Source organism: Pempheris klunzingeri, chromosome 4 (assembly GCF_042242105.1).
Source record: "Pempheris klunzingeri isolate RE-2024b chromosome 4, fPemKlu1.hap1, whole genome shotgun sequence".
Classification (NCBI taxonomy): domain Eukaryota; kingdom Metazoa; phylum Chordata; class Actinopteri; order Acropomatiformes; family Pempheridae; genus Pempheris; species Pempheris klunzingeri.
The window spans coordinates 9260646-9404824 of record NC_092015.1 but is presented as its reverse complement, the minus strand read 5'-3'; the positions used below and the strand labels follow the sequence as shown (position 1 = coordinate 9404824).

General features: G+C 41.3%; 7 protein-coding genes and 1 long non-coding RNA gene across 11 annotated transcripts; 3 read left to right on the top strand and 5 right to left on the bottom strand.

Annotated features, from left to right (window-relative positions):
* Positions 1-38532: 38532 nt before the first annotated feature.
* Positions 38533-43294, bottom strand: socs9 (suppressor of cytokine signaling 9). 2 transcript variants are annotated; one of them, XM_070829642.1, is made up of 2 exons: positions 43206-43294; positions 38533-41292 (listed from the first exon to the last, which is right to left on the bottom strand). In XM_070829642.1, exon 2 carries the CDS (start codon positions 41126-41128, stop codon positions 39485-39487), a length of 1644 nt encoding a protein of 547 aa, XP_070685743.1. In that variant the 5' UTR covers positions 41129-41292; positions 43206-43294; the 3' UTR covers positions 38533-39484. The 2 variants fall into 2 exon arrangements, with proteins under 2 accessions (XP_070685743.1, XP_070685745.1); XM_070829644.1 differs by having other exon boundaries at positions 43210-43294.
* A 1498-nt stretch (positions 43295-44792) lies between these two features.
* On the bottom strand, positions 44793-58093 carry LOC139199842 (protein Smaug homolog 2). Its single transcript, XM_070829019.1, has 13 exons — positions 57796-58093; positions 55722-56235; positions 55096-55566; positions 54724-54966; positions 54472-54581; positions 54065-54151; positions 53419-53710; positions 53134-53219; positions 52691-52806; positions 52218-52416; positions 51620-51746; positions 49423-49506; positions 44793-47711 (listed from the first exon to the last, which is right to left on the bottom strand). Exons 2-13 carry the CDS (start codon positions 55915-55917, stop codon positions 47683-47685), a joined length of 2040 nt encoding a protein of 679 aa, XP_070685120.1. The 5' UTR covers positions 55918-56235; positions 57796-58093; the 3' UTR covers positions 44793-47682.
* Positions 58094-60311: 2218 nt separating this feature from the next.
* Positions 60312-62298, top strand: gmfg (glia maturation factor, gamma). The gene is made up of 7 exons (XM_070829187.1): positions 60312-60421; positions 60849-60945; positions 61082-61131; positions 61225-61274; positions 61411-61493; positions 61625-61698; positions 61994-62298. Exons 1-7 carry the CDS (start codon positions 60419-60421, stop codon positions 62063-62065), a joined length of 429 nt encoding a protein of 142 aa, XP_070685288.1. The 5' UTR covers positions 60312-60418; the 3' UTR covers positions 62066-62298.
* Positions 62299-62479: 181 nt separating this feature from the next.
* On the bottom strand, positions 62480-67295 carry paf1 (PAF1 homolog, Paf1/RNA polymerase II complex component). The gene is made up of 14 exons (XM_070829867.1): positions 67070-67295; positions 66205-66234; positions 65986-66078; positions 65781-65902; positions 65559-65625; positions 65376-65477; positions 65178-65283; positions 64882-64950; positions 64556-64659; positions 64347-64463; positions 64138-64266; positions 63848-63953; positions 63382-63466; positions 62480-63212 (listed from the first exon to the last, which is right to left on the bottom strand). The coding sequence occupies exons 1-14, from the start codon at positions 67114-67116 to the stop codon at positions 62785-62787; spliced, it is 1605 nt and encodes a 534-aa protein (XP_070685968.1). The 5' UTR covers positions 67117-67295; the 3' UTR covers positions 62480-62784.
* A 211-nt stretch (positions 67296-67506) lies between these two features.
* LOC139200318 (uncharacterized) lies at positions 67507-71109 on the bottom strand. The gene is made up of 4 exons (XR_011584165.1): positions 71022-71109; positions 69727-69863; positions 68822-68866; positions 67507-68718 (listed from the first exon to the last, which is right to left on the bottom strand). It is a non-coding gene; the product is annotated as an uncharacterized lncRNA (long non-coding RNA).
* Positions 71110-71279: 170 nt separating this feature from the next.
* taok1a (TAO kinase 1a) lies at positions 71280-86158 on the bottom strand. 2 transcript variants are annotated; one of them, XM_070828721.1, is made up of 20 exons: positions 85707-86158; positions 82747-82995; positions 81030-81101; positions 80837-80938; positions 80674-80719; positions 80453-80549; positions 80242-80355; positions 80047-80138; positions 79740-79833; positions 79545-79626; positions 79275-79442; positions 78929-79129; positions 78592-78720; positions 78020-78256; positions 77791-77919; positions 77445-77648; positions 77087-77326; positions 76495-76707; positions 76196-76378; positions 71280-75351 (listed from the first exon to the last, which is right to left on the bottom strand). In XM_070828721.1, exons 2-20 carry the CDS (start codon positions 82876-82878, stop codon positions 74812-74814), a joined length of 3075 nt encoding a protein of 1024 aa, XP_070684822.1. In that variant the 5' UTR covers positions 82879-82995; positions 85707-86158; the 3' UTR covers positions 71280-74811. The 2 variants fall into 2 exon arrangements, with proteins under 2 accessions (XP_070684822.1, XP_070684823.1); XM_070828722.1 differs by having other exon boundaries at positions 85900-86158.
* A 2481-nt stretch (positions 86159-88639) lies between these two features.
* Positions 88640-96821, top strand: tsr1 (TSR1 ribosome maturation factor). The gene is made up of 15 exons (XM_070829716.1): positions 88640-88803; positions 90022-90125; positions 90219-90447; positions 90980-91114; positions 91269-91723; positions 92018-92162; positions 92428-92615; positions 94443-94651; positions 94781-94940; positions 95032-95142; positions 95257-95389; positions 95831-95947; positions 96125-96265; positions 96358-96432; positions 96530-96821. Exons 1-15 carry the CDS (start codon positions 88677-88679, stop codon positions 96706-96708), a joined length of 2508 nt encoding a protein of 835 aa, XP_070685817.1. The 5' UTR covers positions 88640-88676; the 3' UTR covers positions 96709-96821.
* A 10638-nt stretch (positions 96822-107459) lies between these two features.
* On the top strand, positions 107460-116422 carry hic1 (hypermethylated in cancer 1). 2 transcript variants are annotated; one of them, XM_070828846.1, is made up of 2 exons: positions 107460-107551; positions 113941-116422. In XM_070828846.1, the coding sequence occupies exon 2, from the start codon at positions 113958-113960 to the stop codon at positions 116166-116168; it is 2211 nt and encodes a 736-aa protein (XP_070684947.1). In that variant the 5' UTR covers positions 107460-107551; positions 113941-113957; the 3' UTR covers positions 116169-116422. The 2 variants fall into 2 exon arrangements, with proteins under 2 accessions (XP_070684947.1, XP_070684945.1); XM_070828844.1 differs by lacking the exon at positions 107460-107551 and adding an exon at positions 109096-109222.
* Positions 116423-144179: the final 27757 nt, after the last annotated feature.

Sequence of the window (144179 nt, the reverse complement as noted above, 5' to 3'; positions counted from 1 at the left end):
ACCCCGACGGGGTGGGCAGGACATGTGGTTTTTGTGCTTCCACATTGTTCATACATCTAGCCTTAGGAGTTCAGTATAGCAGGCTAGATAGATAGATAGATAGACAGATAGATAGATACATGCCAAATAAATGTAATGTTCAGTGGTATTTCTGTCGAACATTCATTTGACCACAGAGTGGAGGGAAAAGTTCCTACTTGAAACAAGTAGCATTGAATTAGGTATGTTACATAAAGACAAGAGGCTTGTGTGTGCAGATCCACAGCCCTCGCATGAAGCTGCGCAGCAGTAAGGGAAAAGACAAATGTCAGGCTTTAGATCTTTGATTCAACTCACTATCCAGTTGAAGTCATCAGAGAATGGCACACTGACATTTGTAAGATGCCTCTCTCTGTAAAACTGGCGCTGCCTCGCAGGTGACCTTCCAAGGTCTATTTTTGTCAGGTAATGACTGTCATTATGAATGCCGTCGCTTTACATTGCTGCTACTGCAGCAGTGCTCGGATAGAGACGTTTAGAGAACAACGGCAGTGCGGTGCTGATCGGAGTGAATCTGACCAGTGCGGTGGAATAGCTGATGGATTGTCAGGTTTCCCCACATCCTTGTTCAGGGAAGAGGTGGAGGTGCCGCCCTATCAGAGTGTGCTTCAGCGCCTCCAGCTCCCTCTTGATTGCCTGACATTCTTTATCAACAGTCAAGTAATTCTGTTCCCTTGGCAACAGTTTCCTGCTGATACACAGAATCAGGTATCACCTTGAAAGTTTAAGAGTGTGGATGGCAGCCTTAGAGTTTTCATTTGCGTGCAGCCACACCATCATTTTCAGGAGGAAACTAGGGCTTAGTTATCATGTTTAAGCTTTTATTTTCCATTGCCTCCCTGAATTGCACCAGGCTACATTCAGGTCATGACTTCCTTGTATTCACTCCTGTTTACCACCTCTGAATATTTACTGCAGCACTACGGACCTTCTTCACAGGGTTTTACTGTAGAATTATAGCTGTTCTTTGTCAGAGGAAGGTCTCAATTACTCTCTAAAAGTATAGGTTATAATGTGACTCTAATTCAATTTAGGTTCTATACTATATAACTAAGGCCACTTTGAGATCTCAAGCAGCCTGGATGTATGATTTCAGTAAAAGAAAATTCCCTTTTTGACCTCTTGTGATGGGGGCCCACAAAATGTAATTTTCATTGCGCTATCAACTCTGCGACTGGCCCTGATATGCATCAGCCCTGAATTAAACAGAACAATGTTATATTCACTTGGTTATGTTATGTTATATTATATCATCAGCACACTGTTGGTTCTCTGCAATATGCCATTTCACTTATATTTTCCCTCAGTCTGGAGAAGACTGTGGCTTGACTCAGGCGTGCATTATTGGCTGGTTATTGTCTGGCCAGAAAATAATTAATTCATCTTCATTCACTGTCAGAGGAAAGAAAATTATCAGGAGAGTATATCTGGCATTTTCTCATATGGAATTGTAAGCATCTGCCTGTAAGTTAGATTTTTACTGTCTAATATCTGTTTTGCTGGAGAGCTGTCTGATGGTATGTTCTTTTCTTGAGCATATAATTAACCAGCTTTTAACAAAAAAAAAAAGGCAGAACTAAAAACATGCTGCTGTCAATCAGAAGTGTTGTGAATTTAGATTTACAAGTTCTATTGAAAAGGTCTTTTGTAGCACAGATATGGAGAACATTATGCAGCGATTCAGGAGTTTTATTGTAACGTTTTTGTCATGTCATCATTCTGACAGACTGGATAATTGAGGATATGAAACGTGTCATTTCTAAGATGGACTTCAGTTAGATTCCAATGCCAAGTTGTACACAAAAGTTAAATGTCCAAATATTTAAAATGCTGGATGACACACTGCAGTGCTGCATTTGACAGTGCCTGAGAAGCAATGATTTTTCCCTTGTCCCTTCACATATACTTTTATCTGGCATCTGAGTTCCTCCCATGTCAAAGGTTAGCATGTGCCAGACATAATAGGGGGGAGGAAAACCTGCCAACAGAAAGAAAAGATCTGAACGTCAAAGCTGCCTCACATGGCTGGCTGATCATCATGGGTCAAAGACCTTATAACATTCACTTATAAACCCGCACTTCAGGTGCACTCATGTGCACAGAGTGAGCAGTGGAAAGTCTGTAATAACTGACAAAATATAGGAAATGAGAAGAGACATGCAGTCATATTTTTAGGTCTATAGGTTTATGAAAATGTCTCAGGGTAAAAGCAAGATGTTTATATTAATTTATAGTAATATCCAACATGAGAGGGAAAATCTTTACTCTTTGCCCATTTTAAAATAATCTCTCAATTAATGCAATTTACATCCTCATTATCAACTATTCTAAATGACTCTACTTTCTTCAGTTTGCATTAGTGTTTCTCCAAAAGCAACTCACTGACATCTTGGGGATTTTCTGACCAGTGTTATTCTGCTATTACCACTGAGATAAATGTTTCTCATATTTGAATTGCTTTGGAGTGAAAAATAAATTTGAAACATTCAGCACATTTATACCTGGGTGAATTATAGCTCATTGGTAGGCAAAGACTGTGTACAAGTCTAGTTCCTCAACACAGTAAAGGAAAAGAGTAATTATCATTTGGACTTTGATAAGCACTGCCTACTTCATTGAGAAAATGGCATTATGTAATAAAAACATTTAAATTAAAGGGGCAATCTTTGATTTGGTCAAGGATATATATAAGTAATGCGCGTCTCACATTAGTGCATTAGTATTCACATTAGTTATGAAGGCACTACTTTATTTTACTGCTCACAAATTGAGTTAGCTGTGTTAAAGTTAAAGGTGGTTGTTGAAAGAATGGTTCCATTTAAACAGAAGTAAATATTAATGCCTTATTTGCTGGGATTCATTTTCATACAGTGTGTATACTTTATATACACTACTCACAAAAAGTTAGGGATATTCGACTTTCAGGTGAAATTTATGGAAAATGGAAAAAGTTAATGCTACAGTGATATTATATCATGAAAGTAGGGCATTTAAGTAGAAGCATGCGATGGTAATTTCTTCATTTTAAACAATTTATTGAAAGAAAAGCTAACAACAGTGGTAGGTATACCACAACAAAAAATTTTCAGTGTCTCAATAAATTGGGATGTGGCCAAAGGACGTCCACTCCTCTCCTTTCTGTGACTCTTCCAGTCTCTCTGTATCACTGTTACAACCTCCTGATGACACTCTGTGACCCTCTAAGCTCAGTGAACACCTCCGTCTGAGGACTTCCTGTTTGAAGCCTCCAGTGTTGAGGTGCTGTTGATCAATTGTTAGGTGTCGTCTTGGTCTCATGATGTCAGAATGTGAACAGCTTGATGAGGAGGACTGTTTAAATACCAATTCTAACTGAAGCAGGAAATGTATTGGTCGATTCATGGATCAAACCTGTTGTGAATGTTGCTGTTAAGCTTCTTGTTCGAGAACAGAAACTTGTGCAAAAAGTACTGAAACACTGAACAGTTGGACATTCGCATTCAAAGGTTTAGAGAAGGTCACATTAAGTTCACCTGGAAAGGTTAGAATGCATTTTAGGTTCATCCTGAAATTTCACCCGAAAGCCGAATATCCCTAACTTTTTGTGAGTAGTGTATGTTGTATTGTATGCTTGCCTGTAGACAAAAGTTACATCTTTGCATGTTTTGCTGTGATCTACTAACTAAAAGACTGCAAGTTACTCTGGCAAGTAGTCAGAACTCAATCAGTGGGAGTCTCAGTTTTTCCTAGAATTTGTCAAAAGTAACAAAAATCAGCTCCTGCACACTGTCAACACTTGATAATTATAAGTTTATTTAATAGCTACTTCAAACATGTGTGCAAAGATCACTTCTCTTGTATGTAATTATTTCAAAATGATAGCGTTATTTGAGTTAATGCTGCCTTTCTATCAGCTCCTAGCCATTCATCTCTGACCTCTGACAAGACGTTTTCACCCAGAGATCTGCCACTCACAGGATACTTTGTAAACCCCATTTAAATCACCTTTCTTCCTAATTCTCATGCTTGGTTTGAACTTCAGCAGATCACCTTGACTATGTCTACATGCCTAAATGCACTGAGTTACTGCCACATGATTTCCTGATTAGAGCAGGTATATCAAACGAAGTGGCTGGTGTATATAAACACAGAGTAAATCTCTTCAATAAGTAAAATGTGTGACCGATGGAATGCAGCGTGGAGATATATGATTCAGTCTGCGAATACAGAGTGCATTCTTTGTGTCATGCGATGTGAAAAGGTTGTAAATGTGAGCCGGAGGTGGGTCACAGTGAGGGCCAGCTTGAGCGAATGCCCTTCAAGCGCTTGAAAATATGATTCCCACTCTGGGGGAGATTTGTCAAGGCAGCATTAATTGGAGCTGTGGTAGGAAGGGTGACATGCACAACATGCTGAAACAAGCATCTTCTCGGCCCACACGAGCAATACCCATATTTCATCCTGATCTCTTTCCAATAGGTAGCCCCAACCTCAAACATAGACACGCCTGATTTACTGCTGCTTAAAAATGTAATTGTAAGTCTTGACAAATAAAATCTCTCATCTGATCATTGGGTCGGTGAGTGTGTTATGGGTAAAAATCCCTCATAGGTGGAATTTTCATTTTTCATTTTCTCTTTTTTCTATTTAGGATGCTGCATTGATTATTGTGGATGTAATCAGCAGTCTTGGCAGCATGATTAGTAGACAAACCTCAGTGCTTTTGCTGCAACTCTGTCTCCTTTGTTTCTGTGTACCGCAGAGGAGATCCCATAAACAAAACAAGTCCATGCACAGTTATAATGATGCAGTTTAGTTTATCAAATGATGTCACTGTGGTATTATCACAGTTATAGCCCCAGTGGATCCTAGAAATCAGCCAGTGCTCCTTGCCAAATGTTTCCTCGTGAACTGTGCAATATTTCTTGCGTAGTCCAGAGCACAGCGAGGCATAAACACAGTCGGGTATGAAAGCTCTGCCTGTGACAGGGTCGTTTTTAATGGTTTTGCACAATGCAAATGAGAGATACAAATGAGGGGAAATACAGAATCATTTAGAGTAGGATGTATATTTTCCTGGCATGGTGAAAGTCAAATGAAGACCATGTTTTTGCTTCGAGGAAAACAATATTCCTGAGCCATGCAAAATAGAGGAATTTCTGTGCAAACGTGTTAAATAAAAAAAAAGAAAATGAAAAATGGATGTGACCATAATCTTATACAGTTAGGAGAGTTTGTGGTAGGTATTTGTATTGATAAACGCCTTTCTTTTCAGACACCATTAAGTTACATACACAAGCTTAGTTTGTTTTCAAATTCCCTTTCTCAGTTGGAGAGTTAATATCTTATTATGGAAAATGCATAGCAATGTCAACACCATCAATTTATACAAGGCTCAACTGACTTCAACGTTTGTAAACACATTCCTTTTCTTAGACCTGATTGATTGATATGCATGAGCGTGGCAATGGAGGAGGAATACGTGGACAATTAAATTAAATGGCACTAATTGCCTCAATCATCAGTTCACCATTTTTTCTTTTTTTACACAGCACCACAGCCGTGAATTAATTCCTCTTCTGTTAAGGGTCCAGTGACAGCAGAAAATTCCCATTAGCTGTGTCTCTGAGCCATAAATCTGTATTTCCAATTCTCACTGTTAGCTTTTCTTTCTCTGTGGAGTCTTTGCTGCTTTTTCTTATGTCTGCCAAATATGAAGAAAATGCTTGGATTCACCACAAACGCATCCACAAAAATTAATAAAGTTTAGAAGAATGGACTTAAGTACCACTTAAGTTGTTGTTGCAATCCACACTTTCCCTCTGGAAATCATTTAGCTGGTAAGAAACCCAACTCCAACTATAGCTTCACGACTTCAGTGATCAGTTTTGTTAGTCGATTAAATCCAACATTATAGTCATACTCATTAAATATATAAAATAGTGGTTTTACCTGCAGGGTAATGTTTTATTTCATAACAGGGCGTTCATTTTTGTCACACTATTGGAGGTGGTCTTTGTTTCAGTCAGAGGCCCATTTCCATTATAAAACAGTGCAGGAAATGCTTCCATCTACACTTAATAGCGATATCATGTACTCGCTTTGCCGCCTTTACCCTTAAACCAATAGACATCTTTTACCATAGTGCCATTTGATTCATCACTCAAGATAGCTATCACGTTCATCTATGTGAGTTATACGAAAAGGTCAGACAGTCATCACTGACATCTGAAAGGCATCAGTGTACCTGCAGTTCGCTTTATAAGACCTTGCCATTGCAAAAGCAGAGCTATTTAACATCCTGAGTCGAGGTCAACGTGAACAACTGTGACACCAGAATAGGTTAGTCTTAAAAGCTCCTCATTCCAACTTTGAACCGAGGAAAACTGGTCTCCAATAACATGCACTTTACTACTGAAGTTAGAGACCCCCATTCATCTGGCGAATGATAAGAATGTGATTTTTCCACACCGTTCATACTGCGGTAGCTCTCACTGTAACATGGTGGGGTGTATAATGCCATTGTGGACATTGTTGCAAATCAATGAGCAGGTCTGTGCTATGGTCAATGGGTTTATGGGATCTTTATGATTTTTTTTTATCATCATCAATGAGATAAAGTACTTTGACTGGACAGGTATTCAAATTGTTGGATTAGCCAAAAACAGACATTCCTGTCTGGTCTTCAATGTGCCGATTTAAGCCGCTTTCAAAATCTAAATGAGAAAGTGGGCTGTTCCTCTCTGCCCCTGACAGATTAATTTCTCTGCTGCACTCTTCATTCGTCATTTTTGGGCATCTCATCTTATAACTGCACTCGAGCTGCACTAGATTTCTGTTCTTTTATTTAATTTTATAAATTCTTTAATCTCTTTTTTCAGATTTTATGTTTTTTTAATGTCTTCATTTGCCTTGCAGTATGTAAAGCACTTTGAATTGCCTGTGTGTTTGAAAGGTGCTGTTAAAATGATGTTGCCTTCACTTGACACACACTACACCTGTGTGTGTGTGTGTGTGTGTGTGTGTGTTTGTGTGCGTGCGTGTGTGTGTTTGTGTGCGTGCGCGTGATGATGTTTTATAGGCTATATGTCCTATGTTCTAAGGTGAGAGCTTATTCTCCATGACAATTCCTACACAAATAAAGCTTAACAATCCAACCAGCTAATACTCAGTCTGTAGCAACAATTCAATCCCACATTAAACTTGGCGACACGTGCATGTGGTGGGAGGACAAGCTGCAAACATTTAAGGTATTCTTCCACTACAAACTCCAATGAACACAGTCAGCCAATGCAGAGAATTTCAGCACTCTGGAGAGCGACCGACACTAAAACTCGCCGCAGCGGAGGATGACAACTTAATGAAACCTACCTGGTGGTGATGAGGGCAGCCTCACCCCCCCCTTTGATGAATCAAGTGCCTCAGCTTTTGCAGAGAGGATAAGGTTAGCATTCCCCGTGCCTCCACTCACAATTTTTATTTTGCCTACACAGTCAGCATTTAAAATAACAGTTATTTTTCTATTATCCTTGTCCTTTAATTTATCATTCAGTTGATTTAGTTATTTCCTTTTATTTCATTCCTAAAATATAAATGAAATACTTGCAAGGACGTCATGGTTCAGGAGTCCTGTGGATTGCAGCTTCGAGTCCAACGGCACATCCTGTCGGTTATCACAGCAGACATTAATCCCCTGAATTTCCGGGTCTCAAACCTCGCCTCGGACAAATGAAAGAATAGATGATAAGGATGTCCCTCGAGAATCCTGCTTACTCGGAGTCCTGCTTCACTTGCTGCCATTTTAACTTCACTAAATCAAATGTTGGCCTGAATTGACTGGGAAAAAAGTGGTCGTCTGTTTTTCTCCGCCTCGGCTAGCCGTGAACTTCCCGTTAGTCAGACAGACATAGTCTAAAGATGCAGAATGAGAGGGTGATGTCAGTGAACAAAGTGGTCATTATAGGTGTACTTAAAAATGTAAAACTACTGACTGTTGGTATTTGTCAAGCGCTGAAACAGAAAAGAGTCTGTGGTGATCAATTAACTGTTTATCATAGTCATTTATCGGGCAGATATTCCAAGCACTCTCTGTTGCTCAATTGTGAGGATTTTCTGCTTTTAGAAAGTTGGATGGAGAAAACAAGCAATTTGAAGACATCACATTAGGCTCTAAGAAATTGTGAGGGGCATTTTTCCATATTTTCTAATATCTGAGGGACTAAATGATTGGTTTTCAACCTAAGGGTCGCAATCTCCATTAGAGGTACAAGATAAGTCTGAAGTTTGCTTATTAACACCAAAAGGAGTCATATATACACATCTCTTCTATAACAAACTATGTTTATTTCTGTCAACCAAAAAAAAGAGGAATCACTTATCATAACTGGTTGCAACTGGTGAGTTTCTTGATTTAACCTTTATTGATAGAAGTTATCTTATTGAGACACCGGGTCTCATTCTCAAGAGAGACCTGGTCAGACAACAGCATCATTGAAAGATACTTAATATCTCTTAATCATGACTTGAGTTTCAGCACGTGTGAGCAGCGTGAGCTGGTGCTCCTCTTAGTGCAGGTAATCCACATCACTGTGGGCATGTCAAGATCTTTCAGCGCTGATAACAGCAAAGGCACAAACACTGTGGTGAAGAGGGTAAAACCTGAGTGTGCAGTCTTATGACAACAAAGAACTTTGTGTGGGTAGTGAGCCGAACAAAACGCTTCAAAGTAGCATTCTGAGAAATGCACTATGTTTTCTGGCAGAAGACAGGTTAGAGGTGGAGATTCATACACGGACAGTTCCAAATGGTAAAGTGACATAATTGTTGTAATTGTAATGTCGTTTTCGTAGCTAGAATCTATGTAATGCGACATCAGTGAATTGCACATAAAATACTCTTGTTTACCAGTTTGGTCTGTCTGAGGATTATTATAAGAAAGGCAAGCAGCTTTTAAACAGACACGTTTATTGTTTACCCATCACTTTTGTTAAAGAGAATTTGTGCTTCACTGAGGAATGACTGTTTTGTTCATAACCAAAAAAAGTGAAAACAACATCAACAGGTGTCCATTGCAGCTCACAGCGGCCTGTAATGTACAGTACCAAGTCTACTTCTTCACTGCCTATCTGAAGAGGTAACACAATTACAATGATGCTAAATACCATAATAAAGCTGTTTGTTTGCACGTTTAGTTTGACAACCCAATATCTTATAGAGCCTGTAGCTTGCTGACAGCACTGCTCTAGATCTCAGAGCAACTGGAAATCAGAGCAGGTGTGTGTGTGTGTGTGTGTGTGTGTGTGTGTGTGGTTGTGAGAGACAGCACTTTTTAGTACTTTACACAAGTTATTGTAATAACTACTTGTAATAAAAACCTATTTTGCACTATATACTAGTTTTTGTGTTTTTGCTCCGTAGGGATGTTGCCATTACTACGATTCAGTTGAACTGGCCACATTTTCGATGACAGTAAAAACAAAGATGTTTTGGTTCATCTCAGTCAGCAGCCGCCCCCTCTGACAGATGACATTAGCCTAAAGTGTGAAAGCGAAAGTCTGACTTGTCACAGTGTGGACGTGAACGTGGCATGTGGTAAACCTCGCCCAGCATTACTTACCAGTTTAAGATAATAAATCAAACTTTCAATGTAATTGAGTTTCAATGCAAGTAAGTAAGGTTCTAGAGGATTTCCTGGACACATTTATTGGGAAAAGTAGTTTAAAAGCAGTTAGAATATAAAATACTTTACACAGTATTATAATGAATTATTGCACGGATTTAAAAGTGAGATGGCACCTTGTTTACATCTGCCTACAACAGAGATGAACCTTTTGGGCTGCAAGAATTTAAATACTTTCATGCATATGCCTGTGTCTCCATGTGATGTCACTTCCTTCCTCCCCATTTGACCTGGGATTTTTGGCTGATCTCAGCTACGATAAACCACCTCTCTAAATGTAGAAAATTACAGATAATGGACACTCACATACTGACTCAGTGTTTGTCTCAGTATCGGAGAGAGCGATGAGAAACTGGCCATCTGCCAGTGATCTTGAGCTCCACGCAAAATCAATATTACAAGCCTAAAATGCAGTTCGACACAAGAACATAACACCATGAAATAATCTTGGCCTACAGCAGCTGTGCGATCACCAGCACCACCATTACCACCAATAAAACACTACTTATGATAAAACACTGCTGATAAAAGAAGAACAGGGACACAGTATGGTTTTTAATACTTTTTAGCTAGAAAACTGTTGCTGTCCATTTTTAAAAAGGAGGTTTTCACAGGGGTCCTTCATGTGCCCAATCTGACAGCCCATGGATTAATTTATTCCAGTTAATAGCAATGTAGCCTTTTCCGCCCCATGATGCTTCATGAAATAAATCTAATTTCTTTTGTCTGCTTTATAAACTCAGTGGTAGATATCAGGGCCAGTGAGGGGAAACAATGAAGGCTTTGCAATTGAGTTAGATTATTTTATTTATCATTTTTTGAATGTCTGTATAAGCAGATGTGGGTGCACAGTGTCAAATTCCCTCAAAGAAGATGCATCTGCCCCTAGCAAAACGCTTGACCACCCCTGCCCCTTTTATCGTCAACACTGCTCACTTTTCCTTTTTTATATTTTTCATTCCCCGCTGTTGGCACCCTGAACATCACAACTTTTCACCCTACCAGAGGCAGCACCATGCTGTCAGGCCCCACAGGCTAGCCTGGTGCATCTGTAGAGCATGTGCACACCAGTTTCCCCATGGTAACCTTCCACTTAAAGCTGAAGGGCCAACCTTCCCATGGCGGCTCACACAGGAGCGGCATGCAACCAGCTCCCACACCTACGTGCACACTTATCAAATGTCTTCCTGAAGATGCTAATGCACTCTAATTGTGTTGATAGAAGAGGCCAATTTGATTGTTAAATCAAGCTGAGCGTACTAATATACATTTTTATTCAGTTATTGGGTTGAGCCATGATAAACCTGTAGATTTTTCTGTTGTTACCACCCAGGGTAGCACCACCTGTCTCTAATTGAATGTCACCGCTGAAGTGAAAAAAATACAATAAAATCATGGCACTTCGATTAACAGGAATTGCAGTAAGAATGTGACACTTTATTCATAGTTACAGCATTTCTAAAGCTCTCTTATTGCTTCGCAGTGAGGCCTGGCTGCAGGGTCAGAGTTTAATTTTCTTTCTCAAGGAGACTTCAGCGAGGCAGATGCTCATCAGCACCACCAGGGTCCTACTCAGCTTTCTATAATTGAAGGACAGTCTTCTCACTGTATTACCCTGCTGCCCACGAGGCGCATGTGTCACACATTGGCTGTACTGGCTATAATTACTGTAGACGCGCATGATTTTAGCTGCAACTTTTCCCTGATTCACAGTGAGCTGTCATGGCTGATTACCATAGTGGCGCGTATCAGTTAAAAGTTGGCCATCTAGACATCACATTCCCTGGCAGGGTCTTGATGTCAATTTGTGAAAAAACTCTGGCAGGTCTGGAAGAGCTCCTTGACTCAATAATGATTCTAATCCAGGGCTTGGAGGGAGGCAGGGCAGGGATGAAGTGGGGAGAGGGGACACGCTGAATGGATGCTAGAGTGGACTTCTGTTTGAGGTCACAAAAACAGTTAGCAGTCCAGGCACTTGGTTCGCTGCAGTATGTCATAGATCTGTACCCACCAGTGCAATTTTATTTCCCAGTGGCCTCAATTTGTCAAATGGGATTCTGTGCGTGTCAGGACTTCTCCTCATAACTAAGGACAGTCTAGTTGTGAGAGAGCGGAGAGGCCTTCACAGCTGCAGTGAAACTGTTCTAATGCTAACACCCTGCTACTTACGACAGAATAATCACTGTCAAACAACTGCGTTTCCCCTGCCCCCTCCCTCTCCCACTCTGCTTTGCTTCAGGGGGTTGGTGTGTCATGCCCAGCATAAATAGAAAACAGCATTTCCATCTGTCTGGTAAACAAGCTGGCTAAGCTGTCACCTCAGCTCACCCATTTTGGATATTTCCCATAGATGAGGAGATTCAGATGCTTTATGCTGCACACAAGCATTTATCGAATCAAGCTGTAGCATTAATTTCATTCAAAAGCAACCGCTTCGTTTACATGTGTGTTATAATGGAACGGCGTGCAGTGGAGTGGCAGCATTTGCAAAGCGGTAGAGTCTATTCTTTTTATGGGAATGGAAATGGGCATCTCTCATAGGCACAATACAAATAACTCAGATTCAGCAAACTCACTGTTATGTGTTGCTTGCTTACCTGACAGACTTTCCTTTGATGCATTAAGGTGCTCATCTGTGAAGAAAGAGATGATAGAAAGAGTTCAACAAATTAGTGAGGCTATAAGTAATATGATAGCCGTTACAACACCTGATGTGATGTTTACAGTATTTGAGAATTGTCAGCATCATTTCAGTTTCATACAGTCCACAGTTCACTTTTATACAGTCCTCAAACACTCAACTTATCACAGTGGGTTTTTTTAATGCCTGAAAAATAACCCAAAAGCCTTATATAATGTTGCCTATGAGAGAAATGAACATATGTTTTAGGGTATTCTTTAGAAGACACTGTCCAGTTAAAAACGAGAATAATGCATCTTGTCATTATACACTGTACTACTACTGGGACACACATTTGATCATATCATACACACAAAAAGTCAAAAGGTTCATTACAGCTAGATTTAGTCTAATTTATGTGGCCATATTAGCATTATTGCATCTTGTGTTTCCATTTTAATTGATGATTATTGTTCTTCAACCAGCAATTTGTTTCTATAACTGAATAATTATTCAAAAAGAATAACTTTTGAATTATGAATGTTTGTTAGCCATTATAGAAAAAACGGCCCTACTTATGCTATGTGTGCAACACAATTTAACCAGAAATTGTTTGACTGAAGAAATCGTCAATTACATGTTTTAATCACAAACTCTGTTCCTGCTTTTGCCTGCATGTTTTGTTAATTAAAAAAAAGTCAAGACATTGCAGAATTCCAAAATCTCAATACCTAATTGGACAAAAGCTGGTGTCAAATCTGTGATCAACAATGAGTGTTTATCCTGTGATCCCACGACCAGTCACTGTAACGCTCATACATAATTCTGCACCCTGCTTGCACACACACACACACACACACACACATATGCGTGCACACACACAAACATAGACAGATACACGCCTCTTGCCTCCTGTCAAATCAGCTTTACGGCTTCATAAACAAGGCGCAAATAAGCAGTGATACCCGCAACAAGAGCTCTAAAAACTGACAGCTGTGTTGATATCTCCATCAGGAGGGATAGAGATGAATCCGCTGTAGATATGACACTCTTCTCTATACACAACTTATTAGCCAAAGTAATCACTTAACAAAGCTGCAGGTAATCAGTGCAGACAGGATCATATGGTCACCCATTTCAGATGTTGTCTGCTGGGATATGACCTGAATTTTAACATGATCTCCGTCAACATATTGCCTCCACAAAAACCAAACACAACATAACTGTTTGCTTTTGGGATGCCAATTATGTAATGCAAAGAGGAACTGATTTGATTTTGTGTGGTGAGGAAAAAGCAGCATGTTCTTTTCCTCTTGACACCAGAGTAATTTTTGCCATGTGAAATCAAATTTATTTCTCATTACAAAGGCAGCCTTTAAAAGGCTCAATGTTGCATATCCATGAGCCAACGTTGGACTGTTTTGAATAAAAGACATTGTCTGATATTTGCTTTCCAAGATAAAAACTAACTTCAGGGAAGACTAACTTTTTGGGTGCCAAGCTGCACGGCCTCCGTGTAAGAACCCCGTTTTTCTAGAGTTTAAATGATGGGGCCTGCGATTCTTCTGTTTTAACAGCAGCACAACAGAGTTCAATCCTAAAAGGCCAAAACAAAACATCAGTTTACTACGATAACTTGAGTGTTATCAGCCTAAAGATCTTAGAAATTCTCCCCAGTGGACTTGATTCATGGTGAGATTAATTCAGGATTTAAATGGGTCAGGGAAATATTGGTATCCAGTCTTTTTTCTCCTTTTTTTGATCAAAGATGTTATATCCAGTCTAGACAGGAAAGACACTCTCAAATGTCCCACGCTGAACAGCGAGGAAGGAAACCTGTGTAAAAAGAGCCCTCCATTTCTCCCAAAATAGAAGATTTGTGGTTGGTGCAGATTAAGGTGTCAACCACCGAGAACAACGCACTCCATTTTGTTTCCATGGTGGGCCTGTGTCTTCTGATAGAAACAATTTAGAGCCACTTCTGTTACCATCACATTTATTTATCCACTGACCTTTCTTAAGGCAAGGATGACTTCTTGAGAGTAGCTTCTAGCTCTAAATGTTTCCAGATGCTACGTTGCATTATCCATTAACTGCATCTAGTAGTAAATGTGTAGTGCAGACATCCCCATCAGCCCAAACCTAAAATGAAACCTATGGCCTTGTCAGTGTCAATACTGGCTCCAGTATCAAATTGCAAACACATCTTTATTTGTATTTTAGTAACAGCTCCAAACAGTGAATTGCTTTTGGGTCATTTCACTCTGAATGCAGAATGAGGTGACAGAATTTATGAAGCAATGTGCTTTGATCTTGTTGAATTGTCCTTTTTTTTTCCCTCTTTCTTTTTTTTTTTTTTTTTTTTTAAACAGAAAACACCTGCCTCAAACACATTTAGGGAGATTAGGAGTGAGCTTGTTATCTTTCCACTCCACGTTTGTGTCTTTAACAGGACTGGAATTTCAATGCAGGACCAGACACTGAGAAACTGTTTCCACAACCAGCAGAACACAGACGTCGTTCATTTGTTGCTGAAATGTTGTTCAGCCACATCAAGGACCCGCTCACACTGATAAATCCTAGCAGCGCTGTTGTGAGTGCAAAAGTGATGCTGAATCTTCAAAACCCAACCGGTCAAGAGTAGTTACGGCGCAATTAAAAAACTCTATTATGTTCAACCAGACAGGAAAAAGCAAAAACATCTCAACCAAGATGTATTCACAAGGTATTTACTGGGTAAGGATGCTTGTTTCTTTGTAATTTAATTCAAGCGCATTTATTTTAGATTCAGCTTCATTGCTAGCATTCGTGCCTCACTTAAAAACTCCAAGAATAAACATGCGTCACCACTTTAATCTTCAAGACATTCCTTGAATGCCCAAGATATCTCAAGAGATGTTTTTCATTGGGAAAGAACATTACTCCCTCACAATCATAAAGTTTGCACTGAGTAAATACTTGGAGCTTGCAACATTGTCTTATTGATGTGCAGAATATACATGGGTAGGCGGAAAATCCCAAACCAAATTTCAGCAAGATGGATTGTGATCTCATCATCGGGGAAAGGCGATGGTTGAGATTGATTGTGCTGCTTCTTTTGCAAAAAAAAATAAAAAATAAAATTGTTTTCTTGGCAGCCCACATTGTGGATTTCTCAGAGGAAAATCACTGTTTGCTCTGAAAATAATACATCTGTGGCTGTGTACATTTGCCCCAGGCTTGTGTGTGTCAGCCGCAAATCTTTAGTGTATGGTGATGTTTTATGGTGATAGTTTGACAGTGATGCAGTTAAACTCTATGCCAAACTTGCTGACCTACAAAGACTGCTGCCTGTTTGTTAATGTTATTTGTTGTCTGCCAGCGTCCTTCTGTAAAATACACCACACCCACCTCACATGGCCACCATGCAGAGTGTAAGAGAGTTGAAAACAACAAAATAAAAACGACGTAGTATCAGAGGGACATCAACAATCAGCTATCTCATTTCTGCAGCCAATCTGTCAGTCTTATCTGCCCCTTCCCACTACAACAACGTTAATGATATCTCACTAGGCCCTGCCAATAGTTAGAGCACATCAGTCCAACTAGGCCCATGCCTTGTAGATCTCATTTGATTTTCACTGCTGATAATGGATGCAGCAATTTATGCCAGCGCTTATTCAAGTAGATGGAGATCAAAGAAACTCGTCCTACCCCTCCCCTCATTCCCTTCTCTGGTTTCATCAGATCTGCAATAGGACTCCTTACAGAGGCTTCACCCACTGAATCACCAGGGTCAGAATCCATTTCTTGCAGAGCAAATGTGTACTGAAAATCTTAAGTTTAACAGCAGTGCATGAGGAGTTTGCATGTATTTACATGTTTATCAAGCATGGCTAAATGAGTTCTTCCAATCTCTCCTGATCAGACCCGACTGTAATGACAGAAAAGTGCAGTGCAACGTGTTATTTTCCTCTCCAGAGCTAGAAAAGGCAGGCTGAGCGATGGTTATCATTTTCAGGTGTTGCTGAGCTGTATGAGTGATTGCATCACCTTCTACAGACAAATACTCATCCATAGTGAAACTTTGCACCATGCATGTTGTCTTGTCTTAAATATCTGATAAGGTCATCACCTAATGCATTACAAATCACAGAAAATATTTTCAAATCAATTTTTGTTTCATTTAAAAGTTGGATTGTACACCACTAGGTACACCCTATTGAATCAGCCAATTTGTTTTGCGTTATCCTTGACAGTCTATTCATTACTTTACTACAGCTTTAATGGTAAAAGGGCTGCACATATATAGCAGCTTTCTAGTCTTACGACCACTGAAAGCCCTTTTACACTAAATTCTCATACTGATGGCAGGGTTACCATTCAATATAAGGAGGAGGCTAATGATTCATTCACACACACACCCACACACACACACACACACTTGGCAAAGTGTGCCTGCTGCAGTGCCGTTAGCTCAGACTGTAACATATAGCCTAGCCTACAAGTTTAGTTTCTTTCTTTACAATTAACCCAACGTCGATAACCAGCATTACAATGGCTTGTGTTGACTGCTCCACTGTCGGCAGTCTGTCCCTGACCTGTGGCGTGGGAAGGCTCGTGAGCATCACTTGTGTAATAACCTACATACAAATATTTTGATGGGGATTTTTCTTTTGGTTTGATGTATTTCTGTAGCACTTTCCACACAATTGAGAACACTTCAGATTACAAACAAACCAAACCAATATGTCACATCTGCCACCCAAATAGTCTACCGTTGTCTCTCACCATTAATGAGCTACACAGCAGAGAGACAAACAGATGAGTTGTGGCAACGCGGAGTACCATATATCCAAGCTTCCATGCTTAGCTTCTTAGCCCTACACTATGTCCATGTTTCCTGTAACAAGTATGGTTTACTGCTGGTTAGATTGTGTGTTATTGCTCATTACACAAATATTATGTTGATTCAAACTAACCCCTTAAAGAACACCAAAGTCACACAATAACACAAACTAACTGACTGAGACTGCGGTAGACAAACAACTCTGAGTAAAATTACCATTTTTGTTGAGGGAGTCTGGTGGCTTTGAACAAATCGATGTAACAGCTATTTCTGGTTTAACAAAATGGATATTACAGGTCTATCTCTATGGGGATCCTTTCTGTGATGTTTTCAGACACTTCTGAGCACACAATCTGAGCCTGTCAGTGGTTAAAACAAGCACTTTTAGTGGATGTACTCTGATCTGGCGCAGTTGCCCCAATGGATTACGTTACAGCCATTGCAGCCCATTCGCGACTGCTGGTGGAGGCGATCTACTGGACCAGTTCCAAAGGTTTTTGTACCCATCTGTCATTTCAATCCCAATATGTGTAAAAATAGAGCCACGGTTTGAAAATACCAGAGTTCTCCTTTAATGGTTACTGTGGGTCACAATACAAGACGCAACTTTGTTAAAATCTGAAATAGGCTTATATATCTGGTTTATATTTTACATGTTATATATTGTTCAATACCATCTATATGCAACACGTCAGTTTGGTTAAAGCCAGAGGTCTATTTTCTTGGAGAGAGAAGTGAAATGCTGCTGTGAGTCTTGCAGCCTTGCTGTGTCATTTTAACAAGAGCTCATTACAGCTTCACCATGACGAAAGTGATTCCCTGAAGAAAGGAAACAAGATACAAATTTTTAAAAAAAATCACAACCGTTATGTGTTGCAATGGATGCAGTTTTCTTAACTAGATGAAATATATTGTTTTATTGTTAATCTTGTCTCTGATTAATATAGTGTTTGTTTTTCTGTTTGCATAAAAGATGAACGGTTGCATTTTTAACAATCATTGTATGCAGCCGAGGAACAAAGTAAACGGTCATCTATGACAGCATTCATAGAGGCATCATTAAAGCCACATTCACATTAACAAAACAAGGCCAGAGATGCAGAAAAAGAATGTTCAACATTAACCTAATTACTGAAAGTAATGCTTATGGCGACTGCTGCTGTAATTTATTAATAACTGTTAAAATATGCAAATGAATATTCATTCATGCCTTTGTGATGAAACACCAATAACATCTGTTACATCTTTTACAGTCACGCTCTGTTCTTCACAGAAGATGCTCAAGTAGTTTTGTCAACAAAGCACACCTCTATAAAAAGGAAAAAATAAGCAAACGTGCCGAATGTCTGATATTCAGTAGGAGAGCTTATAGAAAGCAGTGACTGCACCAGACAATGTGCAGCCAGAGCGTCTCATCGGACAGCTGGGAAGCTGCTCCAAAACTACATCGCTGAGGTAATTCACAGGGCAGTGATGAAGACAAGGCACCATGATTTAGCTTCCCATTAGCACACATCCACACCTCGACACACGAACACGCACAGCCATTGTTCACCATTATTCTGTTGGACGGCACACAATACAAAGCATGTTCTTTCTGATCTCTAATTGTGACCGTTTGTGGCAGGTAATAGTATTGTTATTCTGCCGTTTGCCAACACTAAACGGAGCAACTCTATCAGAAATGTCTTCTTTGGGGGAAAAAAAGAAATGAAAAACAATGCGGCCACATTAAAGGAAGACACATTTGTAGCAGAAATATGAGCAGTAAACTGATAAGCTTACCTATGTGGTTATGTCTGATACAGTTGCAATATGGAGCAGAGCCACCCTGTTGTTTTCCAATTTCCACTGTTTTTTCCATCTTGCAACTGCTTCAAACAACATCTTAATGAAGACAGGAGATAAAAACTTTAAGCTGTGTGGCATAATGGAAACAAAACAAAAAAGGGGAAAGAAGATTTCTTTTTCTCTTTTTTTCTGCCTGCATTTGACTTTCAGGTCTTTCTCTTAACTTGTTCTGAGGTGTCATATACAGCTCAACCTTTTCAAATGTCAGGTGTATCCTGCAGGCCACAGTAAAATAAGAATTCAGTAGCAGCACTGTTTTTCTCATACACAATGAGTATTTTTTGCCTCTGGTTCATCCTGAATAAATTATGGGTTCTAGTTATTAAAGTTGCATACAAAGTTTAAATTTTAGGTTTATTTTGATGATTTTTATGAGGACATTGCATGCTGAACAGCATTACCCATGCCAGTGTTAGCCTCCTGCTATTTGTCAATTGTAGTCTCTGAGAAAGAAATCACAAAAAAAGAGCAAAAACATATACAAACAGGGAGCGGGGGCATATTCAGTAGATTCAAATGGATCAGGCAAGCAGAGCTTTTTTTTTTTAAATGGTTCTTTGTCTGTTGCATGTTTCGCTATATTTTTAAAATCCATTTAACAAATGGTACACATTTCATGGGCTGAGTTAAGACACTAGACAGACTGTGCTTACCTTTTCTATATTTAACCAAACCTCAACCTGTAACCAAGCCACAATCTCTCCCTTACTTGCCCTTTTCAACTTCCCTTTAATCAAATTGTTTTAGTAATCTTGACCTAACCACACAAGTGAGGCAGGAAAGATCCTGGTCGTCTTTGTTCAAGTTCTTTTTCTTCGTACGCCTACTATTGACCCCACGCCTACAACTGCATGGTGTTAAAACATAGCACCTCCTGGAAAAAGTATCACCACTAAACAAAGCCTCACACCAGAACAGTTATGTTTTTTTAATTTAGAATATGAATTCATGAGCTTGGTTTTAACTGAAGGAAAAAACTACGACAAAGAAGAAAAAAATCAAAGAGGAATCCAACAAAATTTTAAATGTGACTCATCAAGCCAATGAAAGGATGTTACCTATAACAAAGATTCGTGTCAAAATGTTGTCCCTGCTTCGTTTTCATTCTCCAGGCTCCACAAACGGGAGCTGCTTATTCATGTTTGAGCCCAAGGCTGCTTCTGTTAGACTCCCCTTACACAACCCCGTGGTTATCCTTTCCTGAAAGCTGGAAATGATGTGTGGGCCAGAGCTTATCTAGACCCACATCTAGGAGCCGGCCACTGCAACAGGGCTTTGGGAGATAGTCAAGGGTCTTGATTCACTAACACCACCTAAACTAAGCTTATCAGGCTCTGCAGATGTTGCAACCAAAGCTATCATTCTTCCTTTGGTTCTGTACCCTTTAGTAGCTTTTAAAAGGGTGATGTCGTAATGAGAGAGGTTACAATGGTTTTTACCAGAGGGGTAAAAATCGGCATAGCGTGGGCAACTTCAGTGATTTCAACAGAGCAGACACAGGACGGGATCTTAAATAATGCACTGTATGCTGTATAATATTAATTGTTTAGTTCTTTTACCATTGACGTCACACTTTAAATTATAGCAACATCCACAATTATAATTTATAGCCTACCTGTGATTCAACATGTGGCGTATAATAAACATAATGATTAAAATAACTGCATCTAACACAGCTGCATTCTTTAGACTGAAAGGCCCAATTAAAAACAGGATTCCTAATGCATGTTTACATTTATCTAAATCACCCTGTCCGCTGGCTTTCCACATGGGATTTACCTTGTGTGGATAGTTAATGGATATTCATTATTTTATTTGCTAATGTCTACACTGCTAATAATTCAGCAGCAATTACGCTGGATACGTGTGTTTAAAAGAAATGTGGCATTGACATCCACAGTAATGAGCCTCCTGCATTTATGTAGAAGAGTTTCTAATAGTTGTTTTTGCAAAGTGTTCAGAGGCAAAGGTACAGAGACATTTTAAGTGATTATGGTGCAACATAATTCAAATAATAAACCTGCTACTTTGAATTATTTGTTAATGCAAGAGCCAAAGGCCATTCTTTACCATGAATATTACATTACGGCCCAGCCCAAGATTGCTTTGCTGCTCTTTGGCCATCATATTGTTTCCTCAGTAAATGCTGTAATTGTTTCTTTTAAACTTTGTTGTGGCTCTACTCAAAAAGGAATAAAACACTAAATTAGGGCACCAATGGTGTAGGTCAAATTATGTGGTAGCTGTCTACCTCTTGTTTTGAAGTTATTGCCATCAAAGCAAAGACTGGCAGCATGCTCATCAACAAACTGTTTATGTTAGGAGATACTTGACATTGGTGATTTATAGCTTAACTATAAAAAGCCTTAAGGGTTTGAAAAAAAAAAAGGCTCCCATTGGTATACTTCTGTCTTGTACCCCTCTGATTCTTTTGATTCTGCATGGTTGTTGCTCATTAATTGCCAGGTTTAACTATTGGAAAAGAAATTTGGTTGCTATGATGCCAGTCTGTGAAAAGCCCAAATCGGTTTAATCTTATCAACTAAAAATACGTTTTGCATCAGCAAAAGAATGATGTTGGGTACCTTCTGAGGGTAAACGCTAATCAATTCCTCTGTTTGGTAAAATCACACACACACACTTGCAACGAGCCAAGGAGGAGACTGAGGCCTACTACTGTGATTATAGGTCCCTAAAAGTGGGCAAAGTGGTGATTATAAAGATCATATTGCAGGGTTTTACAGTGTCTCTGAATTTCTTTGCTAACTAGACTGGTCCCAAATGAGAGCACAGCATTTGATCTTCAGTCTGAGGACAGGCCGTGGGCATTAGCAGTAGACTGTGATGTGAAAGTGTTGAGAGAATAGATGAAGAGGTAGTGGATGTGCACCACACAACCCTAACTGCAATATTGTTTTACTATTTAAGCACAAGTGAAGCATAACAAATCGGTTTATTCTATTTCAGGATTGCGGTGTCCTCATGAAAAGTAGTATCTCCCAAGTTGGGGATTTGTCTTTATCACACCAAAGGTTAACATCACCCACTTAATCTCCTGGGGGCAGAGATTTAAATTTGCTACAACAATGAGACGACTTTTATAAAAGGGTTCTGTGTGTAATCACTTTAATGAAAAAATTAAAAGGGAATGACATGACGTCTGAGACTGGGGGCTCTGACGCCTGTGACTCACCGGTGTAGACCTGGGCTCTGAATCCCTGCAGCTGTTTGGGCTCTCTCCAAGCACAAAGTTTGGGAATCAAACACCATTTTCTCTTTAGGTTTTGCATTTGCATTTTAAGTATATTAAAAGGACTACTTCAGTAGCACTTACAAAACATACCGTTTCAATGTCCCTCATTAAAGAAAGGAAACATTGCAAGCTTATATTTATTACTTTGCAGACTCTATATTTGTATATCACTTGACACTGTGCTGAACTGCCATTTTGTTTCACACCTTTATCACTTAATTACTTATACAGTCTGCAACCTCAGTATCCATAATGAGCAACATGTTATTAATGAGCAACAAGTACTGTGGTGTGAAGGAAAATATTGCTAAAAGAATCAGAAGAGTCTGTCTTACAATGTGATATTATTGTTCAGGTAATATTTTAAGTCTCACACAGAATTAAGTCATCCCTAACTTCAAAGTGCCTGTGGGATTCAGTCAGGTGATAATTATTGCAGCATCCACCGAGTGACAGGTGCAGGAATTAAAGGCAAGTCAGGACTCAGAAATGAAGAAATCTGAAATTTGTAGTCTATGTTAGTTCTGTAGTGCTGTCAGGTGATTTATTGGGTCACAGTGTAGTTATGAATTTAAAAATACTATGAATATTCACTTCTAGAGAATACTAATCTCTGCAAACACTGACTGTGGGAGATTAGCAGCACCCCATCATGAGTCATTTCCCACTGACAGCAGGCCGATCAAAGTAAAGAAGCATGAATATTGAGGCAAAAGGAACACAAAATGATCTGGGTGGCTCTGCACCAACATGGGGCTGATTCTTATGGAGAATTAGCACTTCACAAAATAATGCACATATTGTGAGCAATCTGAACTATACATACATATGCAGTGACTTCTTGGAAGACAACGCCCAAGAAGACAAGATAACAATGTTAACTATGTGCGATACAACATAGTCTACATGCCTCTAAACCCGATAGAGGACTTAGAGGAAAGTCTGAAATGCCTTCTAGATATTTTCCTCCACACAATGATTTCGCAAAATCAATATGCTGAGATAAGGATTGACCTTGCACTGGCTGGACCAGACTCGTGCCAGGAAAGAGCACCACACCGTGGGAAACTGTTACATGTCATTCCAATATTCTGCTCCAATCTGTGTGTCAATGTGTGTGCTGCGGGTTGTTGTAATTTTAAAGTTTAGGTTTTGTGTGAGAGGCCCTCAGATTGCTGTGATTTCATCTCTCCTCTGCACAAAACAGTACAATGGAAATGCTGAGACAAGGATGAATGACCTAATCTTATTTCACTTTAAAAGGTTAGCCTTTTCTCCATCTCTTGGGCCCCTGGCCAGCTCTGGACCACCAGGTGTCCCATCTCCTCTTTCAAAGACAGGCAATGTGCCCTATTTTACAAGACATTTAGAAATGTCACAGTCATTAACAGTCGAAAATCCAACCTAACCGGTTCTCTGCAGGGGAAAAAAAAAAAAAAAGAGAGAGGCCAGCACACAAGTGATATTGTAGATTTTACAGTACTTTACTCGACACCCTCTTAATCCAGAATCTTCTTAGTTCATCTATAACAGCCATTATTAGACATCTTTACACTGCATAAGCCATATCAAATCCAGCTTGGATAACATTGTAATTTGGCACAAGAAAGATTTACTTAGTGTTTTGGCAGAGGGCCAGCTTAAACCCATTTTTTTGCTGACGAATTCAATTTGGCATTACGCCACACGTGAACACTGCCTGTGATTTACTGTGTCCTTCCCTAGGGCGCATGTATGAACGCTATGATTTACACCTGCAAATGGCTTGCTGGTGACACATTTCTGACCATGAATTTGTGCTATGATGCCGTTTCCTAATTCTGAGCTTTTGTAAGGCAAGCAAATAAAAAAAGGACACCACTACTCATTCTCTCCAGGCAGTGAAGTTGCAATTTAGATACCTCTCCCATTAAGTGACACTTGTATAAATTCTGCTTCTAGCCACAACAGACAAAAGTGACAGATCCATTATGTCTGTCTGAGGTAGCTAAGTGACCTTTGAAACTCATTTTGTTCCCATGCAAAGATTTGGAAGGGGAGCACAAATTTCTCCTTTTATCAATCAAATGTCTTCAATGTTTGTGAGGTCACACTCACCTGAATAATTGGACAACTGGGTGTTATAATGAAATGCTAAACAAAAGCAAATGTTTTAGTAAACTCTGCAAAGGTCAAAACTCCTTTTGCAAAACTTTAAGTATTCAGAAGTAGCGTAAGACCAACGCGTTTCATCAGGGTCAAGTAAACTCCCCAACCCATTCTCGTGCACCTAAAATCACTCACTTTGCCAGTAACTGTTTGCTAATTCAGAGACGTGCAGTGGTCTAAATCATATTCTAGCAAGAGGACTGTGGGGGACAGATATGGACCTAATATGCGAGTCACAAAGAATCAAAATCGATCAAATTGAAACAGCCATCTCTCTGCATGAGGCTGCAGTGAGGATGTGCTAACTCAAAAGAATGCAAGTGAGCTGCCCTAAAAACAGTTTACCTCCTATAGTCGCAACTGTCTTTCAAACGGAATTTAACTCTACAAGTTTCTAGATACACAAAATCCCTGGTGAGGTTGAATATAGTGCATATTAAATGGAAATTCCAGGAGTGATATTTTGGGTTTGAACTTGGCTTGAGGTCTAACTACCACTTAAGAGAAAAATCAGCCAAAACAGGGATTTGCTGCATTTAATCAGCTGACTTGAAGGGGTGATTGTTTTGAGTCACAGTGGCAACGTTAAGAGGTAATTTGACTAGACACACATAGGGCATGCTAATGACTGAACTTCATTACCCCAGCCTGGGACTGCACTGTTGAAAAGGCTATTACTGAGCTGATCTTTCTATCATCCTACCTTTTGTACAACTTGTGCTCCAGCCTGCATCAACTTTTCTTATGCGTTTGGTGCACAACATTGTTTGCATATCTGAGGCCAACTGAGAATGCCATTGCAATGTCATTACTAATGCCTTCCCACTTCATTTACCAAGCCCTGACTCGACAGTGATGCGCTGGAATGAGAGTCCCTGCTGCTGAAGAGATGGAGATAACAGGATGATTCATAGTCTTTCAAAAGAGGTCACAGCTTCCTGTGCTTTTACGACTGGAATTTGGGATTCCCTCAGTGCACGCAGTGAAGGGCAGCAAGCCAAGCGTCCCAGTTGGCATACGAAATTAGCTGTGGTGTGGATAAGGAGCAAACACCTCGAAACTCATTATCCTGAACTCCTGTTGCAAAGTGTATTTGATAAGCACAAATGGAATAAGTCTTTTTTTTTGGAAAATGCATAAATCCAAACCTTTAACATTAGACATGTAATTATGGTCAGGACGCCCAAAATAAGACAATAAACCTGTGATAACAAATACATTTTAACATTTATAAGGAGGACCTTATAAAGGAAATTGCATAAAGCAAGACATAAGTTGTGTAGGAGGATTACCGAAATAGGTTGTGGAAATTCACTTCTAATAAAACAAGGAGATGTGAAGGTTAAATACAAGCGCTTCCCTCCATCCTCCCCGTTTCTAATTACTGGGCAAGAGCGTGAGAGAGCGGCGCTCCTGATTGCAGCTGCCTGGTGACTGCAGCAGAAACCAAATCTTCTCTGCTGTCTATTATAATGAAAGTGACCAGACCCCCAGGCACTCTGTCAGTATTTCTGTAGGGAGAACTGGGCTCTGCGACAGCTTCTAAGTTTAACCGACCCTTCTTGATGAATTAAACACTGTCTTGATTTCTAGATCATAACCAAAAGATAACCATCATGGAGTATTGTCACGTTGACAGTGTGTGAATGTGCAGGGGTTGTACTCGCGCACATCATGACACTTGTAATAAACATGCAAGATCATTAATTAAAGCTCACTTTTAATGAGACTGTCGTTGCCTCTTGGCTAACAGCCTACGCACTGACAGTCACATACCATTATTGTCGGAAACTGCTGACCAATCTAACGATAATATTTCTGGTTTTTCACAACAGAATGTGGTGTTAGATTAACGTCTAATTCTGAAATTGCTGGTTACTTGTTACTTCAATTGACTCCACCAACTTTATACACTGTAACACAGCAGCAGCCGTCCAGTGGCAATTCCGTGGAGTAATGTGCTTTTTGGCTATATAAGAGAAACATGCATTTTTAAAATTTCTTTCTATATTTCACTCATAACGTGACGCATTTTCACAGCATCACAGCAAAGCGGCTTAACGCAGCATCGTCATATATTTTCTTGTCCTGAATGAAGAAAAAAAAAAATTGTTATTAAAAGAATGGATTTCAAAGGCAGATGCAAATCAAAAGCTTGCAGATACAGAAATGAAACTGCTGCTTTAAAATTTAATCTTATCAGAGTGTTGGGTTCATGCATCACAAAGTTTTTCAGTAGATGTAATCAATTTGTAACTCTTCAAATTGTCATCATATGAGGGCGCCTCGGGGTATTGCAACACCGAACTCCAAAATAATTTTAAATATAGCATCACTTTAGTTTAGCTGGAAGCAGTCTGTACACCATCCTGAGTTTTTCCATATTTAAGCCTTTAACATACAATTTAAAATGGTTTGAAGGGATTTTTAATTGAAGGTTATCTTACAGCTTATTTCTTTCAATTATGTTTAGGACCTGTCAACCATATATCATTCGTGCAACAGCCAACTAAAGGCAAGTTGCTTCCACCAGATATAGACTTTAAACTAGATCTTGGCAACTAACAAGTAACTGTTTTATCATTTTTACACTATAAACCTAAATCAAACAAACATTGTCATTTAACATCCATTTCTTTCCAGTGTGCTTATTTCTTCTTTAATAAAACCTAGTAGTAGATGTTGAATGCAACAGAAAGTCCATCATGTAGCTGAGAAACAGATAATCATTCAAACATTCATATCTATAGAGCACTTCCAGCAGATAACACTGTTGTTGGGACACTGCAACATGCAAATTCCACACAAAAGAGGTCAGAGATAAGCACCCAACCTGCCGGAGGAGGGGGAAATATTGAGTCACACTGGCACTATCCCATTAAATGTTACCTTTTATCTGAAAGCACCCTGCCCCCCTAATTATCTTTAGTTTGGAGCTCAAACGGAAATAGCACTGATCCAGTGCTAGATGTCAGTTGGTATACTCCTATTAAAGATGCATTTAATAAACTCTTAACGCCAAATTTAGGCAAATTATGCAGGAAGGTCCATTACACTCACAGGAAGCCACATTGTCTGTCACTCTTATCTCACAAATCAGGATCAAAGAATAAACGTAGACTCCAAAATCCAACATAATTCCACATGACTTGTGTAATTCAGCCAACAACTGGCTTTCAGCTTTGATATACTAAAGTGAACAAGAACCTCACTCACACACGCACAGTCTAATAAACTCAAAGACCACAGAAGTTGTCCATCAGCTGAACTGTCCGTTTCTGTGGAGTAGGACTGTGTAATGCCACTGAAATCAATATCACAACATTAATGTGAGCAGTGTGTGTGTGTGTGTGTGTGTGTGTGTATATATAAAAACTAGTATATTTCTCTCATGTCATTTTGCAGAACGGTAAATGTATGAAAATAACACATAAAATGAACCTTCTTCAAATCAACATTTGATTGATATTTATTGAAATTAAAAGTGTAATGCATTAAAGACTAAAAAAAAAACTCATCTTTCCTATTTTCTTCCAGGCAAGTCTACATCTACATGTCTTCATCAACACACACCAACATACTGCACAAACTGCATCTTCCTGCCTTACACACAAGTCGTCATTCTCGTTTGTCTTAGCAATGTCTCAACATACGTCTATATGACCTTTGCTTCTCTCACATTACGAGCACTGAACACCTAATAACGACAATTAGACTGCCAAAGCCAACCGCTGTAAGTAGAGGTACTTTCTGAATCTGAATTTCTGCCCTTCAAAGGATCACTGGTGAGAACTTGCTCCGTAATGTAATTTTAAGCTCTCTAATCTACAAACCATGATATCTGTCCTTCTGTAGCATTGATATTCCTCTGCTCCAATCTAGGTCCTTTTGAGAACATGAGAAAAACAGGTTCAGCACCTTATTCCTTGGCTGTTAGTAGATACTAGTGAGACATACAATGTGCTGACTTTGCCTTAATTCCTGGCTCGGGGGCACGATGCCCAGCACACTTTGTGTAGCAATGTGCGACTCTCTCAGGATGGAGTCTTGCTCTGGTTAGATGAAGCATGCAAATGAATTTCTGATTCTCTTAGCAGGTAAGGGATTTCTCATACTGGCTTGTGTCTGAAATTGTCCCTTTCAACTTGGATTTTTGATAAATATACTATGTGAACATTTTCTCTCAGGACTGTCTCCCTCACTTCTCCATTTTATTTCCATCAGAAATGTGCTTTTTACTTCCTCTCTTTACTCAAGTTTCTAATTCCTCATTATATTTTAGTACATTCGTTATATGTCTCACTTATTTGTCCAGACAACACATCCTGCTGAGCATGCTGTCCTACATTTGAGTACAGCTGATTGCCGTGAGAGAAAAATCCTTGGACGCAGATGTGTTGCTTTTACCACTAAAAAAGGCAATTCAACATGCAAACATCATGGAAACGATAAAGTATTGCACTCAACACAGCTGCATGTAACATTTCATACAACAAAGCACTCTGTGCTCATAAAATGTCCCCGCCCTCTATTTTGTTTGAACATCTCGCATTACATCATTATTCCCTCATTGATACAATTAGGGTCAAGCAGTCGGTGGCTAAGCCTTTAGCTACACTGTGTCAGGTCAATGTGAGCGACAACTGAACAGGACTTCTGGCTAATCATTGAACCAGTGGCAGACTGATGGAGGATTTTGCGGAAGTGGCTTATTCAGCAATATTGGAGTCCTATGTTTACCGAACATAAGGAGTGACTGCCTCAGACTTGGATACTGTTATTGTGAGAAGTTTCTAGGGATGTTTTCCATGTCTTAAATGAATGCCCAGTTCTCTTTGAACAGTGAAACCTCTCAGTCTGGCAAACCAGGCAACAGGGGATGAGTTATTAATACAAACATGTTAGTATTCCCTTTAGTTCAGACACAGAATGGCTAACACCACAGGCTACAGCACGGCTGCACTGTGGGACTCAGCGTCATCGCTGTTCAATTAAAGATGAAATCAAATGCAAATGATGTTAACTCACCACGCTAAGATTTGTCATACAGGGTAAAATCTTGATTTCAAGTCATCGCTGAGAATGTATATTAAAGTACATATGTGAACCAGAATTTTCAATAAGATAGTGTTATCCTTTATGTAATCTCCTACAGTCTAGATGTGGTGTTTAATAGCTATAAAAAGATAGGTTGCAGTTTGCTCATGAGCCATATGATGGGCTGCAGAAGTCGGCAATAAGATGGATTTGATATTTTCCTCATGTTTGAAAAATAGCCTCTAACCAGTCTTACAACAGAACACACAGAATCATAAAATACATTATTGTATCTTCCTGTGCTAAAAGACATTATATTAAAAATATTCACATTAACTATAACAATAATAATAATAATAATAATAATATATAGTTCTATATAAAAATGTATCCATAACTCTCCCTCTGCAGGATTAATTTCCTGCACAGGTGAAGATGAAAAGCAGAGGTAATGAAAGTCCTGCTACACAACACTTAGTACAATCCATAATAGCCAACATAATTGTACAATTTTCTTCTTTGTTTACCTAAAATGCAAAAACACAATAATACATCGTTTGTGCCAAGAACATTTGTTGCCACTGGTCCTGCCTGACCACAGGAGCAAGAAATTGGCAGCTGGATTGGACTCGCAGCGTGCCAGAGACATGTCATAATGCCAAGACATAATATGATCAAATCTGCCTTTCTCTGCTTTGCCACTCCCACTTTGCATAGCCACTGTACGATTTATCCGTCTCCACCCCTCCTGGCATTGGCTAATGTGCAGTTCCCAAATTTTATTCATGCCAAGGAACCACAAATTGTTGCAGCCACAGCCCCCTCACAATCAGATCATTGGCCATTTTTCAACTCCGTGCAAAACAGAGTACAATCTAATATGGAAAAAGGAAGTGAATAACAAGGAAATGGTGCCATTTCCTCATTACGTTGTATTTGTTATTTAGTATATTTGGGAGTATTTTCATTTTTGAAATTTTTTGAAATTCAGTTTCCTAATGCAGTTCAGCTTTTTCCATTTTTTCCCCCCAATTTGTTCTTTTCAATTTAGGATGTCCTCCTCACCCCAACATTTAATACTGTGTTCTTCTCCCTATGCTCAGTATTCAATGTAGTTACTTTATTCACTAAAAGGTCACTATTATGATTTTACCTAATGGCCAAAAATGAATGTGTGCATTTCCTCCCCAAAGTTCCCTCTCATTAAACAAGCCATTATGAAGCATTGGCCAAGTCTACGCAAAGTCCCTTTGCTTTGAACTGGAGGCACAGAGTACTGATAAAACCGCAGCAGAAGTGGCAGTAAAACACCTATAAAACGTTTACAGAAAGCCCATTTAGTTATTCTAAAACTTATAACCCTGCTCTGACACAACACACTAGCTGTGAGGCCCTACTATGAAGACATAAGAAAAAAAAGATATGAAGGCGAGATGCTGGGGTGTCACAACTGTCTTGCTCTCAATTATGTGCCTCAGATGTTCTGGTTTTGATCAATTTTTGACTGTGTAAGCACTGAAACTGAATGGCTGAATTTCTATCCTTATTCTGTTCAAATGCTATCCTGGATGCTGACTTGACCCTTCACTATACACATGTTCAGTGTAATTGGAAAAAATGACTTCCACAGCAACCTCAAGGACTCTTCTAAAATTCAACAACTCTTAACTTCATTTTGATTTTATTGCCGTATTTGCTGCTGTCAGTGAATCATCCGAAGTGTGCAATTTGGTTAAAACATGCCTGACAGACTCCGACAAGAAACGATCAAATTGATGAAATTAACAGAATCCTGTGGACTCTACACCAGCTTCCAATTAAATGCTGCGCAGAATGCAAATACACCTTACATATAAATCACAGCGACGCCTTGCCAAGGCATAGATACAGTAAATGATACAGCGCACCCCTACAAGCCTGTATGTACTCTAAGGTCCCATATTATTGATCCATTTGTAATTCCAAGCTAAACCTCTCTCTCAAGGGGCCCTCCCCTCCTGTGAAACCGTCTGTCTTCAGAGTCTTTTTTATATTTAACAGCCTTTAAACTTTTTATTGTTTTCTCCAGTTTCTGTCCTGACTATTGTGCTGCAGTCTTTATGCGGCCTGCCCCCCCCCCCCCCCCCCACACACACACACATTACTGTAATGTAATTTGTTTTGCCTGGGCTGTTTGTCGTTTTCCATTTACTCTATTAGACTAGTTAAGTCTAAGAGTCTAGTCATTAGTATATTGCTTTAACAACTGGTTGGTGCTTCTGTTCTCAATCAGTGGCGATGTTTGTTACATTTAAGCTCACAGCTTTTCCTTTGCCCCATTTAAGTGTGATGCAATACTTCAGTACTGTCCATTTAAATTCAGAACTCAAACACATCTTTCACGTCCTCCTCTGTACAATACAGATGCAGAACTGTGAGAAAAAACACATCCCCGTCTATGGAAGGTAACTGGGTAACGCTATCAAGTACCATAATTGTTAGTAAAATTTCTGTATTTTGCAATACTTCCCGAGATATACATGATTTTTACAGCGTTAACATCTCCCTGCCCCAACTCACCTACCAGACTTCTCCCCAGAACAGCATGGGCGTGTACAGAGCAGACGGATCGATTGACATCTTCCTCACTCTTCGATTGAGTGTGTCGAATATCTTCACGTGGGACAATTTACACCATTAGCGTTTTTATTAATCCTTAGCGTATGGTCACGTGACGCAATTCCCATCAACCCACATCCACCTGACTGGAGGTCTAATCAGCCTGGGTAATTCAAATCACCTGTGTGGATACCCAGGGCCTGTGAGTGATGATGTGGCTCCAACTTCACTTGATATTAATGGCTAGATTTTAACCTTATGACAGCAGACATTTTGACTTGTCATAGTGGGAAAAGCGCAGGTGTTACATTAAAATGGCTCTGTTTTATTCGAGTGTTCCAACAGTGTGACAGCATGTACAATAGCAGGATTCTAGGACCAAGGCAGCTAAATGGAAATCAGACATCATTCCTTTTATTATTGACTCCAATGTTTTTCCTACTCAGATATGTCAAAATGTTTTCAGCTAAAAAGGCCTATACAGTCTTAAAACCCTAGAATATTGTTGGCTTTTCAGGAGGATGGAGTTAAGAAAACTTCAGCGCAAAAATACATTCACCTTTGATGGTTAATGGACTGTATTTGTGCAGTGCCTTTGTAGTCTCTGATTTTTTTTTTTCCAACCACTCAAAGCACAGTAACACTGCAATCACACACAAATGCAAGGTGACTCAGCATTCGAAGCACATACATTTCTCCCCTGCTCATGCTGTACCCTTCGACACGTGGACTGGAGGAGCCAGGAATCAAACCACAGATCCTCCAATTAATGGACGACCTGCTCTACCGCCGAGCCACAGTCGCCCTTTGAAGGACGTGAAAATCAGTGACACTACACCAGTCAGCGATTACATAAAATGTCAGAAATCTCAAATTACTGCTCATAGTAACCCAGTGTTGAGCCAATAAATTAATCCAATACAGCAATCCTGGGGCTCCTGCATGTTTTAGATGCTTGCTGCTCCGACACACCCGATGCAAATGAATGGGCCTTCATCAGGCTTTGAATCAGGTGTGTCTGAGCAGGGAAACATCTACAACATGCAGGGCAGTGGGTGCCCAGGACCAGCACTGAGAAACACTGCTATAAACTATAAACTACCAAGTATTTGGTAACAATGAATGGGTAATTTCACATGCAAAGCCAGTTTTTACTATAGACATACATGTGCTTTACTTAATCCCTGCTATGCCTTGTGAATGGTATTAACTGATTGCTTTCAGATCTACATATCCATGTTGTCAAATTTATAAATGTTTTTGCGCTGGCTAGTCTGTAAACGCAAGGTCAGCCGTTTGGGTGTAAAAGAAGTGGTTAGAAAAGGTGAAATGAAAGTCCCACACCAGTATTACCACAAGACCATCTGCTGTCTGTCTAAGGTTACTAAGCCATACTGTGTCTGTGCGTCTGTAGTCTTCTTCACTTTCGTTGCATTGAGGCAAATTTGTCACATAAAATCAGTTTACGCAGCATGTTGGGATGTCATACTGTTTTTTCCAGGTTTGATTGAATAAGCTTCACAAATATATCTGCTGGAACACAAAAGTGTAAAAAACTACCCAATGCGACCGAGTGACATGCATGATGCACAGATACATCAATCAGTGGAGGAGAAGCAACTTAATATGTCAGACATGTCCGCTATACTGTGCAAGATTTTGCTTTGAGGCAACAATTGCATTGCTGGACCCTCCCTCCTCCCCTGCAGTTGGTCAAACTCATTCCCCAACATGTGTCACTCATGTGTCACTCACGCTGAGGCGCCTCACAGAATGGTGCCTGCTGTGAGGTAATAACCGTGCCTAAAGCTACCACATGCACTTAAGAAGCAGACAGTTAAATCAGGCAATCTGCATTTAAAAGCTCTGCTGCAGTTTCCATGGGTTTTTGAGTGTGTGCCACATGTCACCATAGCTGTCATCAATAGCAGTGTAGTAATTTAAAAAAAGAGCAAAGTGTGTTTTTGTGGTGTGGACGGGGTGTTCTGTGCATATCTGTATGGCAGTGCAGCCTTGACAAGGATAAGAGCTTTTTGATAATATTTCATACCAGTTCAGTAAACAAAAGCTAATCACACCAAACTGTAAGCTAAAACAACTTGCTGGCAGCAACTCATGTATAAATAAGTACTATCAACAACTAAAACTATTTTCAAACAACAATCCATAACCCAGGCAAACTGAACGCTACCCAAAATGTGAGTGTGCTCAGCGATCAATAACCAGAAAGCTCATCTGTACACTAAATAAACAAACAATAGGGATGACATGCTGTCAAGCTAATGTTCAGTGCTGCACAGCTACATATCATTTCAGAAGAATTACTTACTTTGTCCAATGAATTCTTCTGCCTTCTGTTCATATTGTCTTACAGCAGAAATCCTTTAGTGTCTCTTTATATAAATTGTCCTTGTGTGCAGCTTCCAGAGACATTAGTGTTGTTGTTGCAACTAGCAAACATTTGTTGGATAGTCCAGTCCTGTTTGTCTCAGGTGCGAATCTATTTCTCAACCGTTGTAGAGGTAAAGTCCCGCCCCTTCCGGTGGGCCCATCTGGGCCTTCTTTTGGAGGAATGTGTACAGTACATGCATTTTTATGTCATTTTGATTGTGCCACGAATTACACGTACGGTGTTCAGCGATTCATTTTAAAAATAGTGATTTTCTGAATCAAGAAAGTCGCAAAGAAAGTTAAACCGTTATGAAACCGCTCAGTGAACTGAAACCTCTGTTCTAGAACGATGTACGTCACCTGCTAGCTAGTTAGCTAACTACGCAACGTTCCACTGACCTGACGTGTTTATCCAGCGTCTCTTCGTTCTTTAATCAGCCGGGAAGCCACAGACTGATTAGACTCCTCCACCTGCTCCTGCTACTACATCATCCTACCAAACAGACAGACTTCGTAGTTTAGCGCCACTATTACGACTTTTGAGTGCGTAGCCTGTCTAATTATTGAATATAATTGTGTTTTCTAAGTCTTACCCATCAACAGTTTAACGACAAAACTTTCTAGCAAAATCATCTTTTAAACAACCTCATTCTGATGCTAACATCCTCGTCCTGCTTTTGGCTAGCAACAGGTGCTCAATCATGTTTGCACCTGCGTGGTATTTAGGGAAAAACAGGGCTGGTGTATCGCTACTGGCCCCTGCAGTTTATGCCCCTCTCACTCTTCACTGATCGTTGCTTTTAGATCTGAGACTTATGCACTACTAGCATTGCTAGCCTTACCCAATAAAAAACACCTCAAAGAGCTCCAGACAAGTGACGTTCAGGTGTTCAAGTAAATTCTGGTTGGTGTTGTTGGCTTAAAATCCAGATAATTTAGATACCTGAGCTTGATAAACATGTTTCTCTGCACATTTAATGTGAAGGTGTGTTAAACGGATACAAAATAAATGCATGGAAATACCACTGGTCCAAAAGGTGGCTGGTGAGAGGAATGACTCTCACAATAACTAGTTGGCAAGGCCAGCACACATTCCTTTCTCATTTGTACTTATTCATTGTAGCACACAGGTCAATGCAAGTGTTGTGCAATAGCATAATTAGTCACAGAGAGAAAGAGAGAGTTATGCAATTTAATTTATCAGTCATGCAATTACGCATTTTTTTTTCCCCACTACCTTTTATCGTCGTGAAGGCTTATTATAATTAACAATTCTTTTCAGAACAAACAATGCTTATCTATAATTATATCTGTGTTATCTGTAGCTCCATTACAGCCCGCTTGTACAAACACATTACGTTACATGTTATAGCTATATTTTGACGTCAAATACCGGATATACTGATTTGCATAGCCTCACATACAGCAATACATCATGATCTGCCTACTGTATATCCCTGCATTATTTCAGGGCTGTTGGTTAATGACTTCATGAGCTAAAGCATAGGATATGGGCTGCTGTGTTTCATTTACACTGCGATCCCATCAATCTGGGTTGTATCCATTGGCTTAGTTGTTACATGCCCAACACCCCCCATTATTCCATCAACAAGCTGTCAGCGCTGAGGAGAGTGAAAAACAGAGGCAGCAAGAGACTGAACAGGAAGAACACAAACAGCTCCAAATTAGAATACTGATGTTTTTCTGTGGCAAAGGCCTCATATGAGCTCCTACATGCCAGGGAGAAAGGGAGTGCATTTCGATTTAAATAGGAGGGAAAGGAAATACTGTGTTGTCAAAGGCTTGCTTCCAGGGAAACAAACATCAAACGTAAGCGTGTCGCTGTGTGACAATGTACCTCCTAGGGGGGGGGAATTGCGAGACTTTTAAGAACTGAAACTTTAATAACTCAGGAATTACTTACTTGGTTTTGACAAGAAGTGTTCTGTTTGAAAAGGTGTGACTTGAAATAGGCAAGAGCGTTCCTGTTCATGTTCAAGGTTGAAATTCAGCTGGATTCATTTACTGACCAAAAATATCTCTCTCTCTCTCAGCTGCAGTGTTTCCTCTGTCATAGAAATGTATTCCTCCTCTCTGGGTGGATAAGAAGAATCATGTCTAGCCGTATGCATCTTGCAAGAATTTGAAATCAGTTTGATACGCCCTCCCTAGAATTAATGGCCTAGATACATACTGCATGCTCATGGTGGTTGTGTTCACAATCTATATGAGTCTCCGTACAGGGGGCAAAAGTTGAACCCTTGTAAGGCACATTTGTTAGATTATGGTGGGCAGATTATTTGGGGAAATCATTGTCCCCAGGTGTTACAAACATTCCAAGCTTATTCTCCACCCCCATGGTGCTCAACTGTAACGATTATACTCAGAGGAAAATCTCTTCCCTCAATGGAAGGAAGGAAAAAAAAGAGGTCCAAACAGGCACAAACACACTAAGTATGTGTAGCCAATCAGCTTTCTGCTTTGCTTGAGCATGCTGTCCCTCTGGGCCCGTTGATCCAGGAAAAGAAAAGTCCTCTTTTTTCCCTCAGGACCTGTAATACCTGCATGATGAGTGCCACAGTCAGTGCTTCCAGCTGCAGCAGCCACACTCAATCCCACCATCTCAAAGCACCACACACAGAGCACACACAGGCCTGAACAGCCAGTGTGAAGCACACTGAAGCTCTTTACAGCCACCTGCTGTGCTTGATGAAATACAGCATTTTGCTCTCATGGAAACGCTGTATCACATGAAATTAGGCGGTATGCGCTGTTTTGAGAAAATAAACTAACCGCAAACATGTTCATAATTAATAAGCTATATGACTGTATATCTGTGTCTGTAATTGCAAAAAATATATTGGATATTTTTTTCATGGTGTAGCCCACACTCGTGAATACATGACCTTGTAAAATTTCTTCCAACGCACTAAGTCCTATTTTATAGTTAAGTTTTAATAGTGACTTAATTAAGTATACAAAGGTCAAAGGTCCCAACTTTGCATTTTGAATGCAGACTTAAATGCTGCCTTGGAACTGCTGTTTAAATCATTGCGGCTTCATTAGTGGATGAGTGCCTGTCATGGATGATTTGCATCCTGCATATCAAATCGGCCATCTCAAGGAGAAAACAGCATCGCAGTGGTTCAGAGGATGATCTGGAATCCATTCTCCATGCTTTCCCATTAACAGTGGGACGGTTGTCTTTTGTGATTATTACTTAGTGCATACAACAATTAGCAGTGTGATCTCTCTTGTGTGCTTTCATTAATACAAAATTCTGTTCACACACAGCAGTAAATGGCCCAGCAGCATAGGTAAATTCTGCAATTAATCTTTGAGCAAGTCCTAGATAAAAGGTTGAATGAAAGTCTGTCTAGCATGAAATGCTTTTTATTCTCTTTGTGTTATTAGAATTCCATCCATTTCATTTGCACATTCAAACATGCAGGTGTTTGTTGTCTGCCATTAAGAGGCTAACAGTACCTCAGCAGGCTTGTCCCATTTACAATAAAAACTGTAGCATTATTCTATAAAAGTATACATTTTGGTCTTTCCTTGTGCTTGTTCAATATAACAGATATGAGTCAAGTATTTGCCATCTATTGCTGAGACAGTGAAATGGGAGTTTTGGCATAATTTGTTTTTGATTTAGCTGATTCTGATCAACAGTGTTCAGGTACATTACAAAATATGCAGTTAACTGCAGTCTACCCTCCCACACACTGAACTGTAAGCATTTGCACCTTGATTCATATACTGTTTGTGAGCTTTTCTTCTCCCCTCAGTACCTTTTTTTTAAAGTTTAGAACCAATTCCTCTTTGCAGAGCTTTTCAGAGCCTGCAGATCTTTATGTCTGTAACTGACTTAATGTCAAGCTGCAGGAAAAAAGAGCTCCAAACATCTTCCCTCTCCCATAATTTTTTTTGTTCATCGAGATTCATCAGTGCTAATTCACTATGGTAATTCTGTCATTGACCTGCTGGAATTAAACACTAGGGTGTAGACACCCCACCTCTTTAATATAGGCACAGCAGGTAGTTATAAGAGTTTTTTTTCTGTACAGATCTGGGATTTTACACCACAAATGTGATGAAATGCTGGGTCAAACCTATGGGCTAAGAAAAACTGAATTTAGAACTGGGCAGCACAACAGTCAGGTTTTGAGCAGAATAAGGGCCATTAATGTCTGGGCTTCATCATTTACATTCTGATCTGCTTCACCTGCTGCTGACAAGTTCATGAAGGCCACATTTGATCTGTTACATCAAAACTAATGAAGACCATTGGCACTGACTGCATGCACAGTAGTCTCATAGGAGAAACCACAGACGTTTATATGATGATGATAAGCTGAAAACAAAGCAGCTAGATGATTTTGAATCTGAGCATAAGGCATTTAGTCATTTACATGAGCTGTGCAACATAGCTCTTTGCATCTTTCCCTGCAATTAAACCGCACAACACCAACAGCTGATGTGTGACAAATATCTATTACAAAAGAAAGACTTCTGCTTTTTAATAAGAACAGGTAGCACGTGCGCCCACCTCTCGCCCGTTATTATCAGCACTGGGCTCAATGTGGGAAACAGTGATTAATACTGCTGACGTGTTGCACTTCCACACCTCGGTAACAAGAAAACGCTGTCAGTATGCGTTCCACCTTCTCAGCACGTGACTGATGAACAACTCTATTATAATCATCTCGAGTCACACTAGGACACTTCTCCCATCGTCAGATAATTAAGTTGATTTAGTCACACGTGAAAACACAAATGATGTGCGAGGTGAGGGTAGTTCTCTGAGCACCACACATCTAAAGTTTTTTTTAATTTGAGCATAAAGAACTTTGAGTGTACAAGATCAGTGAGATTACATGTTGTCTCGTCAGTGTGGTTTAGTACAATTGTAAAGACGTACAGCAGGAATAAAATAAATAAGTACAGTGCAGTGCAGTGGAGGTTAATACAGCCAGATAGAGTGAAGAATAAGACTCATTTAGTTCAGTTTGGGGAGACAATGTATTTAGTAGTTTCTCTTAGTCAATATTCTGTTGTTTTTCATTCCCACCAGGTATCCATTCGCCGTACGCGTACTCTCTGTTTATAGTGGTATTCTTTCAGGTGCTTTTTCAAAGCATTTGGAATGGGAAGCATGTTAATGCCATCATAGGTGGTGCAGCTGCTTATGGCCGCACGGCAGATGTGTTGCAGGGTGAAGGGCTGTGTGCGGTGGATGGGGTTTGACAGCAGGGGCTCGAAGAACATGCAGGAGTTGGGGTCTTTGTAGTGCTCCAGCAGGCCCGTAACTGTGGGAGCGTGGAAGACACTGGGGTCGTGCACGTCGAAGCTAAAATTGTGGTTCCACTGTTCAATGCGGGCGTGCAGCGAGCGGCCGTAGCGGCGGAAGCTAACGGAGAAGAGGTAGTCTTCCTGGGCAGAGTCACGCAGGAGGAAAGTTCCCTCAGGCTTTCCCTCCAGCAGCGTTTCTGCCTCATAGCGGTCCATGACTCCCCAGTAACATGGGAGGTTGGTGATCTGCAGCAGGTCTGGAACTAAACAGTGAATGTAATCAATCTGAGTGTGAATGCGGTAGCCATCTTGAGATTCGGGATGCTCAGTCTGAGGAAGTATGGCTCTAGAGGGCATGCTGGTAGTTGTGACCTCTGGGTCGACCAGAGGGTCAGAAATAGAATCACAGGTGTGGACAGGGGCTGCAGCTGAGGCTGAGGCCACCACCTCATCCAGAGTGTCCAAACAGCTCTGTAGTAGGAGCTGGTGCTGCTGCTGTCTTTGGAGAAGAAGTTGCTGTTGCTGATGAACGGAGGTTCTGTCAGCCCCGGCTAACTCATTCATACCATGAGCCAGCTTAGGGCCATGCTTGTAGAGAGGGTTAATTTGGGCTGTCACCTCAAATGTGTGGATCTCTGCATTGGGTGGCGGCTCAACACCTTGTTCGATGCTGATGCGCCTCCGCTCTCGCAGCCTGTCATCTACGTCCTCCACCACAGTAGCCATGGCTGAAGTAGGGCCACTGCACACAACTGCAGAATCAAGCACGGGAGGCTGGGTGATGGGGGCCGTGTGTTGTTTAATGAGATACCACTTCTGAGCGAGCTCCGATCCTACAGGGAAAGGGCAGTCATCCAACATCAACTCACTGAGATGGATCTTGCGCCTCGAGGAGGCACAGGCAGTTGATGATGAAAGAGCTGGTGATGGTGGTGCTGGTGACGCTGCATTGTGTGTCTTTATTGGGAAACACTGCCCCATTGCATCTTGGATCTTTTGCCGGAGAGTGCGACTGCTGCTTGACCCTCTGCCTTCACCTTCACCGGGTGCAGGTAATTCTGTAGCAGAGCTAACCATTCCCGTTCCCGTTCCCGGCCTGGCCGTTACCCGTTCTTGTCCTAATAATGAGGCAGTGACTTCCAAACCTTGCCATCTCCAATTCTCCTTCAGAGGAGAGGAGGAAGACTGGTCCCTGGTCTCTAGGTCACTCAACAGCTCACCATACTCAAAGCCATCACTGACAGGCCTCTCGGCTGCTGGTTCATGGGAGGCAAGGCCTTTTTTCTTCCCCTTTCCACCTTTCCGTCCACTGCCTGCATCTCGTCTCTCCTCTGACCGGCTCTGCCTCACCTTGGGGCGCGCCCCTCTCTCTCGATCTTTCCCTCGGTTCCCTGACTCCTTTGGTAATGACATGATGGATTATGTGGTGAAACAGCAAGCGTTCTGCCACTCCAGGGAGTTGCCAAAGGATGACTTGTAATTGCAGCTAGCTTTTGGCAGGACGTTTCCTTTCCACATCTCTTGTTTGAGACGCCATTATCACTGTCCATGCATTGTGGCCACAGAGTTAAAAGAGCCTGCAAAACAAAATGAGTCTTGTGTTTAAAGTCTGCAAGTAAACCTTTGGGACAATATATTATCACATTATTGGTAATATACACTCACTTGCTAGTTTATTGTATACACTTGTGTAAAACTGATGCGATCTAACACAACAGCCCTGCTCAAAATTCTTCCTTAACAAAGGTAGTAATGTTCTTATGTCTTTTTAGCAGTTATACAGAGATGATGATTTTAGAGGCGCAACTCACAATTATTGTCTCATTTAATACAATAATATTTGGATCCTGAACATAGTAAAAAATGCCCCAAGCCCAAATTGACATCCAAAACAATATCCTGTTAAGAAAACCAGTCAAGATCCATGTTTGAAAAGCTGGACCCAATTACTTCTTGTCACTCTTGCTTAAAAATGACTACAGATTAATTAACATGTTGATCATGTCAATCATTTCAGCTCAAGTTGATTCAATTTAAAGGTCATTTTGCAGGCTGTTTGTGGTGTTGTGTTAAATGGCATGCTGTTATATTGTGATGTGTTTCTACCGTTCAGTGTTTATAAAGATGAGAAAAGTTCTCGCACATGAGCACACTTTGAGCTCAAAAGAATTACTCTAGTAAGCAAACAACACAGCCAGTTCAGGCCCAACTTACAGTTTGATTAATTATACCACTGTGTTGGATGTGTGGCGACTACGTTAGCTCTAAGAGAAAGCTGTCTATGCTGCAAAGTTGCCCCGGCCTTCATGTTAGCTTATCTTTGATTTCAGCAGAGTTGTCCCTCCTTATAGCTTATTACATTACTACTAACAATAGATAGATAGATAGATAGATAGATGACTTTATTAAAGGTACATCTGAATTAAAAATGAGAATACTAAAAAATAAAACTAGAAAGAGGAGAATCAAAACTACAGGGTATATATATCTATATATATATACATATATACATATATATATATACACAAGATAAAGTACACAAAGTGCATAATGGTGCAAAATGATGATTGCCATAATAACCAGTGGTAATGATAATGTATGAATATATTGTACAAGGAGTTATGCTGTTGTATATATAATAGTATATAGTAGACATAATATGTATAGTAATAATTATACTAATATATAAATATATACAATAGAAAAATAAATAAATATTAAATAATATAGATAGATATATACGCACACACTTCAAAACACACAACAGAAATCATGTTTACCAGAAAAGGATGTGCTACTAGTTAAACCATCCACTTCCTCTGAAACCAGAGGCTATTATGCTCCTGTGTTTTGTAATGTCAATGTGGTTTAATTCTTTATTTATATTTTGTAACATTAAACCGGTGCCAACTAATTCAGACCGTCTGAAAAGTAGTTTTGTTAGCGGGTTTGACCTTGATTAAAACTAAAATAAGTTGTCGGAGACCTATACTAGTCAGCTAAAGTTTTCTCAATTTTAACCCGGTCGATGTGTCAAACTACCATCCTGCTTTTGTGCTGAAAAAGATCACGAACGCTCATATCGTTATGAAGGATGGGGCTCCGTCCTGTCTCAGATCATGTAAACTACTACTGAAAGAAAGTCGATGGTCGGTTAAAGAAAAAAGGAAATGTCTAACTTTTCCCACCGCATATTATGCTAACGTTAGCTAGCGTTAAATGAGTCCAAGAAGCCAAATTCTTTAGGCAACTTGACTCGACCGTCCTTTAACACGGAGGCATTTCAAGCGATAACATTACCGTTAGCTTCCAAGCTAACATTATTAGCAAGCAGCTGTTTGTGATGGGTAGGCTAAGTTGTTAGCTAACGTTAGCCTAGCTATCAGCTAACTTGGATACTCTTTACTCTAGCGGTAGGAGCAAATGTTTAGTTGTGTTTATCGCAACTTCAATCTGACTTTCTCAACCATAGCACAAAATGTGAACGTACCTACGCTGTTGTTATCAGGTTTCCCGACGACAGAGGGTCTGTTTCTTCTTAGATAAACTAATGACGGTAACAAAAAGGCGGCTAGTTCGTATTAGCTTGATAAATGAACTGCTGAAACCGTGCAACCCGGAAGTAAAAAAGTAACAGATCAGATCAGCGGTACGTCACCAAGAGCAGGCTCTAATCATTACGTCCTAATCATTTATTTTTTAATTACAGCACAGAGTGCAAAGTTTAGCTGGAGCCTAATCTCTTGTCTCCCTCCAGGCTGTATGTCAATGTACGACATGTGGAATGTGAACTCTAGATTAATGTTTAATAAGCCCTGATTAAAACATTATAGACAAACAACTTGTAACAATATTGTCTTCTTTAGCTTTGTAGTGCAAGGAGAATAGCATCCATAGTCAATTTGCAGTCAATTTGCATTCATGTACTGTAAATAAAGAAGTGAAAAAGTTTCAATGTGGGCACCTCATCACAGCTTCTTTCCAGTTGCACGTGATCAGACATTTTGATTAAGAAACATTTGTGAATTTGCATTGAAAGTACTTTTAGGACATGTGAAAAATGTCATTTTTTCTTAATAGCTTCCATGTAATGAGACGAAGTGACTCCTTATTAGGACCAGAAATTACTACTACATGGGCCACATAGAATACACCTCTCCGTTTGTATTTTAGAGCATCTTATCTTTTGCATTGATATTTTTATGGAAAGCTTCCATGTGATGTGATGGTGTGACTCCAGATCAGTACTAGAAATTATTACAACAGCAACAGAATTGGGACACAGCACTGTAGACCTCAAACAAAAAGCTGGAGGTTGACATTTTATTATCAGGTCTTTCATTTTTAAATGTTACAGTTGAGCAGTGGTCCTCTGTTAAACTTGCTGAATGTTGTAACTATTTGGAAGAGTAACTAAACAAAACAACCTAAGACTAAATTAGACTAAAAACTAAAGTTAAAAAGTAACTTTATAAAGTAGCCAAAGTCAATCAGAGTGCTTCTTTATCTTGGCCAATCAGAAGGCTTCTTTATTTCAGCCAATCAGATTCCTTCTTTATTTCGGCTTTATTCAAAGTGTTTCTGTCATTTCTTTACCCACCAACGCTTAGTGCCAGATAAAGATGTCTTGCTAATTCCAATAGTTAATCATATACAGTATTTAAGGGTGACAGCATTGCGTGCAGGACAGCAGCAGAAGGCCTGTGAGCGCTCATCCTGTTTGCAGAATCAAGGCAACTAATAATTGCATAAAAATTCATAACCTGTTAAAGAATTGCTTGAAGTTGAACCCGTGTTCTTTAAAGGCTACTAAAAGGTAACTACTGGTTGGAGGTCAGGCTACAGCGGGCTAACGTAAGCTAACGTTAAAGGGGCGGGGACTTGTCGCAAGCTCATGTTCCTGGATGTGCCAAAGTGATCCACTGAGAGTGATTTCTCCTGTTATGTCCGAGCAAGAGATACCTTCAACATGTCAAATGAGAGCAATAAAGTAAACAGCTGACTTTTTTTTTTCCAGCCACTAAAAGGGTTGCCAAAGTAAGTAAACAGACACAAACCACAAGTTAAGTTGCAAAAGAACTGAACCTCTTTATTTGGACTGTCAATGATCCGACGGATGCTGCACACTTCAGACCATTCACACATATGAGTGACTGTAAAAAAGTAGAGTAAGCATGGGATGCAAAAAGTTCATAAAATATTAGAAAATGTCTGGGGAGTCATAATTAAATATAAATTGTACAAGACAAATATATGCAATGCAGCCTACAGCTGGCTACATTAATTTAATAATTAAGCCTGGCAGGGACATTAGCATGATCTTGGGACCACTTGGTAGAAGTCTCCACATAACACAGGCTCTGTACCTCCTAGTGGAAAATACACCAGGCCGAACTTATGAAGTGCATTTCCCAATTCATTTCATGCATCACTGGAATGTAAACATGGAGTAAACATATTCCTTGGCCTGTTATTAGTGTTCAGTTTACTCATAACCACATCATTTGAGGCTCAGACAAGCATTGTCATCCCCTGCTGCATCTTCACTACACACAGACACTTGCAGAAATCTGCTGCCTTGTACCTCTGTGTCCATTTGCAGTAATATGTAGGCTGTCCAAAGCTACAGAGGCTATGAAAATGACAATCTGAGCCCTTTGTAGCACAACACGATTGATATACAGTATAGCGAATGGTCAACAACAACATAGCTGAGTCTCAAAGTTGTCAGCAGTGTTAACTCACAGAAGTCCTTTGTGGGTATGAGTGTGATGCTTTTAGTAAGTCAGATCTATCCAAGAGCCTGCTCTGAAGAAATCCATGACTACAATACTACTCAAGACCTTTAAATCAACACATTGAGGATGCTGGAGATGTGCATTTCAGGCACTGCATGAACAATTAATCAGGACTTGACAGCTAACAGTTTAATCACGAGGCCAGGAAAGCTATTCTCTCTTGTCACCGCATGACCAGAAAAGCAGGCGTTACATGCCTCATACAGTTATCACTTGAAAAATGTACTTTGACTCATAGTGAGTCCATGAAGTAGGGGGGTAGAAGACTTTTGTTTTGTGGCTCTACCCAGCCAGCTCATGTGCGAGAAGGCGTCAGTTCTTTAATGTGTTACATAGTGAGACAATGGAGTATTCATGACATCACATAACATGAATTGGGCATTATCCCAGAGAGATGTAAACAGTGACATTTAGGCGATATAAACATACAACATTAGTTGCAAGATTTCTGCTCTCTAGCTGTTGGTGACTCTGGGCACCATCAACCACCATGTCCTCTATCTACAACAGTGCTGTATTAGTGTGGCAAAACATGCGATTATAGAAAATAAGCATAAGTTATCAATATCAAGGGAGAGTAAAAAATACAATTGGAAAAGATATCTGTAAATAACCATCTTTACTAGACAGACCTCCTATGGCTCTGCTGAAATAAAATGTGAATGGTTATCCCTGCCTTATGATGCAACTGAAAAGTGATCCAAAAGTTAAGACCATATTACACATACATGCACCTCCGCTCTGCCACATTCAAAGACAGAGGCTGTATAAGACAGTTTTTGATTCAACACTGATACCACATGATAATGTTAGGGTTCTGAGACTGAAACACATTGAGACACAAACAGAAAATATGGACATCGTCGAGCACCTTGAAAAGTATATGATTCATCAAATCGTCACGTTGGCCGTCTGAGGAAGAGGGCACCGCGAGGGTGAGGCGCTGCGCTCCGGAGCATTTATTACAAGATCAAGCTTCATTTTCCAGAGCCAATCATAAGGGGGCCAGAGGGGTGAGATGGGTTTCATTTAGTTTTCTCACCCAGCATTAGAGTGTAAATTGAAAACACTCTACCCTCCGCGCTTTTATCAATTCAGTATCAAATCAGCACTCGCACAGTACAAACCTCACCAGCCCTTATTCGCCCCTCTGGGGATTCCTCGGCACAAAATGAGATTCATCATCATTTATGTAGCAGGGCATAAAATAACAGACAAATTGCAGCTGGCATAAATTCTTCGAACTGCTGTTTTTTTTTTTTTTCTTAAATTACACCATCCTGTTGCATTTCACTACAAATACCCCTCTCAAATTAACAAATCGCACAACCCTTCTCTTTGGCTTTGTAGAAGTTTAGAGGAGGACAGTCACTTCTACTTGGATTATGTGTTCAGGGAAAACAACCGAGACCGTGGGTATGCCTACGGTTGAATTACAAGCTTTTCCTCAATCCTTTTGGTCCTTCCTTTTCTGGCTTTTGCCACAAAAAAAAAAAAAAACTGTTGTCTAGAGAGGACACAAAGAGCCAAGAAAAGCTGTCTGAGTTTCAACCAACACAAGCCCTAGCCAGCACTGGTTTTAGAACAATTAGTGTGGCTAGGAAGTGTATTGGTGTCAGTATTTTACCATGTGTCTACAAGTGGAACCTCACTGAGTGTATCCAAGGGCCAATTACAGTTTAGTGGCATATATCAGATAATTTAATAAAAAGTGCCTTACTTCTGGCTGGAAAATTTCTGAATCTACACATGTGGTGCAGGGGATGTGGCTGTCAGTGTGTTCTGGAAGGAAGCCTTGCTCCGAGGCGGGAGGAAAACAAGAGTAACTCATAGGGCAGAACCCCTTTAAGACAGCACCAATCCACCATTTTTCTCTCAGACCACGGCAAACTGAGCCTCTGCACATCATGTCACAGTCCTGCAGGTGACACGGAGCAGTTTGTTTGTTTTTATCCTCTGTCCTGCAATATAATAATCATCTGTATTCCATTTTTAATAAACTTAGTTGTATATAATAAAGTACAAAAATATTAGAACATATACACAGTTTTTTTGTCATTCTGTAGTGACTGCTTTGCCTGGTTTTCTTAAGCATACGTATATCTTTGTGCTGGGTGATGAGGAATTAAACAGGCCTCAACTGAAGTGTATTCTTCCTCTCTTTTTTTTTCATATTGTTGATGTCCGGTCGGTTCCATCTGAGGAGGAGATAAGAAATACATTTTAAGACATTTACAACCATAAAATATGCTGTACCATTCATATTTCATCCTTAAAAAGGAGTAGTTCACTGTTGTGTTCCCTTTTCTCTTTCCTAGAAAATGGCAGAAAAAGTTACTGATGCCTTCTTAAGAGTCCATGAATTTTTACATTTATTGCCTGCCTTTCGTGCATTTTTATGGTATGCCAGCCACGAAGGTCAGCACATCTTATATTTATTAGATTCATTTCTGGATAAGTAAAAGCTCCCTCCACATGCTGGGAAAATTCACCTCGCTGCTGATATATACACACAACACCCTCACAATTACTTTGGTACAACTCTCTCAAAAATATGCATTTGTTCATCCGCCATGGCTGTGTGTGTACACAAAAGTGAATCAATGTCACTTTTTGTTTATAATGAAACAGTGAATAGTGTAAATGGTGAAACCTTTAAAGACATTTAAATCATAGAATATGACTTAGTTTCAACTAGGCCAGTCCTGATAATTACTTAATCGACTTATCTTACGATACATGGACATGACCTCAATCATTTTCCTGACTTTGATTATAGCCCGTTGTGTTAACGTGCGTGTTTGTTTACATAAGAATGTCACCAACGTGTTAGCCAACATGATGCCAGAATAAACGGCAGGGTTTTTCCGACCAGTACAAGACGTCGCCGCAGCAGTTACGCATGTTGACACAGCCGAGTAAACTGTGTCGAAGTTGCACCTTGGGCGGGGCTCAGACAGCTCCTCCACACTCAGACACTCAGCAATAGCAAACCAGGTGAAGTGAGGATTATGTGTTACTCGAGGCCATGGTGATGGGTAAAAGTTGCTTCTTGCCCACCCCATCAAAAGTTAAACAGGAAAAAAAGAGCTCTGAAGCAGACGTGTCCACTGCACACAGTCTCTCGTAGTCCAATATGGAGGCACAGCTGGCGTAACACAGCAACAGCAACAGATGTGGTGTCTATACAGTTGCACCTAAGATTATTCAGCCCCCATTGCAAATTAGGTGTATTGGCAAAATGTACAAACTTTCAGCTGTATGCTTCAATGAACAACAACTGTATGCCCCCTTCCCACTCACAATTATTTCTGGGACAATACATCGACCAACTTACATAGTTATCATGACAGGCGCCTGTAAATACCACTGTGGATTTTCTCACTTTTTGATCCTTTAGACATCCAGAAAGTGAGCCAAACTAGGCTGAACTTTTCATTTAACGCACAAAAACATGCAACGAAGATGCCTACTTTCATAGACACAGAGTACTCAGGACACACTAAAATAACACAGCGTCAAACTTGTTTGGCAAGATGATGCAAATTTCGTCATTCAAGTAGAGCATATGATGCGCCGAGGTATATCTGTGACTTCCTCTCGCTAGAGGAACCCGACTGAGACTTCCCTAATGACACTTCATAATTTAGATGTTATTAAATATTAATACACAAACATAACTAATGAAATATGAATTCTAAAAGTCATCAGACTTTTTAATCTGTTTGCATCGGGGAAGTTGTGTGTGAACAAATTTTATGTATTGCTTTCCCTGCTGGACACAAACTGTTCATAAAATCCTCTCTCTCGTAGTTATAATATATAATAAGGTGTTGTTGTGTGGTTGGTAGTTGTGTGAGGTTTGCCAGCCAGTGGCCTATTTAGGACCGAGCTGCTGAGGACACTTACCCCCTAAGGCATGCTCTGTCATACTGAGGCACAGTGACTCCAGCGTGGGGTTGATCTCCAGGTCAGCACCTGGAACTTGGCATTCTGAGGGGATGAGTAAAAACAGTCTCAGTCCACAGGAAGATTGAGATTTATATTACACTCGGGATGGCCACAAAGTCATTTTTTTCACACTCTAAATAAAAAAAAAAAAGCAACAACTTGTATCTCACATTAAATTTTACTTGGAAAAGATCATTTTCTTTTATCAGGATATGAGTTGGGCTTTTTGGTTTAAGGGAAAATACCCAGTTTATGTGTGCTGCAGAATAACGATCATTATGTTAATGTAATTTTCAGTGAATTCTTTGACCTGATAATAACCTAAGCAACAGCTGAGTGATACTAAATACGCCGAGTTGTTCTGTTATTATAAGCAGTGTGTAGCAGAACCAACATCCACAACACCACATCCATCAAACTGCCTCATTACTCACCATGTTTTCATCTGATCAAAAACTTGCTACCCTGTTCAAACATTTCCTTAAAATGGAGTGCCAGTTACAATCAAACTCAAGCCAGGGCGTGACATGATGCTGTCTGATGTAAATGTAGTCCGTCTGAACACATAAGTGGGTGAGACAGACTCTCACTGAGGTGACGGACCAGATCACCTCTGCAATCCTCTTCCCTGTTACACGGTTAAACTAAAGTGTGTATTTTGTTCACTCGTGTACAAACCAGAATGGGAGTACAAGAGGTCACTCGAGATGCTCTTGAGATGTACTCTGATTTTTTTTAGGTGTAAACTGCAATCTGTCTTAAGTGCACACAGAAATGGTATACAATAATACCCATCTGAGGAGAGACAGTGTGTGAGTGAGCTTCAAAGTGAAACGGCAGACTGTGCAGTGAAGGGTGATGTTATTTAGTCTACTTTTATGTGCTCTCTGTATGTGTATATACATGTTTGATTCTTTGGTTTATTATGATCTTTTACAGTAAACAGAGAAAATGAACATGACACAACAGCATAGTTCCATGATCCTAAAGTCTGTAAGACAATCTAATAAGAGAATATGTAGTGAAGGTCTATGATGGATTTACTACAGGCAGAGGACCTGTATTGCTTGCCATACTCCCCTCACTCTCCCCTTGGTTCCTGTCTGCCTCTACACTGCCCTATCCAATAAAGCCTAAAAATACAAAAAGACCCAAAACACACACACCTAAATGACAAGGTACACATGGCATGTCGAGTGGGTGTTAGGCGTGTCAGTTCAAAGAACTAGAGAAAGGTGCAATAAACAAAACATCACCCTATCAGAGGCAGTCCTGTGGTTTGAATATGCCACTGTTTTCCCCACCGTTATCTGTTAATGCATTATAAAAAGATTTGAGCTGCATAGAACTACCTGAATAGTACAATATCGCTGTCCACTCACTGTAAAATGCAAAGTGATTTATAAGATTGTCTATGGTCTTGTTAAGGTCTTTTTGTTTTAATTTAAAAATGCAAAAAAAACATATTTTTTCTAAATATGTTACATTTCATATATCCATTTGTTCTGTTATTGACAATGGTCTACACAAATACCGTATTCTTTTGTCAGCTTTCTAAATAACTCGTAGTTATATAAAGTAGTCAGAGCCCCTTGCTGTAGACATAGAAACTGTAACACTGCTGGGTTCATACAGATGATTAAGTTATGAACTTTTGGCTTTCACACAGAATGCTTGATATTATGGAAATGTCCGTTCACGAGAGGATCATTACAGACGAATGTGCAATATAATACTGTGTGTGGCATGTGGCACATGTGATAAGGAAACTAAAAACATATGTTACGTATGTTGCGCGAGGTGACAGATTTTTTACTGCAGCATACTGCCAAGTCGTCTTGTTATTTTGTCCTCGGCACAGAGGGAGAGCGGCTCTCTGTTTTGGCATCTGACAGAAAGGCTGATTTTCATTTTTTTTTTTTTATAAAAGTTGTGTGGCTTATGTTGTTCACAAAACTTGCTAACAGAGTCAAATCTTACACTTCCAAATAATCTCTGGTCCATTAACCACTTTCAGTTTTGCTTAGTAAAATGTTAACAGAAGATTAAATGAGGAGAGACTGACATTTTTTTTGCAAAGAACACAATGTAGCAAAACCGTGAATGAGAACACCATGTTTATGAAGAATAAAAGAGGCTTGACCTCATACAGTACCTTGCTGATGGAACATGAGCATGGTTTGTGGGGACGTGTGGACAGGGAGTGAGTGGGTCCGCTGCACAGAGCTGCGACTCTGACTTGGCATGCTGTTACTGCCCCCAGGGTTGGCAAACCACAGGTTCTATGGAGGAAAACACATGCTCTCATTACACAAATGCCACTCATCCTGGGAGGGCGACATGGTTGCTTATCTGTCAATTAAGTCATTCAACACAATTTCTTTAAGCTACGATAATGATTAATTCATGTCAAAATGTGATGCCTTGACCTTTGTTACTGTCTGGTTTGCACTGATTAAACAGTCACATTCTCCTGTCTTTTTACTACTTCTTGTTGAAGAAAAACAAACTTCTACTGAAAATTCTTCAGGCTAAAAATATGAAGTCAGATTTAATTATCCCAAATAACTCTTTAAGCTGTATTGTCAGCTTTGAGCACAATAAGTTTTTCTTCAACTCAAATAATTAAAAAGCACCAAAAAAGTAAAAACAATGACATTATTGATGAATATGATCTGTTCTGTCCACAATTTAAAACAAGCTGGGCAAGCCACAAACGTGTCTTAAAATGCTCCAGTGACTGGAATACTGACTTGTCTACCCTGGCCTGCCAGTGCAGGACTTGTGAGTGTGTGGCGGGGAGACGCTCCACCGATCCCGCTGGGACTTAGAAGTCCCATGCGGCCAGCTGGGAGTCCACGAGGGGTCATCTGGAACTGCCTTTGGCCCCGCCTCGCTACACCTCCACTCACAGAGCCTGCTGTGGGGAGGGAGTTGGACCCGTAGGTCCAGCTGGAGTAAAAAAAAAAAAAAAGCATAAAGGAACACGCATCAGAAATCAATGAGGTTTCAGAGAACTGCAAGTTCAACTGCTAAAGCTACTTTATATAAAATGATACTTTGAATGAGGAAGAGAGAGTTGAGGAGAAAAGGGAAGGGAAAGAGAATCAAAGTAAAAGTTAGACACTAGGGATGGGTGCAGGGAGAATGAAACATTCAACTGGTGTCACATCTCCCCTGCTAGAGAGGGAGATCAAAGGTAAAAAGAGGGCCAGCAGTGTCTCACCCTTTCTGTCGGTACACAGGCATGTCCAGCATAGCTTTCCGAGGGAACAGGCGGAGCAGTTTGAGGACCTGCTGCTTCCAGGAGACCAGCCTTTTCTTGTGAGTTTCTGTGAAAGCCTGACACACACAGAGAGACAGCAGAAGAAGAAAGGCATCAGATTTTCAAAGAGCATGAATGAGGTTTCAGAGGAAGCTTCTGGAATTTGTAATTTCTAAAAGGAAAAGCTAGTTTTAGATAATTAGATTCTCTGTTACTAATAATTCATGTAAAATTATGGTATGATATTATGGATGTTATATTAATATAATTAAGTATATTATCAAGTGTTATTATTTGTGCTGTAAGATTACTGTCAGATGCATTTACAGCAATGTAGAAATGTATGCATACAAGTAACTTCAATGTATTCATCAAATGAAAAAACCTAATCTTCAGGGACTCACCTCATGTGTGAGACACTTCTCAATGAGCTGAAGGTAGCAGCTGATATTCTCCTCATCTGGCCTTGACACCAGCAGCTGGGTGCACACTGAAGCAGAGAAGAGTCAAGTTTATATATTCATTTAGTCATTGGATCTGAGGAATGTTTGTGGATATGGATAATTCATGAAGTATTTTATGTTGAATACTGACACAGAGAGAAAATACCTTAATAGCATCATTACATTATTTTGTTGCGCTGTTGATTGTGCCTCAGTGTCAGTCTGGGAAAAACACCCAACTCTTACCTTTACCCATGACCCGGGTGAACTGTCCAGCAATGTCGCCGTCTGAGATGGGTGTGGCTGAGGAGTCTCCATCACAGGGTGGTGGGTTGTGGGTCTGGAAGCCTTCTGAGGCCGACTCTTTGTCTGCTCCTGTTTTTGTGGCTTCTGAGGGGGAGGTGGCCGCGTCCGGGGCGGTGGCTGTGTCCAGGGCTGTCTGTGCTGCGCTGGGTGGGCTGTAAGCCTTGATGGGTGTAATAATGATCTGTTGCAGCTCTTGGAGGGCATTACGCAGATTTCCCCCTTCCAAAATATCCTGCCATGAGATGAGGACATCAATGTCACATGCTGTACAGCCTGTTCAGAGGTAATTTTGTCAGTAGAGAGGAAGACATCCAAACTGTACATCTGGATTTAAGCCTTAGGGACACCAAACATTTGCCCTATGAAGAGGGAAACACAGAATCCCTACTGGTGCTGTTCTGTGCCTCTCTCTGTCCTAAAGAGCAGAACAGGAATAACTCAATGGAGCTAAATCGAGAGTCACATGATCATCAACAAGTACGCACTCAAGTGCTTTTTTGATCAGGATGAGTGAAGATTCATCAGGACAAAACACCGCTGCCATTTTTTAAGCATGAGAGGAACAACATCATCACATTTGAATTACCTTTTCTAAAGACTTGAGCACACTCTGCCTCTCTCGCAGCTTCTGAATACTCAAGGCGATTTTATGCCGTGCTCCTTTAGTGACGTTCTAAAAAGGAGAGACAGAAAGTGAGAAGATGTCAGAAGAAGCAGCCAAGTTATTTCTCGTGGGAACACTGGGGAATTTATACAGTTACTAAATAACAAACCTAATCACCATTTGTTTCATTAAAGCCAAGGGGCAGAAGCAAAATCGCACCATCTGTATGTGCAACTGTCTCCATATAACTGTGGGGAGCATTGCTTAATTTCATGCCTCATTGAGAGCTGATGTATCATCAGGTTTGAGGACAGTAATGTTCACAATTGATAAGGAGGGTGGAATAATCAAAGCCCGGCCCTAGTGTATGTAAAGTGAGGCTTAAAAACCTGCGACTCCAGGTGCTGCTCTGTGAGAATCATCATCTCCTCATAGGTCATCTGGGAGAAAAGTGATGCATATTTATGAAGGCGGAGACTCTTCAACCATGCAGGAACATCTAGAACAAATACACACCAAGGGACAAAAAAAAGTACAAGTTACATTTTGGCTTATATCACCACAGCTGTTGGCTCTGCAGAGCTTTCACCAGAGCCAAATGCCATGAGCGCCCTTGGCTCAGTTAGGTTATGAACTCCGACCTTTCATGCCGCTGCCATCCTCCTGGAACGTGTTGCGACTAGAGCCCTGTTCTTCTGTCTGCTCACTGCCCGAGGACGCTACACTGCTCTGTGGTGAAAGGGGTGCGTGGTCTGTTGGAATAAAGTTCTGCCGGCCTCCTGCATCATCCTGGCTAACCCACTCAGAGCCACAGGCCTGGGGACTGGAAGGAATAACGGACATGGACTTCTTCAGAGGGCTGGGCTGCATCTGCCCACCCAGACCTGGCACAGGAAAAAAATAATACATGAGGAGGAATCTTAGGGATTATAATTAAAGATATTTCCCCTTCAAAACAGTTTCCTCTTCATGTTTTACCCAATTTGAAAGATGAGGAGAATAACAAACATTACCTGTGTTATTGCTGTTGATGGGAGAGGACATCCCGCCTGGGAAAGGCATGTGTCCGTTCTGGCCTGCTGGAGATGTGCTGGATGATGAGGACTTGTCGTGCCAGGCATGGCCTGGGTCCAGAGCCTCAGCAGAGCTGGGCCACTCATCTGAGCCCTGGCGCGGGTGGTAGGGGCTGGATGGGGCCCGGGGTGCATAGCCACTAGACAGGTGTTCCTCCAGGTGGTTTAGCCACATGGCCAGAGAGGTGCGGTCATCCAGTGTGGTGGCAGGGTGGATTAGCGCATAGGACAGCAGCTGTCTGCTTTCTTCCACAAACAGGCTACTCTCAATAGTGTGACTCAACACCTTCTGAAGCAGCTTCATGTACTCACATTTGGCCTCGCTGTTGCGTGGCTGCAACAGAGGCAGATGGGACAGCAGCAAGGACACAACCTTCTCCTTTGGCTCCTGATGCCACTGGCTGACAATTGCTAAAGACAAAGGGCAAACAGAGAATTTCATCTATGATTTTATGTACACTCTATTCAATTTTAGGAAAAGATAGATAGATATATAGATATTGTTTGATAATCAGAGATAGTTGACAAAAAAATAACAAAACACATTAAAAAAAACTCTCAGCTACCTGCATTGTTGGCCTCAGCTTCCAAAATGTGGATCTCTGTGCAGTCTGCCAGCCAGTGTTCAAGGCAGATATGTAAAAAGCGAGCCTGGGTGCGGGACACCTTCTTCAGGAGGGACAACAGTGCCACCGTCTGTTCACACTCATTCCAGCCCTTGAACCAATCTGTGAGGATACCTACCTGGTCTCGGAACATCATGGCGTGTCTCCTTGTTAAGGAGAACAGGAATGTATGGATGGGGAGGGGGGTACTGAAAAGAGTGCTCTCTCAGACACAGATAGGATCAGTCTAACCCCGCACAGCGGGGTCGTATTTGCAACAGTCCTGGGATCCCCTCAGACTGGACCGAGGGGCCCTCACATGGTTCAGGTGCAGAAGGAACTGCAGACAGGGGTGCCGTGGGGATTATTGGGAAGATGTCTTTTGAAGTGAGGCTGAAAGTGTGTGTCAGTTGTAGCTGGTAATCACACAAACAGGAGACACTTTTCTTTCACTCAGGATCACATCATCCGTATCCTATTAAATCAACAAACAGAGAAAGAGAAAAATCTTAGATGACAACTGACCCATTGTCTACTTCAGGTTTATTATTTCAATCAACCCAATATTTACTCAGTTCATATCCATTCCAAATTTGTTTCTAAAATCTGCTTTTCTGATTTTACTGCATTTACTGTGAAATCCACTACACTAGACGACCTTCTTTATATTTGAGCATTTTTCTGCCCCAAAGATGCAAACAAGAGTCGTGATTTCCTTAAACATGGACCATCAGCTTCAGTGAGGGGCAAACTGAACCGAATTGTTGAGGAAGGTACATAGGACGGGCACTGGTGAGAATAAGGTTATAACTGTGACTGTCAGGGTGTTATTTGAGGTAAGCTTTTATTAATAAACTGTATCATTTCATTGGGTATCTTGCCGATCTTGCAAGATTCATATCTTGACGATAAAGGCTCTAGTCACTCACAGAAGGCGTATCAGACGTGTTATACACAAGATAGCGTGTCTCTTATCAAAAAGAGTCTAGGTCAGTAACACAGAGATACACACTTACACATAACATCAAAAAGGCTGCTATCTAAAGAAACACCTGTCATCAATTCACAGTATTTACAACAGATAATAACATCATTAATTATTATATTGAAGAACACAGACATTATCACTAACTAGCAAGGGTAATGTTAGATGTCAAAACCACTAAGTGTTAACTCTGAAACCGGTACCACTTGTTACACTATAAGCTATAGTTCTGATTAAGGAATAAACCTGATTGTCTGGCAATAAGCTCACTTGTGATTAACTCTGTGAGGTTTATTACTTTGAAACAGGTTAACATCACACCCGGCAGCCTGGCATTAGATAGCGCTTAGCCAGAGTTAGCTTGGTGCAGTGGTGTTATGCTCAAGGCAGAGTACTATACACAACACAAACCCAATTTAAAGCAGTATAAACTATATGAAGCAATAAGTCTCGCTGTGCCACACCAAAATTTAAAAATAAGTGACCTGACCACCCCAAACGAGGCCCCATCAGAGAGGTGTCGCTGCTCTTTGAGAGATGCTCTCAGTATCAACATGTAGACTTGGTTTTCATAGTGGCCGCTTGTCACGATACGAGCTTTTTGAACAAACTAACAACAATGAAAGCGGAGAAACCACTTGTGTTGGGGCTGTTTCATCACGGTCTCAGATTTAATCCATCCACACAAACGCAATACCAAGCAACTGGTCAGCAGATGTCGCCAGTTTTGACTGTATCAAATGCTTCGAAACACTCAACCATTTTCAACACAAATGCTCCACAGTACATTCAGTGCTTCAAAAAGCTTCGTTTCCCCCGTCAGTAACGTTAGCTTGGTCGGCCTAGTCAGGGCTATGGGATTCAAGGTTTGTATTGTATTTAGTTAACGCTGTTGCTGCCCCTTTCCCCCGTTTCGCACAACAATCTTAGCGATGCAAGCAGGGAGGTTAAAACGCAGTTTTAATCGACAGCAGGCTGCAGCTAGCGAACAAGATAAAGTTCTGTGAGCTGCGAGTTACAATTAATGGTCTCAAAAGGTTTGTTGTTTACCTTTGTCAGTTGTCACTGGTTAGCGAGCTATGCTAAAGTGCTAACGCATAGCTAGCTCGACGGTAGGGTAGGGATAGCTAAGTGCTAGCGCTAGCTTCTTTGCTAGCAAGTTTTGCTAATAGATGCAATAACGTTAGCTTAGCTGAAAGAAGCGTAGATTTCGATCCCATACGAGGTATTCCTTAATGGTATTCCTCTACAGCGGCAAGCTCCCGTGGTTTCAAACATACTATATTAAAGAATGTATGTACAAAATGATTATTGCAATGCAGAAAATAAAGAGAGTACGCCTGGAGAAATCTACTTCGATTTTGAGTTGACGTAAGACGTGGGTGCAACGTCATACGTCTCGACGGTACGTAGTGTTTTGTTCCGCCCACAGTCTGGTAAATAGAAAGGCTCCACCCTGAGAGGTAAGCACATGTGGCTTTTTTATAGTGAAAGGAAGCTCAATGTGTATGTTCATATGAGAAAAATAAAATAAACAATGATAACCAGAAGGCATATATATATATAAAATGATTTACTGAGCCCTAATAAATTCAGGAGGAGTAAGCAATACATACAGAAAATTATGGAAAGTAAAATAATGAATAATGAGAGTTGTAAATTCTTTAAAAAAGGAATAGAATAAAAATGTAGACTTTACAGTAGCATTGGAGACATATTTACAAGGACTGTGATCGTTGTGATTGATAGCAGCAGAGTCAGCACATCCATTTTGAAAGTGTACACCAGACTGATATGAATGAACTATGATGACAATGATATGTGATGATATGTCTTGCTTTTTCATTCTTACTTTTGATCATTTCTTCATTATCCTTCTCATAATAAAAAGGGATCAGTCTATAAAATGTCAGAAAATTCTGAAAAATATCTATTGCATGTTTGCAAAGCCCAAGGGGATGTCCTCAAAACATTCCATAATCTATTGATATTCAATTTACATTTATTTAAAGCAGCATTGTGTCCTCTGGCCACAATCAGTTGATACATAACGTGTTTACTTTCAGCTGTCAATGGAAAAACACACCACAGCACAAACAAAGGTAAATGGCAAACAACCTGCTGTGACATTGCAGATTGGGATGGGGCCAGAGCTGCAACATACCTGAAGTTTCCACCAGTAGAGAATAGAGCTCCTGATGAAATGTTGGTTAATGCATTCATCAGAAGAACAAACTTCCAGCCATCCATCCATTGTCTATACAGCTTATCCTTCAGGGTTGCGAGGGGGCTGGAGCCAATCCCAGCTGACTTTGGGGCGAGAGGCGGTGTACACCCTGGACTGATCGCCAGTCAATCACACGGCCAACACATAGAGACAGACAACCATTCACACTCACACCCACATCTACGGGCGATTTAGAGTCACCAGTTAACCTAACCTGCATGTCTTTGGACTGTGGGAGGAAGCAGGAGCACCCAGAGAAAACCCACACAAGCACGGGGAGAATGAACTCCACACAGAAAGACACCAGGTTCAAACCTGGATTCAAACCTGGGACCTTCTTCAGAATCAGAATCAGCTTTTATTGGTCAAGTATGTGAGCACATACAAGGCATTTGACTTTGAACAGGTTCCATTATATACATGAGGTAGGTACAATATGGATGTATTCAGTATAGTAGATTTAAGTGTTCAATTGTGCAATGGCCTGTGGATAAAGGCTGTTGTTTTGGTTGTTCTGGTTGTTTTGGCGTACAGTGACCTGTAGTGCCTGCCTCAGGGGAGGAGTTGGATCAGGTTGTGTCCAGGATGTGATGGGTCTGAAATGATGTTTCCTGACCGTTTCCTGACTCTGGATGTGTCTAAGTCCTTGCTGTGCTGTGAGGCAACAGTGCCAACCACTGCACCACCGTGCAGTAATATGCAGCATTGTATGCAGCTGAAGTGGAGACATGTTCAGTCTCAGGTATGCACAGAAGTGGCCCAAAACTCCTGAGTAAGACCCCTGGTTTTTGCCTGCTACAATCACAGGTTTTAATAGTGCGTAATAACCTGATCTGCCTAGATATTATGATGCACCGTAGCATGGTACATATGCAGTCATAACATAAAGCCACAGTAAATATAATTGTACTGATACTGTGACAGAATTCTATTTTCATGAGACTTTTTACTGTCAATATTAAAGTAGCCCACATTTTCCTCCATATATTTATACACTTTTTATGCTGTTGTGATAGTGTTAGTTTAAAGGATTTTAGGACCTTTTCAAGTTCTTTTAGTTTTGATTTGGTGATGGGAAGTGAAAGTAGCCCTAACCACACCTCATGATATCATACTAGTCATGGCAATAGGACGACATATGCATATGCTATAAGTTTTCTTCTTCAACTTCAAACAGTATGGATCTCTAAAAGTTAAACACAGTCTCTTCTGCCACACTAAGATTTATAGGTCTATTATGTATGTTATGTCTTTGACTGCTTCATACAACACTCGGCAGGGCTTGCCAAAAACAGGAAGCAGCACCGCTGCATGCTTCAACTGTGTGTCAGGCCCCCCCCCCATCTCAAGGAGGATCTTGACAGTCTGAGAGAAGCTGTCAGCCAAACTGTTTAAGCAAGGAAGTGCCACCCCGAAGACAGCAACATAAAAAAGGATCTTTTGAGAATGGTAGGTGAAACTGATGCAATTGCTTGAAACATTTTGCTTTTCTGCTGAAATTTACTGGATTTGACGAACTGTCATTCATACGTATTTGTGTATATATTTTTTACTATACCGTTGCTACACAAGTCGACCATCCCCCGCACTCTTTCATACAGGAAACTACATTCTTGCATGTTGCAGCAAAAACATTTCCTGCCCTCAATATGTCAGACTAGTGTAATGAATGTTTAATGCATCCATGCAAGGTGGATAGAGACTTCAACATCTGAGCAGATTGAGTGGATGTCTCTTACCCCCTTTCTTTGTTTCTATTTCTAGCATGTAGACCAATCCACTTACCTTTATCAGAAGCACAGCGGCATCAGGAGATATTTTAATATTTCTTAGACTGGCACCATTTGAGTGATATTATTTTTATGTCATTTTGCAGTCAAGCTCTCTGGTTGTGTGTGAGGTGGATGAAAGTCTGAAAGCTAAACTGAAAAAGTTCCGATTTCGAAAAGAGACCAACAATGCTGCCATATTGAGTAAGTATCTCAAACTAATGATCACGGATGTGGTTGCTTATGTAACTCCACTCAAACAAGTTGTAACTTCATCAATATGACTTCAAATCCCATAGAAATATCAACAAAAGACTAAATAATAATTTTTACTCCTCAGTGAAAATAGACATGGAAAAACAACTTGTTATCCTCCAGGAGGAATATGAGGCAAGTAACGTTTTCTATCATTATTATTGATTGATTGATTGATTTTTGGTTGGATCATTCTAAAAGTCACTCAGACTCTATTTTGTCTTTTAGGACATCTCACTGGATGAGTTGAGAGATGAACTTCCGGAGCGGCAGCCCAGATATCCTCACTGAATGTCTTATGAATATAGCAAAAAATACTCAAATTCGCAAAGTGCATTTACAAAAATCCTCTATTGATATAATAGAAAGCTGTAATTAAACAAGAAAAGTTCACCTTCCTTGACTGAGGTGCACATTCATTGTCTACAGCTACAAATATGTCCACGCCGATGGCAGGGTGTCCTACCCTCTGTGTTTCATATTCTGCAGTCCAATGGGTAAGAAGTTTTCCTCGTCTTGAACCAAAAAGTAATGTTCAGATTAAACTATTGTTACGCTTAACAGAACAACTTATCTGCCAAGACAAGTGACAGAATCCTTTGGAAACGTGCTCATTTTATTTTGCCAGGATGTAAGCCAGAGCAACAGATGATGTATGCAGGCAGCAAGAATCAACTGGTCCAGGCAGCAGAGCTCACAAAGGTAATACTAACAAAATGATGGTGTGTTGAAGACCGATCCAAAATAAGCATTTAATGTAACTTATAAACCAGTCAAAGATTCTCATTATTTTATTGTTATCGTATTATTATATTGTTTACAGACATATCCTTAATGGTAATGTGTCAAACGCAGATGCTCACAAATGCAGTTTTCTCAGTCTTTGAAATCTGGACTTTTAATTAACCTGACCTTCACTTACTAGTTCTATTAGCAACTGGCTTGACTATTGCCGTCGTTCGGACTTTGAACATGATATCCTCTGCTTTACTCTGAGGTGTTTGAAACAAGAAACGCTGATGACTTGACAGAAGAATGGCTGAAGAACCAGCTGGCATTTTTTCGCTGAATATGCATCCATTCAACCACTTTGGCATGCTGCTGTCAACTTTCAGTTCTGTTTAAACAAAAATCATCCTCATGAATTATGGGAACATAAAGCTGCCTGTTTGGCAGCCTCACCTCTTTGGACTATAAAGAATCATCCTATCAGCCTTTGTCTTTGTGAAACACAGCCATCGATTTTTATGTTCAATTGCTGTATATGTTATTGCTATTAAATGATTTACTGCTTGCAATCAAGTTCATTGGTCAGTTTTGAATTGAGAATCATTTTAGAAATGAACTGAACAAATCAAATTCTTTCCAAACAGAGCATAGACAGTACTGTACTTTTGATTGTAAAATGTCCTGTTACATTCATGGGATTATTAGAGGTTTCCTAAATACGTTTAACAGGCAAAAACAACCACATTTGACAACGTTTCTTACAAAATGTTACCTGCATTTTATTGTCAGCTTTGAAGCCGAAACACGACATGTCAAAAACAGAGAAATGCACAAGTTAAATCTACAAATAAAAACTGGATTGTAGAGATACCCCCCCCCCGTCCAAAACCAATGGGCATCTCGCTTACAAATTTAATTTGATAATTGCGATCATCAAAAAAAACTACAGCCCCAGACTGAGCTACTGTTAGGGTCAGTGACGGGGTGACGCTGCCATGTTTGGAGCAGAACATAAAGATAAGACAGGTGGCCGTCATCTGGCTGTACGGACCACAGGTCTTATTCACTGTCACTGGCGTCACTGGAATCGGAGCCTCTCTCACTTCCACTTCCACTCTGAGCCCTCTCCGAGTGGTCGCTGCTGCGGTCGCTGCGTGCTGGAGACGCGCTGCGACTCCTGCTGCCTCCTCTGTTCCCTCCTTCATCCTCGCTTCCGCTGCCCTCGTCCGCGCTGCTCCTGGCCGAGTTCTTGGGCTCGTTGTCGTCACTGTCATCGTCGCTGCCGAAGATCTCCTCCTCGTCTCGCATTTCCCTGGTCCTATCTTCGCCGCTCTCGCTACCGCTGCCGCTCGCCTTCCTCCTCCGCTTCCCTCTGTCCTCGTCCTCTTCCTCGTCTTCTGCCCTCTGGTCCCGGTCTTCATCTTCTCCCTCAGATTCACTACCGGAGTTCTCTGCCTCGCTGCCGCTGCCCTTCTCTTTGTCATCACCTGAAGACAACAATTCAAGTGTCAAACAGAGAAACAGACCCTGATAAAAGCCTGTTGTCAAAGCAGACGGTGAATGATTTAGCAGATCCACTATTACTAAAGTGTAGAAGCTAGCCAGATTAGTAAAAGTGACAAGAATTGCAGCTGTAGAGAATTAAAGAAAACTGACCAGAGTCTTGCATGTCCTTATCCAGGTCCAGGTCTTCCTCTTCATCTTCTGGCTCATGGTTCTCCAACTGAGCTTTACGTGCTTCCTAAAAAAAAAAAAATCACAATGCAAAGGAATCAGTCATCAGTACACTACTACTGTAATGCTGTAACAGTTCCAGTCTTTAGTTTAGTTTAATTGAGTCATGTTGGAAAGCACTGCTGACCATTTGGTGCAAGTACCAACTCAATTAAATAAATATTACACATCTAATCAATGATAAGTGATTTTTTTTAAACTTCTTTGCTTTTTAAACACACGAGGCATTGAAATAAACACTACCCATTCCTTACATAAAAGAAAAATAGATTATTTATTATAAGTTGTCCTTCCAAAAAAAGTACGGTCAAATAGGTGGTGCAAGAAAGTGGTATAAATACCTGAAAGAAAAGAGGAAAAAAAAGAGAGAGTAGAAAAGTAAATTCACCTGGGCTTCAAGTTCCTTCTCGTTCATATCTCTGTGCTTACACACCAGCACAGCGTTTGTGGTCGACTGTGCTCCAGCCTTGGCTCTCCTCTTGCTGAGACGCACCCTGCATGACAGAAGAAAGGCTATCAGAGGACAAGGCCTAACAGTTTCTCATGAAAGCACCATAAATCATGAGGGTGGCTGTTTGTTTTCTGCATTACCAAGCAGATATTAGAAAACATATCTCCCCTTCTTCTTTCTTTTAAGGTGCAACAACAAACAAGTCTCGTCTCTGGTCAAGGACTTACCTCGTCTCAAGCTCGTTGTAGTAAACACCATCTCCATCTCTGAAGATAAAGAAGTAGTTCTCCTCATAACCCTTGCTGGCTTTGTTCTTGACATTCCAGTTGTACTCCCTGGCTATCTTGTAATCATACCTGAGGGGAAGAAAATAAAATTAATTAATACTTCCTGGTAAATAATTTAAAACAAGCAAAGCAAATAGGCAGATACTTACAGATCTTCAGGCATATAATCCATCCCCTCATCCACGTCTCTCTTGCGCTTGCGAAGTGTTTCTTCATGGGGCAAAAAGTAGGCCACAAACTGATTTCCTTCCTCATCCATCATACCTCTGTGTTGCAGAGACGCGAAACGTAAATTAGTATTAAAGTACTAATGTCACTGCCAAAACACACATCCACACAACAGATATCCTGCAGACACCTGATCATGGCCTGAGACATCATTTCCACTCCTGCTGGTCCTGATATGTCTTTAGGTGCAGGATCAGAGTCAAAGATGACCTGAGCGCATGGGTTGATCCACATCTGGGGAGAGAGAAAGTGTACCAAGTTAAAGTACCTTAAACCCAAAAAACAACAACATGCGACTAGAGCAACAGCAGACTATTGCTTCACTGATACTTGTCAATTTGCTGTGTTTCATTTTGAAATGTTTTCTTACATCTTTTCCCCTTCCTGCCCTTCAACTATAGTACCTGAGGCATTTAAATTGACTAAGTCGATAAAGTTTGTGATAATTTCGCTCACCTTGAAGTCGGGGAACACAGGTAGTACCTCCACAGGAGTAACTCTGGGTTTACTGTAGTGCTGCGAAATCTGGGGACAAACAGCATGTTTACAAACCATTGCTCATTTTAAAATGACCCAATCATGCAAGTCGACCAAGAAGACTTTTGCATTTTGCGTTAATGTGCCAATATGCATCCGACAGCTGAGCATTACAAGTGTCTGCTTCTGCTGCACAGAGCACCTCCATAGCAAAAGCTGAAGAAGAGGTTTTGTCTGATCATAACAAAGGTTTGGGCAGTCATGTGCTCACTCACCGATTTCTGTGCATCCTCAAATGTCTTCTCAATAGCAGAAATCTGGCTGTCTCTGTCCTTGTAGATTTCTTCTTCTGTAAACTGCTGTTTGACAGATACACCGATCCTATACACAGAACATGTCTGGGTTACACACATGCTTTCTACACTTTCTATTATCGTAGGTCATTTAAAAGTAAACATATTCAGCAAACTTACTTGACTTCCACTTTCTCGTTGGAAACGCCATATCTGTTAAACTCTGTAGAAATATATTCTGTCTTTCTCATCCAGGGGACCACTTTGGCGTGCTGCTGTGACCTGATAGGGAAGAAGAAAATGTTCAAACAAAAAGTCACCACATGAATCTGTAACATAAAGCCGCCTATTTAGCTACCTTACCTCTTTGAGCTGGATGGAGCCTGGATGTCCTCTTCCAACAGTTTTTCATCGGCAGGATCCAACAGTACTGACAATGTAAAAGATTAGTTGAGCCTACACATGTTCAATAAGCTGAACATCTTCAAATATTTATACACATATACATATATATATACACACATACATATATACATACATACATATACACACACACATACATACACACGCCTGGTGGAGACTTACTATTGGGGTCTATGCGGTAGGTGTCTGGGTTGATGAGATCAATGGTGACTCCGAGGTCTGGCTCAGTCAGGAGCTCGTGCTTGTGCTGCTTCTCTAAAGAAGTGGCTTTATACTGAACGAACCTGCCACAAAAAACAACAAAACAAATGTCAAGCTGTGTCCACGTTCAGAGTGTAATCCATGGATGGAGAAGCTGGCCGTTTACCTGTGCTGATCAAATGGATATGTGATGAATTTGGGGTCGAAAGGGATGTCAGGCAGGCTGTTGCAGTACTTCACCCGACAGACCACTCCTGACCTGTCATGTGCACAAAAGTATAGGAAGCACAGTTTAAGTTAAACACATTTTCATACCCGAGGACTTTTTCGCTCTACAGATTACTGTCCATGATAGTAAATATTTACTAGTGCAAAATCTACGTACCTCTCTGGAACAGTTCTGTGTGAGGACGGCCTGTATGAAGAGAAAACACACGTGTCAGATTTATTAACATCTCTCATAAACTGATATGAGAGTGTGACATGTAAATATTTCAGTGAAAGGTCATTAATAATGTCCTACTGCTGCGATATTCACAGCTCTCTTTAATCTTCTCTGATGTTATGCTTGGATATTGTTTTTATGCGCAGAATCTGTGGTTTGTAGATCACTCAAGAGTCGCATCTTTATCTTTACTCCCTTCCAACAGCTTTACTGGCTGAATTCCTCCCTAGAAATTGGGGGAGATGTAACGCCTAACCTGTACCAGTCACTCCAAGACTTTCTCACCTGAAAAATATTGTTCAATAGTGTTACTAACAACTAGCGTTTAATTTGATATGGGAATTTGCAAGGTGATTATTAAAGATTTCTCATTAATCCACTAAAACTGTTGTACCATAAACTCTATTAGGCTACGTTAGCGTTACTGTTAGCATTTGGCTTTAGCTACTGTTAACATGCTAGCTATTAAATCTGTCTCTACTTTCAGCACTACTGCTGACTGGATAAACCAAATATTTTACCTAAGCTGGTTGAGATCGTTTATTGACAATGGCGGTAGCTAAACATTTAGGGTTAGCCCCCTTAGTAAACAGGTTAGCATCAGCTCACTTGACGTTGAGCCTTCTTGTTTGTGTAGCGTTAGCCGAGCTAGCTAGCTGTGCTAGCTAACGTTGTACACAACTAACAACTGAGCAACCTGATTAACTTGAATTGACGACTCGTAACTAGTCCAACATTATCGTGGACATAAATGATCAGACGTAGACAACCAGCCTGGCTGACGAACTTGTTTTTTGTAACTTACCTGTGGCCGTCCTCTCGTTGAGCTTGTGTCTGAATCGTTGGAGCCATGTTTGCCACAAACTGCTCACAACTATAAACAAAGTTCTTTGTTTGCACAAACAATCGACAGAAATACGGCCGATGGGAACCTGAACCCTTGATCCAGGTAAAACTACATAAAACTATGAAGTCTAACTAGTCAGACTGTGCGCTGCATTTTTATTTTGACCCGGCTGGATTGGAGGATGATCCGGTGGCTTTTAGACACTCATTGCTGTGGATTAAACTACTGTGAGCGACCCCTACTGTCCTGGCAGGAGAGTCACTGCAGCTGGAAAATTTATAAATGCTTCGATTTATTTAGCATATTGGTATAAAAACATTGACATTCTTTGTCTCACTTAAAAAAGGACACCAACTCTACTATCTGCTGGTTTTGTTCAAAAGCAAACCCTTTAATTGACAGAGACCCAGAGTGAATGTCTGACATACCAATATCATCTCACAGGATTGCAAACAGTAATGTGTCGTAAAAGTATACTTTCACTTTTATTTCATGTACTGGATATAATGTATTGTCTATGATATTCCTGTCTTTAAACACAGAAATGCAGACATACACATCTTCTTCTTCTGACAAAAAAAAGAAAACTTTCACTCATGCTTTCTGATCTTCATCAGCAGATGGAGCATTCGCAGTTGCCATGGAGATGGTTTACTTATCATGTGACTTCAGTATGGAAATTCGATCATGTAATAACAGGTGGTCATATGTTGGGAAAGAGATACATGACGACTGAGCAAAATCCGGAGATAAAAGGCCACAAGATGAGGCTGAAAGCTCTGGAAAATGTCCAGGAAGTAGCTGAAATATTTCCATGGTTAATTATAATAACAACAATGACCTTCAAGCTCAAATAATGCTGTCTCTTTTGCCAGTTTATCTACAGTAAATTTGGGTTGTTAGTATGAAAAATACAAAATCCATCATCACATTACTGTGGTCAGACTTATGTCTAAACCCAAGTCAATAGCTCAGCCGCCTCCAATACTCAAAATCAACTCCCTGCTAAATATTGTGGCATCAAACAAACACCAAAACAGCTGGTAAATGTTAATAACATTCATATTCCTCACTTATAACAGGTTTGCTGCAATCTGATATTTAAAAACACAAATAACAACAACTGTAGTTGCATAGAACGGCAGTAATGATTAAAACATCATGTTAGTGCAGGTCTCAAAATGGAGTTTAAAGAAATAAAAGAATGATACACTGAACCCATCCATTGTGAACCTAGCATTTTCTGCCACATTCACCCGGCTTCCCCAAAGTCTGAAAGTCTGAAAGTGAAAATCTAAATGTTACATCAGATGGAGTGATACACATAAATCAGTGAGGATCTCCCTCTATGTCTTAGTTGCACCTTCACACATGCTGTAACTCTCCATCACCTATTATTAAAAGTGGGCCTACATTTACTTATGTTAATGAGGAGTGTGCATAACAGTATGCGAGGCAGTCAGTGCAAAGAAAAACAGCTACTGCTCTTCACCATATGTTCTTCAGTCACATAACTGCGACAGCCCTCTATTAAGAGTCCTTTCTGTGCCGTTCTTGATCTTTTCCCATCTCACGTCTGCATCTCTGTCTGCATATGAGCGTCCACTCTGAGGAGAGAGACAAGAGATTAAACCCTGCACCCAAACACACACAACTCATATTTAAGATTGTTATAAACTCAGTGAATCGGGGTAAAAACAAAGTTCTTGCCTGCTCAGCATGTATATCATCTGTCCAGGATCATCTGCAAATACCCTGTAACATCAGAAGAATGTTTCCATTATAAAAAAAATGATGCTCACTAACCCATGAACCGAGTACGCACGACACTGATGGACATTGCACATTAGATCTCAAGTGTTTTTTCCATTCATCTGTTCAGGAAAGGTTTGAGGACTCTTAAAGGAAGTCTGGTATTTTTAGATCTGGGCCCCATTTTTTCATATTTTGTGTTCAAAATGACAGATAGGCACGAAAAGTTTTGGAATTGGTCCAGTAGATGGGCTAAGCTGGCAGCAGAGAACAGGCAGCGAACTGTCTGTAATGCTGCAATGTAATCCTTCAGAACAGCTGCGCTCCATCAAACTGCATCCACCAAAAGTGCTTATTTTTGCCAATGACGGGCTCAGATTGTTATCCAAATTGACTTGCAACATTACAGAAAGGATCCCTACAGAGATGGACCTGTAAAATCGTTTTTGTTTGAACAGAAACAGCCATTGTATCACACTATTCGCACCCACCAGACTCCATTGACAAAAACAGTAATTTTGCCAAACAGTACACAGGAGTGGATTGCCTACTGCTGCCTCAATCAGTTAGTTTGTTTCTGATATTGTGTGTTACACAAGTAATGAGCTGGATCCGAAGTAACCTTTTACAACACCAAGGTCACACAATAACACAAACAAAGTAACTGTTCTAGACAGCGGTAGACCACCACCTCCGGTGTTAAAATACTGCTTTTGTCAATGGAGCTTGATGGCTTTGAAATGAGCAATGTCATGGCAATTAATGGTTAAACAAAAAGGAGCTTACAGGACAATCTGTTGAACAAACTATTATGAATAGACGATGCACATAAAAAGGTTAACCACGGTTAACACATCGCTTACCCATCTCCCCAGTGGTAAAACGCCCGGTCCTGGTAGAACATGGACAGAAACAGCCAAACACTTATTGTCTCGACCCAGAAGATTACAAACAGGAACCAGAGCGATGACAGTAGGACTTCACACAACATCCTGGAGCTCTGTGAGGACACATAATAATGTGTGTGTAATAATGATCCTATTTATACTGAGACCATAAAATGTATTCACCTCTGACTTTGTCACTTACTATACTTTAACTTCATTCTTTCAGGTTGAATTAATAACTGTGTCTATCACCAAAATATTGCTGTTTTTTCAGGAAGCAAAGTCCTAACAGCGTGATGAACATCACTACTTCCCTTGGGATTATTTCCTAAGACCACTTTTTATTGATGCACATACATAAAAAAGTCAATATTGTAAATAATAAAGATTTTTATGTCCAATGTTTACTGTTTCCTTCCTTTCTTTATTATTTTTATAGTGCATGTAAAATGCTGCTTTTGGTACAATAATTTGAATACAAACCATACTGTAACATTATATTATTGTATTGAATGAATGAATAATTAACACGGAGTTGGCCATAATGGTGTGTGACAGAAGAAGTATTGTAAATTTGAAGCACATGAATCTTAAGCTAGTAAGTATTTACAACAGATATTTGATAAGTTGGTTGATTTGTACATTTAAACCAGATGTGCAGCATCGCCGAGACATAAAAAAACTACACTAAAACATTGATGTTGCTTATTCTGCGGCTAAAATTACACTTTTTATTTTCCTGTTAAAACCAAAGTTAAGAAAATCTGTATCCAAACACTTCAGCTAACATTAAATGTGATCAGGTTAGCTAATGTTAACATCAGCGACGTTAACGACGCGTAGCTAAAGTTTGTGTATCGTTATAATTATTCATACACAGCTGTTAACATGTCAACATGCTCGATGCAGAGAATATATTCAGGTTTGTTAGAGATAATAACGACGGCTGACTTTAAATCGTTGGGTCGGCAGCTACAGTGGAGCTACGAATAGCTTTACTAGCCAAACAGCTAGCACCATTGTTTGTGTAGCTTGTTAAGCTAATCATTAACCCAACTACGGTTCACCTTCAACGGTGCATATCAATGTATTCAAAGCATCGCCAGTGCAGAGGTTTCAAATGTAAAGACGACAACGTTACACAACGACAGGAGCAACTTTATTTTAGCGCAAACGAGGAGCTCCATTTGTCTCATAGCCGAGCTGCTAGCAGGACCAACACACGTGTGGCTAAAAGAGTGCAGATTGGTGTTGTGAGGCTGTTTACTTACTCAATTTAAGGACTCTTGAGACGGCATTCCTTTCCCAGTCTGGCTAAACATTCACTTTTGTTTACAATGCTCGTCACATATCACGTTGCATGCACTTCCGCTTCAGGGGCCAGTTATAACGCAGATTGGCTGATTCCCAAGCTGTGGTCCGCGGACCTGCTGAGGTCCTTCCAGGCCTTTCGTGCGATCCCAGTGCTGACATGCTTCAAAGTTAATAAATAGATAAAGAAATGAGAAAAAAAAAAAACACAAGGCAAGTTATACTAAAATTACTTTATTACAGCTGATTTCTGTTCAATATCCCTCTGCCAACACAATGGTAAATATAATACAAACAAAATAGTAAATTTGATCCTATTTTTATTCTGTTTTATGAATATTTTTACACAATTTAAATCCACTTTTAGTACTTTACCATCTCTTATGTATCTTCATAATCTCTCTGACATTCAATAACAAGTTCCACCATCTATACAGTTTAATACAGGTTATGAGTTGTAGTGGTAATGTGCCAAAGAAGAATACTGACATCTTCAAAGAAATGCAATCTCTTTTCATAATTTGCCTGTCACCACGTCATCTTTTTCAAGCCTTTTTACTTTGGCCACTAGACCAGAACAAACTTGTTTTTTATGTTTCATACATTTCATGCCGTCAGCCCAATGATGGGTAAAACCATGGAGATGAGACAATGCAGTGGTATCTGGGCTTGGCAACTCTGGTATGGCACAGTGTTTGACCATAGAAAGGATCACCATTTTCTGTTGCCGATTCTCATTCGGTGTCCCGCATGTGTTCAGTCAGTAGGACAAAATTTGACATCAAAGTTAAAGTAACAAAAAAAAAAAAAAATGAAAGTGAAAAATAAAATCCAGGTTGATGGAAAGATGTTTTGACTGACGATGATTGACAAAAGTATCCAGACTCCCTCACACACAACATTGACATAAAAGTGAAGAAAAATTGTGCATACAAGGTTGGCATGTATGTGAGGTTCGATTGGCCTAACATTCACACTCTTGGCCTTGACCTTTGACTTAAAGTAAGAATCTGATTGTGATAAATACATTCTCCTTTTCTTTATCAAATATCAACAAATCAGAAAAGAAATGATGAATATAATCTGCTGTGTCACAGTAGCTGGAACTACTCACTTGGCATTCAAAATTTAAGAGTTTTGGGACCAAACCAAATGTAACTTACTTAATCACTAGATGGGATATATACATGTGGACATTTTAAATCCCCACCTATTAAAAAAAAAAAAAACACCAAAAGAACGACCCCAGCATTCGTGTCCTCAAACGTGACAGGGACAAATCACAGTATGACATTCACAAAGCGTCTGAAAAGGTGACTGAATGGGGACAAACGGTCAAACGTGCGCAGTGGGGGAGAACAAACTCTGCAGAGATGGCCGGCTGGCTGACTGACTAAGTAAGTGGCATTTTTTTTAAGGAGATGACAGTAAAAACATGCATATGACGCCTTCTGTCTGTGTACACAAAACCAAGATTATCTTCCACTGAGCCATGTCCACACAACTCAACACCACGTTCACTTTGAGAGTTTGCTAATATCAGTGTGGCCTGTCAGTTAAATAAAAAGTTAGTTTTAGAAATTATTTTCTTAAAATGAGAGTTTAGTTTTTAAATGTTTTCTTTCATAAAATATACACATATGAACATTGAACTCCAGCTTTGTGATTCAGGGGAGCATATATCCTTAGTATCTCTGGATCAGTATCCTTAAAGGAGTTTTCAACAAAGTGTTAGAAATTTTCTGTATGGGAATGGAAAACCTAACTTGAACGGAGAGGCTGTTAAAAGGTTACTGACTTCTCCAACGATGTTTCACCAGAAAACAGAGAGATGGGACCAAAAAACAGAAATTGGTATTATCAGGAGCTGCTAGAGCCGTCAGAGGAATACCTAAGTGCTTTTTTGCCACATTAATTTTGAATTTGGCTATTTTCAGTGTGTGTTAACTCAGTTTTACGCTAACATGTATATGCTACAATGCCATCATAAGAGCCACGTGCTTGATTCAGTCGCTGTTGTTCTTAGATTCGAATGAGATGGTGTAACATTTCTAACTTAGCACCTCTTACATTTTTAGTGTTACTCAAGTGGGCCCCAACATTGTTAACTGTGTTGCAGTTTTCTTAGTAGTGCCAAGCCTGCTGTCATGGTCATGACAATTACCTTAAGCTATCTGCCTGCACATAATGGACTCTTTTCATTGAACTCAGTTCAGTTTATGGAAACTGTAGCCAAAACACATCTAAAAAGACTGCAGTATTCTCACACCCTCTATTCAATCAAAATTCAGCATAAACACACAGAGGAGATAACCAACAACAGCAACGCTTTTAAAACGCAGTAAAAAGCTGCAGAAAGGGGGAAAATGCTTTCACTCGCATACCATATGCTCACACACTCTAGGCCTTGTCTGTACTTGGGAAATCGCTCTTAAAAATAAAAAAAAAGAAATATCACAGCACAAGCTAGCTCCACTCCCCAACTTAACTACATGCGTACCGACAAAACACTCATCCACCAGGTGCTTTGCGTAAAGAAGTCAAATATTAATCTTACACATATTTAGCTGTATAAAGTGCTTTGAAAAAGGCAGCAGTTTTAAAAAGGCACTAATAAAAATCAACAGATCAATACTAGGATTGTTTTTGAAGGCAAACGAGTCTCCTTTTTTCCTCCTCACCATCCCCTCCTGTCAATGTGTACAATGACATTCTTTGTAGCGCAAGGGTTTCTAAATTCCCCCCTAGAGTACCACCACTCTGAAGACCTAAAACATAGTAACTGATATACACAAGTCATTTTTCATTTCTCACCATTTATAAGACTTGAACCAACTTTGCTGCATACACAGTGAATATAATAATCTGAGAAAAGTATTTGGGACCTCTGGAACCAAAACATCAGGTGTTAAAATAGACTGAGCTAAATATCCCCTGGTGCTGATGATAAAGTGATGATGAAACTCAAAATATGAAAACTATAAACATTTGAGACCGATTCCTATAATCAAGAGGTTAAAAGGCACTGTAGTAATGTTCTGGCATAAGCCTGTAACAGTTAATATTAGTTTATTTGGCTCTGAATTTGTGAAGACTCATTTTGGCTGATGACCAGGAAATCAAGTGAAATAAAACCTCTGAATAAAAAGGTGACATCTAATTTATCACAATGACCATTACAGCAGGCTGGTATCACAACAGCAAAGCATCTTTAGTCATGTCTGCTGCATTACGAACCACCATCAGAGAGTCGACCAGTGTATAACTGAGTATGAATCGGCAGAGTGAGGGTAAACTAAAAAAACAACTTACTGTGATTGTTTGATACCACATTTCTAAGGACATAGTTAACACATGTCAAAGGCGATTTAACAGTGTTTCATGTGCAAAATGAGAGCAATGGCTGTGAATAGCGCAAAACATATATTTTAAAGTTCTGTAGGAGAGAGCTGTAGATAATAACAAATGGGAATATTATGTGTTGACACTCAAATTGCTTATGTAACATAAATTTAAGGATCTGTATGTGTGCCGATAAACTGCTGTGAGGACGGGCTGCGTCTCTTTCAGCCCTTTTGACCTGAGCAACATTTATTTCATCACACATCCACATCTGTACACGGGAGAACGGAGGCGACGTGTCGCAGAAGAGAGACAGAGCAGCAGAGCTCAGCCGATACTCCGTCCTGTTGTGTTTGTTGGATTCTACATCTCCACGCTCAAACTCTGACTCCAGGGTTGACAGAGGATCTATGTGTAGGAGAGGTGTGACCCGTTAGATATTTGAGAGGTGACACTGGTACTCCTGCTCATGGCCTGCTCACTGCGCCCTCCTGAGGGTGTCCTCCCCATTGCCTGGGGGCTGTTCTGTACACCTCCACTGCTGCGGGAGACCAGGGCTCCTGCTGATGGGTGGCCCCACGGTGAAGGACTCCCACCTCCCTGCATGCCCTGCCCCCAGCCATGCTGCATAGGTGCCCCTCCCGGACTGGAGTGATAGTGGTGATGGCTGCCTTGGTGGCTTGACCCTGCGCCCAAACTGCCACTGCCCCAGTGTGGCCCTTGAGAGCCCCCAGATGGGTGCTGATGCTGATAGTGGCTCCAACTTCCTGGAGCCCCGGGAAAGCTATTGCTGAGGGCCTCTGGGGAGATGTTTGATAGCACCATGTTGCTGAAGCCCAGGCGCATACTCTCCGAGTCAAAAGCCTCAACTTCTCGGGCTTGACGTTCCAGCAGGCTCTGGATTCGCTCCAAGCGTTCATTCTGCAAGGACAACATCTCCTCCTCAATCTACAGAAAAATAAAAACAAGTTAGATTATAGCAAGGTTCATATACTGTATGTGCTTCTCAGTTAGCAGACAGACTTAAGTGCATTGTGTCTTACTGGCATTAATGAATCATGTTAAGCAAATATAAACCATAACATAAAGGTATAAAAACAGTTTTTTGGAATAAAAGGGAAGTCTTCATCCTCAGACAGTGGTGCTATTTGCAAACTGTTTCCTAATGATGATTTTTTTCCCTTAAGTTAATATCCACTTTAAATCTGTTAAGGAAAAGCACAGGGGTATAAATGCTGAAATTAATGATGGCTGAATTCCATGTAGCTGCTTTAGTTTTGTGCATACTGGCTCACTGTTACACTGCCATGGCTTACAGGGACGTTTGAATATAACAGAACCATGTATCATAGTGTTATTAGTAAAACCTGTGCGCCTGCCCTTCTATGAGTCAAAATGTCTGATGTGAAAAAAGCTCATCGTTCAGTTACCCTTAAAGGCCCTGCACACCCATAGGTGTTTTCACTTATTTTACTGAAATAAACCTCTCGTGGACTGAGCAGACTAAACAGACTGTTCTTGACTGAAATCTCTCTTGCCCTCCTGTTAATTTTGTTGCACTTGTTGGGGTTAGACAATTTATTTATTTATTTATTTATTTTTATTGGTACATAGAGTGCGCTGACCTTATGTAGATCCCAGCATAGCTTTGCTCACCTTCAATCGGAGCAGCTCTAATGTACCAAACAACTGAAAACCTGTGTGAGTGTGCTGGGCTACCTCTAAAACTCACATATTGCCAATAATCAGACCAATGCAAAAGTCCATATGAGAGTAAGTTATAGAGGGGAACCTTCTGTTCCAGCAGGGCTCTTCGGAGTGACACCCTCTGCTCCAGGTCCTTCCTCTCGCGGTCATGCTGGGCGTCTGTCTGCATCTTGATCTTGCTCTGGTAGGCGTTGAGAAGCTCCAGCTCCTGCTGAAGCTGCATTCGTAGGGCTTGGCACTGAGCCTCCTGAGTCTCATCCAGACGTAGCTAAGGACAGACAGAAGATCAGGATTAGGATATAACAAAGGTTGCTGTACTGTAGGATCGTTTTTAGATTGCATGTTGCATTTAGAATACTTTATTCCTAACATTGCCAGACTTACCGCCTGAGTGGAAAGCATCTCATTGATTGAGTGGTCGTACTGCTCTGCCAAGATGGCAAGTTTGCGGTGCTGCTCCTGTTTCAGACGTTTAAGGACAGCCTTGTGCTCTGACTTTGGTGTGGTTTCCAGCAGATGGTTCCTCAGCGCCTTGTACTGTCTGGTCTGGATCTTGCAAGTGTCCTGGAACTGCTTCTTGATCTGTAGCTCTTTGGACTATGTTATAGAGGAAATTATTTGAATTGTGTATTACTTTATATTTAAAAATCACCATTAAACAACACATCTATACTAGTTTTGTACAATCACACTATTTTTTTGGCTCAGATCACGCAAATAGAACTGGAAAACCAGGCATCACATGAATATTATGTATAGGCCAGCTTCTACTCTCAATTTTATTTTTTATTTAAAATAATTTCTCTAACCAAAGGGAAGGTAAAAGCTGCACACGCACTATTCTAATGCAGACTTTAATGATAGTGATTTGCATATTAGACGGATGCTACAAGTACCTAGAGCAGCATTTTATCATAATTGAAATGAGTGTCTACTGATTATTCAATGCACACACGCTCACACGCTGAGTTCTCACCTTGAGGCTCTTGGGCTGCTGGCGAACCTCCATAACGTGTTTGCGCCGAAGTTCCCTCTCCCTCCTCTTATTGTACTCCTGCTGATTGGTGAGCTCCGTCTGGTGCTGCAGGCGGATCAGCTCAGCCCTCGTCTTTTGAATGTTGTTGAGCTGGCGGAACTCCAGTTCTTGCATGGACTCGTGGTGCCGGAGAAGCATGGCATGTTCCAGATCCTTCTGGGTCTGACGCTTGTTCAACTCCTAATTATGAGCACATGGAGAGACAGAGAGATGAGACTGTCAGGAACTGAAGATCAGTCAATTACTGAATCACTATTAATAACATTTAAGGCACAGCAGGACAATGTAGGAGACTGACCTCACGCACTAAGTCCTGTTCAATATTGTGGCGAGCAATCAAGATCCTCCGTTTGAACCTGCGACACTCCAGCTCCAGATACTGCCTCTGTCTGCGCTGTAAGTTTGCTTCTTCCTCTGCTTGGAAGTGTTGGAAGTTCTCCTTCTGCTTGGACAACCACTCCTGCTTTTCTTTCTTGGGTGTTGACTGGTTTTCGTTCAACTCCTAAATGGAGGCAAGATTCCAGGTCAATAGCAGAGGAGACTTGGTAGTACAATCTGATGTCTGTTAGATGATCGGTAGTAATCTGAAAAGAACAGTTCTCGAGAGACTAATGTGTGGTGCAAGAACGCCTGGACACTCCTACCTCTTTGAGTTGTTCCTTGCGAAGTTTGTACTCCCGTTTCTGAGATTCGATGAAGCTGCTGAGCTCTTTCTTCTGCTGACTCTGAATATGCTGTTGGAACTTCTTTTCGTCATTGCTAAAGGTTTTTGCCTAAAGGAGAAATGTGAATCATAATCAGTCTGCTCTTGGTAAATTAGTAGCCAGTGTTTTGTAACTTTTAAGTGAACGAACAACTAAATTGAAAGCGTACATCTTTCTCCATGGAGGCCTGGTGCTTCTTGATCAGTTTTTCCATCTCCTGGGCAAAGCTATTCCTCTGGTTCTCCAGCTCCTTGTCCAGACGGAGTCTGTGCTCATCCATCTCAGCCTTCAGCTTGTTTTCCAGAGCCATCAGCTGTTTCTGGTGCTGCCGCCTCATGCGTTTGTAGCCCAGTATCTGCTCCCTTAACTCAGAATCCTGCTCATGCTCCTTAATCTGGCGAGTGAGCTGGCAAACACAGGACACAGATTCTCTTTATGTTGTTGTGGGTGGAAAGAACAAGGTTTTCAGGGAACTATATACCATATATGCGAGGCTTTCATGTGCAAATGTGAGGTTTTTAAGACAATATATAATCAAAGAGCACATCCATGGGCGGAATGTTTCGAGGTGGATCACCGTTCCGCTTTTCATTGCATACAAAACTAGAAGGGAGAGAAGATAACTCTGCCAAGGCCAATACTAGGTAAGTAAGTTATAATACAAGAAGTTATTTTAGTTATCAAGCGGTTATTTTAGCAATCTTCATATTTGATATGACAATACAATAACTTTGTTATTACCACTGAGGCTGTGCGTATGGTAGCAAAGTGTTCGCGGTTCCGTTTTGGCCGTGGAGTGTGTGCAGGTGGGGACTGAGGCTCAGTTGGCCGGGTATGAGGTTCTGACTCTTCATTATACGTCTCCTCCTCCTGAAAGGTGGGCAAAAATGCAAAGAACATGTAAACAGCAGAACAAGACACTGCAAACTGCAATCAGAATTATGCCTCATGATGTACTTGAAATTGATAAATGGAATCGTGTAATGATAGATAATTTCTATTAGCAAATTTACACTATAAACACTGAATACTATAACAGGACATGACTGCAGGTCGCACTGGAAGCTGAACTTCTTACCGGTTTGAGGTGTATCACAGAGCTGTTGGACATGACAGTATGATCTCCCTCCATGTCCACCTCACTCTTGTCATCGCCTGCATCTGTCAGACTGTTGACAGAGCTGCTCTGGGAACTGGCACTGATTGACATACTGGGTATGGATTGGTTGCTCCCCACGCTGTTCACTGTACCCGTCCTACCCACGCTGTGTTCTGGCTCCTACAAAAACAAGTTTACAACAATGCTCTCTAATAATATAGGGTCAATGATACTATGAAATCCAATCTCGCTGAACTGGAGATGAAAGACATGAAGAAAGACAGAGATGCAAGCTAGAAACAGTTGAAACAGTCACATGACAGACCTCCTCTTCATCTTGTGCCTCAGTTGTGGGGCCATTGTGGGCTTCCTGAAACAAGATCTTCTTCATTTTACGATACTGGAGATTGTCAAGCTCCCGCACCGCATCCTTAGTCCGACTTATCAGGTCTATTAGAACAGATTCTGGTCGCTCACGTTGGACAAATGCATGCTGAGGGAAGAACACAGAAAAGACATGTTGCATTAAAATCCTGAATTCTAATGTGGTTGAAGGGATTAATCATGTCTGTCATAGCCATTTTTTGATTCTTACCTTTAAAAGCTCCTCAGAGTTTGGCCTATCTTGGGGAAATTTCTGAAGGCAAGAATCTACAAAGTTTCGGAAATAATCCGTCCTGGTCGAGAAAAAAAAAACATGGAAAAAAAAGACAGAATTGCAGTTATTTTATGAACTCAGTTTGGGTTAGAAACAATGCACGGCTCTTATAGATTCTAATTCGAGACTCACCATTCACTAGACTGCAGCATGGGGCTCTCATTCTGTGCTATGTGGTATAAGGCACTCATTGCATTCATGTTGAACAGTGGAGGCTTCCTCTCAGCTGCAAAAGTAGCGGGTGACGACGAGAAGTCAGATGTTGTGAAGAAAAATGCAATTATAAGAAGAAGAAAGAGAAACATTATTATTGCCCAACTAAGTGAGCTGAATTAATGATGGCTATGAGATGTTTGTAAAAGTTAAACAAGAGTTAGCTAATTTCAGCAAATTATGCAATCTAAATCTTAGATCAGGCCATATACAACAGCGACTGTACCTAATTCAATGCAGGTGATTCCCAAAGACCAAATGTCCACCTTTCCATCATACTGGCCCTCATCCATAGCTAAAATGACTTCTGGGGCCATCCTGAGGAAACAAACAGATTCAGCACAATAAGAATTTGTTAAAGGCCATTTAATGAAAAAAAAAGTGCTCTGAGAGGAACCTTTAACAATGTTTTGCAGCGTACCAATATGGAGTCCCAACGAAGGAGTTGGCAGGACAGACGATGGAGGCAGAACCAAAATCTGCTAGTTTAACCTGCCCCGGCTCGGTCAGCAGGACGTTTCCTGCCTTGATATCTCTGTCAATCACATAGACGGAAATGATTACAGTGCCACACAGAGGACAGAGCGCCTGAGAGCACAAGCACTTGATGCCCAGCATGCTCCAAAACTCACCGGTGAATCATGTTGTGGGAGTGAAGATAGGCCAACCCTTGAAGAGCACCATGGGTAATTGCAGCTATCTCAACTTCCTGCAGAGGTTTCTTGTGAACTGTAGGGGATACATTTACCAAGGGTGATGTAAGTCAAGAAAAAAGGGAAAAGATGAACTTGAAAACGGAGACTACCCTCTCTGCTTGCAGCAAAGATCGGGAGTCTGAAAGTTTTCAACTCACCTTCTAACAAATCTGAAGCGGAGCCGAGACAATACTCCATCACCAGCTGCAGCAAAACAGAGTGTTTTGTGTGAATTTTTTCTTTTTCTTTCTAAATCAAGGGGTAACGTTTTAGTCATACAGTGTCGTCATCGTCATCACAGACACTCTCGTGAAATCTCACCCAGGCAGTGTGCTCTCGCAGGTAACATCCTTTGTACTCTATGCTGTTTGGGTGTTGTATCCTCTGCAGGAATTTCACCTCCTTGATTATGTCTTGCCATTTCTGTAAAAATAGTAAAAAAAAAAACAATGAAAAAAAAAAAAAACAATGAACAAAACTACATTCATGAGTAAGTAACTTTTGCATGTCGTACCTCTGTGGACTGCTTTCCACTGTAAGACATCTTCTTGATGGCCACCACCTCATTTGTCCGCACATCCCGTGCCTGAATGATAAGCACAACACATATTGGTGTGATCATCATACTCACTTCATAACTTTACCAATGATTTAATATCTTGAGATACTCGTCTGTATTATTTGCCTTTTATTATTTGTTTTTTTCCATTATCAAAATCAGCACTTTCTGTATGCGACCTCCACAGCCATGCCACAACCATTATGACACACAGTCTCAACTCGACTACATGATGAACATTAGAAGTCAAACTATGCAGACTCAACATAGCTGTTAGGGAAACATAGCACTGTGTAAAAACAACAAACTGTGACTGGTGATACAATTCTTTGCAAGCAATAAATGCTTTCAACTGCTGGTTGAACCCATTTTAGTCAACATATCTCACCCACAATATCACCTTTTCAAAGATATTCAGATGAAAATATACCATCACAATCCCAGCTTATCACAATAATTGATTTGTCCTGTAAAGTTTGGCGGTTCAATAATTTGCTGGATTCAAGGCTGACACACTGAAATATTCTAAGATGTTTAAAATAATCTAAAGGCCTTTGTGGTGTCCTCAATTTACTCAATACTGAACCAAAACAGAGGGCTTTATCAGTATCATCCTGCAAGGCTACAAACCAAGATCTTCAGGCCAATTCTATATAGACTTGACAGGCTAAAACACATTCACACTGCAGTAGCTGTTCATGTTACTATGGGACTATGCGCTTGAAGGCAATTGATTGACTAAGAGAGGCTTAACTTTTCTGCACTGACAACCCGTTATCTTTTTTTACCAGACCCCTCTGTGTGTCCCCTCTGTGTCTTGGGTGATCTGATCACAAGTGGGCAGCTTTAACTACACCATTTTACATCACCCACTAATGATCAGATCTCCCTTCCACACTCTACATGCAAATAAACACATACATAATTTGAGCAAACATTTATAGAAGAGTATCTGCCTTTTATTTAAAATAGTTACACATTTAAAAATCTATTAAAAAGGAATGTCTCCTCTATTCAAACAGTGGCTCCCTTTTAAAAGTCTATCTGTGTGTGGTGTGACAATATCACCGCATCATATCCTGTTTAACATTATTATTAATTATCTCCTATATCACTGTATAACATTCAGCGCTCTTATGAAGCACAAAGCGAAGTTCTGGTGGGCAGGACTATGGAGAAAGGAGAGCAAGGACGCAGGGTGTCAGGGTGTCCATGGAAAAGACACATTAAGGATTTAAAATTCACTTGTCACTCATGCAGATTAGCAAAGCACATCCAGACATGCTGCTCCACCAGAAATATCTCTAAATGCAAAGTAGGGTGCAAATTCTAGAGATAATTTAAATTCTGATAGTAAGTTAGTTAAAATCACCTTATTATATGCTTACACAGAGGACTTAAGTTGAGTAGTCTGTCTTTCGATGTGGCCTAAGACACAAACGCGCACATACTTCTAAAACAATGTGACCATATGCAGTCCAGATCACCTCTGACTGTGGTCTGAGCAATCAGATCTCAATGTGTCCTCAAAGCGTCTCTCACCAGTACTTAGAGATGTCCACTTGGGATTGGTTCACCCATGTGTATGTTAATGCCAGGTATGAACAGGAACAGGGCCAGACTGAACATTGCCTCAGGCTTGGAACATTGACTATTATAGTGAGATACTCACAAAATATACAGCACCAAAGCTGCCATGTCCAATCTCACGCAGGTCTGCGTAGAGCTTTTCTGGGTCCTCCTTGAAGAACAGCTCTGCAATTTCGGGGTCCTTCAGGCTCCCCGCCCGACTGCTATTGGGCATAATGGGGAGTGGGGGGCAATGCCGCTGACGCCAGGAACTATCTGGGTCTGCGACAGCGACTTGACAGCCCCCACCGATGGCTCATCTGCAGGACAGCGGTCTCATATGTGTTCAGAGCTGAAAAAATAAGGAAAAACAAGAATGAGTACACTGAAAAAAAAAAACACAACAGCAGCAGATTGTTTGTTATGTTTTCTTGGAGTTAGCTTCACATATTCTCTACCTTCCCAATAAGTTCCTTTACACTTTTATGTTACATTATTTTCAATTCTGTATGTTACAGTGAAAGGTAATGTGAAACACCAGGTAAGTGAAACATCTGCCCAACCTGACTGCCCATATGCTCTATTAACGTAAGTATGCCAAGGCTAAACAAAATCATGATGTCAGGTGCAAATGTGGAGAGCGGCTAGCCGGAAACCCGAAGGTAGTAGGAGATAAGTCTCCTGTTTCCATAGTAACAGCAACTACAGTAAGGAAATCAGTGGGCTGTGTTCTGACAGCCTCCCCTCACACCTTCAGTGACTGCTATGTAGTCCGACAGATGAGGACACAAAGAACCATCTCGCAGCAGACAATCTCCAGCTTAAACAAAGACACCAAGGTAACAACCAGCTGCCTCGCTTTCTGACGGAGAGATGGCTGAACTGAAACAAAGCATTCCAGTGATAGGACTACTTGTTAAACCTGTAAGTACTTGGTAAACACGTTCTCAAACATGACAAACATTGTCCATATAACCTTCCTTTGCTTGATTAAAAGGGCTGTTAACCCATGATAACAAAAAAAACACCTATTGCCAGTTGTCTATAGTGGTTCCTTGCCATGCTGATAGTTCTGGTTTTATTCGCCCTAGTTTTGAGATATCCGCATCTGCAACACTCAAATACAATCTAGCCTACCATGTAGAAAAATAACATTTGAAAAGCTTACAAAGCAGCGTGCCTTTCCAAATATAGTGTCCTTGGTACTCAGGATAATCCATCAACCTTACTAGAAACATGTCATAGTGAACTGTTTTCTTAAAAAAAATTACATTAAAAAAATTATGTAGATTAACCTTATATTAAAATCTCACCATGGAAAACCAAAACTGTGACCATGACTAGATAACACCAGGAATATGAGGGAATATGTGTGTTTTTCCATGTTTGTTTCTTATTGTTTTAGGTCAACTTATTCTTTAAATTCAAATTAGAGAAATGGATAGAATAAAGCATAGCTCCACAACACCATGACTCCATACTTGAACTACTAGATATGAGCTGCCTATTAAATACTCTGTTAAAGCTTTACTGTTGTACAACACATGTAGACTGTAAAAGATCACTGAGGAAAGTTTACTGAGTCCATGCGGCTCAGATGATCAGCTGCAAACAGATGCAGAGCTGACGCTAGAGTCACAAGACTTCTTTCCCAGCCTGGGAGAAACAGCCCCCAGTTCAAGCAGACATCTTTTGTCTCACAACAACACTGAACAACTCACTATTCCACACAGATGCAGCCACGGCCCTGAAATAAAGCCTCATTACCATGTGGGACTGTGCCTCTTTATTGCCATTGTTCTTTACTACATTGTTGCTCATGAATGAGCCTTGTTGTCATATCTCATGATGGCATTTTCAACAGTGGACACATGAGCACAAAAGTGAGTGATGATAACTGATACCTTCATAAAACACCCTTGCGTTCCAACTAGCACACACACATGCACAAGAATGCAGCAGGACAGGACAACAAAGCTGGAGGGCTGGAATTCCCAATGTATGTCCTCACTGCGCTGAATTTCTCAGCATTTCCTGTTCGCACAACTATAGGGAGGTAGGAGGGGGCCCTGATGAGTATTTTGACTTGTGATTATCTGGCTGTCTTGACTTATTAGCAATGGCATGCTTTCAGACATGCACTGCCATTTCAGACAGAGTGACACAACATTTCTAGAGCTTTTTTTTTTTTTTTTTTTTCAAATCATACAAACCAAAAATGCAAGTGTCCATTTTTTTTAGAAATCTGTAGGCAATGTAGGCTAAACTTCTCAGTAATGTCAGTCAGTTACGTAATGTCCTTTTCCATAGCACAAAAACCACATCATCATTCAGTGTTAACCACCACTGTTTCCTTTGTCTTTATCACCCATGACAAAGAACCAAAAACAAAAGTTAGCCATTATGTGTTTATGTACAGGCCTACATTACAGTACATTGATTAAGTATGGTGGCAATTGAGCCTAATCAGAGTTTGTGGAGTGGATCTAGGTAGGCACTTGCAGACACAGTATTGTTGTTGCTGTGAAAAAAAATTAAAACCACTATTAAATGACCGGGGTTTGCCATACAGCAAAGGCAAAACTATAATTTCTGGCTTTAACTAGTAGCTCTGGCTTACCTGCTGCGTTGTAAGTTACCTGTGGCTAGGTAAGACCTCACTGGAGTTGCAACACAAAAGTGGAGTTAGGGAGAGCACTTAGTGGGATTTTCTGAAAGTTATCAGTTTCCAATAACTGTCTCAGCTGTCACACAAGAAAGTAAAAGTATAAAAAGGAACAACACTCTCAAAGCAGAGGTTTCAGCAGCTCCCAACTAGCCAACGTTGACTGTAATGTTAGCTACACACCAAACTTGACGCTAGCTAAGCTAAGTTACGTGTCATATGATCAAACAGTCCACGCAGTGTTGGCGGTGTGTTTACTTCCTCAGCAGCTGAGCAACTACACGAACGATGTGAAATGAAACCAACTTTTAAGAGTCATTAACCAGAAATTGCTAAATTAGCAAGCTAACCACTGTGATGTTTGCTAAGTTAGCTTAGCCCAGTTAGCTGGAACTCACCCTCTCCTGACAGGCCAGGTTTCACCACTGTGCTGAATGTCGTGTAATTCAACACAGTTTGGGATTATAAATGTGTCCTTCCTGTTTCATCCCCGGTGCGGTAATTTCGTACGCTAAATCCTTGCGATTCTTAACGCTGTCAGTCGATTATAACACACAGATTTGAGAATTATTACAGGTTAAAAATCCCCACCCTCGAAGTAACTGGGGTGCCAGAGTAGTTGAATCCCACTCCCAGGCAGGTCCAAAGATGGCTGCCGAGCGCTCCACCGCCGCCTCCCTTCGTGAAAACACGCTGGGGAGGATGTCAGGGAAGTTCAAACTCCTCCAAAAAAACACCCAGAAACGAGCCGCGGCGTCGTTAGAAAAACCGGGGAGTTAACCTAGCTCACTGGCATGTTAACAACGCAGCTGCTGGGTGAAAGCAGCGGCTCTGGCTGGCTGTCCGTCTTCCTTCCACATACTGCACACAGCAGTTCCGCCCTGCCTGCCTGCTGCCTGCTGGAGTTGCAGTAAACTCTCTCTGACCCAAAAACATCCAGAGGCGGAGACGTGATTAATAAGAAACACTACTAAGGCCTATAAGATATAGAAAAGTAAACAATAAACTTTTTGTTCACTTTTGCTGTAGTATCTCCTCATATTGTTTTCAGGCTACACCGTGTTTCTGACTTAAATTATTACAGTCATGTAAATACACCATGGAGAAGTTATATTATCACATTACACATCACCATATCTCCTCTGGCTTCTATTAGCTGCATATTTCATCATCATTTTCCAATTTAAGTCTTTCATATTATTCATTTACAGGCTTTTATTTCTTATGTTCAAGTGGAAATTGTTTTACTTGATGGTGGCAATGAGGAAAATGTAATAAAGCATAATATTCACTCTCTGGGTACCATACATATTATTAGCAAACTGACATTTTGCTTTAAAATAATCATTATTTTTGAATAAAATGTATATTCACTGGCAGCAAATAAGCTTTGCAGTATCCCTTTATCTATCCTACATCAGTCCATAAGCAAATTTTTCTGACCCCCATAACAACAAAATTCAAAACACAGACACACATTCACAGGATGATACTTTAATGGTCCAAACCAGGGATTTAAACAGTACTTCACCGAAGCACTGTGTGCCCTACGCTGGCAATTCTCGATTGTCGGCTCGCTGTTGAAAGGCCAAAGAGCAGTACTTAGGATTTAAATCAGATACTTTGACAGCATCAGCCACTTGGCATAGCTGATCTGAAGATAAGAAACTACTGAATTTCTAAAAAGTTCATATTAATTGGCAGCATAAATGAAAACTTCCTCAAAACTGGATATCTAAAGGTGACTGGTGGCAAAGAATCCTTGATCAGCATACTGAGATTATGCATTTTTTTCCCCTTCAGACATTGCAAGATAGTCAGCTATTGTTTACTAATGCATTCTCTGCATTTGGTGGGCTCGTGCATGATGTAACAGTGTACAGAGGAAACCCCTGTAGCCTCCCCTTCAAGCTGTAAACCATCTCTCTCCATCCATTACTATCTGCATGGTAACTCAGCTTGTATAATAACATGTCTGTCTGCAAAGCCAACAAATGGCAAAGCTCTACTCATGTTGGTTCTCAGAGGGCTTTTGGATCTGCTTATGTGTGAGTGGAGGAGGCTGCTTTACTTTTGGCAAACTTCCTCCTCTGAGGGTGCCACATGTGACTGGTGCTGCGTGTGTGTTGCACAACTTGGAGCTTCTTCATGAAGACAGGAGATCCTCAAAGTGACAGTATTATGTTTGGCTATTTTGAGCCCATTATAGTTCAGACCATGGAAAAGGTTGGCCATATAAGGAATTAACTGCAAACCAAAGAGTGGACTCCTAATTCTAGAAATCTAAAAATAATATATAAGCTCAGTCAGTTTACTTTCAGTGGAAAATGAAGGTACTTAATAATCAGAATAATTATCATGATATAGAATAGAAACTTATGATGTGGATGTATAAGAAGATTTCTTGTTTCATATTACACACTACTCAGTTACCAGGAATGTAATTGTACATTTTAGATTTCCTCTTTGTTCTTTCCTTTTTCTCTTTCATCTGTTCTGATCTCCTAATACTTCTTCTTTAAGGTGACAATGGGTTCCAGATATAAAACTGCACTTTCAGTGTTGAAGTCACTAATGGGTTTTTTTGTGATACAATTAAGTTTTTTTGCTCAGTAATAAGGGTATTCGCAGGATACACAGAATATATGGCCATGCTGGTAGGTACTGCGAGAAATAAAGCCAATAATCGGTCATTCAGGTGGGTAACAGTAATGTCACCATACTGTGAGCAGAAACAAAGCATATCTTCAGATAACTGCCACTTACAGTAACTTTAAAATGAGCAAATAAGACTTGTTTTTTCACTTAACTGGTGAAAGCCATAAATTGATTGATGGTGGTTGGCTAGACATGTACACATGTTCTTACATGCAGTAGTTGACAGGTGTAGCAGGCTTTCTCACTACAGCAAAGGGGTTGAAAGATGTAAGTGATAGCAACCTGTAGTAACCTACCCGTGAATGTTGTTGTGTTTGAGGCCTGGAGCATTTCCCAGGCTTAGTTATACTGCATGGGTATGGGTAAAACAAAGAGACCCATTTTAAACTTGCTGCTACAACAGAAACCTGTTCTCTGAATGAACGTGTTTAGGATTGATCATCATACAACGATGTGAAATAGGATTAAACATAAAAGGATGATGAACGTGGTCAGAAACATACAAACCCTGCAAACACATAGTATACAATATAATTTGTGTTCATGTTTATTCACATTTGTATGCATTGTATTGAGAAGAAAACTTAAAGTTCACGTAATCATAATTTAGGCTTTTATTTTGAAGAAGACACCTACCGGAAACTGTGAAGACGCGCCTCTGTCATGACGCAGAGCGCGAGTGCGGAAGCAAATGGCCTTACGTTACCCACATGGTGGAAATGGCTGCGAATGTGGAAAAACAACAGGGCCACAGACCCGGCGTATATAAACAGAAAAATAAAGGTCATAAACATGGCAAGCACCGGACGAAAGGTGAAATTGAGAGAGAAAACAAAGGTAAGCGGCGTTCAATTACGAATCAGTACTTAACAAGTGGTGTTAGCTGTGGTGTGTTAGCTTGTGGCTATGTAGTCACGGCTCTGCAAACACACGTGTTCATTCTTATAGTGAATTTCAACTCCATACACTATGTGTTACATGTACGTTAAGTCTTTTTATACGTTGCTTTGTTAGAAATTGCGTAAAACCACCTAAAGTGTTGGTATACTTTTTCCTCCTGTTGACCTGTGACCATTTAAAGCACAAGGGAACCAATCAGGGCTCCCAGAACAACAACAGCAGTTGTCATACTATCGGAACTCTTAGCGAGCTCGTTGGAAGAAAATATTGTCAATATTATTTATTGGTGTTTTTCATTTCTCACAACTTTACATGCATGTATTTTTTTATGATCACTTATGTCTGTCAATGTCTACTTGTCTGACAAGCTGTTGCTTCACAAAATCTGAACTAATGTCCATGTGCCTCTATCTCTAAGTTAGTAATTTATACATGATTATTATTTTAAGTAAATATGAACTCCCCTGCATATGTTCAGTTTTTGTGGTTACGAATTAAGAGAGGTGTTAATTGGTCTCTGGTAATTTCTGAGGTGATACACGGTGCACTTGTTTTTGTGTCTATAATCTGCATTCATGCACAGAGACACAGTAAGGTGGACGCTGCACACGGTTATACAATCCATTACAGCATTGAGACAAAAAGTATTGCCTCCCTCATACATTAAAAAAAATAAAATGACCATCATAAGCTACCAAACACAGGTTTTGGTTTATGCAAATCAACATCTGTGTTTACTTGTATGTGTTGACATGTTGCAGCAGAGCGATGCAGGACTGCAGAAGGCACCAGAAAAATTATTGTAGCAGAAGATCTTGTCTATTATTATAAGGCTATCTTAGAATGCAGTTATACACTAAACTGGGCATGCACATGGTACTAAATAGAATAGCATCATACGCTAATAACGTGCCAGAAAGCATTGGACAAAAGTAAAACCAAGGAGCCAGTGGTCGTAATTTTGTCACGTTGTTCTGGGCAGAGTTGAGACATTGTTTTGTAATTTGTCTTTTATACGGCGCAAATACAATGAGGTATCTTCCAATACGGCATCCAAATCTGCCTTTGGATGTGTGCAACCACATATATATTTACCATTTTACTTAAGATCTTGTACGACATGGTAATCAATACTTGTGTTGAACTGTCTCGCAGGGAGAGTGTCGGTGACGGCCCTTACCAAAAAACAGAGGAAGGAGCAAAAGAGGATGGACAGACGGCACAAAGCCAACCAACTACGCAGGAATAAGAAAGACATGGTAATTTTTTAATTTCACAGGAAGAATCTTGATTAATGCTGCAGAGTTTCCACATATCCTGTCTTTTTTTTTTTCTTTTCTTTTTTTTTTAAGGTCTTAACAGAAAAGCGACGTCTAGGCAGCAGAGACGGCCCTCCTCATTTGGTCGCAGTGGTGGCCCTCCATGCGGGAGTCGATGCCAGTGCTGTTACCAAACTGCTACGTGGGGAGGATGCCGGGGGTGTCATACATCAGGAGCAGTGCATCAGTGGCATCAGCGACAGTTTTGGGCTGATTTTGCCTCGTTTTAAACAGAGGTTCATCTTTCTAAGCCAGAGCACTGGTAAGCATTGAGTGGTATGGAAAAGCAAACTCGACTGTTAAATGACGTTAATTCTTGCATGAATCGTGTTGCAGACCCTCGTGATGTGACTAAAACCTGATTTAAATGAATGTGTTCATTAGTTTTTCACATATAAATACATAACAACACATACATTAAAAAAACACTTGCACCAAATCAATTCAGTCTGACTACACATCTTCTGCGTAGTTGTTTAAAACATGAAAATAAAGGCTTACATACAATGGAATAGCACAAGAACATCAGTTCAAAAAGGCTTATAAAAAATCCTCCTCCTCCAAGAATATCAAAGAAGAGCCACACATTCTTATTTGCAGTGTTTTCCCCTCTGAAATAGTTTTTAAGAGCAAGGCAAGGTGATGTTTCATTGAGCCAGCAATTTCTTAAATAAGTCACTCATGTGAAACAGTTCAAAGATGTGTTTGCCGTGTCACGCAGGCAGTTTTGGTGTGTTTCTCATGAGCATTATGTTGTCTCATTCTGAAGCTTCTGTAATGGTTTCTTTGCACAGCTGAGATGCACTCCCTGCTGGATGTGGCAAAGGTTGCAGACAGCCTTGTATTTGTGTTGGACTCTACTGAAGGTTGGGACAGCTATGGAGACTACTGTCTCTCCTGCCTCTTTGCCCAGGGCCTCCCCAGCCATGGTGGGTATAAAACTGATCACACTGCTGGAACTTTTCTACTCGTCCATTGATAGACTGCTGTTGTAGATTTTATACATAATTTCTGACTTATGTTGATTTCTTTTGCGGTGCACATTTTTTAAGCCCTTGTCTCCCCTTAACTCACCTCCTGTAGCTCTGGTGTGTCAGGGTGTGTCTGATCTTCCGGTGAAGAAGAGGGTTGAGTCCAGGAGAGCTCTGTCAAAAATCACAGAGATCCGTTTCCCTGATGCCCGTCTCTTCCCTCTGGACTCGGAGCAGGATGCCACTCTACTCCTCAGACACCTGGGCACTCAGAGACAGCGAAAGCTCGGTTTCCGCTCCAGACGTTCCCATCTTTTGGCTCAGCATGCCACTTTTACACCCAACAGCCCTGCAGAGGGGACAGGTGGTGGCCCCACAGGCCTGGGCACCCTCTGCGTCTCCGGGTACGTCCGTGGCCGTCCTCTACTGGTTGACAGACTGGTGCACATCAGTGGACATGGAGACTTTCAGCTCAGTCAGATTGATGCTCCGTCAGACCCTCTTCCCTTCAGCTTAACAACAGCCAGACCAGCAAAGCCTGGTAAAGGAGGAGAAGTTGACATGCTGGTAGGTGATTATACGATACATTCATATGGTTATAGGTCAACTTTCTTAAAATCCCAAAATGCAAAAGAATTCTGTTTCCTAGAAATAGGAAAAAATATGTCCTCACATGTATTTAATTACAATGTATGCATAAATACAGTGGGGTCCAAATGTCTTAGACCACATTTAAAATCAGCTTCAACAGAGATTTCTTCAAATTCACAAATGATAACTTGGCTGTACAATAACCTATATATATTTTGCCATTGTGTTTAAGCTTTAAGCATTTACCCCAGTCATCTGTTTTTCCAACAGGATGGAGGTGAGGATGAGGCTCCGGTGCGGGTGCTCATGAAAGCAGACCCAGCCAGCAGGGAGAATCTACAGACGGAGGCTGAGGTGGACCCCATGGACGGAGAGCAGACGTGGCCAACAGAGACAGAGCTGCTGGAAGCTGAAGGTGCAGAAACACAGTTCAGACATTCAGGCATTTGAAGGGGATATAACTGGTCAGATGAGGATTAAATGTGGATCAGTGTCAGGGTCGCAGCCTCATTTATGTTAGGGCAGTCACACCTGATTGACTGTAAAAACATTTGTATTGAGGTGGTGTTTACATCTGCCTCATGTCCCTGGATTAAAATAGGGTTTGTTTGGCCATATACCATTAAACCCGGCTCAATAAGATTCGAACTGTTTTTCTGATGTTTCTCTCGGCTGTTTAGAGGCCAGGAAGAACAAACGGGTGATGAAGGTCCCTAAAGGAACGTCAGACTACCAGGCCACATGGATTGTTGATGAAGACGACGAGGGGAACGGAGAAACGGATGAAGAAAGCAGTGACGACGACGACGATAATGACGACATGTTGGACGAGGCCATGGACGGAGATGATGAAGAGAATAACTCTCAGGTACGAACAGAAAGCATTTTGAGGCATATTTTAAAGCTTGGCCAGGGACACTGACGACATGAGGTGCGTGGTCAGATTACCGTGTATGTTTATACTTTGGCAATTAATATAATTTCAGCTTGAGACTTGTTTTTACAGCTGAATGGCTCCGTTTAAGATCAGGCCCGAATGTGATTAAAGAGGCAGTGGCAAGGAAAAATCACAACAAGAAACATTGGCATTTGATAAATTGCTGAAACTATAATTCAGTTGTTAATTAAATGAGTTGTTAAAATTGTTGTTAATTGTTAATCTTTTTTTCCCCCCCACAACTTTTCATTTTCATTTCAGAGTTAATTGTTAATTTTATCAATTAATTGTCTCAGCACAAGTTAAGCCTGAACATACCCTTTTAGGATTAGTTTGTTTCCTTGTTGTCATGGCAACAGTATGGCTGGGTTCAGGTTACTGAAGTCCTCCGGAGGATGACGAGGACAGTAACCCGTGGAGAGGTGTCGATGGTTCCGGGGCCGTCGCGGTGCATACGTGACCCACAGTCAGTGCACCTCGTAAGTGAGAGGCACTGTTTGTTTTCTCAGTGTCTGTCTCTGGCCTTCAGTGCCAGGCTGCTCACCACAACAATAGTGTTTGGAGCACGAGTCCCGAGAGAAGCCTCCTGTCTTCCTGTCCTGTGAACAGAACTTCCTGTCTGGACGAAGGGAGCGGTCGACCATTTATTTGTTTCCAGCTCCGCTTGAAAAGAAGTCGGGGAAGCTCTCCTTATGCAATGGGTTTATTGCGATCTGTAATTGTTATTAGCATGCGTTTGATGTCAAGGTTAGCGCACAGGAATAGGTATTTAGAGGAGGGTAACAATAGGGGAAAGGGTACTTCAAATGATAACGATTATTATTATTGCAGCTGGGATGTCTGGGAGGTTGTGAATCAGCCCCATGCTGAGTGCTTTCCCCTGATGTGTCTGGCTCTGCCTGCAATTTGCCAGGTGATGGAGCATTGTAATGCATGTTGTCTGTGATGACTCATTTCCTCATAAAAATACATATTTCCCATGGAAGTTGAATTTGTAGAAATTGTGAGAGTGAATGTCAGCATGTCAACGCCGGAGACGGTCGTTGGTAGACACACAATTTAGATATATGCAAACCAGGGATTCCCATAGTTTGAATTCTGGCAACACACAGACACACACACACACACACACACACACACTATTATGCACAGTACAAATTGTGGCTGGGTTAGTCTTGTTTATGTTTGGCTTTTATACAATTACAATTTCTATACTTAGAATCTCTTTGACTGTGCTTGTGTTCCCGACAAGTGCGCCTGGTCATTGTTTGTAAAATGTCGGCGCTGCAATTCAGAAAAAGCTGCTTTGTGGAATTTGAGAAAAAAAAGTTGCATATATATGTATGAAAAGTTCCTTTGTAAAACAGTTGAGTGCAACAACAGTATTGGTTAAACAGAGCAGCAAGAGACAAGCAAAACACCTGTTGCTCAGCATATATCTGGATTTGGTGTTGTATGCACAACAGGATTCGAAACTGAAATCTTTGAGGTAGCTCATTGTTGGAGCAGGTGAAACCACAAGCAATGTTGTTAGAGTTAACAGATATGCTCACCCAATTTACAAAAGAAACCCCTGCCTCTAGTGGTATCTGGGGATGCAAATAGTTTTGTTTTTATTTTCTAAGTTTCCAGATACAGAATAGCTCTGAGATGTGTGGATCCTCCCCAGAACAATGGGGTTGGAGGCACCTCAAATGAAATGAAAGGCCAAACGTTCATGTAAATTGCAGTAAATTGTACTGTATCCTCTCTACTTAGGAGCCAGGGTCGGACTGTGCCTCAGAAGAGGATGAGGAGGAGGAGGAGGAGGTGTGTTCCACAGAGCGAGCTGGAGCAGATCAGCGATATGATGCGCACATGGACGAGGCTGCTGAAGAGGAAGGCCTTAAACGCTACCGTGAAGCTCGAGCCAATGAAATGTTCCCTGATGAGGTGGACACACCTCTCGACATGTCTGCCAGAATCAGGTTAGTCCTCTTTATGTGTAGCACGAGGAATAAATATGCAAGTATTGTGAATTTAGGCCTTTTTTTTTTTTTTGTTAATACAGTTTGATCATTGAAGCATTTAACCCTGTTGCTGTCCTCTGTGTCTAGATTCCAGCGCTACAGAGGCCTAAAAAGTTTCCGCTCCTCACCATGGGACCCCATGGAGAACCTGCCTCTCAACTACTCACGAATCTTCCAGTTCCAGAATTTTGAACGCACTCGCCACCGCATATTAGCCGAGGCTGCAGCTGAGGAGGAGGGAGCCATGGTAAAAAAAAAAAAAGATTGTCCCTATTTGCACATGCAGTTTTGAGCTGAGATTTGTGGCCTCACTGTCTCTGTTGCCCCTTCTGTTTCAGGTGGGCTGGTACGTTACGCTGCACATCGTTGATGTGCCTTTTTCTGTGATGGAGAGTGTCCAGTCTGGCAGACCTCTGATGTTGGTGTCTCTCTTGCCCCATGAACAGAAGGTACGATCCATGGTTCTGACCCAGAGAGCCTTTGTTTCAAATGGACACTTATAAGTCATTAAGTCATACAGTTATCGACCTCTCTGGCCTCATCATTTTGTCCTCTGTGCACAGATGTCCGTGATGCACCTCTTGGTTAGGAGACACCCCAGCAATACAGAGCCGATCAAATCTAAAGAGGAGCTGGTCTTCCACTGTGGATTTCGGAGGTTCCGGGCCTCTCCCATCTTCTCTCAGCACACCTCGGGTAGAGCACAGTATTCACTACATCACCAAGCATCGGCTAGTGTGCAAAAACACAGACATGAGCTTTACTGTGACACTGTCTGTTGTGACGGGGCCTCTTGCATTGGCTTCAACATGTAACTGTAACGATTGTCACTTTGAAAGGACGCCCAAGACGCCGAGGTGAATGAAGATGATTTTAGTGACGCTCGTATCCAATGCAGCGCACAGTCACTTAGAAGGCAGTGGATTCAGTGTCCTGCTTGATTTTCTGGTTAAGACGCAGTGTTACGCAGCACCAATTAGTTGTCTTTCGATAACATTATGGATTTGCTGTTCCTTCTATTCAAAAATATATCAGCAGAACTGTGGTAGAAGCAAATGGTCTGAAATGGATTCAGCTCCTGGATACACGGTAGCGAATGAATTATTGACTGTTGAACTTGTCTCTGCTCTTCCCTAGCTGACAAGCACAAGATGGAGCGCTTCCTAAGGCCAGATGCCCCCATCGTGGTGTCTGTGTACGCCCCCATCACCTTCTCCCCTGCGGGAGTCCTGCTCTTCAAACAAAGGAATGATGGTGAGATGAAAAGTCCCGTCTGTGCTCCAAAATAAGTAGATTTCATTAGCGGTCTGGCTGCCTTGATTTTTAAACTTTTGACCGTTCATTCTGTTGTCTGTTAAATTGTTTTATTTAATTATTCACTTGAGCAAATTCTGTACTGCTATTTGACCTTGTGTTCCTGTTTCTTTTTAGGCATCCAGGACCTGGTGGCTACAGGCAGCCTGCTCAGTTGTGACCCTCAGCGTGTTGTGCTGAAGAGGATAGTACTGAGCGGACACCCGTTCAAAATCAACCGGCGCTCTGCGGTCGTCCGTTACATGTTCTTTAACAGGGGTAAGAGGATCTTACTATGACCACAGAATATTACATAATGCTCTGTGGCTTTAAACTTCATGGTTTACTGTACTTGTTTCTTGCTTTGACAGACGATATCATGTGGTTCAAGCCAGTGGAGCTGAGAACAAAGTGGGGTCGTAGAGGCCACATCAAGGAGGCTTTAGGTGAGACAATTTAATAACAAATCTGTGTCGAAAGCTTCTTTAAATAATGCCTGTTATATCCTGTGAATTCTGACCCGCCATGTTTTATTTTTTTCAGGAACACATGGTCACATGAAGTGTGTGTTTGATAATCAGCTGCGCTCTCAAGACACTGTCCTGATGAATCTGTACAAGAGAGTGTATCCTCGCTGGACATATGACCCCTATGTGCCCTTGTCTTTACCGTGGGTCAAGAGAGAGAGCACTGTGGAGATGGACGACTTGGACATGGAATAGTGGAGGAACAACATTATAGTGCAATAAAGACACAGGGCATGTATTAACAGACATAGTGAGTGATCACATGACATTTTCAAAAAGTGGAATGTGTATTTAATAAAAATATATTGATCCAAAGTATCATCTGTTTAATTTTTGTTCACGTCTCTATTTTGCTCTAAAGCTTCTAACTTGCTGCTGAGTCTGTTTCAGCCACTAGATGGCAGCGATGATTAAGCGTTCACAAAGCTTCCTCACTTGATCGTCTCTCAACTTTGCTTGAAATAGGCGAAAAAATTTGAGCGAGTACCACTGAGCAAATAGCTGTGTATGTGCTGAGTACCTAATGATGAAACAAATGAGAGCTGTTACCGCAGTAACTGGCAGGTCAACAATAGCTTTTATATTAGTCATGTGTCAAGCCCCATTATGCTGGCAACTCTTTGAAGTCGTCCAGATGTGTCTAAAAACCTGCTGCCACAATGAAATGCACCAATTTTAAAATGCAATTTGGACAAAACCATTATACGGGTAATGTTTGATATTTGGGGAATTTTAATCATGGAAAAAGAACTCCCAAGTTGTAAAAGCATCTTGTTCATAATATCTAAATAATTGACTTGTGGCCTTCAAGATTGCGTCTGACAGGTTCATTTATTTATGTAAGCTTTTATCACAAACAGACCTCAGTGGACTCCACAAAAGGAGGCCACCAAGATCTGATTAATCACCAGACTTAGTCTGAATTTAATAAAGTACGAAACAACACAAGGCACAAAAGACAAGACTTCTAAACCTGTTTAAGTTATTTTGAGCTACACGACACAACCAGCATATCAGTGTGAGAGCAAGAGAGCAGCTTCAAGAACAATTCTTCTTTTTGAACATCTAAAAGCAGAACTATTTATAGTATGCTCACTACCAGTAGTATACACCCCTCCACACACACCCTGCTCTCTCTCCATGGTGGTCTTGCCCTGATCTGAAGCCTCCTTTTCAGCTCGAGTCAACACACACACACACATTCAGATCACGACCTCTCTGAAGCTTTCAAACCGAAGCTGAAGCACTCCAATGTGTCCTTCCCTGCCCCATGCTTTCTTGCTTAGGAAAACACTGATATATGAAATGCAATATTTATCATAAAACTGAGTTCTTGCAGCAACATGATTCATCCTTAAGCTGTGCTGGGACTGCACCACAGAGGCATGCCAATATGTCTGAGAAACCTCAAGGTGAAGACTTTGGGATGGAGAGGAGAACATGATCCAAGAAAATGAAGGGGAGCAAAAGTTCACTGTGTGCATTTTATTTGATTACAGTGGAAAAGTTAAAGAAAAAAAGATAATACAATCGAGAAAGACTAATGTCTTTATTGCCCATGGGGGGCAAGCTGGGAGCTCTGGACAGTTTTGTGGTAACACTCAATTCATTTCCTTCTTTACAATTTTTTTTTTAACATGTATTAAGGCAAGGGCACAATAACTGATGTGTTGAACACGTCTTGTTAAGGCTAATGGGAGGGGTGTTGTGTGCTCCGCTGGCCAGCAGTTCATGGAGAGGGGAGGGGGAATTCAATACCCCCTTGATGGAGAATGCTCTTAAAGTAACGCATGTACAAAAATGGTACTGAGTTTAGATGCGTACACTACATTTTTCCCCTGACACTATCAATTTGAAACAGATAAACATTTAGCTGTTTGGGGACCAACTGCAACGTGGTAAGGCTGAGTCCAGCCCATAAGTGAAGTGTGTGTGTTTGGCACAGGCCACCGTCAGAAGACGTGAACGCTGGTGACTTAGTGCTGTTTGGATCAGGAATGTTTTGTGGTTCCCAGTTCACTGCCACCACACTTAGTTGGCTCCCACTGCAGATATAATGGGTGAGAGATTTTTCCGTTGGATGTGGATAAAGAAACGGAAGGAGAGAAAAGGGGCAGTGAGGGAGTGAGAGATAAGGGAAGAGCCAGTTGATGTTCAGCATGAATAAAAGCAGAAGTGGTGGGAGGAAGCAGTCAAAGGAATGCAAAAAGGGGGATACATAGAGATCGAAAATTAAAATAAAAAGTTAGTGGGTGAGAGAAAGAGAGAGAGTGAAATGGAGGAGTGTGAGAGATTGAGGCGGTGAGGGCGAGGGAGTAGGAGAGCGAGAGTGGCTGGCGTTTATGGATTGCAGATGTGGCGCTATGGGGTTTTGGCAGGGGCCATGCGCGCCTGAATCCTGCACCGGCTGGGTGGCACCGGGGTGAGAGGGAGGTCACTGCACCGCAGCACACAGCCCATAAAACACTGAGAGTAGTGGGGGAGAGGAGAGAGAGAATAGGCCTCAAATACACACTAACCCAGGACTGCAGGGCAGTGGGGGTGAACAGATCACACTTTGGGTTCAAGCACGCACAGGCAAACATCCTGCATATGTTGAGTCAGGCTACCAACAAAGCCATAGGCTAATGCATAACAGTTAGCATGAAGTAGAGAGCTGATAAGCTTATCTTAAATTTAATAAGGATGAGCTGTCTGTACACACCTCCCCCAACTGTGAAAAATGGTACTGTTAAAAGGAAATTTTCCACCTCTGCACGCATTAATGCTTAATTTATTACAAGTGCTTTTGACAAGATCACAAAAGAGAAGCAAGCCAGCCACGTGTAGAGCAAAAGTGTTCACCTAATGTCTGTTGTCTTAGGTTCATCCACCCACTCGCCCATAAATTCTGCCATTTCTCTTTCCATCATCATCATTCCACATCTTCCCTGGGATGTAACAGTAGATTGTGGAGTTCAGTTACCAGAGCTGGTCGTGGCAAAAACTCACAGATTAAAAGTACGGGAAACACAAAGCATTTCTTTTCAGTGCTCTTCTGTGGAAATCACTTTCTTTCTATTTGATACCCAGTACAGCTGCAATGTTCTGGTGTTGGAGGACGAGCTGAGCGAGTGTTTGATTGTTGACAGCGTGTTGAATAGCCACTCTTATGCTTGTAATCACATTTTTTTTACATTTAAAGTACCAATGATGCTGACCAGTATCTTTAAGAGACCGACTGTACATTTAGGTCCACAATCTGCCATTATGTGCACACTGAAAAGGATAAGCTGTTCTTCTGTTTTTTTGATACTGAAATACATTTTTTTGTGAATTTACCCACCGTGGGACCAATAAAGGAATATCTTATCTTATTTTACTCCAAATTCGTCCTTGATAAAAGTGGAATTCCAAATGCAGGAATTGCAGCAGTCGCCAGCTACCACAATGTGTTAGTCGAGAAAAGACAATAAATAAGAAATATCTCGGCATAAGTTACTTACAGACTGCTGACGGCTGAAGAGAAGAGAGGTAATGTGAAGTGATGCTGTTTTAGTGCTAAGGGGGTGTGTAACATCAAATACAAAGCACATGGCTTCCTGAGAGAAATGTGTCATAAAATCAAAATATTTTTACGAATCTGTCAACAGACAACCAGAATATCATTTGAACTTACTATGATTTTGATCAGACTGACAAATCCTTCTTTAAAACAGAACCTGATGCGTATTTACATTCAGCCACCTGTTGGCGAGGGGGTAAAAAAAAATGATAGTCATGCAGAGCTGCAGCTCCAAGGCAAGGAAAAGTGTGGCTTCTGCAAATGTGCCACCTGCAGGCGATGAGGATGGCTAATGTTGAATTCTGGGAAGAGTAGGCCTCTCTAGTTAACAGTGCTATTATTAGAGTCCCCTGTCCTCATTTGCCCCCAGAAGGTCCTGCCTTTGGTGAAAAATGAAGGGGGGTCCTAACCGGAATTTATATGTCTAAACAAAATGCCCTCAGGTGGCACTAGTGTTAAAATTGCAGCAGTGTTCCTTGTCTGTAAGAGGCAACATTGACATGTCAATGCACACCTGCTGTGGTGGCTTCCCTGCCCTGTAAGAGGCACATATTGACAGGTAATACAGGTCTTACAATAGCAGAACAGCCCCCCCCCCCGTGGAGAATCTGCAGCCTGCTAAATGTGAATGAGCGAGTTTGTGTGAGTGATTTCCATGTTAGCTGCATGTTAGCATTTGCATTTAAAAAGTGCAACACAATGCTTTGATTATATTTGGATGAAGAAAAATATTCATTCAAGCCAAATAGAAATACTGCAGTAAAATGCTGTTATCTCAAAAATGCAGTTAAGTATGGCCCTCGAGTAGATTCCAACTCTGAGAGAAAGTACTGATTTTGTTGCAACATAAAACCAAATGACACCATCCAGTATCACATTGTAAAACAAACTTTAACATGCTGAAGTCGTTTTGGAAATGTGATGCTTTGTGCCATTTTGCCCATAAAAACCTTTGAGGAACATCTCATGCACTCTCCTGTTTATGTAGGTGCTGCCTGACGATACTTTCGTATAAGGTCAGCTCTGTTTTTCTCTTTCTTTTGCGATATCCTTCCTTCCCTCTCTTGTTCCCCTTTTTCTCCCCCTTAGCCTGGTCCTGACTCCCTGGTTCCTGGGGCCTGGCCAAGATGTGCGTCCCTGGAGGAGCCAGAGAGGAGGATGGAGAGAGGGGGCAGCAAGGGGGTGCTGAGACTGACTCCAAAACCACAGCTGCAGCAGCCTCTCCTCCTCCTCCTCCTCCTCCTCCTCTTCCTCCTCCTTCTCCCCTCCTCTCCTCTTCTTCTCTCCTCTAACGCCTTCCCTCCATGCCTGGCACCCTCCCCAGCTCTGCCATTAATCAGAGGGTATTTTAGTGCATGTTTGTGAGGGAGAGAGATGCTGACTGTGTGAGTGGCTAACTGAGTGTTTATGTGTATCTCTGTGTGTGCTGATAGAGAGCTGGATGGGTCGGTAGTGGTGGTATGGAGAGCAGGATCTCACAACAAAGCTGGAGAGTTCACCCAGAGAACAAAAGGGGGAGGGAGGGAGGTTGACAGACATAAAGCCTGGTGAGCAGATTGGGACTGCCAGCAACTAAAAGGAAGAGCTAGTTAGATGATCTGCAGTTTTCCAGCATCACAGGAACAATCTGAAATCCCTTCTGATTTAGATTATTCTGACATTTTTGGAGGAAGGTGTTGCACGTCACCTGCACGCGAATGTAAACGAGGCACACTAACAGTTCGTGACCTGACATGTTAACAAATCACATCACGGTTCCCTTCACGGTATACAGTCCCTGTCTACTTGCCCCCCTTCAGCCCCTGATTATCCAGGTGGGAGTGAAATCTGAAAAAAAAAAAAAACTCCACAAAATTTCCAACCTGCTCTGCTCTCACCCCCCAACGGGCCTCCCAGAGTGCTTTTCTGCTGACATCACTGCACAGAGACCTGGCAAGCCAATCTCTCTCCTGCTCTACCATTCCCCTCTCCCTGCTTCCTGCCCTGATGATGTCACACACCATATGGTTTTCAGCAGTATCGAGCCGGAAAAGAGATTTAGTTAGTGGAGAGGAGGAGAAGAGAAAAAGAGGAGGGCTGGAACAGGGCGCAGGTCGGACACAGAAAACAAAAGGTTCGCTCTTCCCCCTGAGTGTACTGCGAGTGGAAGGTAGAGGAGGTGAGGGGGCGAGAGGGGAATGGCTGCACTGTGTGAGGCTAATGAGGAGAGACCAGGGAGCAGAGACCATGCATCGGACAGCCATGTGCTGCACAGACGCCCATTGGGCTGGCCTACACACAAACACAATAATACACACATTCAAACAGAGCACTGTACCCACACTGTAGTCCAAGAGGAGTCAGGACTGAGCTAACAAGGCCACACTGGTGAATAAACCCGATGAGTGCATCTCTTGACCTCCCTTAAATTCAATATCAATAAAATGTTCTATGAAGAGTTATTTTGCAGGTATTCGAGCTCCGAACAGTCGCCAAAACCTTAAAGCGGCTTTAATCAACATTCTTACATTAAGATTGGATCACACAGTTATTTGTATGTGACAGGGCTCACTGGTAGAAATAAACCAACGGCGAATTATCACCTGACTCTGCAAAGCGTTTTAGCATCTTTCAACTCATTGTTTGGGTTTTCCTTCCTGCAGCGTCACTGTTTTGGTTCTGCATTGTTTTTGGACACATCAGGCATCTTTTTTTCAGCAATAAAGCTCCACAAACCACCTGTACGCTACCTGCTCAGCACCAAACAGTAGACGGACAACGTTACCGATGAGCTTGTGAACATCGCTGAGCATTTAGCTGCACAAGAGCCAAATGTTTCCCTCAGCCAAACCACAGCTAAAATGAGAGTGAATATTGACTTACATTCATCAGGTGGCCACAAATGAGACTCCAGTTCAACATATCAACGTATCAAGTGATATGTCAGCATTGTGTTTGCAGCTTATTGATGTCAAGGGGCTGTTTATAGTCAACGTTAGCAGATGACACGACAAAATTAATACAAGGTCCATTTAGCAGCTTTCAGTCGTATCATGTGATCTTCCTTCATTCCTAATTTCTTTATTTTCCTTAGAGTGCAAAGACAAACTGTGCCCATGATAACTCCCATCCTGTGATATGATCATAAGGTCAGAAACTATTTGGACTTGGTAAAATTGTTTTGTCAGCTTCTGATACTTTATTTGATATGTCCGACAGCCCAGAGAATGAGTTCCTGTCCATCTGTTATGAAAATTAAAACTTCTTTATTTCACTTCAGTCTCAAATACAATCAAAACCAAACAAGTTGGACATCTCCAGTATAAAATTTGATGTTCCCCTAATTGTTTTCAGCTATCTTGCCCTCCTCAGGGTGGTATGAGGAGACTGAACTAGAGCCATTGTTGGTTCAAACAAATACTTTGACATTTTGGAAGATTCGCTTATTTGCTTTCTTGCAGAGAGTTAGATGAGAAGATTGTCATCACAGAAAGGTAAATATGATTATGGAGGTGAGGGTAAGAGGAGCTGGTGGACAGATATTTTAAACTTAGGACTAGGCTGGGGTAGCTGTGTCTAGTATTTATGTTAATCTAAGCTAATTGCCTGCAGGCAGCAGCTTCATATTTACTGTACAGACCTGAGAGCAGTGTTGATCTTCTCATCTAACGGTTGACAAAGGAGTGAATAAATGTATTTTCCTCTCTTCTCTGTAAAACTCTTATAGATTGTATAGTCTTTCATTTTTCAATGTTTTTGTAAGTACATTTTCTATTTATTGTGATTCATATTTCTCTCGTAAATTCCCATTGCTGATATACCACCCTGATGATAGCAAGATGGCCAAAAATATTTGGGGAATAAAACATGGTATGGTATAAGTGTTCTCAAAACCAGAAACTATTTTGCATTCGTACATGTTTCCGTTTGTGGAAAGAAAAAAAAAAATTGAGTATTTCTGATCTGGCTCTAATCATGGCACGATAATCGTCCTTCACCAACAGATGGGCAAACTAGAATAGCGACCAAACGCACACAACAGCTCTGCTCATTCAAATGACATGCCTTGCACGCCTATGCTCTAAAGCTGTCGCAAAACTGCTCATTAGGATGAATTAAGAGAGGCCTGTGTGTAAATGTTGAGCCTACCGTTCAATTTTTGGTGGTGAAGGGAATCTGGAGCTGGAGGGGGGTGTGTCTGGTATGGTGGGGCGGTCACGGCAAGCATCTGGAGATATGTGTGGCCATGTCCACTGGAAAGAAAGAAAGGAGAGAGGGATGATTGATGAGAACGAAAGAAAGGACAGAGAGAAAAGGGCCTTGTGTGAGCAGTTAAGAAAAGTGTGGGACATTACACTCAGATGGTGAGTTTCAAGGTGTTGAGATTACTTTTAGACTGTCCTGTCTATCGTCCAGTCTTGTTCTCTCCCTGTGCTGGCAGACAGAAATGGAGCAATAATAAGCTGATTGCAATATTCGTCACTCAAAACCTAAATTGAAACGAGGTGGTTTGGACCCCAGAGACATGGTGACCCTGCAACGTATCTGCTCACAGATGTCTGAAATAGTTGGCTACACTCATTTAGAGTATTCACCCCCTCATTGTGTTTCCATATCCAACCCACAAAGCTTCTGCAAGATATATGTCATATGTAAAACCTGCACTGCTCTCACTTGGAGAAATGGTGGGAAAGGTGTGTGATTTAGTGGGTGATAGTAGACTGTTAAGGGATTTAGCTGTCCAGCCTGCCTTATCTCCAGCTCTGGTTCCTCACTGAGTGTTGGTCTTTGGGGAAGCAGACGTGCACGGTCTTCGGGATGGGCTCCCCGGGCTGCGTTTGGGGCTCAGCTCTCACAGCTTTAATTGAATCATTGCTTACAACCAACAATTTGGAGGCTTTTTCAGTTCATTAAAAGTTCAGCGTTTCAGGTTTGCTGCGCTCCAGATTTTGGTATGTTAAGTTCTATTTTGACAGGCTGAAGTTCAATGTCCAACGCAGGCCTCCGGAGGCTGATTGATTAGTGAGATAAAGTCTGTCTGGAAAGACAACAGCTGTACCCAGAGACACACAAAGAAGCAGAAATTAAGCAACATCAGTTTCTATAGCGTCATTCTTTTCAAAACCCTTTCTTCCTCTCATACATAGGTTGGACACCACTGAAAACATATCAAAAGCATTTTATTGGCCGTTAACCCTATCTGGCCTACGTATGCGCTGGCTTTGCTATCAGATAATACATCAGTATGTCTGGTCCTTAAGAGCAAAATGAGCTATCATACTTGGCTGTAAGCCCTACTTTCGCCTTGTTATGGAGGTCCAAGCAACTTGAGGCATGAATGGATGCTTTTGTGAACTATTCACAATCTAAACATTGACCCTTGACCCCTATAATTCAGAGAAGATTATGACATAGTTTGACTTCAGTAAAACCTTAATAATCAATTATTGCCACAAATTTGGATTACTGATTGTTGTTCTGTAATGAGGTATAAAATGCAGATTATAACAGAAACTTTCACCCTTGTTAACATAAAAAAAACGTTAATATTTGAACCCAATAAGATAGATAGATAGAGCTCATAATCAGATAAATATAAGTGTTTTTTGGTGTGGGACTGTTGGGTTGAAAAACACCACATGTTTTAAATGTGTGCAAATGAAAACAGAAACAAGTCTTTTTCTGTTTTCAGAGGACATTACCTACCTGACAAGCAGCAATGTGACATCACTATGTGTTACCCTAGGTGGAAAAACCTATTTTGGACCATGAATCGAAACACGCTGTCACATCCTTGATACAACATATCTATTCTCCTGCACAGCTCTGCCCACCTCTGTGAGCGAGGTTATCAACAGTTCATCAAGGGAACATGGAAGTGAGAGACAATACCGTCCTCCACTCCATCGGGCTCTTGGGGTGGCTCGGATCACTTCAATGAAACACCAGCACCTTGGACGCGGATGATTTAAAGAGGAAGAGAGCCTGCGTGCTTTATGAGATTGTCAGCTGCTGTTGTGGTCAAAACAAGCATCAATGGGCCTCAGCCTGGTAAGTGTTTCATTGGATCACATCGGCTGTCTATTAACGACCTCAGTGATGGTAGAATAATTACTTTCATCAATTCCAATCTGCGGTCTTTCAAACACCTCATGATGGCTGTGGAAAGACCTGAAGGAATAATAACAGACAGGCCCGTCTGACATAATCCATCCAAATTCAGTGGATTAAATATGTGTTAGTAGTAATGTTTATAGAAAGTCAATGACTCCTGCTAACCACAGTGTACAAAAAGAATCAAAATATACTTCTTTTTGAGATACTGAAGCCGATTAGCATCAATAAACAGACTTGGCATTTTTCTGGAGATGTTTTCACAGTCGCTTTTATTATATAAATTGAAATAATTCAGCCTTAAGTGATGGTTATAACCAAAACATAACCAAAAAATTGGCACGTGTGGTTTCAAAGGCCATTTTTTCTTTTGCATGACAGGTTGGAATGCAATTGATTTACAGTCTTTTTATTAAATACGACGTTTGTTGACTTTCTCAGTGGTTGAAAGTTTTGTTGTTGGGTACATTTACTCACATACTGTACATGAGCAAGATTTCTGAGTTACTCTAAGTCTACTTAAAAGATTTTATGCCACTTTATACTTTTCCTTCACTGCATTTCTGAGTGAAATACTATAGTTTATGCTCCACTACATTTACATCTGACAGCTAAAGTTACTTTCAAATTACAAGTTTACACAAAAAACATATAATCAGCCTGTGAAAACTGTCATAAACTAAACGTGCAGTATAAAGTTGATTAATTAATTTGCCTATCTTGATTAACTAGTACTGCTCATACGTATATACGCCAATAATAATGATCCAATAATATAATATCATAACACTGTCAGGGGTAAGAGTACCAAGAGTAAAAGTACTTTTAGTACAAGCATATTCTCCTGCTTTTGTACATTATGCAGGACTTTTAGTTGAAATTTTTATAGTGTGCTGTTACTTTTAATTCAGTAAAATATCTCAATAGCTTACTTCCTCCCATACTGATCATTCCATTGTGGAAATAAAGGATATTCATTATCAAATACCGAATTAATATGACATAAGGTGCTCACAAATTAGAGGTCATGGCTTTATTACCTTTTAATTTCCCCCACAATTCCCTGCTCAGCATGTCCTCCTCAGGGCCAATGGGACTCGCTGCCGCGGAGTGCACCATTGGGTGTCGCTGTGCGCGTAAAGTCTCCGGCGGCAGGTTCGGTCCGACCGGACCCCAACACAGTCTGAAGTGTCAGATAGTCTTGTTAACACGTGAGAAATCCAGTGTGTGGAAGCGGGTGATAGAAGAGGAAAACCGAGAGGGAGAGAGAGAGTCGCAAAAATACGCGGAAGAGAAGGTTTTGGGAGAGAGCTGGACTCGGAGGAAGGTGCGGAGGTCCTGATGAGGGCATGCCGAAAAGGAGGGCAGACGCACGGCCAGAGCACCAGACATGAGACCGAGGTAAGGCTGTGACACGGCAGAGAGGCACGGATGGCAACCACGCAGGCGTGTGATCGCACAGTGTGCCGTAATGAGCAGCCTTTAGGGGATTACGCTGATGAGTTTATTCAGGATTTAATGCAGACTACCCAATGCCTGTTCGTTTTGAGCCGATGGTGCTGATTTTCAGCACAGACAAACGCTTGAGCTTCTGGATCATATGGGGACGTCCGGCCTTAAGATGATCTGATAACCAGTAACTTCAGCTTTATTATTTATCGTTTCATCTCTGCGTTTTTAATCCTGATAAGTTGATTTAAATCGTCCAAAACACTGGATGTCGAATTGGGATGAGCTCAACGTAACGTGTTTAAGTAAGAAATGAACTTAGAATTTATAAAAAGCTACATGAAATACAATGTAACTGTTATGATACCGAAAGAAAACTAATTGGGGAAACAATTCAAAACAGCCCCCATACAGCAGTGCATTTATTACCTCTGGGCTGAGAGGAATATTTGGACATGAATCCTTTGTGAGGGGAAACAGCTTTAAGTAGGTTTGCACTTTATTTAATATAAAAAATGAGCCCTAATGTCCATGTGCAGCCAGTTTTCAGAGGATCTGTAACTGCCCATTCACAGTGCAAAAGTTAAATTAAAGTTACCTGACAGAGAGACAGAGAGACAGAGAGAGAGACAGACAGACAGACAGACAGACAGAGAGAGAGGTGTGTTTAAAGTGTTTAAAGTGGTTTTTAGTGTCCACTTAACTAGACCTGATTGTGCCCTTTAAGTGAAACCAGGGGGTCCATTAAGGCTGCAGATCCTCTCTGGTGAGGGGGGGGGGGGGTCCTGCAGGGAAGGTGAAAGCCACCTTCATTTAACAGCTTTAATGGCTTTGCTTTTAGCCAAAACGTGTACAATCTCAGAACACCAACAAATGTTTCATCATTCCCCCAAATCACACACACAAAAGAAGGAGGCAAGCAACACTTGTGTGATTGAGTTTGACTTAATGAAGTGAAGTAAAATCAAACACGGGGGGTCTTTGGCTTGAGTCTGATTCCTGAAAAGCTCTAACACACCTTGATGTGAGCAGATATTTCTGTCCTTAAACTCCTCTTTTAAGCCTTTATAAATATGCACCATATATACGGATGTATACAACAGCTGCCTGTCTCTTTAAGACGATGTGTTGAGAAGTTGAAGTCGGGGTCACTTGAAGTTCTTGCCCTCGATCTTACCTTTTAGTTTTATTATAGACTGACATCACACGGGGCGCTAAAACACTTAAGGCGCATAGAGGCTCCATTATCATCCCGGTGCGCGTTATTGCTCCGACTCAAAAATAGCTAAGGAAATTACTAGAAAAAAAATAGGAGGAAACTGATGCTGGTCTAAGCACGTATTTTTTATAGGAGGGGATGAGAAAGAGGGGAGAGGAGGGGCAGAGAGACACAGAGAAAGGAGAGGGAGGAAAGTGGGTGGGAGGACGGACCTAAGGAGCGACAAGAAATTCATATCAATTAATAATCATAAAAAAAGAGCTGGCAGACGCGCTCGGAAAACTGGCATGGTTTTTTGGAGGCTGGCAGTTCAAAGCTGAAACGTCAGATATGACTCCTGGAGACTGCTGAGATGATCATTAAGGGAGACTTAGATCGGATGGCAGAAGACATCGGGCATGCAGGTAAGAGCTGATATGCTGCACCCAAACAAGAGCAGGGGAAGAGTGACATGTAGGCTTTTATTCACCAAACTGTGCAGTGCGCGCTGTCAGAGAGGAAACGTGCTTTTAGAATTCAATCGTTGAGACATTAGCAGATATTATGCAGCGGATTTTTTTTATTCCAGTGTAAGTGAGACATCGACGAGAAAGGCTGATTTTTTTTGTTCTCCCGCATTTAATTCGAGTCGGGTGAAAACATCTATTATCTTTTTTTTTTTTTTTAATCATTAATTAGAAATACACCAGTGAGTTAGATTCTCCAGGATCAGTCTGCTATGATGGAAAATTTAGACTTCACGTCAGAAATCTGCAAAATGATCTAGAAACGTTTCGAGTTCAAAACAAGAAAAGTTTGTTTCACAGATTTTTGAACTTAATTTCTTTTTTTGGGAGATTTCAGTTTCGGGTTTAATAGTTTAAAAAAAAAAAAGAAGTGTCATTTTACTCTAATTAAACGTAACAGTTAAAGGGAACATCGATCTCTGTTAAAAAAAAAAAAGGAACTTCAGCTTGTTCAGCAATCCTGTAATAAATTAAAGGAGGAAGCAAAGCAAAATCATAAACTCTCTAAAACAGACCCATCACTTGCGTGCAATAATGACGCCTTTGAGCTTAAGAATATTACTGAAATACTTGGGGTGATTTTCAGCCCGTGGTTTCATGGTTTCCCCTCATAAACGCCGAGATTTTACGTCCATGCATGAAAAAAGGTGCCTGTCGGTGCTGCTGACAGGTCTGGAGACTGGAGGAGTCCGTATAAGAAACAGCTGTGTGATACACCTTAAAGTACGATGGGCTGAAAACGGGCAGCTTCTGGAGGCGATTTAGGGCTCTCGAGGTTGAGATAAGGTTTGGGGGGGTTTACGGAGAGAGAGGTGGATTCACTCGTGATTCGGTTTACTGGACAAGAAGTGAGGAGTAAAACAGATTAGAGAGGCGCAGAGGGGCCGGAGACGCACCAAGTCAGCAGGCGACTTAATGCTTTGCTTGCAAAAGGCGACGTGAAGTAGTCTGATCAGATATTAGGCAATGATGTTAAAAAAGAGCCCTGATAAACCGCTGCAAGCGAATAAAACTCACATGCACGACGTTTGATTTAATTGTCAAATAGATTTATAGCAGGCCTGTGCTGATCGTCAAAGATTAGTGGAAGAAATTAGAAATACGTGACGCAAATAAAATGTTGCCTATAAAAAAATAGATCAATTTGCTGTAAAACCTGCGAGATATTAAATTATTTCAATCCAAATAAATTATTTGTGTTATCATTACTATGTAACATTAACGTGCCTGTGCGTGATCTCCTGTTTAAATGCACTCAACATGCAGAAACTGTCTCTCTCTCATCTCCGACAGTATTTCATAAGTGTGGGGTGACTTTTTCACTGCGCAGGAAACTGACAGACTCTCATGATGTTTGTTGACCTGAAAGCGACTGAAACTCAATTTCTTCACCTCTCGTGGGTGCTACTACTCGATCTACGCTGCAGGATAAAAGTTTTCTTGACTTACATGTGTCAGATCAGTCTGTTGTTAAACGCCTTTTAAAGCTCCTGTGACTGTATCTGCATCTCCTGAGGCCCCAAAATAACAACAAAAATAAATAAATAAATAAATTAGCCGGATTAAAGTCATATAAAACTACAGTAAAATATTCTTTTGCAACTTTACACTGAGGCTGCACTGCGGCGCTGCCTCATAAATTGAACATGGACTGTATGTGAACATGGTCAAATGGGCTCTAAAAGAAACAGGGCGACATGAGCATGGACAGCAAAATTGAAATGAGAGAAAATTAAATGTCAACACAACGTTTTTTAAGCAGATGTGTTTATGTGACTGCGGCTGCATGGAGAGGTAGGACGTTTAGTCTCTCGCTTCACCCCAAACCACAAAAGTGACAAAACAGACAAATCGCAGGAGCAATGAATATTAATCTAATGCAAATAACCGAATGCCATCGCCATTAGCTACATCATCATCATCTAAGTTTCCTCAGCATGTTGCCGGATCGTTAAAAAGAAGGCTATCAGATGAAAACAGCCATGCATCCCAGAGGGACTCCAGGAACCTCTCAGGCGATTATACAGTAAAATGATTTAATTCAGCCTGTTTAACAAAACAAACCAAGAAAGCAAACTGGTGTGCAGACTTTGTGTGTGTTCACAGGAGCATTACATGTAGCAGCCTCGTTTTAAGGTGTGCTCTCTGACTAAATATCTTCAGGGGGAAATCATAGATGCTTTTTCTAACAGGATACAGTGAGCTCACACATGCCCTCCAGATCAAGAGTTTCACAAAAGAAACAACATGTTTTACTGTGATCTTTCACTTTTTTTGCCATTATGCTACACCAAACAGCGAGCTCAGGTATTGTAAAAGCCAAGTTGTGCTATAGCCTTTCAATAGAGTCATTCCAATCCTTACTGTCTTGACAGGACACCTACCGCCACTTTGACTGTTGTTACCAAGAATGATTTGTTATATGCGCAGCACGTTGCAGGTGCACAGAAATGTTGTTTTGTGCATGAGATTTTTTTTCTTGCATCACAAAAAAGTTATATAAAGATAAGCAGAAATATGGATTTGAACATCTGTTTTAGAAAAAAAACTGTCTTCATAAATCAGGTCATAAAGTCGGCTTAATCCACTGTCCGGCTTTGTGATGCAATTGAACTGTGTCGCCTAATACGGCACTGCAGACCGCCTACACACGAGAATGTACACTGACTGTGTGTGTGTGTGTGTGTGTGTGTGCGCGTGTACACAACGTGTCACCATACTCCACGTCCTCAACGCAACGGAGACTCTGCAAAAGTTCTGTAAGTTGTGGAAAGTACTCGGCCTATTCCTCATATCACTGTCATCTCTAAACACGCTGGATCTGACCGATGTTGAAATTTATCGTAAAATATGGCTGTTGACTAATCAAAGCCAGACAGAAACCAGAAGTGGAAACACTTAAGATGACAGCAGGGGACACAGAGCGTAAACTCACCTATACCTGCCATACCTGCATTTTTTTAGAATAGATATTTATAATAAATAGATACAAGTCATGCGTGTGGATATGAGGGCAGGACCTTTTAAAAGAAAAATCAAAGATGAAAATGAAAAACGATTGTATTTAAATGATTTTCTTTCATATTGATGACTGTTTTCCACATGACCACCAGCTGGATGTCATACTAATTCTGACTTTTCATTTTCCATAAATGTGATGACATTTTCATTCTGATGTTATGGGCCTGATGCTGAACATGCATTCACAAAAAGACACCACTAAAATTATACTAAGAAGTGACTTTGAGTTTTAGGGGTACACAGTTTTAGCAGAAGTGCACTCTAAGAGAATAAAATAGTGACATCATTTCTTTGGTTCTTCCAGAGTTTCTTTCCAGATTCTCTAGAATTCCATATCAACTCATTTGTCAAGTTTTGTTAAAAAAATAGATTTCATACTTCCCTATTCTTGTGCTGAGCGTGTGCACTGAATGAAATAAACAAGAAGTGAATGAGCTGGTGTCAGGAAGACCATGATCAGACAGATGACATGATATTTATTTAGTTGCTTGTTTCCCATCAGCGAGACTAAGCCCTTAGGGACTGTTTGAGACGTTTAATCTCATAAGTAAACTATCCTCAGATGCCACTGGTTGAACAATACATGGTGTTTCATGCATGCAGCTGATATAGTTTATTTTAGGCTTGATGGAACAATTAGTGTTGATATTTGAGTGTGTGTGTATGAATGTGTGTGTGTGTGTGCGTACATACGTGTGTGTACATTAGATCCCTGGAGCTCATCTCAACAAAAAGTGTTGAACCATGTAATGTTGATTTACATCCCATGCTCTCAGTGTTCCTTATATGACAGGGCAGAAAGAGGAGCCGAAAGACCTATCTGTTTTTGGACGTGTCCCTCTCCCACAGGTTTATACCTGCTGTTCATCATACTTTTGAAGCGTTCATCCCTCGCTTTGTTTAAAACTCTGCACACCACTTCTGGAATACTTTATCAGGAAGCCAGCAGTTACAAAATATACATCAGCGCTTCTCAGAATTTTGCTCTTTCTCTCTTTTTGCTCGCTGCAGAGGAAGTGAATGCGTAGACTTGAGTTGCTGATAATGAGAAAACCACTGCACCTTCATCAAAAGTTCACTTTTACCGAGTGGCCTTCGTGCGCACTTCCAACACACAAGTTTTGCAGTCTTCGCATGTTCCATCATGTAGAATCTATGAATTAAACATGATTATGTAAATATTTATGGCATATATTTAAAATGAATTAGTGAGCAAGGCCACAAAATGTAATAATAATACTGTATCAAAGTGCAATTAAATTACATGATGTGTTTCAAGAGAAAACCTGTTATTAATTAGTTGATCTAATCAATTCTCATAAATGTTTACGTATGCAGAGACTATTTTTATTTCCATATCAGTCTTACAATTTTCTTTAAAAATATTTTACTTTTATTTTGGCAATAAAACCTTTTGGCGCTCAAATATCAAATATATTTTAATATAGTCTGATGTGTACATCATAACTTTTGTTTGGTTACTTTTATTAAATGTATCAATAATCATTCTTGTGATGCAGAGAACTACACATTGTTTTTTTGTGTGTCAAAATGCTGACTGCCGCATGATGTTTTACAGATATCTGTTGTTTCAGGTGGCGGACTGAAGACGATGCTGGATGCCATGGAAGTTCCAAGTCATGCTAGGGATCTCCTCCTGCAGCTCAACAGCCAGCGAACCAAGGGCTTCCTGTGTGATGTTATCATTGTGGTGCAGAACGCCCTCTTCAGAGCTCACAAGAACATTCTGGCTGCCAGCAGCCTCTACTTGAAATCTTTGGTGGTCCATGACAATCTCATCAACCTTGACCACGAGATGGTGAGTCCAGGGGTCTTCAGGGTCATTCTGGACTACATCTACACAGGCCGCCTTAGTGATGGCGACCCCACTTCTCCCACTGAACCCAATCTAGGGGCTGTCTTGGCAGCAGCCAGCTACCTTCAGCTGCTTGACTTAGTGGCTTTGTGCAAAAAGAAGCTGAAAAGAAATGGCAAGTACCCTCCCCGCCCTGGTCCTGCATTTATGCCCTATGCAAAGATGGGGCCCAACAGTATGGGTTTAGGGAGTGGTGGAAGGTATAGGATTTCAACTCCTGTCATTCAGTCCTGCCCTCCAGGAGGAATTTTGAATAGCCATGCAAACCGGGCACCACCACTAGAGGAGCTAATTCCCCATCGACTAGCCATTCATGCTGGGGAGCTGTATGCTCCCACCTCCACCCAGAGCTCTCAGGTGTTCCCCTCCCTGCAGTCAGCTCTGCCTGCCCAGCTTGGGCGCTCAGCCCACTCTGAGAGAAACTGCTCCCCCAACTATGGCCTTGATCTCTCCAAGAAAAGCCCCAACTCCCAGTCTCAGCACACACCCTCTCACCCCCATCTGGCAAACACTCACAATGATGAGGAGCGAGACGGGACTCTGAGCGAACGAACCAGTCCCATGCAGGGGACAAATGGAAGGGGCTTCCCCTCTGAAAAAATGGAATTGACTGACCAGCCGAGCTCCCTCACCCCTCCGCCTTTCCCCCATCTCAATCAGCCTCTTGGCCCGCACCTCCCCCACCTGCACCGTTCAGGCTCCCAGGGCACAGATCGCTACCCATGCCCCCCCAGCCCTGACACCCCCACGGAAGGTGGAGAGGCAGGCAGAGAAATGGGCAACATCTACCGCTGGGTGAAACATGAGCCACTGTCATACACAGCTGAAGACGACGACGAAGATGAGGATGAGGAGGAAGGAGGTGAAAACGGAGACCGGCATCATAATCACCACAAAGCTGGGGAGGAGAGTGAAGGAGCTGACGACAAGAGCGGGTCAGGCACGGAGGAGACAGGCAGTAGTGAAGGCCGCCCATCCCCTCGTGGAGCCCTGGGGAGGTTCCACATGCCGTATGAGCCAGAGAGCTTCGGGGACAATCTGTATGTCTGCATTCCCTGTGACAAAGGCTTCCCGAGCTCAGAGCAGCTCAATGCACATGTGGAGACGCACACAGAAGAAGAGCTGTATGGCAACTCTGGTGGGGAGATGGGAAACAGCAATAACAGCAGCACCAAAAACATCAGCAGTAATACAAATGGTTATGGGAGCCTGAACAACAGCAACAGTTTGAACAGTCTGTCCCACCTGGAGACCAAGTCCAGCCAGGGACTGAGTTCAGGGGGCATCGGGGAGATGATCCGACCCTACCGCTGTTCCTCCTGTGAAAAGTCCTACAAAGATCCAGCCACTTTGCGTCAGCATGAGAAGACCCACTGGCTGACTCGGCCTTACCCCTGCAGCATCTGTGGCAAAAAGTTCACGCAGCGTGGCACCATGACGCGCCACATGCGTAGCCACTTGGGCCTTAAACCTTTTGCCTGTGACTCCTGTGGCATGCGCTTCACCCGCCAGTATCGCCTCACTGAGCATATGCGCATCCACTCTGGGGAGAAGCCCTATGAATGTCAGGTGTGCGGAGGAAAGTTCGCTCAGCAGCGCAACCTCATCAGCCACATGAAGATGCACAGCAGTGGAGGGACTGCGGGGGGCCTCACCTCAGATGGGAAACTGAAGCTGGACTTTGCTGAGGGCATCTATCCTCTGAGTAAATATGCAGCAGAACATCTGGGGCTGAAGCAGGAGAAAGCCAATGAGCTCCTCATCCAAGCCCAGCAGCAACTGGTAGCTGATGCAAAGGTCATGGAAAGCCTCTACCCGCTGTCAAAACTGGCCTCGGAGCACCTGGGCCTCACCCACGACAAGATGGACGTCCTGGGCCAACCCCTCCCCCCTCCCCCATCAGCTCTCTCTGACACCCGCACCATTGATCGTTACTCACCCAGCTAAGACCACATGATCTGTATAAATGGCAGTCACTAATAGGTCTGTGTGCACACACAACTTGCAGTATTCAAAAGCCATTCACCTCAACTCAGTATCTCCTCTGCACCTCAGACTCAGGCCAAAAAGGAATTGGTCTGCTAATGCACACCAAATGTGTAGACTGTAAGTTCCTTTATATGCATCTAATGTGTCTTAAAGTCCTCCTTTATAAAGGAGCTCTGTGCTATTCCGTGACCAGGGGACACTCACTCAAAGAAGTACAGTTTTTATGTACAATGTATGCAAACAAACATTTAAAGAATTACAGCCATTGAGCCAAAGTGTCAAATTGAAAACCAAAATGAAATTGTTTTATTTATTTTTGTATTGTGGTGAAACCCAAATAGAAATGGTTGCAAGGACACGTTGCAATCTGACCCTAAACGGTTGTGTACAAAAAATGAAAAAAGCACATAAGGACAAGATTCAGGGTTTTGGTCCAGACCTGAGCGGAACTTTTACCAAATGAATAAGCCAACTCTTCTGGACTTTAAAGTAATGGGAGGATGTGTATTTTTTTTTCTTTTTTCTGTTTTTTGGGGTACTGGACAATTTATGTATCTCACTCTCCAGCTTCTCCAAATCGTGTTCCTGCTTCCCAAGTCGCAAGGAAATGACTGAACGATAAGAGCAATTGCTTCAGCATTTTGGTAATGTGTCCTCTGCTTTATTTTCTCCACATTTTTTAAGGTAACCCACTCCCCCACATCTTTGTGTGAATAAATGCTCATGCTATGTGACAGTAATGGTAGCATAATAAACCTTACGCTCAGCGTAGAACCCCTCTAGAGCTAAAACTTCCTTTGCATTTTGACTAACATCCCTCAGCTTTCAGCTGTTATTGAGATGCAGTAAGCACAGCCCTGTGATCTCATAACTGGGACATTATTGCACATACCCAGCTGATGACACACTAATCCCTGTTCATGATGAGTGTAGCTTCAGCTCATGGTGCAGACGAAGCATGGGTGTATCCTCTGACATTGTGTAATATTTACAATTGTGGATGCAGTCACGCAGAGAGGCAGGGACCAGGTCAGAATTAATGACACAGAAATCTGTCATTTACTGTGATGAGCAATTACTCAGTTCACTGCTGTGAATGATTAATCATGTAGCGGCAGTACTCAGATGCCGTGTTGCCGCTCCACTGTCCGACCTCTCTGACCTCCCTCCCCCTGTAGTCTGTTGTCTGGGAACCCTGCTACTGCTGACAGGCCAAAGTGAGTGCTGTACTCAGCCCCTCGCCTTGAAAGCGCTCCGCGCACCACACGCACTCCCCCCCCCCCCGTACACACACACATAGCGAGCCGCTAATCTGTCCGTGATATGAACAGGGGCTTGTGGGTCTTCCCTGGAAGCCGGCGGGTGAACAGCAAACCCCAGCTGCTGTGCCTCAGTAATCCCTGTGAAATCTCACTTTCTCCTGGACAATTCGCACTGCGCGCCGGCATGATGTCCCATTTCATGCCTGCCATCTTACTCCTCTGATCCACTTATTAACATCATATCCGAGCCTAGCAAATGTCTCCTGGCCTGGCCTCCCTTCCCTGCTGGTATCAAACGCGGAAACAAAGAATGACATATTTCTGTGTTGGCTGACCAGCAGTTCCTCCAGCTTGAAAACAAAAGAGCACTTAAAGGTTGCGGGTAGGCAGATTTTTGTCTTTCAGTGTTTATTCCAAAGAACATGCTGGCCTTCTCTTTTTTTTTTTTTCTTTTACCACTTTTACTGGTCCTTGATTCAGATTAGTAAAGTCTGACCACTATAGTGCCAATGCCAACCTCAGTGGGTGAATGTGAAGACTAAAGCCATAAATACACTGTGATAGACGTAGTGAATCTTAAAGGCTTTAAAAAAACAGAGACAATGTGCCTGACTTTTGGGATTGTTTTTTTTTTTTTAATGTAACAATAATTTAAAGGCTTCCTCTCTGTAGCATATGATCATATCAAACATGTTGTTTTCTGTCACTTGCTTTTCTTAATTTTGATTTGAACTGAAAGCAGCGCACGTGAAACTGGTGCTTACCTCAGGACTGAACCCAGCGTGGGGACGCTAAGCTTTTCTAAACCTTCCAATAACAATGTCAACACACACACTCGCACACACACTTTTTTAAACTTTCCTTTTAACAGGGCAGTTGTCCTGTGTTAAACCTGTGGTTATTTCTGTGTTTATACATTTTTGTTTCAATTTTATGGTGGAGAGATAACATGTGATATTAACTTTTTTTTTGTTTTTATCTTTATTATGCGGTATACATTTTCTATTGTGTTGTCCTCAAAGAGGCTTATGTCGGCCTAACCAATTTCATTGTTCTAACATAAGGCAAAGTCATTTTGGTGGTGTCTTAACTGGCTGTTTGTGAATTTCTGAACCATACTTTAGCAAGCATGATGGTATTGATCTGTGGTTTCAATCACACACACAGTAAAGTCTAGGTGAGAGGTGTGGTGTGTGGTTTTGACTTATTAGTGCTTTCCTAAACAGACGAGCAGTGGCTTTGCAGGGAGAGTATGAAAACTAGCCTCATATTGTTTGACCCCTTTTCTCCAGAGGTTAATGAACTTTCAAAGAGAGTCAGACAGGTTCTATATCCACACAAACACATACGAAACCAGTTTGCTTTGGGTGATGCTTCAAGCTCTTGTTTCGCTCTGGAACTAAAAAAAGAAGAATAGCTCAGATGAAATGTTACTAGCAGTAAAAGCTTGAGCACAAGCATGTGCATACGTGGTAAAAATGTAGGAGCAGGCGGATGTCAGTCGTGGGAATTTCAGTCCCCTCACTCCCTCTCATTCAGGAGTTTAAATGAAAATCTGTCTCCTCCTTTCCCCTGCCTTACACCATTAAAATAACATAATGTGTTTCCACTGTCACTCCAAATCTGTGCAGGAGGGAAGAGCAAGATAATGCCTGAACACTTTTGTAGGATGTGCACTGTTTGAAATTTGCTAAATTGCATTAATGTGCATCACAGACAGAGTGGGGGTTTGTGTATCTATAGAAAGGGGAAACGTTTGCTTGTCTGTTTGTATGTCCCTATGCTGTTTGAGTGTATGAAGGGCTGTAAATTCATGTCCTGGGAATAGGGTCGGTGTGAAGGAGAAGAGCTGAGGAGCAGGAAGTGAACTTTTGGCTGGCGTGTTGTGTTGAGCAGGATGTGCCGTGTGTTTCTGCTCAGAGGCAGATAGAGAGACGGAGAATGGGGAGGGAGAGGAGCAGGGAGAACGCAGCAGGGTGGACACGAGCCATTGTCTCAGTATGAAAGCCTGTTCGTACTTCTAAAACTCTCCATTCAGAAAACAAGTAGACTGTATCTTCTCTTTTCCTTCCCCTTTTTGCTCTTTGGGAATAAGCCTCTGCTTAGTATCACGGTGATACGACGCTGAGAGCTTTCAAGGGCTGCGTGGTGAGGAAGCCATTCAGACATTTTGTTACAATTTGAGGATGTTGCGTATTAAAATTTTTGGCATCGTTTTGGTCAGAGGAATTCCTTACAATATTTTCTCCATATGTCTAAATTTTTAACATTTTTGAAAATGAGTGCAGGACTGATCAATATGAAGGGCCTCGAAACTGTAGTGTAGAAACTGTAGTGCAACCGGCAGTATTTCTTTTGCTCTGTGGCTGATTTAATTAGTAAAATTACAACAGTCTTGTTTCAATTTACTGGTGTAGCCACTCACCCCATGTGGTTTTTTGCCATATGCCTTTGTTAATGTTATTTATATGACAGACCAAACCAGAAAACCTCTCATTGCCACCAGAGCAGTTCAGATGAAGATGTTTTGAAAGTTATAAAATCAGGCATTTAAAACATTATTTTTTAGTTTTATTACAATTATTTGATACAGTGAAAATGAATGAATGCAATTATAAATTATTACAGTAAGATGAACCACCAGCTCTGACACCTGGGTTGATCTTTTTATTTTATTTTGTTTTTTAGGCCGTGTCATTCCTTTCTAATGTTGTTATGGCGACCGTCCCAGGTCTGTAACTTTTATAACACTAACAATAAGGAAGTAAAGATGATGTGGAAGAGTTCCAGTGGCTCCGTGTAGACCAAAAAAGGTTTAGGTTTAATGTTAAAAAATGCAAAGTATGCCTTAAAGCTTTCTACCAGCGGCAGCAGGCCGGGGTCACCTATGTGAGTCTGACAGGCTGAGTGCTGATCTGCAATCATACCGCTGTTTGACATTTATTGTATTTCACGACGTGTGCCAAAAGGACTGAAGCACTTAGCAGACATTGCAGATGCTCAAAACAAAACTCAGCGACAATCTTTGTAGTTTCCCCAGGTTGCATTGTCGAGCTAAGCTTCTGACCAACTTTGACTTTGCCTTGTTATGAAAGCCATTATCTATGTGGTTAATCATGAGAGCACAGCGCAGACATGCCACTATGGTCCAGTGTACATATTTCTTTTTATGAGGACTCATTTAAATGTAAGCTAGAGTCAAATAATATCAATAATCGAGCCTTAGTTTGGCGTGGAAACCAAAAACTGACTCTTCAGTCAACCAATATAAATGTGCCTTCTGTATAACAAGCATTGATGATTCTGCAATAACTTAAGTGCGTGTGTGCTTGTGTGTGTGTGTGTGTCCGTGTGTGTGTGTAGGTGTTCTGATGTGTCCACATAGTGCACCTGTCCATCTACATGACTGAACGCCTTTCCCACAGTGTAGCAGGGTGAAATACAAGGGAGATATTTGACACTTTCAAGAGTCTTTATTACAAGCAGCTGCTTTAAATTTATTTCCCCGAACTGCACTTTTCTGGAAAAATCATTGTATTGTGATTTTTTATTACTCTTATGATCCCCTAGAAGTCCCACAATTGCCTTTCCTCTGGCACTTTGCTTCCTTTTCTTTCCTCCTCTTCCTCCCTTCAGTGCAGAGCTCGGCCACACTCGTTCACCGCCCTTGTTACCTCAAAGCTCAGTATCCTTCCTCACCTCTCTGTGTCCCTTCTCTCTTCTTACACTCAACACAAACCGCTGACCCTAAGCGCCCACTGCCTCCCTCCTCTCCCATGATCCACTTACTTCCAGCTGTTTTTCATGCTGAAGAAGACAGTTGTCTAAATGTTTATGTGAAGAGCTACTTTCTTTTTCTTTAAGCCCTGATCAATTTCCAAAATGAACTTTGTGGCATGTGTTAAAATACAGCAGATGACGTGCCAAATAAAGAAGTCTGACATCGTTATTTTTATTCTGATACTCAAGCCAAGAAATGGCTTACAAAGGGAGATTAAAGACAGCATATTGTTGTAGAGGAAATGCAGAATAATGTGAGGGGAAATGTTCAGGGGAAAATATGCTCAGAAAGATGCCAGTAAAGTAAACATGTATGAAATTGCACAATTGAGCCGGGCCTCGGCTGCACCAGCCAAGTCATGCACTGAAATGGAGAGAACGAGTAAGAGAGAAGAGTTGAGAGGCAAAAAAAAAGCAGAAACAGAGAGAAAAATGGCTTGTGCTTGATAGTCATAACTTTCAGTAAATAACAAAGAAAAGCTGGTTGCTTTGTGTGTCTGTTCACGTGTTTTCCCCTCCTCGTTCTGTGAGTTGACTCTTATTTCATTTCCCTCTTTAAGGAAATTATCTTGAGAGGAAATGAGTTTTTTTTTGCCTTTTCATTGTTCAGTGCTGCAGGTCATTGTCAAGGATTTTTAATGTTAATGTCAGCGTACCCGTCCTGTCATCCTTTTTCCAGACCTAACAATTATCACCCAATCAGCACATGACCCACAGTAGGCTCTTTGTAGTTGAATAGGGAAGGGGTTTCTGGCTGCCCATGTCGTCCTCCATCTGTTTGGCTTGGATTTCTGTTTCTGTCTCTACCTTGAACACACACAAGACAGACTAAGTGGACTCTGGCTTGAATCTTTTCGTTTACAGTGTACAACTTCTGCCCCATAGTTTAAACTCAGAGACAAACAAAGCGCAAGGAGAGTGAAATTTGGTCGGGGAGAAGATTTGATTGTATATCTCACACACACTCATGTGGACACACACTCACACACGCAGCTGGATGGCAGACTGCTGCTCCAGATTAGGTCAGATTTAATTAGGCTGCCCTGCTCCGTTTGGAGTGTCGCTTCTTGTAGAAAAAGCCATTATTAAAGAAAAGGTGATTCCACTGACAGCGTCCACACTAACACCTGTGCCAAAATGTTACAGAGCCTCAGGGTCCTCACACACACACACACACATGTTCAAACATCTATTCTGGTTTGGGGAAAAAGGTAATGTGGAGAAATGATGGATTATGATTTAATGAAGATCACTGTGATGTTTTTTCGAGGTGGTTGTACACGACTGGTTGTGGTTCACGGATAAGCAAGTTCAGACTGCCACGCAGACAGTAGTTTCTGTGGATCGATGGAAAAAAATTACACGATAGAATACATACATCACACATTTACAATGGAAATTAGATTTTTCAGTGGAAGACAGGATCTTATTCCAGCATTCATGAAGCAGACATCCGTGAAACATCAATAATGTCCAGTGTTTTGTTTTGTGGTTTTACGAGGTTTTAAACCGTGAAAACAATTACAAGCAATACATTAAACCAAACAGTATTTTTTTCATTTTCTGCATTTCATTGTCAATATTGATCTTACTTTGCTTTAGTGAAATGAATGTATTTATTGCATGTCAAAATGTTTTATAGTTAATTTTTGTGTAAATTTCAATGGTGGGTTTTTATAATAATTTCATTTAATTATGGTGTCTTGATAAAATCATGTTGATAAGGCTTTTATTTTTTTAAAAGCCAATGTGAATTATGTCATGTTTTTTTGTTTGTTACTATACTCAAAATCAACTCGGCAATAAAGTGAATTGCATAACGGATTTACAAGGAAATGTGTCAAAGTCAAATTTATTGAGTCTATTTAATATTTGGTCTTGCACTTCAAATTAAAACAAAAAGGATTGTTTGTAATAATGCATACATATACATTTTTCTTATACAAACGTTCAGTTAAACAATGTTTTAGATATGATTACTATAACTTTACTATAACTATAAAATGACTCTAACTTATTTTTTTTTAAATCTAATTATGCCAAAAATTTAACCCATTTGAAAATCCTCCAAACCAAAACTTTAACTGTTAAACCAGCACCAACCAACCAGCAACCATTTGTGTTTTTGACACATTTATTGTGCGTGATATGGGTTTCACATGAAAAGAAAAATATGAGACAAAAGACCACGATCAAGACCATTTCACAGCAATGATGACCGCAAAAATGAGCAACTTCTGTTCATTTTCCTATAATACATTCGCCTTTGAGTCTATATTCCCCCATATGGAGACATGTGAGTGCCTCATTTAAGACAGAGAATTTCAAATGAATCTCATACATCACACACAGTCCACATGCAACAATGAACAGATCCATTACTCTGTCAGCAGGAGCAAAGCCAGCCAGGCAGGCACACACATTCACACACACATACACTCACGTCCTTTTCCACTGTGTGAAAATCACCTTTTTATCACCAGCACATAAGAAATCACAGTGCCTTCCAGATGTTTGATATGAATCAAGCAAGTTGCCACAAATTATGTCTTGTCATTAAACAAATTAGCATTTCTTCTCTCAGGTGCTGTAAATCATCAACATTCATGAACTAGAGGTGCTTCCTGAGAGATCATATTCGCCAGGTGTAATGAAAGACAGCATCCGCTTTGTGCTGCTTGAACAGTAGGTGAAAACAAAAGGAACAGCATGACATTCATCACATGTCTCCGTTCACTCTGCTTCCAAAACCCGGAACACAGTTTTCTTTGAGTTAAAGGAAAATTCCAGTTTATTACAGCGTGTGCTTTTTTTTTTTTGTCATAGTTGTGGCCATCATTCTGTATCTATTATTGACGAAAAAGATCTTAACTCAAAGTTCACATACTGGCTTTTTCCAGAGCTAATAAGTGTTTCCAGGGAGAGGAATGAACATGATCCTGTCTATCGTTTATGAAAAAATAGCACTTACTAACCTCTTTGCTGAGATCTAGGAACATATCGACACTATTAGAATCCTATGGGGTCCTTTGGGGCAAGAAAAACGAGATGATCAGAAAGGTTGTAAATAAGACTCCCGCCACCAACAAAACAAAAATGAAGCCACAATATCTCAGATATGGCAGCAGCCATCTTACGCTGATGACATCATTTGGAGCCAGAGTCACCACAGAAGTGATCACAGCTCCACCTGTTGGACCTAATCACATAAATAAATAAATAAATAATAATAAGTACGTTTATACGATTCAGGAAGTCCAGTTTGCGTAACAGTGCAATTATTTTATCTTTCACCACGAGGAGTGGACTGTAAACAAATATGGCATCACTACCGGAAATGTTTGCATGCATGTTTAACCTTTTTGCTGGATGACCTGGTGCCCCAGCTGCATCAGTGGACCCATTCAAATGTCTCATCGGGCTAAAAACAAAAGTTGCCCCAAGTACAATTTTATCATAATCAATTGAAATGATGGCCTGGATAAGACAATAAGATCCAAGATGTGATGATTGTGAATTTTCCTTTAATATCTTCAGCTCGGTGGCATTTGTCAGAAACCTTAATGCTCACTGCTCATACTGATAGACCAGGAGACCTTCTGACAGCAGGCCCTGACACTGACGCTGGTCCTTTGCCTTTCTTCCACTTGGAGGCATCATATATTAAATGGCAAAGGTCTGAGGTGTCTGGTGTCGGGCAGTGGGTGCCCTGGTTCAGCCTTGTAATGTCAAGGGGATGGGGTGATGGGGGGCTAGGGGGCAAAGGACTGATGCCAGGTCTTAGTCACCCCACCATCCCACTGTCTGTCTGTGTTTGCTCAGCGATGGAGCAGTGAACTTTTCAGGATGTAAGCAATGTATGCTGGGAGAGGCTCCAGGGGTATTATTAGGGTAAAACATGAATAGATGAAGTGGACAACCAGAGGGTTTCCAGTGGACTGGATGTTTGCATAACCTGGTGCTTCAGATGTAGAGCAGCTGGGGCATGAAAAAGGGCAAAGGCTTTAGCTGCAGAGTCATTTACACTCTGAGGGACTGAGATTAGGAAGTGTGTGTTCATATCAGTGTTTGTGTGTGAAGCAGAGGCTGAAATGACAAGAGTATTATTAGCATTGAAGAGCAATTCCAGCATAATTCAAGTTTTGTGACTATTTTTCATCTTCAGGTGGCATACAAAAGGTCTCTGGAGACTCCTGATGCAACTTTCAATATGTTATCAGTCACATTCCATTAAGTAGCTCAAGATCAAGATAAAAAAGAAGTTCCAGTCACTGTTTATTATTTATGCGGTGTTTGGTTCCTTCTGCAATGGCCAGAGAACTGAGATGAGATAGGATGACGTATCATCCTGCCTCTCTGAAATGAGTGTTTTTCTTTGAATAAGAAAAGCAAGTTAGAGCTAAAAATCCAAAAAGTAGGAAAAACATATGGAGAAGTAACATTCTCAGTGTTTGACCTTTAGCCATTACATGTGCCCAGCAAATTTTTAGTTTGAGTCTTGAATGTGGCCATGTAGCTACTACATATTACTGTATGTTTGAAATATAATGTGATTTTGTGTAATGGGATAGGAGTGTGCAATATGTGATGCATGTTCAAGAAAAGAAAAGCATACAATAGAAATATATGGATCTACAGACAACACACATAACTATGTTATGAGTGTGTTTTGGTATGATAGTTGCAATTTAGTTGTTTAGTTTGTGAGAGTAAGAGGAAAAGAAACGAAAAGAAGACAGGCACACCAGTCCGCTTAGATGGCCATCATCATGACCTTTACATGGTGTGTCTCACGCCATGTTTTACAGTCTCCCTCCTCCTCCTCCTCTGCTCTCTCTGCCTGTCTATCCCACCCCTGCTACATTTCACTGCTTGGACTCCCACTGAATGGAAAACAGCTGGGTCGGGGACTGCCCAGAGCACATTATGCCCAGTTCTTCAATGAATTCCCATCTACCTCTCCCCTCTCCTCCTCTGTCCAGTGTGCTCCCTTGCTCCCTGTCCTCATTTAAGGTGGGGCTGTGCAGCTGAAACAAAAGAAAAACAGCCTGTATGAGAACATGTTTCTCACCCACATATGGTACTCTCTCCTTCTCCTCCTTTCCGTGAATTTGTTTCCCAACCTTAGTCCCTGGTGATACTCTGGTGTTATGGCTAGTTCTGCTTTTTGACAAGTTGAAAAATGCGGGGAGATACAATGCAGCTGAGCTGAAAGGCCAAGCATGCATATAGATAAATAATGTGTCAGAGTTATTACTTTGCCCTGATACCCAGCCTAGTTCACCTGCTGTGGTAGTTGGGGGCCGGTGGGAGGACAGATTCAGCCATAAAAACTGTGTTTGGATTTCTTTAGGTTTTATGAGGTTCAATTAAACAGCACTCATTACTTGTAGAATTAAGTGGTTTAAACTATTTTTTAAAGAGATATGGCATATTAAGATGCAATAAAAACAGCAGCACGTCATTCCAAAAGCACAATAACAGAAAACTCTGACTTGTACATGCGCAGTATGTAAACAATTTTCAGATCTTTTCTGTAAAACTGTTTATAATCTCCACCCACAACTTGTTAAAACACAACAATGACACATTATCACCTTAATAAGTTAAAGCAAATATGTTGGCATGCAGTTGTCTATTTACACATCCAGCAGAAAAGGAACAACATTAGCATTCATTTGGAGTTGTGGGGCTGGAAACAAGATTCATGAGAGCAGAGTTGCAAGAAGGAAATCCAAAAGAATGAGCTGGAAGATGCTAAAATGACCTGTAGCACCTGTGCCTTGGTTTGGTAAAACCAGTAGCAGTATGGCAGCTAATGCTGCTGTGAAACTGACAATACGGACTTAGTTTGCTGATATTATATATCTATTTATAGTCTCTACTTGTGTATCTGTAGAACAAAATGTTTCCCTGTCAGTAACAATGGTTTCTTTAAAACAAGTGACTCAAGAGAATCTTGGGAAATTATGGGAAATTCACCGTGCCGTCATCTGGTCATTGCCACTTATGTCCACTGTGGCCACAGACATTCCATTATCTCACTGTATGGTAAAATATAAACTTCTGCTTTATCAAAGGTCACAAGGCTGGTGGGAGTGTTGGCCTAGCAGACAAAACTTCAGAAGAGTTGCCTCTTTTTGATTTGATGATAAACCGTTTAATGGAAGTGGAGTCAACTGCAAAGCTAAAATATGGTGACTTATTGTGCTGTTGTGAGTGATTAGGAGGATGGTGCTGTGTCATAAACATAAAATAGGGTTTTAAGTGAGCCGAAGACAGTGTGAGAAGCAGAGCAGGGTCAGGAAAAGTACAAGGGGGAAGTATTGCTTCAGCTGCTGAGGGAGCCTGGGTGACAAGTTGGGTGTGTATTGTGGGCAATGTGTGTGCTTATGTGTCTGTGCCAGTGCAATTTCCTGCCTACAGATTGACTAACATGTAGGCACCTGCCCTGACGAATCCACCCATCCTGTTTCTCTCAGCTCACACAATGCATATAGTCTTTCTGCTGATGCACATACTTAATTAGGCAAGAAACATGCAAACAAAAGGTTGAAGAAACATACATAAAAGTGTAAAAATAAAAAAAAAGCACACTGCACTTGTGTGCATAAGGACTCCAATACACCTAGAAATTGATCTCAAATATGAGCTAAACTTTCCACAAACTTGGTGTTTCATACCAGCCCATGTGGTGATAATAAGAAACTGGTATGAGAGGCTCATGAATTTGTCATTCACAGATGCTGGAGGCAACAGCAAGAAGCACACGCAGTAAACCAAACAGGGACTTTACATCATGAATTTTTGCACATCCATCACAGAGAAGTGCAGCGGCCAGACAGGCCTGGACAAGGTTGCCTGGCCTTGGGGAAGAGCGGCTGACGGCCAGCCTGGCTGGGTGACACACACACACACACACACACATAAAAAAAATACAGGCAGCCCAAACATTAGAGGTAATAATGAGATTTTTATCTATTTAGGGGAAGGTAGAGAGAGCCTTCATGCTGCAAGCCTAGAGGGGGAAAAGTTTAACAAACTAATGAGCTGGCATGCAAACAAATGCAGTTCAGAAGGTGAACTCGTCAGTGTGTGTCACTGCAAGAGACACATATAAGCATTGTGTGTTAGGCCTATAGATGCTGTGTGACCTTTAATTTAATGAGAGTGACTTCATTCAAGAGCGTTGGCAGTGAGATGTGTTCTGTGTATGACACAAGGTGTGAAGGTGAGACCGCCAGATCTGTTGCAGGGAACTTTGACACTTTCAGGCTCGTTGAAACGCTCTGAGGCAAACACTGAGCCTGGGCAAAAATCGATCTGTGTGTGTGTGTGTGTGTGTGTGTGTGTGTGTGTGTGTGTCAGTGTGAGTGCATGTGTGTATTTTCTTATGTCACAGAAAAGAGAAAGTCACTGAACTGTTAAAAATGGCGTATCCATTACCTACTCAGCATGGAGTTACACACTTAAAAGCAGTCCATCAGTATTCTGGAAGGTTTGACATGGGTAATAAATTATCAAGTGCTTCATCACTTTCACTTTGTGTGTGTGTGTGTGTGTGTGTGTGTGTGTGAGTGCACAGTGGATAAGTGTAGATACTAGATCTCTAAAGATGAGAAGAAAGTGTGGGTGTGGTTTTTGTATCTGTGTGCATATCTGAGTGTCTGCCTGTGTGTATCTGTTCATATAGGTGTAAACATGAAACCCGGTGGTAACTCAGGTGGAAGAGTGGGCTTCCCATTAATTGTCAAGTTGGTGGTTTAATCCATGGCTGCTCTTATTTGTAATATGCTTGAGCAAGTATATAGCTTTGGAAAAAAAGGAAATCTCAGACTAATGTAATGAAAGGAATAAACCAGAATAGGACCAGAGTCCAGCAGTACTCCAACGACAACACATACAGTAAAATTCATAAAAATGACATTATTGTAAGAGCGAGTGTATATTGTTAATGCACATGTGGCACAGAGACGTTACTGGTCTGTTTGAGAAGCTCAGAAGAAAACATGTGTGTGTCATCCAGCTGTAGATTAGAACCCCATTAGCCTCAGTGGCTGGTCTGCTGTTTAGACTGAGTGTAAACACAGAGAGAGAGAGAGAGAGAGAGAGGGATGGTCCAACGTCTTCTGTCTCCATCTTCAACCTTCTGATAACATTTGCAAAAACACGCATACACTTAGACGCATGCAGACACACAACAGCATGCCTGGACAGCACGTGTGTGTGTGTGTGTGTGTGTGTGTGTGTGTGTGTGTGTGTGTGTGTGTGTGTGTATTTAGCTCTAGTGTCTCCTATGAGAACGCTATGTTGATTGCTCTCATGCCCTCCACTGGCATCATCTTCACTTCCTGTACCAGCTGCAGCTTGTCTCTCCTCCTCCTCTTTCTTTCTTTCTTTGATTGCTATTGGGTTTTTCTTTCATTCCCGTCAGCATATTAAAAAAAAGTCTGAGTCATCACCCCTATCAGCTATACCACACTTAAAACGTAGGTCATTAAGCAAAACTGAAAGCAACTGGATTCCGTGTAAGACGAAGTGGGAGTATAAAATAATGTGAGTATAAAATAATGAAACCAGGTTGTTGTATAATGAAACTTGGTGACATATTGCATTTAAGAGAAAATTGTGCCATTAGTGAGTGTTAGAGGTGCTAGTAGGTGGATTTTATCACCTTCAGACAGAGCCAAGCTAGCTCTGTCCCCCTTTTTATAAGAACTCAACAGGCTTTATGTTTAATGGACCTGATGAGTGGTATCAGTATCTCTGTGAGGATACAAATAAGCATATTTCTGACAGAAGCAAAGACACCAAATCTGAATTGCTGTGAACCACCGCTCTCTCTGTGTCGAGATGTCTGCACACGAACACCACAGCGAGCGAGCGTACATCTTCAGCCAGTTCTGCCCCAGTTTACTGGCAGCGGCCCCACTGTCTGTGCTAAAAGTCACGTCGCGAGGAGAGAGAGAAGCCCAGAGAAGCGGGGTAGGAAGGAGGAGGGGGTGTAGGGGGCACAAGGAGCAGGACACAGGAAGTGGAGAAAGATGAAGAGCCGGGAGACAATGTGATGCACAGGGGTGCTGAACCGGAGGGGAGGAGGACGAGGGGGGAGAGGAAAAGCAAGCAGAGGAGAGAGAGGAGGCAGAGGAGGAATGTGGGAAGAGGAGGAGGAGAGAGTGAACGAGGGAGAGCACAGGGTGTGTGCATCTGGCACTAGGAGGCAGGGAAAGATAGCGTGGGCCAGGCTGGCCGGACGTGTGTGTTTGTGTTTGATTGAAGAGGGATGTGAGACAGAGACCCCTCACTGGCTCAGTTTTACTGGAATGCTGCCACGGAGAGATGGACACTAACACACATGCTTTAGACGCACATACACACATTTATATAGTGAGCGCAGAACATGGGGAAAGAGGAAGTGACTGGAGAGAGAATGAGAGACGGAAGAGGATGGTTACAGAGGAGGGCATCCTTATTAAAAACCTTCATCAAGCAGTGGCTGCCTGTGGGTACAAGCATCACAAACTCGTGCTGAAAGCATACAGAGCATTATTTTAAATTCAATGGGAGACTAAAGTTTTTGAACATCATAAGGGCGGATCATGTGGGTGCTCCGATGGTCAAGCACCAATCTGGAAAGGTTGAGCGCCCATGGGGAATGAATAATGAATAAATGATTGCTTTTGGTTGTTTTATTTTTCAGGCATGTGGTTTTATGTAGTGGCTAATGTGCTCCCACTGCCCCAACATGACTGTATGCTGGTATTCTATAGTCTGTTTATAATTTGTAGTGGAGCACTATTACATTTCGTTGTGGTGGTCGATAAAGCTACGTTGAAGCAATTACTAAAGCAAACTCATCAAAAAAGATTTTTTGAAAATCATCAAAGATACCAAATACATCAACACCTCGTATTTTGTTAGTTTGATCTGAACCAACACCTAAGTGTGAAAATGTCAATGCGGGGTGTTATGTCCTGAAGTATTTCTTGGCCAGAAGCAAGTAAATTGTTAGTTTCACACATTTTTTTGTATGGACTAAATAAACATGAGATAGTTCATAGTGAGCTTGAGAGGTAAGTAGATAAGTAGATAAGTAAGTAGATTTTGTTAACTTCGGACAGAGCAAGGCTAACTTTTCACCCAGCTTACAGCATTTTTGCTAAACTAAGCTAACTGGCTGCTGGCTGAATATTCATCATTAACAAATTAGCATATTTCCTAAAATGTTTAACTTTTAAAGAGAAACAAAAGTGGAAAACTGTATGTAAAGCGGTTGCAAGATGAGAAGAGAAAAGAGGAAAGAGAAGATGAACTAATGAGCAGCCAGCAAGGCTTCCTCACAAACCCTGATGATAACAACCATCTGTTTTTACCAAGACTCTCCAGGAAAATGACATGTTTCAAGGTTGCAGCCGCACACCAAAACAGGATGAACCAAAGATCACCCCATCAACTCCTGTTTGTGTGCTACTGTAGACAGCCATGCCCTTACAGAGTGGCAGAAGTGAAGACACACAGATAGGCACACGGAGCTGACGCATTGTGCCTTTCGATATTCATAGCGCTGCTTACATAACCTGATGAGTTAATAGGTCAGTCAGAGTTGGACAAGACTGATGCAAACGTGTCTGCTGACAGGCAAAGATATCCTGTCTAAAAATGTTGTACGCTCAGTTCTAATGGCATATTTTTGCCCCAATAACGTCAGTCACGGCACGCCGTCTGAGAATTCCTTCATCCCCCCCCAAGAGTGACTTCCTGTCTGCTGAGGCAGAGTGTCCCTATCGCCACGGAAACAACATTGCAAAGCGAGTACTCTTCCTTATGGGACTCTAGAGGCCAGATGGACTCACACACACAAACACACACACACACACACACACCTAAATAGGGAGAGGTAGCACATCCAATAATGGCACAGGGAGTGTGTGTGTGTGTGTGTGTGTGTGTGTGTGTGTGTGTGTGTGTGTGTGTGTGTTGGGTGGGGGGAGGATGGGGGAGGGACATAGGGGGTCCATTGTTTCAGACTGGAAGGCAGTGTTAGGAGGGGGCGAGGGCGAGGGAAAGTCAAGGGGAAGCTAATTTTAGAGCACCTCCGCTCAAGTATTCCAAATATTCTTACGTGTATTTGGATGCTCACGTATACAGTTTATTACTTCATCCATTTCCAAGACTGACGTCATTATGCAGCTATGATTTGATTTGATTTTCTTTTGACAAAATTCACACTTTAACTGTAAACTGACTGTAGTTTTTATGTCCCCAGTTACGATAAGGTATTTCAGTGCTTACTTATGATAATATTATAGATACAAATGGACATGGTTATTAAATGTATGCAATAACTAGATAGTTATCATCCACATAGGAGCCTCAGAGGAGAAGATGACGCGGTACACATAGGGTTAAATCTTCATGTGCATGTTTTGGGTCATTTCCTGCTGGCTGGACAACCCTGACCTGCTTGTGCGAACCTGGCCAACAGACAGACAGACAGACAGACATGCATGCATGCGCGCGCACACACACACACACACACACACACACACACACACACACACACACACACACACACACACACACACACACACACACACACACACACACACACACACACACACACACACACACACACACACACACACACGTGTCCAGCGCTGACCTACACTTCCTGTTAGACAGCGACAGCCCCTTGGAGAGAGAGCGTAATCTGTCTCCACCACGTCCCCTGCAGAATCCTCTCATCCACCTCTGCCCACCTCATTGTTCTTTTCACACTTGATCATGATCACCAGGGACCACGGCTGAGAGAACGGGAGCCTCCTGAACAGGTGCTTCATTACATAAACAACAAACATTCTTTGTCATGGAGTCACCACCAGCAGTAACAGACCTGGATGTGTTTGAGCAGACAGAAGCCCTGTGACCAGACTGAAATACTATCACCCTTGATAACTAAAACAATTTAGAAAATAAAAGTCTCAAGTTTTGCATCTTGAAAACTTTAAGTATTCTACATTATGTATTATTGGAAATATCAGTTAAACAGGTTGTGAGTTTGTCAGAAAGTTTGAAAAATGTAGAAAAATAACTAAATAAATACACAAACTATAAAACAAGATAGAACAAAGACAGATTTAAAGATAACACATATACTTAGACAACAAATTCAAAATGTAGATCAAATATCTCCTTTTTCACAAATCTATACATTAAATTCACGCCCAGCCAAGGTGCAGAGCTGTTGTCTGCTCTATATGACATATTTGTCTGCTCTTACTGGGATACACTTCTTGAAAACTTTATTACAAACATATAAAACATGTTATATGTAGGAAAATGCATCTGTTTAAAGTTTTTTCTCCTGTGTTCTATTTATTTGATCAGTTTTTATCAAATTCTATCCCTCCTCTTCTCCTGCCATGTTCAGGAGGACTGTATGGGATGTATTGTCTTTGCTGCATGTGCATTATGTGTGTGTGGTATGTATGGGTGTGTTTGTCTATGTATGCATCTGGTTTACCCATCATGGCTCCAACGTCATGTCCCTGACCCAGCGAGGGGCACAACACAGTGAAGCTACGTGTGTAATGTATTTCCGGCCATTGCTGGCGTCTGATGTCACTGGGGGTGAGGTGTCAGGGTGGGAGTGGAGAGCGGAAGTATTTGGGGGGTGGAGGGTGGGTTGACTGTCTAAGACTCGGACAGCAAGGTGAGAGCCCCGAGAAGGAGAAATCACAATCCGAGTCACGACTGAGTGCATTCATTTCCAGGAGGGAGACTGTGTATGTATAACTGTACGGAGTGCACGGTGAACAGACTTTTAATAAGGTTTTAATGACATGCTGCAAATGGCGCATGATCCTGAACACTACAGAGACTTTAGTGGATCCCACACACTGCGTGGGCTGTGATACGTTGGTCAGCTGCTAAAATCAACATTCTGTGTTGAAAATTAGCCTTGTGCTCCTCAGGCTCTCTCATTTCTACCTATAACACATGCATCTCCTCAACTCATTGCAGTCAAAGCGACCACATGCTGCGGTCTGTGATTACAGCCGAGTGTTTACAGTCCTCTCATATTAACACTTGTGTTAAACAGCATGGGGTACCATCCTTTAACAGGTTTTTTTTTTTCTGAAAATGCACGAAAATTGGGTTTTGGGTTGACACCACCAGCTTGATGGCACATCCCAAACTGCCTGCCCATTTGAGGCAGAACATGTAGAAAATAAATGGAGGAGAGAGGCTATTTCAGCCAACATTGTTTTATTGCCTTTATTGGACAGAATACTGCGCTGTAAAGAGAAGAGAAGGAGATGGAGAGAGCGAGACATGTTCACAGTGGATATGAACTTGCCATGTAGAACCAAAAAATCAGGACTTTAGAGGAGAAGGAGAAGATCACTGCTTAGCGCTTGTTTATCTGGAATCCAAGCAAATATGCTTCATAAATATTGTTTTAAGAAGTGTGTTGCATTCTTTCTCAATAATACCGCTCTATTTTTTGCCTTTCTACTTTATCATCTTACTGTTGCTCCATTTATCTCTACAACTGCCAATGTCCAATTTCACAATACACAGGTGAATTAGGAATGGCACTACATGTTCAAGATTGCACAAGTCTGCATCTGCATCTGTGTGTGTGTGTGTGTGCTCAAGTGTGCCTGTGTGAGGGTGTGAGTGTGCTCTGGGAGTGCATGTACATGTGTGTAATGAGAACCAAATGGCAGGGTGTGTGAGTGCATGGTTTCTCTCCTCCATCTCTAATCAGACAGCCCCCAGGAGTACGGTGCGAGCGCGGACTTGGGGCTTAGAGTGCTGAGCTGCTACATAAATCAGTTCTGCCCATGGAGAAGCCTGGATACATGCGGACTCCACTAACCTGCCGACTGTGCTATGAGACGTTGTGGTCTGTTTTGTTTTGGTCAGTTTTCAAAGGCTTTCAATCTTATTTTGGTCTTCAGTGATGATTAAAGGTGTGAAAAGAGGTGTGAAGCTGCAGAAATAATGAATTCGGCCATATATGATGACTCACCACATTAAGACCTGGTGTGGTCTCAGTAGGTGGTCTTTAATGACAAGGCCAGGTACTGTCTTAAGAGGAATAATTTGTGCTATATGCTTGCTTGTTATTCCACCTTTCCCATTCTCTATCTGTCTATCTCTTCTCTTCTCTTTGCAACTTATCACCTCCCTCCTTTACTCCATCCTCTCCTTCTCCACCCTCCCTTTTACAATCTTCATTCCCCGCAGGAGGTGGCCTCTCCCTGTCCTCCATCTCTCCCTCTCCTCCCTTTCTTTCTCCTTCACATCTGGTCAGGCAGCTGCGGCTGGCCAGGGTTCAGTGGGGTGGGAAGGTGTGGAGGGAAGAAGAGGAGGGTGGTGGTGGTTGAGTTTTGAGGAGGCTATCAATTGCAAAGCCCAGGGCACAATAAAAGAAAAAAAAAAAAGATTTGACACAGAACGAGCACTGTGAAAAAACAGTTTGAACCAAATCTCCTCAGTTTCTCTCAGTCTATCTATCACACTGTCTCCCTGTGCACTATTAAACTCTATTAAAGAGAGCAGCAGTGCAGGGAGAAGGGGGGTAAGGAAGGCTAGGGGTTTAGGGAGAAGCAGGGGAAGAAGGGGGAGGATGGTGAGGGCAAAGATTTCAATATCTGATTTCCACATCTTAAATACATTAATTTATCTTACCCTGGGGCTGTTTTAAACTCAGGAGAAAGGAGAGGAAGGGATGGGAGGAGGGAGAGGAAAAGGGGCGAGGGTACTTATGACATTTTCATTGTGGAATCTCATTTCTATTGTTTCTGTGGTCAACATATTGCCCAAAGATTCCACATGCCATCATGGCCACACAGACTCCGAGCTGCTAAACGGTCGCAGATGGTATTACACACTTTACACACACACACACACACACACACACACACGCACATGCAGACGACTTGATTCCTGTCAGGCTTAGGTGCTTTTTTTCCTGCACTATGCCAATGTCAGCAGATGATTTACTGCTTACGAGTGCGTCATTGTGTTTCACATTCCAGGATGTCATCTGCGCTACCTTTATGCCAACTAGTCCATCTTTGCCGATCTCCACCCTGAGTGCCAGTTCCTCTGCACTCCAGCTGAAGTTCATGACCCCTCAGAGTTCACGTTGGGACGAGTGCCTTCTGAGGAAGAGTGAACTCTTCGCCGTGGTCTCACATGACTCTGAGCATATGGTAAGTCACCCCAAGAGTGGAAAAAGCTCCACTTTCAGTTGCTTGCAGTTCCTTCCAACTTATTTTATGGCCAGTTTCAGAGAACGAGGAGCCAAACAAACAGAGAAGGATACATGGTCAGAGTGAGGGGGCAGAAACAGAGATGGACCTACAGTATTCAGCATGAATGTGTAGGGAGCGAGGGATAGGAGCGAGCCAGTAGAATTTAAGGGGAGTGTCCAGGTATGTGTGCATCTGAGCTCTCTACTGGTGTGCGTTATGTTTTCAGACAGTGTGCATGCTTGTGTCTATGTGTGAGCGGTGGTGGGGTACTTGGGAAGGTGAACTCATGCTCCTCTTGGTACAGGAAGCCCCTGATTAGTGCTAACGAGAATTGCAGACCGTATTAATGCAACCACACACCTCTCCCCCCCTCCCTCCTCCTTTTCTCTCTAGCTCCTGCCATCTGCACTCTCAACACTCTCTGCCAGACATCATAAACCCACTGCAGAGCCCTGAGACACACACCAGAGCACTGAGGGGGGCAGGCCAGGGACTGCCACGCACTCAGCCCCGTGTTGCACATTCTACCCCACAATAATACTTCTCTCAAACAAGCACATGTGTGGGAACATACATAGTACGCGCACTGGAGAAATCTTACAGCATATGACAGATAGTAGAGTTCATTGTGCAAACATTTACACACCTAAACAAACACAGAAAGTATGGTGAAAACATTGCACAGGCACAAACATTCACAAGTGCACTGAAACACTCTTTTTTTCAGTTTCCAGCAAATGTAATTTGCATAGAAAAGAATCGGAGCTTAGAGATCAAAGATAACGAGAGCACGAGGCTGGAAGATGGAGAGAAAGAGAGGATGGAAAAAAGGTCTGCTGGTGTGCAAGTCTTATTAAATGTTCCTGCAGATGGACAGACAGGGCGTTTTCATATTGAGACATGGATACCCTCTCCTCTATTCTCTTGACTCCCACCCACACATTAACATGTGTTTCACATTCAAAGCGGAGATGTGCAAACCAACGGCCAACCACTCAGTGTGACTGGCAGCCCGCTCTCTCACACACGCTCTCTCTCTCTCTGTAGTCATAGAAATGAACTTAGAGAACAGTATTATGTCCTTGTATGTGGATGTGTGTGGATGTGTGTGTGCTGAGTTGAGTTCTCGATAAAAGTGAGATCAACCTCACACTCAAACACAGCAATCAAATCCAGTTATTTTGTTCAGTATAGTTCTAAGATTCATATATTATACACTGTCTGTAATTGCTTTAATGCTAACAGTCTGTTTCGAACATTGTGACTCAACAGTCTTCAACTGTCTTCAAAAACTGAGAACTAATTATAAATAGAAATCAGCATTTGCATCATGATTGTTTCTTTGGCTTCCATGGTCTGTTTAGTAGCTTTTAACCAGGAAGGTAACATAGTGCTGTAAAAAACAAACAAACAAACAAACCCTACAGATTCAGTTCGTGATAGTGATGATTCATACTTGCACAAAATGATTTGTTTGTTCACCCACTCATTACTTCAAATGCACAACATACATTTAGGTTCAAACAGGGCAAAAATACACCTGCAATCACTTCACCCTCTTTCTTGCAGTTTTTGTTCAATCTCATGCACACTGTTACACTGTTTTTGCACTCGTCAAATCTTTCTAAAATAAATACATATATATATATATACACACACACACACACATATATATATATATATATATACACATATATACACACACACACACACACACACATATATATACATATATATATACATATACACACACACACACACACACACACACACATATATATATATATATATATATATATATACATATATATGCACACACACACACACACACACACACACACACACACACATATATATATATATATATATACACACACACACACACACATATATATATATATACATATATATGATAAAAAAATTATGTTAACCTTAGTGAACTCAGTGAATCATACTGCTAACGTTACTTCAATATATGCTGGTAAAGTAATTGCCAACAATGTTCATATAAGCTATGTATTAAGTTTATTATGGGTTTGTTAGAATATTTCTCCCTTTCTTCTCAGCTATGCCCTGAAATTTTACGGTAAAAGAAATGTCTGGCAGTATGTATGAATAAATATACCCCCCCCTCTCACTGCTGAAAAAAACCCCTAGAGGAAACTGAAACCTGATCTTGCATGGCATGAGGGCACCAAGGTAATGAGAGAACACCTGAAACTAAAACATGTTCAGTGAAAGAGACTTGGCAGATGGGTGTCGGCTCTGTCCTTAGAAAGAAAAGGGTAAACCCTTCATGCATATGCACATGTACAGTGTTTGAGTGTCTCCTTTTAAGCCAGCGTGGGGTCTGTTTGATCACATTCAACGGAGATACGAGGTCAGAGTGAGCGGATGAGGAGCAGACGCACACATAAACATAAATACACACACACACACACACATGAAAGAGAGAATTGGATAAAGGAGAGACAGCATGAGGAAACACGTGGCATTATGCGCCTGTGAGTCAGAGAAGGCAGGTACTGACTGCGAACCTGTACGTAGTCATGGACAAGAGAGGGTCAACTAAAGGGTGGCGGGCTGGAGATGAAGGGGTCGGTGGATGGGCGGGTGGGTTCTATGGGTATGTCTCTGTCTAGTTTACCCAGCTGGAGGACCCAGACAGGGCCATGATGTCACTTACTGTACCCTACCCTCCCAACTCCCCTACTTCCTGTCCCTGCTGGAGTGATGTCACAGGCCAGCTGGGGATGTCACGTCCACCCTCCCGACCCCCACCATCCCCTCAGTCTCTCCCCCATCTCTCCTCGGTTTCAATCAGTGGCGTCCGACTGTGACTCGGGACAGTCAACGAAGCACGTACCAAACACAGACAGAAAGGCAGCCATGCAGACACTTGCCACACACAAACACACGCACACGCAAGTTTATTATGCCACAAATACAAATCATATAAATTATGCACAATATTCAGAGGAAGTAAATTAAATACTAATAAATACAACAACATAACAACTGTGTGAACCCATAACACAGTATAATTGGTTTATTGTTTCATGTAACTCACTTGTTTCCACACAGTTTATGTGACAGAAAAAAAGGAAATTACCCAATCCCGAAGAGACGCTGTAACGCGATTCGAGGCAGTGCACCGGATCCAGTGACCTCATCAAACTTTGCTCCGAAAACTCTGCACCTCAAAGAGAGCAGCTGATCTAAACCAGTCATGACTGCTGATTTAATTATGATTGCTCACAATAACAAGTGTAGAGCAAGTGAACCAAGGTGAGAAAGGCTGCGTCTGCGTATATCAGTTATCACCACTTATAACTCCATTTTGGCTCATAAATCAGTGGTTTACTTACAAGGCTTTTGATAAAAACTCTGGCCAAATAACAGGAGGTGGCTAATGAACAGCATTCAATACTGTCTTAAAAACAGCATCACCACTGGGAGGAAGTAAGTGACAGGTTTAAAGCCGAATGGGACCATAAAAAGCCCTCAAGAGTGTTTAACCTCTTCGGGCCACCTCAAACTAATGAAATGGCAGAGAGTTCCTGTTACAGAGAGAAGAGAGAGGACATCAGCTGTTATACTGTTGTACAACTGGAGTGTTTGCTGTAACCTGGCATTGATAGTATGTGTCCATACTCTGCCTGGTGTCTGCGCTCAGAGTGGAGAGTTATTAGAGTGGACTGGTTTTTTAAACTCATTAGTGTGGAGTGGTGCTGAGCAGCCGACACTGCTGCTCCCACAGGGTCGATGTTTGAAATGTACACATTCACTTATGTAACAAAATCTAAACAAAAAAGTCTGCTCATGCCCTTTAAAGATTTTTGGATTATCCTTGAAGGGCGAGCCAAGTACGTGATTGTGGGTTACAATACTCTCAATAACATCTTGAAACATCTTGATTGCAATTTGTAACAATTTGTATAACTGCAAGTTGATAGGTAGATAAACCAGCCTCTGTTCTTAAACTACGAGAATCCTTACAAAGTCTATGCTTAATTTGCTTGATAATAAACTAATTTCAGAGACTACACACTGTACATCACATCTTTCAAAGCTCGTTGGAAATTCTGTCACAACTGATCAAAACAAAAAAACAAGAACTGCTGTTTCCAAGGTCAAGGACAAACATTCAATCTCAATTTTTAATCCAACAAAAAATCAAAACCCAAATAAAAAAATCCTTAAAGTTCGGAAAATGTTTTCATTTCATTCATTTACCAGACAGCAGCTGGGCAAACTCCATCTGCCGAAGAAGAAAAGTTCCACAATCTAATCCAAGGTCAAGAGTGAAAATTCAGCCTCAGTAAAAAAATATCTGTTTTACACGACTTATATACTGACCCTGACTGAATAGAGACACTGATATTAACAGCATATTAGATCTCTGAGTGAAGTTGCACACAACAGACATCATATCCTCTCACATCATAGAATATTTTAAATAACAGGCTGATCACTATCTCTCCACTGGTATGAGGACAATTTGATTTACTCATAAAAAGTCTCAATCAGTTTAATGCGGGTAGAAAGTGAATTAAAACATTTGGTCACAGAGGACCAAAAGATTTTAAAACACTATGTGAATCTGAATGGCTGTTATGATGGACTTTGTTGTAAAGCCAAAAGTGACTGAAGGTCAAAGATTGAATTCATTGGCTGAATAATTTCTTTAGGCATTTTTAATATGCTATAAATGTTTGATCTTTTTATTATAAATACTTTAATGTGTTTCAGCCTTGTCCATTCCTGCTTCTCATTCAATTCAAAAGCCATTCAAAAATACCATTAGAGGGAAGTTTCCCTCATTCATTCCCCTGCTCATCTACAGTGAAACGCAGCACAGCTCTGATTCTCTGAGGCAGAGAGAGAGAGAGAGAGAGAGAGAGAGAGAGAGAGAGAGAGAGAGAGAGAGAGAGAGAGAGAGAGAGAGAGAGAGAGAGAGAGAGAGAGAGAGAGAGAGAGAGAGAGAGGTCCATGCCCCCCACCCACATACACTGTGTTACGTGCAGGCCGACAAGACCCCCCTTGTGGAAACTGAACAGCACAATCTTCCTCCCTTTAGGCATCCCCTCTTCCCTGCCCTGAACCCACCCTGTCCCCTGCTGGCCACTGTCCTTAACCAAACACACAACACACAAACGCATGCATGGACACACGCACACACTCATACAGTGTGCCCGACTTTCTCACACACCCACACGAACCCACACACACTGTACAAACACTCTCTGAACTTTAATATCGGATTATGTTTCAGCGATGCACATGAGACACACACACACACACCCACACACACACACATTATGCGTGCCGGGCCTTCTGAAAACACACACATCCTTTCACTTTCTTTGATGGATGAGGAAATGCTCACACAAACATATAAACAAAACTTCCATCCCAAACCCCATTAGATCCGTATGCTTTTCCTAGAGCTTCAGTTGAGTCTTTCAGGACCTGACGTATCTGCCAGCTCCGCCTCCCCTCCTATCCTCTCTTTCTCTCTCCCGGCTCAGGCCCTACCTGATTGTCTACTTGTTTTCCCTGGCGGCTCCCAGCTTCCGTTCCCAGGCTGGGAGGTGGGAGGTGGGAGCGCAGCCTACGACACATACTTTCCACCCCTGAAGGCTGAGGGCCAGCGGCGGTTCCTCCTGTCCACAGGCCCTACAGGAAGCACTTAAGCCCTGCTGCTGCCCACCAGCTCAAACTACTCGGTCCTTGGGTAGAAGGAGGGAAGAGATGGGATAAGTGCATAAGGAAAGGATAGGAAAAGTGCATAGGCGTGAGAAGTGTGAGGATGCAGAATGAGAATCCATTATAAGTTTTGGAGTTTGGAGTTTTTTTTCTTTTTTTTTTTTACATCCAGCAAGGACACTGTGCAAAACTCCAAAATGGATACATCTAAAAATACCTGCCTTACATTTTAGTCTACTTATGGGAAACTGAGATTAAGAACAATCGCATGTCTGTAAAGTCACATCTTTATGCTCTGTGATCACTCATTTTAAATATAACTATAGCCAACCAGTGCAGGAGTTGCCATTAACCTGTAGCCCACTGCCACAGTAGTGACTCTGTATACATGCTGATATTTAGCAGGTATGATGTTTACCATGTTCACCATCTATGTAAAGTGTTAGCATGCAAGCATTCTAACATTAGCCAAATAGCATAAATGAGTTCTAAAAGTACAGCTGAGGTCGATGGGAATGTCATTAGTTTGCAGATATTTGATCTTGAAGCAAACTTTTGACGGAATGATGGTGGGAGTCATTAAAGTTCATCTGAGAACATCATCTTGGCGACACGAATGTCAATACAGAATTTTTTGCCAGTCCCTCTAGTGGATGTTGAGAAATTTGTCTTGCCACCATAGATATCTGTACGAAATATCATGGCAATTCATCTAGTAGTTGTGGAGACATTTTGCTAAAATGCGAAAATGCCAACCTCATAGCGGCACTAGCAAAAAAAGTTAGGGAATCACCAAAGTCAGTAGAATTCATCCTTTAGGGACCATCAATGTCTGTACAGAATTTCATTGCTATCCATCAATTTCCATCAATAGAGCCACGCTGCTAGCATGGCTAAAATCAGTTTACGTAATCAAAGAGAGCAGCAGCGGACAGAACGGAGACCCAGCGTAATAACCAGACAGTCTCTCTGGCTCCTCATCAGATGTTAGCTCTAATGAACACTTTTGTCTACACAAAAATTACCTGAAGAAACTAATGCGAACATGCCTTGTTTCAAGATTCAACAAGCCTAATATGGGAGTAGCCTGAATGAAGCAGAGAGGAAAGGAAAGTGAGATAGAGAACAATTTTGTCATAGGTGCACCTGCAAGTCTCTATTCTTCATTTTTTCCCAGTGGGAGTTCCTGCGCCTATTATAGGCTCTTCTCAGAGTCAGCATGGCCCCTGTGATTAGTACAAATGACTCTCATTATGTGGTAATACTGTAATTACATGACCTAATGTGCTGCCCTGCTGTAGTGCGCTGCAACTCTACCACTGTGAGTGACAGCACTTGCACACCCACCAGTCTGTGAGGCTTGTTACTCATTTGTAAAGAGATAATTTTTTCCCCCAGTTGTTTGTCTGTGCTTTTTTTCATGCTGGAGTTTGTTTTTCTTCTGGGGCCGAGCCATTCTGTCACTGTTGAGCGTTTGATGTAGTCAGACGTGGAGGTGAACCCAAACAATGACTGTGAGGCTCTCATGTTAGATTAGTTCTGTTTTATATGAAATGAGTGCTACGGTAATCCACCCAGATCACATAATGGTAATTTGGTACCCATTTCCTCGTTCAACAAGCTTTTATGTAGGCCCAGTAATCATCTGCAGAGAACTTGAACTGTACGTTATACCACTAAAGCTCAAAACCAGCTGCGCAGGCCAATAAAAAGACAAGTAAGGATGTGTTATTAGACATAAGGACTTCTTTACCATGCACTAGGTACAAGCACTGCAGTGAAAAAAGCAGATTTTTTCAAAATCTGACTGCCGGTTTGCCTCAGAGCTTGGGTCCATTTTTAGTGGTGAATTTGGAGGAAACACAGACACTCACTGATTCTTGCAGACACTGCTTAAAAGCAAGCGTGGCTTTTGTAAAACATGGGTCAGTAATAACACACTTCAGCAC

What these genes read in the sequence shown, in the direction of transcription:
- socs9 (XM_070829642.1), bottom strand. Translation starts at nt 41,128, where the DNA reads ATGTCATTACCAAAGGAGTCAGGGAACCGAGGGAAAGATCGAGAGAGA.
- LOC139199842 (XM_070829019.1), bottom strand. Translation starts at nt 55,917, where the DNA reads ATGATGTTCCGAGACCAGGTAGGTATCCTCACAGATTGGTTCAAGGGC. An exon ending in CATCAACAGCAATAACACAG is followed by an intron (nt 54,967 to 55,095) that starts GTAATGTTTGTT and finishes TTCCTGTGCCAG; the next exon opens with GTCTGGGTGGGCAGATGCAG. An exon ending in GCTCATGTTCCATCAGCAAG is followed by an intron (nt 49,507 to 51,619) that starts GTACTGTATGAG and finishes TCATCCCCTCAG; the next exon opens with AATGCCAAGTTCCAGGTGCT.
- gmfg (XM_070829187.1), top strand. An exon ending in CAACAATGCTGCCATATTGA is followed by an intron (nt 60,946 to 61,081) that starts GTAAGTATCTCA and finishes TTTACTCCTCAG; the next exon opens with TGAAAATAGACATGGAAAAA. An exon ending in TCCTCCAGGAGGAATATGAG is followed by an intron (nt 61,132 to 61,224) that starts GCAAGTAACGTT and finishes TTTGTCTTTTAG; the next exon opens with GACATCTCACTGGATGAGTT.
- paf1 (XM_070829867.1), bottom strand. Translation starts at nt 67,116, where the DNA reads ATGGCTCCAACGATTCAGACACAAGCTCAACGAGAGGACGGCCACAG. An exon ending in CAACGAGAGGACGGCCACAG is followed by an intron (nt 66,235 to 67,069) that starts GTAAGTTACAAA and finishes CTCTTCATACAG; the next exon opens with GCCGTCCTCACACAGAACTG. An exon ending in TTGAGGATGCACAGAAATCG is followed by an intron (nt 64,951 to 65,177) that starts GTGAGTGAGCAC and finishes GTTTGTCCCCAG; the next exon opens with ATTTCGCAGCACTACAGTAA.
- taok1a (XM_070828721.1), bottom strand. Translation starts at nt 82,878, where the DNA reads ATGCCCAATAGCAGTCGGGCGGGGAGCCTGAAGGACCCCGAAATTGCA. An exon ending in ATGCTGCAGTCTAGTGAATG is followed by an intron (nt 79,627 to 79,739) that starts GTGAGTCTCGAA and finishes TTTCTCGACCAG; the next exon opens with GACGGATTATTTCCGAAACT. An exon ending in AGGCACAAGATGAAGAGGAG is followed by an intron (nt 79,130 to 79,274) that starts GTCTGTCATGTG and finishes TTGTTTTTGTAG; the next exon opens with GAGCCAGAACACAGCGTGGG.
- tsr1 (XM_070829716.1), top strand. Translation starts at nt 88,677, where the DNA reads ATGGTGGAAATGGCTGCGAATGTGGAAAAACAACAGGGCCACAGACCC. An exon ending in CTTCAAACAAAGGAATGATG is followed by an intron (nt 95,948 to 96,124) that starts GTGAGATGAAAA and finishes GTTTCTTTTTAG; the next exon opens with GCATCCAGGACCTGGTGGCT. An exon ending in TTACATGTTCTTTAACAGGG is followed by an intron (nt 96,266 to 96,357) that starts GTAAGAGGATCT and finishes TTGCTTTGACAG; the next exon opens with ACGATATCATGTGGTTCAAG.
- hic1 (XM_070828844.1), top strand. Translation starts at nt 109,171, where the DNA reads ATGATCATTAAGGGAGACTTAGATCGGATGGCAGAAGACATCGGGCAT. An exon ending in AGAAGACATCGGGCATGCAG is followed by an intron (nt 109,223 to 113,940) that starts GTAAGAGCTGAT and finishes CTGTTGTTTCAG; the next exon opens with GTGGCGGACTGAAGACGATG.